General features: G+C 41.0%; 2 protein-coding genes across 4 annotated transcripts; one reads left to right on the top strand and one right to left on the bottom strand.

Annotated features, from left to right (window-relative positions):
* The first annotated feature begins 37427 nt into the window (after positions 1-37427).
* Positions 37428-49829, top strand: creg1 (cellular repressor of E1A-stimulated genes 1). Of its 2 annotated transcripts, none has more exons than XM_072585339.1 (4): positions 37428-37801; positions 46002-46121; positions 47124-47328; positions 49283-49829. In XM_072585339.1, the coding sequence occupies exons 1-3, from the start codon at positions 37526-37528 to the stop codon at positions 47307-47309; spliced, it is 582 nt and encodes a 193-aa protein (XP_072441440.1). In that variant the 5' UTR covers positions 37428-37525; the 3' UTR covers positions 47310-47328; positions 49283-49829. The 2 variants fall into 2 exon arrangements, with proteins under 2 accessions (XP_072441440.1, XP_072441439.1); XM_072585338.1 differs by having other exon boundaries at positions 37430-37801; positions 49234-49829.
* Positions 49830-60084: 10255 nt separating this feature from the next.
* Positions 60085-108503, bottom strand: LOC140486339 (immunoglobulin-like domain-containing receptor 1). Of its 2 annotated transcripts, XM_072585337.1 has the most exons (9): positions 108267-108503; positions 83604-83737; positions 80688-80858; positions 72043-72192; positions 69252-69371; positions 67250-67396; positions 66182-66316; positions 62244-63118; positions 60085-61691 (listed from the first exon to the last, which is right to left on the bottom strand). In XM_072585337.1, the coding sequence occupies exons 3-9, from the start codon at positions 80809-80811 to the stop codon at positions 61650-61652; spliced, it is 1593 nt and encodes a 530-aa protein (XP_072441438.1). In that variant the 5' UTR covers positions 80812-80858; positions 83604-83737; positions 108267-108503; the 3' UTR covers positions 60085-61649. The 2 variants fall into 2 exon arrangements, with proteins under 2 accessions (XP_072441438.1, XP_072441436.1); XM_072585335.1 differs by lacking the exon at positions 83604-83737.
* Positions 108504-112251: the final 3748 nt, after the last annotated feature.

Below are 112251 nucleotides of genomic sequence, written 5' to 3'. Positions count from 1 at the left end.
AGAAGGTCGGTTGTGTTTTTTTCTGCTGGCAGGAAGCCATTGAACGGAAACCAGCCAGCTTTCAGGCAAGTGAAGGAAATGCGCTGCAATGAAGATAACAATCAGCAAATTGAAATGACCCATACGCAGGGCTGTCAGACTATAGCCACTATTAAAAGGGGACAGCCTACCACAGGATATCACGGACAGGATTACAGAGATTCATAAGAAAAGGTCGTTGGAAAATGAGGCGGGAATATATTAATGCAAACTCAGGAAAGATGGGGCCAATCCGACGAAAACATAAATCTTGGGTCCGTAGACTTTTTGCCCAGTGTTGCTCTGGGTGGAATTTGGGCTGAATCTTGATTCTTGAAAGATTGCGTTGATGCGGGACTAAAGGAAGGTATCCTCACATAGTGATAGGTTAGTTTTTTTTCCACAATTATATTGGCCTCAGCTCATTGCATACTCTGTGCACGTGAAATGCCAAATTTAGCTCACCAAGTTTAGTTCCTCCTCCAAGGACCTTCTGGGTACCAACAACTGGGTTTAAAAGGCCCTCGAACAGCACCTCATTATCTATAACCCAGGAGCATCACTCAATCTCCAGACATCATTCCCAGCTGGATATGTCTGAGGCCCAGCAAAAAGTGACGCTACATGCCTAAAGGTTCTCCTGTAGGCTATCCAGGAGAAAAGGGTGGCACGGTAGCTCAGTGGTTAGCACTGCTGCCTCACAGCACCAAGGTCCTAGGTTCAATTCCAGCCTTGGGTGACTGTCTGTGTGGAGTTTGCACATTCTCCCCGTGTCTGCGTGGGTTTTGTCCGGATGCTCTGGTTTCCCCCCACAGTCCAAAGATGTGCAGATTAGGTGAATTGGCCATGTGTTAGGTACATTAGTCAGAGGGAAATGGGTCTAGGTGGGTTACTCTTCGGACAACTGGTTGGGCCGAAGGGCCTGTTTCCACACTGTAAGTAATCTAATCTAAGCAGGCCATTCCAACTGATGATGACAGCCTGGACAGAGATGGCTGTGGAATTCTGTGCCCATGTGTGGCTCCAGACAAACATCATTCCAGTGACACAAGCTGACGAATGCTATGCTGCATTAGCAGGTATCCCACCACTGTCTGCTCAATGCTTCATGCTCCTATGGGTGTAAATAAGCATTGTGAGCTTCCTACTGCAGGGGGGTACTGTCTTTTGTAAGACTGAGCACCGGGCATCTTCATCAATTGCACCATGTGCGATCACTGTATATCACTTAATTACAGTCACCAGTGTAGCAATATTGTACCACACTGGTGCTGCCTCTTGTGTATCTACAGGCACCCAAATTTATAACATAAAAGGAGCTGCTACATTTAACAACTCACACACTACTATCTCATTGGCCTTTCATCACAACTAGATACATCTGATTGCTTTTCATGGGAGAAGAATACCCCCCCCCCCCCCCCTTCAAAAGGCATGGCTTCAGGATAAACATCCCACAGGTATCTCAGGCACATGTATCTGATAATATTTTATTGATTTGCATCAAGTCTAGTTGTTTGACAACATCAAATAACCTTTCAATCAGAACACCTTAGCTCCATACAACATTCTTCTTACTAGTAACACATGTACAATCACAGCTCTGGACATATCTGTCTATATCAATACAGGCAGAGTTCTCATGTACCAATGCAATTGTTGTTTTTGGTTCTTTTTTCTGCAAGGAATATGAACCAATGTGACAGTGCACAGACAGGGCGAGGGTGGCTGACCATAAGACACCAAGCTGACAGGAGAGCCTGGAGAACATGCCTTTGCTGAAGGGGAAATGGAATATCTATTGCCATCTAGTGAAAGATAATACATTATCATAATACTTGTTCCCACATACTACCAACATAGAAACATTCACCTTGGTGGGTAATCAATCTAGGGTGGGCTTGTGAACACAACATTGACACAGACCTGCAGCTAGAGAAGAAAGAAACAGCTGACGTCTCTGACACTCAGGGGTCTGCTAGAGAACTGGCTGCTGCTGAGTCTAGTACAGATGTTGAACTGATGGACTCATCCATTAATGAGATGATGAAGAAACAAAGATGAGCAGAGGAATGTCTGGCAGAGGTGCTAGAGATCATGCTCAAATTGGAGTGAAGGGCAGAGGAGTCTGCTCCAGTTCTCTGATGTTGTGGCTGTGGCTCTGATGTTGTGGATGCTGTGGCTGCGGCTGTGAGCACTTCTTTGTTATTCACAGGATGAGGGAATCTCTGGCTAGGCTAGCATTTGTCGCCCATCCATAGTTGCCCACATAGCAGGTAAGAGTCAACCACATTGCTATGGATCTAGAGTCACATGTCGACAAGACCAGGTAAGGATGGTGGTTTCTTTCCCTAAAGGACATTAGTGAACCAGATGGGTTTTTCCTGACAATCAGCAATGGTTTCACGGTCATCATCAAACTCTGAATTATTGAAATGAAAACGAAAATTGCAGGAAAAGCTCAGCAAGTCTGCAGCATCTGTGGACAGACATCAGAGTTAACGTTTCAAGTCTGGTGACCCTTGCTCAGAATTCAAATTTAGCCATCTACCATGGTGGGATTCAAACCTGGGTCCCCATTATCTGGGTCTATGGCCAGCAATAATACCACTAGGCCATCACCTCTCCGGTGCATCAATGTTCTTGATGCAGGCAGCCATGCAGAACCAGGTTCAGTAGAACAACCAGTATCAACCAAACATGCATGGGTATCTTCAGTCTATCACTTTAACCATGGATACATTCATTCACTGGCAAGACAAAAGAGGGCTGAGAGGCATGGCCCATCCCCTCAAGGGGTGATTTAGGAGCTATTGCGCGTAAACTGGGGGAATGAGCAATAGCCAAGCACCTAGGATCTGTCATGCCAGGACATTCCAGAAATTCCCTGCTGCACCACTACCCCTCTGCTAGGAACTCAAACATCTCTATTATGTCAGGCCAAGGAGGTTTCATCTGCACAGCCCCCAGCAAACCAGAGCCCTTTAGACCCCTTACAATCAGAGGATACCCAGTAAAGTCACTAAAGTGGTAATTTAACAAGGCAGAGAGCAAGTTTGTTCACATTTAGCTGTACTGGCATGAAGACTCAAGTGTAAGAAAAGAAAGAATAAACAAATTAAAGTATTTTCTGTGCCTGAGTATCAACTTTCTGTTCCACTGTTACACTTGACACAAATAAGGCACTTTGTACAACAGTGCGAGCATCTTTCTCAATCAAGCTTTTGATTATTTATTCTTTGTTTGTGGATGATCTTGAGAAGTGATGGTCTCTATTGATCTTCACATGCTGATGAGGTGCAGTAGTACAAGGAGTGCTGAGGCTCTTATACAATGGTCTTCTCTTGGAGGAACCTAATCTCTAGAAAGCAGGAACTGAATATACATGGTTGGGTTTAGGGAGTCAATTACAATAGTTGACCCTGTCTACATCTAAGTGATAGATGAATGTCCTTTGTAAACAAATGTTTGAGTCAACTGATGCTCTAACCACAAAACAGAGGTTATTAATGAAATGAAACAAATAACAATTTGTGACAAACAAACTAACTTAAAGTAAGCATTCCATGGAGTGCAGGAAACCTCTGCCATAACTGGCTAATAGTTCTGAGTGTCCACATATGTTAATATAAAGTAATCTTCCCTCAAAGCCTGCTGAAAACAGGTTCTCCAGGCCAGTCTTCACTACTTCCCTGGTGTCCTCAGTCCTCACCATCAGTGTTGGCTTCTTTCAGCATCTCCATCACGCTCTCCTTCCTTGCCTGCATGGACAAATGGGTGGTCCATCTCCCCTCTTTTAAGTTCTCTGTGTAAGGTTGTGCAGAGTGCAGCAAAAAATCATTATTGTGGAGACTCTGTCTTAAGTGTACTGGAGTAGTCCTCCGAGTGGTTCAGGCAACATAAGCACATCTTCACGAGTTCAACTGTCTGCTCAATGATGGATGCAAGGGCAGCATTGTGACCCTGTTCCACATCAGTTTAAAGGTTTCACACTTGAGTCATTAGCCATGCCTTCTGGGCATACCCCTTGTCACTCATGAGCTGACTTTGAAGATAGTGGGGAGCAACCATTTGAGGAACCTGAGAGTTGTGTAGAATGAAAGCACTGTGACAACTCCATGGATAGCAAGCACATATCTCCAAAATACCTGCCTGTGGACACAAACAAACTGGACATTGAGAGAGTGATTTTCCTCCCTGTTAAGGAAAACGGTTGGATATTGCCATGGAGCTCTGAGGGCCACACGTTCAGTCAAAGGTCCATTATACTTCGGGAAGCTCTGTGATGTTACAAAACTGTCAGGCACCTTCGCTATCTGGGTCATTGTTTTCCTGTTAAAACCATCTCACAAGTACACTTGGGAGATGCACCATTTCCGCCCCCACCAGCGCCACTCACCTGCATTCTGCTGACTTGCCCCCCACAGACCCCACTGTCACTATCCCCACCCACCAGAACCCCGAGGGGAACACTACCCATGCTCATGACTCCACCCCCATTCCCCCCACCATCACACCCACTCCAGTTACAGGTTCCGCCCCCACTCCCAGCTCTACACCCACACCAGATCCCAGCTCCCAGCCCTGCCGAGTTTTCACCATCCCCCCAGACCTCCCCCTCACTGAGGATGAACGATCAGTCCTCAGCAAAGGACTTACCTTCATCCCCCTCCGTCCATGCATCAATTAATTTAATACATGACGTGATGTCGAACAATTCTTCCATCGCCTCCGCCTCCAAGCTTACTTTCACAATTAGGACTCCCGTCCACCTTCCGAGGACCCCTTCGCCCACCTCCAACACACTGCATCCACCTGGACACCCCGCACTAGCCTATTACCTGCCCTCAACCTCTTCATTTCCAACTGCCACCGGGACATTAACCGCCTCAACCTGTCTACCGCCCTCCCCCACTCCAACCTCTCACCCTCACAACGCGCAGCCCTCCAATCCCTCTGCTCCAATCCCAACCTCACCATCAAGCCAGCGGATAAAGGGGGCGCAGTGGTAGTCTGGCGCACTGACCTCTACACCGCTGAAGCCAAACGTCAACTCGAGGACACCTCTTCCTATTGCCCCCTCGACCATGACCCCACCCCCCCATCACCAAACCATCATCTCCCAGACCACACAGAACCTCATCACCTCAGGAGATCTGCCACCCACAGCTTCCAACCTCATAGTCCAGGAACCCCGCACTGCCCGGTTTTACCTCCTTCCCAAGATCCACAACCCTGACCACCCTGGCTGACCCATTGTCTCAGCATGCTCCTGCCCCACTGAACTCATCTCTACCTACCTTGACACTGTCCTATTCCCCCCTAGTCCAGGAACTCCCCATATACGTTCGAGACACCACTCACGCCCTCCACTTCCTCCAAGACTTCCGTTTCCCTGGCCCCCAACACCTCACCTTCACCATGGATATCCAATCCCTATACACCTCCATTTGCCATGACCAGGGACTCCAAGCCCTCCGTTTTTTCCTCTCCAGACGTCCTCAAAAGTCTCATTCGTTTGGCCGAACTGGTCCTCACCCTTAACAATTTCATCTTTGAATCCTCCCACTTCCTCCAGACCAAAGGCGTAGCCATGGGCACAAGTAGGGGCCCCAGCTATGCCTGTCTCTTTGTTGGCTACGTAGAGCAGTTGATCTTCCGTAATTACACCAGCACCACTCCCCACCTCTTCCTCCGCTACATTGATGACTGCATTGGCACCATCTCGTGCTCCCGCGAGGAGGTTGAGCAATTCATCAACTTCACCAACACATTCCACCCTGACCTTAAATTTACCTGGACCATCTCTGACACCTCCCTCCCCTTCCTGGACCTCTCCATCTCCATTAATGACAACCGACTTGACACTGACATTTTTTACAAACCCACTGACTCCCACAGCTACCTGGATTACACCTCTTCCCACCCTACCTCTTGCAAAAATGCCATCCCGTATTCCCAATTCCTCCGCCTCCGCCGGATCTGCTCCCAGGAGGACCAGTTCCACCACAGAACACACCAGATGGCCTCCTTCTTTAGAGACCGCAATTTCCCTTCCCACTTGGTTAAAGATGCCCTCCAACGCATCTCGTCTATATCCCGCACCTCCGCCCTCAGACCCCACCCCTCCAACCATAACAAGGACAGAACGCCCCTGGTGCTCACCTCCCACCCTACCAACCTTCGCATAAACCAAATCATCCACCGACATTTTCGCCACCTCCAAACAGACCCCACCACCAGGGATATATTTCCCTCCCCACCCCTTTCCACCTTCCGCAAAGACCGTTCCCTCTGTGACTACCTGGTCAGGTCCACGCCCCCCTACAACCCACCATCCAATCCTGGCACTTTCCCCTGCCACCGCAGGAACTGTAAAACCTGCGCCCACACCTCCTCCCTCACCTCTATTCAAGGCCCTAAAGAAGCCTTCCACATCCATCAAAGTTTTACTTGCACATCCACTAATATCAGTTATTGTATCCGTTGCTCCCGATGCGGTCTCCTCTACATTGGGGAGACTGGGCGCTTCCTAGCAGAGTGCTTTAGGGAACATCTCCGGGACACCCGCACCAATCAACCACACTGCCCCGTGGCCCAACATTTCAACTCCTGCTCCCACTCTGCTGAGGACATGGAGGTCCTGGGCTTCCTTCACCACCGCTCCCTCACCACCAGACGCCTGGAGGAAGAACGCCTCATCTTCCGCCTCGGAACACTTCAACCCCAGGGCATCAATGTGGACTTCAACAGTTTCCTCATTTCCCCTTCCTCCACCTCACCCTTGTTCCAAACTTCCAGCTCAGCACTGTCCCCATGACTTGTCCAGACTTGTCCTACCTGCCTATCTCCTTTTCCACCTATCCACTCCACCCTCTCCTCCCTGACCTATCACCTTCATCCCCTCCCCCACTCACCCATTGTACTCTATGCTACTTTCTCCCCACCTCCACCCTCCTCTAGCTTATCTCTCCACGCTTCAGGCTCACTGCCTTTATTCCTGATGAAGGGCTTTTGCCCGAAATGTCGATTTCGAAGCTCCTTGGATGCTGCCTGAGCTGCTATGCTCTTCCAGCACCACTAATCCAGAGTGTGTTTGTTGCCTGAACTGCTGTGCTCTTCCAGCACCACTAATCCAGAAGATGTCACACATGTCTCCAGTTGAAGTTTGAAAGGAGCTGGTGGTGAGGAATTTCAATATCGCTGTGAGCTTCGGTTCCACAGGCATCGTGTTTCCTTCCAAGCCAACCGGCTGCAGACCTGACTGTAGGAGGTCACAGATGTAGATGACAATCTCCCGAGCCATTCAGTGACATCTCTGGTACTGCCTTTCATTCATCTGCAGGTAACTGTAATACCTTGACTAAACCTTCTCTCGGGGCACTGCACAACAGCAGTGAAAGCCCAGTTCCCCTTTTCAGGCACTGCTTGTTCACTGCAGCTCCAGCTCTCTGAGCCTTGTGTCTCTGGTTCTGGTGGGACTGGCATTCCTTCTTCTCCTCCATCTTCTTCTAAACCTTAGTAAGATTAATACAGCTGCTGCTCAGTTCAGTTAGTCAAACATCTGGAATGGAAGTGCTGATTTATGAAGAAATATCAAAAATGAGATATATGTTTTCCATTTAAAACATTGACATGATCATATTTACCCAATGCACTCATAACAGGTTGCTCATGTCTTGGTGAAAGCCTGTCCTCCAGCCACCTCTACATGGTGACATTCATCCTTCTTGACCAATGACTGATATCTCCCTTCCTGACACTTTTGCAAGATATTTTTAGCCTTGTTCTTTACTGCAGAGGGATATAGGCAGCTTATGCAAGTGGCAAAAACATTTGCAGATGGGGAAATATGGGGAAATGTGACATTGTGCAGCTTGGCAGGCAGAATAGAGGAACCAAATGTTAGTTGAATGGAGAAACACTGCAGAAAGCCACAAAACAGAGCGATTTGGTAGTCCTTGTCCATGAATGACAAAAAAAAATAGGATCCAGGTTCAATGGCTAATAGGGAAGGAAAATGGTTTGTTGGCCTTTATTTTAAAGAAAATGGAGTGTAAAAGTAGGGAGGTTTTGCTAAAATGATACCGGATGTGGAGGGATTGTCTAATGAAGAGAGGTTGACTACATTGAACCTGTATTCATTGGAGTACAGAAAAATGAGAGGCAACCTTACTGAAACATTCAAGATTCTTAGAGGACTTTACAGAATATATGTGGAAAGGTCTTTTGTCTTGAGGACAGTGACCATAATCTGAGAATACAGGGTTGCACAGTTGAGACTAAGATGAGGAAGAATTTCTTCTCACAAAGGATTGTGAATCTGTGGAATTCCCCTTACGAGGGAAACCTAATCGATACATCCCTGAACACTGCAGACAATTTAGCATGGCCAATTCACCTAACTTGCATATTTTTTCAACCATGGGAAGAAATCCATGTAGACACAGGGAGAATGTGCAAACTCCATACAGACAGTCACCTGAGGCTGGAATCGAACCCAGGCTGTAAGGCAGCAGTGCTAACCACTGAGCCACCATGTTATCCCTAGGTACATTATAGCAAAGGTAAAAGGTAAAGGAAGCAAGGCCAAGTATCCTTGGATGGTGAAGTTGTTAGAGAATATGATGAAGTAGAAAAAAATGTATGATGCGTGTCAAGTGGGCGGCACGGTGGTTAGCACTGCTGCCTCACAGTACCAGAGACCCGGGTTCAATTCCCGCCTCAGGCGACTGACTGTGTGGAGTTTGCATGTTCTCCCCGTGTCTGCGTGGGTTTCCTCTGGGTGCTCCGGTTTCCTCCCACAGTCCAAAGATGTGCAGGTCAGGTGAATTGGCCGTGCTAAATTGCCCGTAGTATTAGGTAAGAGGTAAATGTAGGGGTATGGGTGGGTTGCGCTTCGGCAGGTCGGTGTGGACTTGTTGGGCCGAAGGGCCTGTTTCCACACTGTAATGTAATCTAATCTAAAAAATGAGTATTTAAAGTTAGAAACAGCCCAAACATGATAAGTTTAGAGGGTAAAGGAGAGAACAGAATTTCAGTTAACAGCAAAGGGAAATGAAAAATCATGGCATATAAATAGTCAGCATCTAGAAAGAGGTGCTTTAACTCCTATTAAGGACAAAGAGGGTAATATATGCTCAGAGATGCAGCCAAGGCTGGAATGCTGAATGAGTCTTTTATTTGTATTTTCTAAGGAAGAGGATGTTGATAAAATATAAGTGGAAGTCGAGACAGAAGACGTAATGGATGAGGTGAAAATTGATGGGCAGGATATATTGGAAAGGTTGGCTTGTACAGATGTCTTGCAAAACAGACTTCCAGAGGAAGTGGGGATGGGTACAGCAGAAGAGCTTGCCTTAGACTTCCATGGATGTGGGGGAGTTGCCAGAGGTTTGGAGAATGGTAAATGTGACACCCCTATCCAAGAAAGAATGTAGAGATGTAGGAACTACGGACTGCTCAGTTTAACATTAACAGTGGGCAAGAATTTCAAAAGAATAATTAAGAAAAAAGAATCAACAGGTGCTTGTATCATGACCACGAATCATAACCTTGGATAAACTACAGACGTGGAGAACTTATAATTCCAACATGTGTTTTTCAAAAGAGAACTAATATAGTCAAATATATTGTGGATATAAATTCAATGGAGAAAGAGATCCTGGCTTTTCACATTTCAAAGAATCCCTACAGTGTAAAAGCAGGCCATTCAGTCCTTACCAACCCTCCAAAGGACAGCCCACCCATACCCACCCCATCCCTGAAACCCTACATTGCTTCTGGCTAATCCACTAAAACTGCACATCTTCGGACCATGGTCAGAAGCTCAAACACCTGGAGGAAGCCCACACAGACACAGAGAAAATGTGCAAGCTCCACTCAGACCATCACCTGAGGGAGGAATTGAACCTGTGTCCCTGGTGCTGTGAGGCAGCAGTGCTAATTACTTAGCCCATGATGATTTGACAGGAATTAAGGAACTTTCAGAGGGTTGAACTTAAAAGTGGAGAAATGCATTACAGACTAAACTGTAATGAGCAAGGGATTTTCTCAGTCTCTGAACAAGTACACAGAAGAGACACCAGACTGGGTGAGGTAATGTTTTGTATCTTCCCCTTTCAAAAATACATAAGAACAGGAATAAAAAGCCAGTTCAATATGTTTGTGTTTGCTAGTGGAAGAAGATGTGCTACTGAGCTAAGGTGCATATCTGTACTAAATAAAATAAAATAACACGTATGTTTCAGGAAGGGTCACCAGACTTGAAACATTAACTCTGATTTCTCTTCACAGACGCCACCAGACCTGCTGAGCTTTATCTGCAATTTATGTTTTTAGTACATATCTATACTAGCCTGGGTTTAGGTCCTGTCAAGGTCATTGTCAAGGAACCACCTACTAGTCACCCATGCCTTGCAAGTAAAGTTCTCTCTTGCTCTAAGTGCTGGAAGCCAGAAGGACCATTGAAAAGGACAAAATAATTTTAGTTAACTTGCAAAACCAAGAATCTCAAAATCAACTAACCATGTTCCGGTATCTGCTCTTCACAAACAACCCAGAAAAGCAACCAAACATCTTTTAACTTTTATCTTTTTTTGGACTTACTTCTCATTTTCAATCTCATATATGTTGTGTTATTACTTCTTCTTACATTTAGTCACTAAAGGTGGAATCTTATAGGGTCTGAGGGACATGGGCTTTGTGGGATTTGTGGCAGAATTGGACAGGAAGTCTGGTGAGGTCCAGCTCTCACTCCAGCTTTTCTGTTTTACACAAGCAGTATGGTGAGTTTCTCACAAAATAGCACAAATTGCCAATTAAGGGTGGTTATTTCTTGTTAAATATCTCATTGATGGTCCTAATTGCTACATTAATATTCAGCTTTCTGACTTACCAAATTCACCATATAAGCTGAGAAAGGTGGAAGGTGGAACTGGTAACTGGTGCATTCAGCTCACCACTTGCTCCAAATAAATTCCACATTGCGTTCAATCAAATTCCACTACCAACCTGCACCATAGTGTTATGGTCAATTTGCTCATCCTCCCTACACGCGCACCCCCCCACCCCCCCCCCCCCAACTTTCATCCACACAGACAGCATGAATCTTAAACCTATTAGACACTACCTTCTGGATCCCTTTACTTGCCTTGTTGGCAATACTCCATCCTGTTAAATTTGAAGTAGGTAATCTAAGGGGTGTGATTGCCTCCTGTAACAGAAGTGTGTCCAGATAACTCTCCCCTTCTCTGGTGTGTTGCAGTGTTCAAAGCTCAGACTCCAACTCAACAACTCTGAGCCAGAGTTCCTCAATCAAACAACACTTGCTACACCATGAACCACAATGGAGTCCATCAGCTCCCACAGCATGCAGCCACGACACATTTCTTGACCTGACAGCTCTATTTTACTTACTTAGTTGGTAATTCAACTTTTTAAATATAAAATCATACTGGTCCCTGAATATTTCCTCTAAATACCTTTAATCTTAAAGTACTCTATAATAGATAGTCAAATTGGTAACTATCACCAATCAATGAACTTATGATTTATTTGTGATGTCACTCTTTTGATCCTTATCCCTGGTTAAAAAGATTAAATCTTTACCGTCTTTATCTCTATGCATGCAGTATTTGTAGCAAGATTGATGAGTAGCACAAATATAAATGTATTTTATTTGACACCTATTACAGAGGTAGTGTCACAGGGTGACCAGAACTGGGAACTAAATATTCAAGTTTATTCAGATTTCCAGAAAAACAAACAGAATGAGAAAGGTGGTCCATAACGTTGTTCATAAATGAAGGCTTCAGTGCAGTGGTGAGGAGTTACATCGGTGCATTAGATCATGAAGTAGAATCAGTTTGGTTGGAAGTAAGGAACAAGGAAAAAATGTCAGGGGTGGAAGCCATCTATAGGCCTCTGCAGAATTGTCTCACTGTAGGGCAAAGTATAAACTGAGAAATAATGGAATTTTTTTTGCAAATCATTATCTTTAACAATACTGAAATGCTGAAGCTTTTATTTTCAATGGTAGTATAATAGTGTTTAGCCAAGAAAGGCCAGCTTCCTTTAGGCTTAAAACAAATTTATCGTACACGGTTTGAATTCCAATCGCAAAGTCAAATTAAATCAATAATTCTTGAATATGTGGTCTCCTATTTCCCTCTTAATCTTTATATGTTGTGATAGTAAAGCTTAAACATGCCTACATCAATGAAAGTATTGTTTTCAGGAATATTAAACAGTTCATATTAATTGCCATTATTTTCTTTGGAATGTTCAACCTAACATTTCCTGTAAAATTTATTGGTGATATTTCTTTCCTTTTATAAATACGTTGTACTCATTTTTGTTTCACAGGACCAAATTTAATAGCTATACTAGTGCTATTTTGATTTTAACCTCTAGCCACTTGGATCTCTGAATATCCTGTTGAAATCAATAGGGAACAGGCCATTGTAAGTTGTAATTAATTAATAAGATGATGAAATCACCATGTAAGCTGATACTTGAGCAGCAAAAATATAACTCCAAATATTGCTGGATGTTGTGCCATTTTTTTACACATGCCCAAAGCATACATGGATGGCAGTGAACCAGACCCTGAGATTTCTTTGGCTTAGAGTGAGTGTTTGTGTTGAGTTTGTTTTGGAAGGATTCTTGTCATAACTTACCAAACGTGCCTTATTAGCTACTTACCCTAACTCTGTGGCATTCCTTACATCTGGTTTTAGTCCCACCTACCATTTGCCATTCTCGGAACATTCTAGGAACAGCTCATCACTCACTGAGTATCCTCCATGCTTGCCCCATCTTAAAAAGGCTGCTCTGTACCCAGACAAGCACTGTCACTGGAGTTAAGCTGCACAGTTCATGAAATTTGCCTCAGATACAGCAGAAAGGGGGAAATTGGCACCCTGCTTTGCAGGCAGGGACCCAGAAGTCCTGGTGGACGAGTTAGTGCAGATGCAATACATCCTCTTCCCCCAGGACTGGCAGTAGAAGCCACAACACAAACCTGGTCTGAGGTTGCCACCCGAGTTAAAGCTGTCTTGACCATCTGGAGGAATGCTCAGCACTCTAGGAAGAAAGCCATTGATCTCCTCCACTCTGCCGGAGTAAGTGCCAGCATCTTCTCTCTGATTCTTAACACTTGTTTTATACCTGTTATCGCACCCGCCCTCAAAGGCTCATCCCTCACTTGCTGTGACCCACCCAACTCCAAGAACCACTAACCCTACAGGGCCTCCTGTGCTTTCTATTCAGGACATCTCCCCACCTACACCAAACATAACAACTGTGCCACCCAATTTCATCTCCACTGCTACCTGCCTCTCTCTCCTTCTGGTAGAAAAACAGCTTTGAGTTGGGCAGAAAGTCTCAAAACAGGTGATGAACTGCCTGATATTTGGCTCTCTACCCCTTATGAGGAGAAGACCCCGATTCTGACTGCCTTGGGTGGCTGACTGACTGTACCCAAGCTCTAGGCGGGCACTGAAGGCTGGCCTTAATTTACTGAATCAGAACCCCCTGAGCATATGCTATCTCCCTTAACTTGACTGAGGACTGCTGACAAACATGATAAGTTTCCTGGTGTGGTGTTTGTGGTAAGCGGTAAAGCAGTGCAATCTATTCTGTGAGCAATCAGATAGGCTCAGAGCAGCATGACAGCAAACAAAGAGGCTGTAGATGCACCTTGGTCCATTCCATGAGTTGAGTGCACATCCCTGAGTGTACAGTTCCTTGATGCAGTAATATAATGATAGAAGCCAATATAGCGTAAGTTACAGTATTTTAGTACTGGATTGGAGACAGGGTCACACAACATAGAAACAGGCCCTTCAGCCTGCCATGTCAATGCTGACCAACAAAGACCAAACTACACTAATCCCATTTTCCTGTACTTGTCCATAGCGTACTATGCCATGGTGTTTTAAGTGCTCATCCAGATATTTCTTAAATGTTGCAAATGTACCTGCCTCCACAAGCCCAGTCAATCCAATCTCTCCTCATAACAGAGACTTTCCATCCCAGTCAACATCCTGGTGAATCTCTTCTGCACCCCCTCCAGTGCAATCAAATCCTTCCCATAGTGTGTGCACACAGTATTCCAGCTGTGGCTTAACCAATGCTCAATGAAGTTGCAACAAGATTTCCTCGCTCCTGTATAATACACCCTGTCTAATGAAGACAAGCATCCTGTATACCTTCTTCACCAACTTATCTACCTTTGCTGATACCTTCAGGGATCTATGGACTTGAACACAGAGGACCCTTTGTTCTCCAGTACTCCTTTAGGACCTATCAATTATTGTGTAAATCCTTCCATTATTAGACCTCCCAAAATCCATTACTTCACACTTAGCACATTAATCACAATTCATCAGTCAATCAATACCAGACTGCAACCTGACACCATCAATTTTCTTGTCATCTGCAAACTTACCTTATACTATCATATTTAAGTCAATAATGTACAAAACAAGTAGCAAGGACTCCAGCACGATTCTCCCTGTGGTACACTGCTGGTCACATGTTTCCAGTGACAAAAACAACTGTCCACCATCACCTTTTGTCTCCTGGTTGTAAGCCAATTTTGGATCCAAACTGCCCACTTGCCTTGGATGCCATGGGCTCTCACGTTTTGGCCAAACCTTCTATGTGGGACCTTGTCAAAGGTCTTACTGAAGTCCTGGGTTAGAGTGGTGCTGGAAAAGCACAGCAGATCAGGCAACATCCGAGAAGCAGGAAAATCGACTTTTCGGGCAAAAGCCCTTCATCAGGATTTCCAGCATCTGCAGTCCTCACTTTTGCCTTACTGAAGTCCTGGTTGACTACACCAACTGCACTACCCTCATCAATATATTTGTCACCTTTTCATAAAACTGAATTAAATTAGTCAGACAGGATCTCCCTCCAACAAATTGTGCTAACTAACTCCACCTTTCCAAGTGTTAATTAATCCCGTCCTTCAGAATTTTTCCAGTAATTTCCCTACCACTGTCATCAAACTAATTGATCTGTAATTACCTGGCCTATTCCTGCTGTCCTTCTTGAATAAAGGAACCACATTAGCTATCCTTCAGGCATCTGGACTTTACCTGTGGCCAACAAAGTATTAAATATCTCAATACTTAGCTCATTTGGCGCAATCTGTAGTAAGTTGGGAAGCTGAATATTAATGAGGCAAATTGCAGTGTTAATGAGGTGTTTAACAAGATAAAATTCCCTTAATTCACTACTGCCTACTGAGAAACTTGCCATTCTACTCAGAAAAAGCACAGAAGATGCAGTGAAATGTAGTGTATCAAGAGACCTCAACAGCTTCTCATCTGATTCTGCCTCATTCTTCACTCATTTTAGATTTTCTACTATTACTCAAAGCATTGGGTACAGGAGTTGGGATATCATGTTACAGCTGTACAAGACATTGGTTAGGTCACATTTGGAATACTGTGCACAATTCTGGCCTGCTATAGGAAGGATGCTATTAAACTAGAAAGGGTACAAAAATGATTTACAAGGATGTTACTGAAACTGAAAGGTTTGAGTTATAACAAGAGGCTGCATAGCCTGGGACTTTTTTCACAGGAGTATAGGAAGCTGAGGGGTGACCGTATAGAGGTTTATAAAATCACAAGGAGCATAGATAAGGTGAATAACCAAGATCTTTTCCCCAGAGTAGGGGAGTCCAAAACTAGAGAGCATAGGTTTAAACTGAAAGGGGAAAGATTTAAAAGAGACCTGGGGGGGACAACTTTTCACACAGAGAGTGGTGCATATATGGAACAACTTGTCAGAGGAAATGGTGGAGACAGGTTCAATTACAGCATTTAAAAGACATTTGGACAGGTACATGGATAGGAAAGGTTTGGAGGATATGGGCCAAAAACAGGCAAATGAGACTAGTTCAGTTTAACAAACCTAGTTGGCATGGACAAGTTGGGTCAAAGAACCTGTTTCCATGCTGTATACGTCTATGGCTCTGATATCTTTGTTCACTAATATCCCATGCATTCTAACCTTTCCCTGATCTTATCTTTTGTTCCACTTGCCACTCCTTATTTTTCCACACCTTGGTACTCTGTTCTCACTGAGAATCCTGGGATTGCTCTGATGCTGACCCATGTGAGTGGAATTCAAACCATGAACAAGGCAAATGCTACTGTCACTCAAGGTGACAACACATCCTTTGCCATAATACTCTCAACCTTTGAATATGTTATATATCCAACTGGATCTGGTGTTTGCAAACTCCAGCAAGATTTTGATATCTTTACTTGTGTCTTCTATAGCAAGAGCTACTTGGGTAGCTAACACAAACATCTCAAGTATCCTCATTTACTGTAGCACTGGGAACGCATCTCATATGGACAGTCAAATCAGAAAGTGAGTATACAAGATAGACACTAGGAATTTGCACAATGGTGATTTCATTTTAGTTCGCAATTTTCAGTACAATCACTGTCAAAATGAAGATTGGTGAACTATGTTGCTATAACTATTTAGACAATAGACAATAGACAATAGGTGCAGGAGTAGGCCATTTTGCCCTTCGAGCCAGCACCACCATTCATTATGATCATAGCTGATCATCCTCAATCAGTATCCTGTTCCTGTCTTATCCCCATAACCCTTAATTCCACTATCCTTAAGAGCTCTATCCAACTCTTTCTTGAAAGTATCCAGAGAATTGGCCTCCACAGCCTTCTGGAGCAGAGCATTCCATACACCCACCACTCTCTGGGTGAAGAAGTTTCTCCTCAACTCTGTTCTAAGTGGCCTAGCCCTTAATTTTCAACTGTGTCCTCTGGTTCGGGACTTACCCATCAGCGGAAACATGCTTCCTGCCTCCAGAGTGTCCAATCCTTTAATAATGTTATACGTCTCAATCAGATCCCCTGTCAGCTTTCTAAACTCAAGCATATACATTCCTGAAGAAGGGCTTATGCCCAAAACGTCGGATTCTCCTGCTCCTCGGATGCTGCCTGGCCTGCTGTGTTTTTCTAGCCCCACATTTTTCAACTCTGGTACTCCAGCATCTGCAGTCCTCACTTTCTTCAAGCATATACAACCCCAATCACTCCAATCTTTCAGTGTAAGATAGTCCCGCCATTCTGGGAATTGACCTCGTGAACCTACGCTGCACTCCCTCAATAGCCAGAATGTCTTTCCTCAAATTTGGACACCAAAACTGCACACAATATTCCAAGTGCGGTCTCACCAGGGCCCTGCACAGCTGCAGAAGGACCTCTTTGCTTCTATACTCAATTCTTCTCATTATGAAGGCCAGAATGCTATTAGCTTTCTTCACTGCCTGCTGTATTTGTTTGTCTTGAATTGCTGTTGATCTAATGTTCTTAGTTACAGAAAAGCAATAACCATGGAGTTAAGACATTTTGAGTGCATTCAGGTTCTGGTTATGATGACTGGATTAGGCAGATGTTGGGGCATTGGGGAGGAAAGGAAAATGTCATGAGAAGACTTCATCAGTGAGTTGCTGCCTGGAAGTTGGTATAGGACACAATGACAAATTTTGATACTGGCTATATTCATGCTTCAAAATCTGCTGAGTCTTTGAAATTTTGACCTGAGAAGCCCAATCGCCAATTCCATGAAAGTTCTCCTGACTTGTTTCTCAATGTTTGCATGACCTGATGCTTCGGGAATAGTCCTTATCCCAAGCTGCTATGCACTAATCCAGTGGTCTTACTGCAAAATGTCCTCTGAAATACAGGCCATCACCACCAATAACTATCAAGTTGAAACAGAACCTCATCTTAATGGGAGTAAGTATCCTTTTAAAGTACCACTTCTGGAGAATGCTTTCTAAGGCAATGTTAAGACAATGACTTCCTGCTTCAACAACTAAATTTAGGCAGTGGGCCTTAGCTCAGGCATGTGGCACTCATTCAAACAAATCCTGTGCTTCTTAGTGGTTGCAGGAGGTCTGCATACCAAACTATCTCAGGAAGAATTTCACTGTGGCAAAATGGGACATGTGCCAGTGCACTGATAAATTCGACAATGTTGTGCCTGCTCCACATCAGAAAAACAAGTACAATGATGTTGACTTTCAACCTAACTGTTATATTAGATAAACATAAGTGCTGATTACTTGACAGAAGGAAATGATGGATGCATACTGATCCAATTCATATCCCTCAAAATGGAGCTCCTGTACAATAGGTACATTTATTTCCAAGTTTTACTAGTTTTTCCGGGGTTGGTGCAAAAGATATAGTGAAGGTATAATTTCCAAACACTTAAGTTCTTTAGAGTGCCAGAAATTTAAATTATTAAATAAAATAAAATTAATCCTGCCAAACTGTTCACTGAGACAATGGATTTGAATACCAAAATACAAAATTGTTGGAGTAAAGTTTGATATAACCCTTTTACACAGAGTGTCCCAGATTTGTCGAATGGGAAAAACAAATGAAACTGGCTTAATGCTGACAAAGCAAAGCAGTGAGAATAACTTGCTGAAAAGTAATGGGCTGGCTTTTCCCTGTCCCAAATAATTCCTCTGCTCATGCTGATTTATTTTAAAGACAATTTCTCTGTGAAATGACATTGTTGCAAAATAAATAAAGCCATTTCAACCACTACATGTTTTCTTGAAAGTACAACAAAATAAATTTTGTTTTTCTATTGTACTAATTTTAATATTTTATCAAACATTGTACAAAGTAAAAGCTTGTACGTAGATAAAGTCACTGGCTTAATTTGTATAATTTTCTTCCTTGTTATTTTCAAGGGGAGAAATTAGAAGTCACATGCAATTCAATTATTGTGAAAGACAAACTAACTGTGAAAGACAAGCTAACTGTAAAATGCTGTAAGTGCGCACATCCTGTTGGTTTGGGAGGGTGGTACTATCAGAAAGTTATATCAAAACAGGATATAAATTAGGAACAGAGATGTCATCTTAGGCAAATTTACAAAAAAATTAAGAACTTACAGGAAGCTACTACACTACATATATACATGTCAAAACACTCCAGAAATAAAGCCATTTATCCAACCAGCCCTTGCATCATGGTTTATGGCTTAACTTAGGCCTTCTCAAATCTTTCCTCACCTAAAAGTATCATTCAACCATTTATTTGCTTCTCGCCATATGCTTTTTTAGGTCCCCCTTGAATGGTTCTTTCATATGCACTTCAACCACTCCCTGTGATGACAAGTTCCTCATATAAGCTCTTTGAGTAAAGATTTTCTTAAAAGTTCCCATTAGGTATCTTAGTGATCATCTTAAATTGATGGCCTCTGATATTTCTCTTCCCCATATGAGAGTACACTCTGGCCTAGATTTTTACTGTCACAGAGACTGTGGTAAGAAAGCCTGAATTCTGAGTATTGCCCTCAAACCCAGTATTTCTCATTTTCATAGGAGCGGGATTGATGTTTGTATACAACAGTTTCTGGAGGCAGCTGGCCATTTAAATGACCAAGAACCTCTACTGCCATCAGATTTTGGAGTCTTTGATGTCTGAAACCTGGAGTCTGGAGATTAGATCAAGTGAAAGCAAGTCCATTCTCAATGCATTCCTTTAGGAGAGGCAGGGCATGCCCTTTGGAGAATTGAGGTATCCCGCTGCAGGTATGGTCCCAGGATATCTTGGCATGGGATGGAGGTCAGGGATCGTTTTGAGAAGGGAAACCTCATGTATTATTTGGGACTGGGTCAGCAATCCTTTGGAGAGAGGGTCAGGTATCTTTTGGAACTGTTAACAGTAGAGAAGATTGCACGTAAAATGGGCATAAACACTTGGAACTGTTCAACATGTCAAGACCTCTCAACAAGTGTCACCCTGTCAAGAAGTATGTCAAAATATGTTTATATGCATGAATGAGCTTGTCTTGGTAGTGTACCAAAAACATAGACTTTAAATAATAAAAATATACTCTCTTGTGTGCATTGGCTACTTGTGGATAATCAATGAGTTGGCTTGGTCAGTGAGTAGCAAAAGAGTGATGGGTAGGAGTTGCCACTAAATTGGCATAAGAGTATGTGGGGCCATGAGGATGGCTAAAGGACCATTGGGGGACATGAGGGATGAGTTAAGTACGTGAGAGTTATACAGGTCGCTTGAGGAAAGTGAGCATGAGGGGTGTTAAGTGTGAGGGCTGGAAGAATGTTTTATGTTCCTTTACTTTGGATCTGGTCCCATGCCTCCTTTGGTGGAGGTAAGGCACCCTTTGGGAGAGTAAAGCTTCCTTTGGGATTGTGAAAAGGCAAGCTTGGGTATACAAATACGTAACATCATTGTGACTGTGCATATGTCAACAAATTGTACAAAAGAAGTGTAGAATTAAATAAAAACAGTACTAAGTATTCCTGACAGCCTGTTCACAACTGATTTCCCAAACTATCATTTTCACAACAGAGTTCCTACCAATTGAGTATTTTGATGGAGAACTCCGACTGCTTATTGAGTTTATTTATATAAGGGATTAAGCATTCAAGGATTAAACACTGAATTGGTAGCCAATCTATGAACAGACTATAGCATATTCTGAGATTCAAGTATATGACATAATGATTTTCTTGACAGTGAAAAGTAAACTTCATTCTCCCATACTTTGTAAACAACACGGTTGTGTTATTTCTTAAATAAAACTCACCAATGCAGTTTTTTTTAAGAACTTGCTATATTATTCACCAATAATATCTTGATGTATTGTGATTATTATAAACACTATTCCTTTTATTGCATTCTCCACATCAACTTAATCCCTTGCAGTGGTTTCCTATCTTCATTTATATATCATTGGGTTACCTTTTAGCATCTATCCTATCACCATGAATTTAGAAAAATGTCCTGAACTGAGGGTGTATCCAATAATATATTACTCTGGAACTGAAATGGGAAACATGGGAATAATAATCCACAGGTTACTTTATTAAACAATGTTTTAAGTTATTTCCTTTCTAAATCTTAAGTCAAATTCTTTTAAGTATTCTAGTACACAGAGGAATTTCTACCACCTCTTGGTAGGATACCCCTCTAATAGAATCATAGAGTCCTACAGCACAAAGACAGGCCTTTCGACCCAAACTAGTCCATGCCGAACAAAATGTCCATCCACGCTAACCTCATTTCCCTGCACTTGGCCCATATACTTTTAAACCTTATTATCCATGAAATTGTCCAATGCCTTTTAAATGTTATTAATGTACCCTTTTCAACCACTTCCGCTGGTAGCTCATTACATATTCATACCACCCTCTGTGCAAAAATGTTGCCCCTCAGGTTCCCTTTTATTCTTTCCATTCTAACCTTCAACTGATGCCTTCTAGTCCTCGATTCCCTAACCCCGGGAAAAGGACTGAGTCCATTCACCCTATCCATGCCTCTCATGATCATATACACTTCTATAAGGTTCCCCTCAGTCTCCTGCACTCTAAATAAAAGAGTTGTAACTTGTCCAACCTTTTCCTATAACTCAGACCCTTGAGTCCTGGCAAGATTCTTGTAAATTTCTTCTGCACTCTTTTCAATTTAATAACATGCTTCCTATAGCAGTGTGTCCAAAATACATAATACTCCAAGTACAGCCTTACCGAGATCCTGTGCAATTGCAACATAACTTCCCAACATTTATACTCAATGTCTTGAATGATGAAGGCCAGTGTGTCAAAAGCCTTCTTCACTACCTGTGACTCCACTTTCAGAAAACTGTGCACCTGGATTCCCTCTGTTCCACTGCACTCATTAAGGCCCTACCATTCACCATGAAACTCCTTCCTTGATTTGACTTTCCAAAATGCATCACCTCACACTTGTCTATATTACACTCCATTTGCCATTTCCCAGCCAATCAACATTCTGCTGCAATTTCTGATAACTTCCTCACTGTCCACAATACCGCCTATTTTAGTGTCATCTGGGAACTTACTAATCATGCCTTGTACATTCTCATCTAAATCATTGATACAGATAATAAATAGCAATGGGCATAGCACCAATCCCTGAGGCACACCACTAGTCACAGGCCTCCAGTCCAACAAGCATCCTTCCACTATTGTGGTAAAAACAATGACTGCAGATGCTGGAAACCAGTTTCTGGATTAGTGGTGCTGGAAGAGCACAGCAGTTCAGGCAGCATCCAAGTAGCTTCGAAGCTCCTTGGATGCTGCCTGAACTGCTGTGCTCTTCCAGCACCACTAATCCAGAATCCTTCCACTATTACCCTCTGCTTCCTACTGTCAAGCCAACTGTGTATGTAATTTGCCAATTTCCCCTGGATTCCTTGGAATCTAACCTTCCAAAGCAACCATACCATGTGGAACCTTATCAAAGAACATTCTGAAAACCATATATACTACTTCTTACGCCCTGCTATCATCAACCTTCCTGGTCCCTTCATCAAAGAACTCTAACAAATTTATGAGCCATCATCTCCCATGTACAAAGTAAATAATCATTCTTGTTTCTTGTAAATTGATCACTTGCCAGTTGTTTGACAGAGGTCAGCACTTAAGTTAGTGAAACAAAATCTTTCTATATTCCTATGGAGGTGGGGGTGAATTCCAGGATGATAAGTTGCCTTCCAAAGATGCTATAGAACAGCTGAAGGTCATTTTTCTGTGGAATGGTGAACATCCAGAAGTCATGGACCACATTGGTACCATCGGCTTTTGGTAGAAAGGGAAGTGTGGTTCTACAGTCAAAATTTAAGAAGCTAACTAGAACGTTAGCAAGCAGGAGCTCAAACGTATTCATCCCTGGTTTACCTCCAATGGCATGTGCAATTGCATAGAATAGAAGGATAATGCAGATGACTGTGTGGCTTGAAAGATGATCCAGGAGGGAAGACTTTAGATGTCTCAGACTCTGTGACTGGTTCTGGGGAAGATGGCACCTGTTCAAATTGGACACATAGGACCTGAGCAGAGCAAGAGTGAATGGGATGTTTTAATAGTGCTATTGTGAGGGCTTTAAACTAACACATCAGGACTATGAGAACAAAGAAAGAATATTAAAGAGGATTACTGAGGTGCACAAAATACTTGGAGAAATGGATAGCACTTGCAGAGACAATGAAAAGTCATTGAGTCATAGAGTCAGAGATGTACAGCACAGAAATAGGCCCTTCTGTCCAACTCGTCCATGCCGACCAGATATCCCAACCCAATCTAGTCCCACTTGTCAGCACCTGACCATATCCCTCCAAACCCTTCCTATTCATATACCTATCCAGATGCCTTTTAAATGTTATATTTGTACCAGCCTCCACCACTTCTTCTGGCAGTTCATTCCATACACTCACCATCCTCTGCATGAAAAGGTTGCCCCTTAGGTCTCTTTTATATTTTTCCACCTCACCCTAAACCTACGCCCTCTAGTTCTAGTGAAGTTAGGGTATCATTGCTCTAGAATCATAGAGTCATAGAGCTGTACAACACAGAAATAGACCCTTTGGTCCAACTCATCCATGCCAACCAGATATCCTAAATTAATCTAGTCCCATTTGCCAGCATTTGTTGCATATCCCTCCACACCCTTCCTATTCATATACCCATCCAGATGACTTTTGAATGTTATATTTGTACCAGCCTCCATCACTTCTTCTGGCAGTTCATTCCATACACTCACCACCCTCCACATGAAAAACGTGCTCCTTAGGTCCCTTTTAAACCTTTCCCCTCTCACAGTAAACCTTTGCCCTCTAGTTTTGAACTCCCCTACCCTGGGAAAAAGACCTTACTATTCAGTCTATCCATGCCCATCATGATTTTATAAACCTCCATAAGGTCACCCCTCAGCCTCTGTTGCTCCAGAGGATATACCCCCAGCCTATTCAACCTCTCTCTATATCTCAAATCTTCAACCCTGGCAACATCCTTGTAAACCATTTCTGAACCCTTTCATGTTTCACGACATCCATCTAAAAGCAAGGAGATCAGAATTGAACTTAGTATTCAAAGGTGGTCTGACCAATGTCCTGTACTGCTCCAACATGACCTCCCAACTCCCATGCTTAATGCACTGATTAATAAAGACAAGCGTACCAAATGCCTTTTTCATTACCCTATCTACCTGCAGTTCCACTTTCAAGGAACTGTGAACCTGCACTGCAAGGTCTCTTTGTTGGGCAACACTCCCCAGAACTTTACCATTAAGTGTATAAGTCCTACCTGATTTGCCTTTCCAAAATGTAGCACCTCACATTTACCTAGATTAAAGTCCATCTGCCACTCCGCAGACTATCAGCCCATCTGACCAAGGTCCCGTTGTACTCTGAAGTAACCTTCTTTGCTGTCCACTACACCACCAATTTTGATGTTATCTGTAAATTTACTAACCATACCTCCTATATTCACATCCAAACTATTTAGATGACAAAAAGCAGTGGACTAGCACCGATCCCTGTGGCACACCGTAAGTCATAGGCGTCCAGTCTGAAAAGCATCCCTCCACTATCACTCTCTGTCTCTTACTTCTCGCCAATTTTGTATCCAAGTGGCTAGTTATCCCTGTATTCCATGGGAATCCATCCTTGCTAATCAGTCTGAGGTGTGGAACCTTGTTAATGCCTTACTGAAGTTCATGTAGACAATGACCACTGTTCTGCCCTCATCAATCTTCTTCATTATTTCTTCAAAAAACTCAATCAAGTTAGTGAGACACAATTTCCGACGCACAAAGCCATAACATTAAAACTAATTAAAAACACCACTCCCGCACCTCGCTTGCCCCCCTTTCTATCCTTCCTATAGCATCTATACCCTGGAACAGTCTTATCCATCCCTGAGTCTGTAACAGCTATGATATCCCACTCCCCTTTTCCCAAATATGCCCTGAGTTCATCTACCTTACTTGTCAGCCTTTTTGCATTGAAATAACCGCAGTTTAATTTATCAGTCCTACCTCGTTCTCTGCCTTGCTCCTGCCTGTTTTCCCAACAGCACCAGCATCAGACTGATCCCTTTTCTCACTATTTCTCTGGACTCCCCCCGCCCCCAAACCCAGACAAAGACAAAAACTATGTGTTTTATTTTTTGAGCAAATAAAACATCTACATCTTTTGTTGGATTTTACTTATTTTTATTTCAAACTCTTTAAAATCAGCATTTTCAGATTTCAGGTAGCTTTTGTTCAAAGAAAATCACTCTTCCAATACTTTAAAATTCCAATGTTTTCTTATTTCCTCTAAAATACTAATTCATGCAAATAAATATTTAGCATGAGCAAATCTTATTATCTGGAATTAAAGATGCACTGGAAAAGCTCAAATAGCATCAGGAAAACTTGGGACACATGCATATGTAGTGTGTTTAAATTCAGGGATTTGTTTTAAATAAGCACTAGAGCAAAGACATTCTTAGTTACAATGTGGTGCAGAACAAGTAAATGCAGTTTTTAAAAATAAAAGTGATACTACAAATAAAAATAATACTTGGCAATTATTAATCTGGAGACCAGGACCCAGGCTCAAATCCTGCTGTGACAGATGGTCGAATTTGAATTCAGTAAAAATTTGCAGTTAACAATCTATGATGACCATGAAATGATTGTTCACTAATATCCTTTAGGGAAGGAAACTGCCATCCTCGCCTTGTCTGCCAACTTATGATTCCAGACCCACAGCAATGTGGTTGACTCTCAACTGCCCTCTTGGTAAATAGGGATGGGAAATGTGTGCAATACTAGCCAGTGACCCTTAAATCCTGTGAATGAATGATAATAATAATAAAAAAACTTTTTAACATATATTTGACTAACTTGCTGGAGTTTTTTGAAGAGTACCGGAAAGGGCTGAGACTTCCTTAGAACCAATCAAAGATGGTGCACAATTCAAATTTTCCAACAATAAAAATGGTTTTATACTACTTTTATAGATAACAAGTTTTCAATCAAAAGATTACACAGTTTTTCAAACATATCTTTATATAGCAGTGTTCACATAATTTACATTCCAGATCCATGGCAATGACTATATTATCCAATTATAATTGAACTAGCACACAGGATTGTTATCCAATCATGTCATAACACGTTCACAACTTCTAATTGTAAATACGTACTTGTGATTATCAAAAAAAATGTCCTTTATCTACCCAATTCAAGAGAAAGCAACAAAGTCTAAATTGGGATTACTGGGTATCCTGTGAATGCACTGGATGTAGTAAATAATATAAGGGAGTTACAGGCACAGATTGTCATGTAGAAATATGATGTTGTAACAATAACAAAGACTATGCTTAAGGAAGGGCAGAACTGGGCATATTCCTATATGCAAGGTGTTCAGAAAAGTTAGGGAAGGAAGTGGGTGGGGTTGAGGTATTGATTAAGAAAAACATTGAAGTGCTTGATCTCCTAAATGACTCAAGGATAGAATCCTTGGTTACAGCTAAGGAATGAAAATGGTGAAATTATATTGGTCAGTGTAGACTATAGGCCATCAACTAGTGGGAAAGATTTATAGGAACAAATCTATAGGGAAAATACAGGGGATGTCAATATAATAGAGAGTTGAAATTAACTACCTGAATGTCGACTGGGCCTGTGGTAACGTTAAGAAGTGAAAGAAGCAGGTATGGCCAGCAATACATCGGTGCTGTGGGAGACTGCCAAGGCCTATGCATTGGGTTTGATTATTTCTTACTCTGCGACCTGGAAGCAACAGAGGGGAGAACAGCAACGTTTGCTCAAGGCTTGCCTGAAGGCAGTTGGGACAGCACACTTTGATAAGCCATCTGTAACTAAATTACAGCAGACTACAGCCCTTAGGGCTACTTTGAATGCTGCACTTACCCAAACAGCAAAGAGCGAAATCTCTTTTGTGAAACAGAGATTATTTCAGTATGGTGACAAAACGGGTAGATATCTAGCTTACTTGGCCAGAAAGACGACTGCCCCCTAATATATTACGCCCATCAGAGAGAGTAGTGGTACTCTTACTTGCAATGCCAAAAAGATTAATGCAGCATTTAAGAAGTTTTATTTTGAACTGTATCAGTCAGAGGACTGTGAAGATAGAATGATGAAAATATAGTCTTTTTTTAAGACCTTGGACCGTTCAGGTGTAACCTTAGAGCAGACATCCTTTTTGAGTGCCCCCCCTGACAATTCAGGAAGTACAGGAGGCGGTGAGGCTGTTCCAGAGTGGTAAAGCGCCCGGACCGAATGGATTTCAAAGTGAGATTCACAAAGAGTTTATAGACAAACTGGCCGGACCACTCTTGGATACGTACAATTACTCATTCAGTCAGGGTTGCCTCCCATCTTCTTTGAGAGAAGCAAATATTTCTCTTATCCTTAAGAAAGGAAAAGCCCCAGAAGATCGCACTTCGTACAGGCCCATATCATTACTGAACGTGGATTTTAAAACCCTGTCGAAAATGCTAGCATTAAGGCTGGAGAGGGCCTGTTTGTAAAGGTGAACTAGACAGGTTTGATTAAGGGTCATACGCCTACCAATAACATTAGAAGAGTATTAAATATGGTCCAAATTTGCCAGCAAAGAATGATCCCGGGTTTGGTAGTCTCCCTGGATGCAGAGAAAGCATTTGATCAGGAGGAGTGGCCTTTTATGTCATGGAATGGTTTGGTCTTGGAAGGGATTTTGCCAAATGGGTGGCAACATTGCATAGCGATCCTAAAGCAGCAGTTCTCACTAATGGTATAAGCTTTAGTGTTGGCAGAGGCTGCTGACAAGGGTGCCCTCTCTTGCCACTATTATTTACATTGTTAATCAAGCCGCTGGTGGAGGCCATCCAGATGGATCCCAATGTAACTGTCCCGGAGGTAGAGTCAGGCAGGTATAAAATCACCCCCTATTCAGATGATATCCTTCGCTTTTTAACTGATCCAATGACATCTGTGCCCCACTTAATACAAGTGATTAATCTAATTGGTTTGTTTCAGGGTATAAAATTAATTTTATGAAATCAGAGGCCATGCCTGTTGGGGGAGGGGAAGTCTTAGTAGTATATCCAACTTTGGGGATGGAACCCGTTTCCCTTTGCGGTGGTCACAGGGAGGTTTTCTGTATTTAGGTTTTTTTATCACCCCTGTTTTCGATCAACTATATAAAGCCAACTATGTTCAGTTGTTAGAGAAGATAAGGCAGGACCTTCGGCACTGGGAAGAACTTCTGATATCTTGGTTGGGTAGAATAGCTCTGGTTAAAATGAATGTTCTTCCTTGCTTATTATATCCCATGAAAATGCTCATTTTGATGCTGCCAAGGCAAACACTGTGCAGGCTTTACAGCTGGCTTGGATCTTTTATTTGGCATCATAGGCGGCCTCTTATTAAGCTGGATAAATTGCAGCTTGTGCAAGGGAGGGGGGTCAAGATTTTCCAGACTTTAGGAAGTACCAATTGAGTTCCTTGTTATTCTATGTGGCTGAATGGCCTGTCAGGACCCGCGATCAATTTGACCAGATATTGAGGCCTCCCAGACAAAATGCCCCATCATTAATTTGTTGTTTATGGACAAGATGAGAACAGTTATGGATCACTGTAAAAACCTGATTGTCCTAAACACAGTTAAAGCATGGAGAATGATGCGTCAGAGCGAGGGAAATTTACAAAAAACTTCCCCTTTCACTCCCATAGTGGGAATGTTGGGATTCCAGGTGGGGTCAATGGACTCTGGCTTTAAGCTCGAGGAGTCCAGAGGAATCTCCTGTTTGGGAGATCTATTTGACCAGGAGGTCATGAAGTCCTTCAAACAACTGAGTCAGAAGTTTGAGTTACCTAAAAAGGATCTCTTTCATTACTTCCAGGTTAGAGACTGCAGACAAAAAAAGACTACATTGATGGTTAATCCCTACAAATCAGACATGGAGAGGAGAGTGCTCTGGTCTATGGGTGTCCTCTCGGTTAGCACTCTTTATCACTTGTTAGGTAGTAATGTTTCGAAGGACGTTGAACAACTATAAAAACCCTGGACTCAAGAATTAGGAGTGGAAATCTCCTCAGAGATGTGGGAGGATATCTGGGAAAATGTTAAGAAGATCTTGATTTGTAATAGGACCCAGGCCACTCACCTGACACCAGAACGGCTTGCAAAATTCAAGACAGGAATGTCCCCAGTGTGCCCCAAGTGCAAAATGGAGATTGGGACTCTTACTCACTGTTTGTGGTCATGCCACAAATCCGCAGGTATTGGGTTGACATAGCGACTGCTTTGGTAAAGGTTTTGGGAACTGAGGTTAGATTGGATCTGGTGTCCCTCCTATTGGGTCTCCCAAATCTTCCCTGCCTGGATGCGTATGGGAAGAAATTGTTTAATGTTCTTTCTTTTTGCGCAAGGAAGAATATCCCGATGAGCTGGGTGTCGGAGAATCCCCCAGGACTATCGAGTTGGTGTAGGATAGTTATGGAATACATTCCCCTGCACTTCCTTATGAGTATGGTGCACCAGAAAACGAAATTGTTTTACAGAACATGGCGGCCTTTTTGAATTATGTTGATGTAGATATATTGGCTATTTTATTCAGAGCCTTTGTTTAGCCGTGAGGACTGTGTTTGTCGGTTTGGAGGCCCCTGGGAGGAAGGATCCCCAACAAATGCGGGTCTACTTACTATTGTTCCCAGTGGTTGGGAGCTGTGATGAGATTGTGCTGAGTGCAGTAATTTAATTGAATGTCATTTAAGTTACCTTGTTACAACTTGGTTTAATTTTATTCATCTGTTTATTTATTTTTCTTCTTTCCCCTTGATTATTTATTGAAGTGTAGACTTTATAGGGTTTTTTTTTTGTTTTTTTTACGTTTCTGCCATCTGTGGAGTAGATTAGTAGGTTGTTTGTGAAACTTGAAAGGATTCAGAAAAGATTTACAAGGATGCTGCCAGGGCTGGAGGATCTGAGCTACAGGGAGAGGCTGAAAAGGCTGGGGCTGTTTTCCCTGGAGCGTCGGAGGCTGAGGGGTGACCTTATAGAGGTTTACAAAATTATGAGGGGCATGGATAGGATAAATAGACAAAGTCTTTTCCCTAGGGTCGGGGAGTCCAGAACTAAAGGGCATAGGTTTAGGGTGAGAGGGGAAAGATATAAAAAAGACCTAAGGGGCAACTTTTTCACGCAGAGGGTGGTACATGTATGGAATGAGCTGCCAGAGGATGTGGTAGAGGCTGGTACAATTGCAACATTTAAGAGGCATTTGGATGGGTATATGAATAGGAAGGGTTTGGAGGGATATGGGACAGGTGCTGGCAGGTGGGACTAGATTGCGTTGGGATATCTGCTCGGCATGGACGGGTTGGACCGAAGGGCCTGTTTCCATGCTGTACATCTCTGACTCTATGACTATGACTCTACTATAAATTGTCATATTATTTTGTACTGGTTTTGTAATTTTGTAAAAAACCTAAAATCTTTTCAACAAGAATATTTATTAAAAAAAAGAGTTGTAAGAAGCAAACATTCCTAGACTGTGTTCAGCAAAATGTCCTGCAGACTGCGTCTGGTCACAATCGAAGGGATCCCCTTTTAGACCTGGTTCCTGTAAATGAGATGGGCCAAGTACATCTAGTGTCAGTGGGGGACCATTGAGGACCATTGTAACATAAAGAATGATGATAGAAAAAGACAATGAGCAATCCAGAGTAAAAATGATTAAATGGGGGAGAACCTACTTCAAGGAGGAAAGAACAGAGCTCAGCCTGACAGACCAGAACAAAAAGTTGATTTGGAAATCTGTAACTGAACAATAGGCTACTTTGAAAGAGGAAGTAGTTCAGGCACAGTCAAGGTATATCCCCTCAAAATGAAAAGGGAGGATAAACAAATCCAGAAGTCCCCAGATGAAAAAGGATATAGAAATTAAAATGAAGAAGTAGAAGTGTGCTAATGACAGGTGTCAGTTAGAAAATACAATTGAGAAACCAGAGGATTACAGAAGTTTAGAAAGGAGGTGAAAAGGCAAAATTGGGAAGTAAAGAGGGATTATGAGAAAAGACCGGTGACCAACATAAAGGGGAATCCTAACGGATTCTATAGACACATCAAAAAGGTGGTAAGGGGAGAAGAGCAAAGCTGGTTATGGATCACATGGAAGAAAGAGCTATAGCTGTGGAGTTAAATTTGCATCAGTCTTTACCAAAGTGGTAGATACTACCATGGCTACAGTGACAAAGAAGAAAGTACTTTCACTGAATTGATAAATTGACAGGGAAGATGCTTGTGTAAATTATTAATACTTGAAGTTGATATGGAACTGAGACCAAATGCGAAACATCCAAGCATGTGAAAGGAAACAAGACTGGAAACAAGAGGGGCAATGTCCAGAGTCATCAAAGCTTTCCTAGACTCAGGAGAGATTCCAGAAAATTGGAGAATTGCTGACATTATTCCCTTGTTCAAAAAATGCTAGAAGGCCCGACCCAACAACTACAGACCAGTCATTTTGACTTCAGTGATGGGGAAACTTCTACAAACAATTAGTTGGAATACCCATCAGTAGTCACATGGAAAAGATGGATTGTTTTGGAATTCCAGCATGGATTTCTAATGTTTAACTAATTTGCTGAATTTTTTAAAGAGGTAACAGAAAGGGTCGATGAGGGTAATACTGTAGATATGGTTCACGCAGATTTGCAAAAGACATTCAATATAATGCCACATAATACTAAACACAAAGTTAAGGCAACAGGTGAAAAGGCTTCCTTACACAATTTAACATTAAAATATCACGTTGGGAGCACAGTGTGTATTAATACTTGCTATGTTTGATCCTGCTTATTAACAAGGGTAGGACTCTGGACAGGGCACTCAGATTAGTTCATGGGTCATTGACTAATAGTGGTCTCTTGCTGAAAAAGCAGAAAGGCAGGCAGAAGTGAGAATGGTAAAGGCTGTACCAACAATATATAATTTAAAATTCATTCATGGGACAAGGGCATTACTATTAGGAAGAGAGTTCCAGGATTGTGACCCAGTGACATGGAAGGCATGGTGAATGGACTGATGTAAGGGGAAATTCACCATGGACAGTAGAGAGGGAAGGTTGTTAGCAAAAACTGAGAGGCACAGATGAAGAAAGTTGCACAGATAGGATAGATAGTGGTTGGAGCTCAGCAGGAAATCAAGGTTACACACTGGTATGTAGGTAAACAGCTTGGAAAGGAGATGGAATTGAGGCTGAAATGAAATGGGTTCAATAGAATGACCTTATACACAGAAATTATATCAGAGATACATGCCATTCAATGCAAGAGGACTATGTCAGCATTTAATCTTCCAGATGATCATGGGCTAGTAACACTTGCCTACAAGGGTGAGGAAACTGTAAAAATAGGTTTAAGTAAAACCTATCAAAAGCATGATAAGAAATTGAAATTTCCAGTGAAATTGAATGTTCTGGGAAAAGAAGCAAAATTACAGTTCAGCAAGTGACTTCAAAGTTTGCACAAGTACTTATATACCATAAATATTTTTATTAATTAAAGAAAAGAAGTATGGAGTAACCTCAACTTCTATTTTGAGTGACACTACAGAGCAACAGCTGGAACACAGAACAAATTGTTTTCCTATAGTGACATCTTGTGGCTGGAACATGATCTTCTTCGAAATTTATATGAACAGGAGATACAGATTTCAATAGAAAAGAATAAAAGTAATTTATTACATTACAAAAGTTTGTTTCCCTTTGAGTTCTAGTTTGGATTTAGAATTTTTAAATAGAACATAGAACATAGAACATAGAACAATACAGCACAGAACAGGCCCTTCGGCCCACGATGTTGTGCCGAACTTCTATCCTAGATTAAGCACCCATCCATGTACCTATCCAAATGCCGCTTAAAGGTCGCCAATGAAACTGACTCTACCACTCCCTCGGGCAGCGCATTCCATGCCCCCACCACTCTCTGGGTAAAGAACCCACCCCTGACATCTACCCTATACCTTCCACCCTTCACCTTAAATTTATGTCCCCTTGTAACACTCTGTTGTACCCGGGGAAAAAGTTTCTGACTGTCTACTCTATCTATTCCTCTGATCATCTTATAAACCTCGATCAAGTCACCCCTCATCCTTCGCCGTTCCAACGAGAAAAGGCCGAGAACTCTCAACCTATCCTCGTACGACGTACTCTCCATTCCAGGCAACATCCTGGTAAATCTTCTCTGCACCCTCTCCAAAGCTTCCACATCTTTCCTAAAGTGAGGCGACCAGAACTGCACACAGTACTCCAAATGTGGCCTAACCAAAGTCCTGTACAGCTGCAACATCACCTCACGACTCTTGAATTCAATCCCTCTGCTAATGAACGATAATACTCCATAGGCCTTCTTACAAACTCTATCCACCTGAGTGGCAACCTTCAAAGATCTATGTACATAGACCCCAAGATCCCTCTGTTCCTCCACCTGACCAAGAACCCTACCATTAACCCTGTATTCCGCATTCTTATTTGTTCTTCCAAAATGGACAACCTCACACTTGGCAGGGTTGAACTCCATCTGCCACTCCTCAGCCCAGCTCTGCATCATATCTAAGTCCCTCTGCAGCCGACAACAGCCCTCCTCACTGTCCACAACTCCACCTATCTTTGTATCATCTGCAAATTTACTGACCCACCCTTCGACTCCCTCCTCTAAGTCATTAATAAAAATAAAAATTTTTCAAACAGCAGAGGACCCAGAACTGATCCCTGCGGAACTCCACTTGTAACTGGACTCCATGCTGAATATTTACCATCTACCACCACTCTCTGACTTCGACCAGTTAGCCAGTTTTCTATCCAATTGGCCAAATTTCCCTCTATCCCATGCCTCCTGACTTTCCGCATAAGCCTACCATGGGGAACCTTATCAAATGCCTTACTAAAATCCATGTACACTACATCCACTGCTCTACCCTCATCCACATGCTTGGTCACCTCCTCGAAGAATTCAATAAGACTTGTAAGGCAAGACCTACCCTTCACAAATCCGTGCTGGCTGTCCCTAATCAAGCAGTGTCTTTCCAGATACTCGTAAATCCTATCCCTCAGTACCCTTTCCATTACTTTGCCTACCACAGAAGTAAGACTAACTGGCCTGCAATTCCCGGGGTTATCCCTATTCCCTTTTTTGAACAGGGGCACAACATTCGCTACTCTCCAGTCCCCTGGTACCACCCCAGTTGCCAGTGAAGACGAGAAGATCATTGCCAACGGTACTGCAATTTCCTCTCTAGTTTTTTTTAAAGAAAACTCAGAAAGAAGGAAGAAAGATTTTAATTTCTATAGCACTTTTCAAAACCGATAGAATGTCTCAAATGCTTTACAGGCAATTAAGTACTTTTGTGAAGTGTGATCACTGTTTCAATTTTGTGGCAAGCAACTTGTCCACAGCAAGCTTCCCACAATTAGGAATGTGTTAATCACTAGAAAATCTAAAATAACTTTTGTGATGTTGACCTAGGGATATATTTCCAGGAGACCAAGAATAAATACCTTTTGTGTCTTTGTAGGATCTTTCACATCCACCTTAAAGGGCTGATGGTACTTTCTGTTTAAAGAATAATTGATCAAACTAAGGGGATCTGCATGATAAAAAAAAGTATCAAATTAAAAGCAGTTCATGTTTCCTCATACCTTTGCAACCTTGAGTTAATAAACCACCACAACGAAAACTGTGGGTTTTTTTGCCCCAAAAATATGACATTTAATATAGTGGGAATTTTGACATGAGTTTCTGCCAAAACAAAAGTTATGTGATTCTATTGTCACTTTGTAAGACTCTTTGGGCTGAATTTTACCAGAAATTGGGTAAGTGTCAATTTCTGGGAGTTTCACGAAAGGTCTCTTTCCATAAGTACTAGGAAGTTTTTGCATCTGCAGCTTGACCCTTAGCTGTGCACCACAACCCTGTGGAGCCCCTCTCGCATTATTGTGTGCTCAACAGTACTCATTACAGCTGGTACTTCCCAGGATTCCCAGTGCTGGTGCCATTTTTAGGCCAAGTTACTCCATAGGCCACACACTAGCAGCCAGAAGCTACTTTATTGTGCATTTAGTGAGAGCAAAACCAAACTGAAGGAATTCTGAGTATATTTAGGTTGCACAGCTAACATCTCATTGCAAACTCAAGCTCACATTTGTACAATCTTTCTGTCATCACCTATATGATTGAGAGTAATTGTAACTGAAGTTATAAGAACCAAGCAACACAGGTTACCAATCCTTAATATCATCCCATCTTAGAAACCTATTTAAGGGAGTGTTACTCTTCCTCTGATGTCCAACATAGTGTAACATGTTTTCATTGTAGGGGTATCTCATACAGGAAAGCCTTCAAATGTTTAAAAAAATTCATGTTTATTCAGTGAAAGCATAGCAAAGTAAAAACCAAGAAATACCGTACTTGCTTCTGGGAATCACAGTGTTTCTTGCCACACAATAAACAACAAATTTACAATCGATGAATGATCACTGCATCTAGATCATGTCAAATGGAACTGGGTATTAATTAAGTCCTGTGTGACTTGTTGCACCTGATGCTGCACTGCTGCATCATACAAAAAGTGATATTCCTGTCCCTCAGTATATTCCTCAGGAGACTGGTAACTCCCACCTCAGCATGTATCCCGTCTTATCTTTGCTTGCTCCAAATATGATTATGCTAGGATTATGCAGCACACTCTGCCTGGACCAATCCCCAGACTGAACCAAACGTCAGAATGTTAATTTCTGCAGGCCTAGCATCTGGTCAGTGATCAACCTAGTTGGAAAATAATCTATATTTTATTTACTTTTGCCCTCACTTAGGCAATACCTAAATTGAGCCATTGGTCATGATCAAATAACCACTGCTGCACCTTGCAAATGGAATTAGCCAGCTTTTGGGAACACCTACTGCCCAAGCTGTGGCACTAACCTTATGACAAGAAAATGAGATCAAGTATGTAATCCGGCACAAATTGCACCAGATACAGCCTTGATACATTTATGGATTGAGGATTGTGAGATCCTACCCAGATCCCCAGTGGATCCTTGGAATCAGACAGTTGCATTAAAGTTTAGTGCAACTGTCACGTTGGCGGCAACTTGAATAGGATTGCCAAACACCTGTTCAGGGTGCAGATCCTGCCCCAGAAGATCTGTGATGGTGTTTCAGGACATCCTCAGCCTGTGGTGGCATTGTACCTCATTCATCTGGAGAAAATCGAGGATGATATATCCTGTACATCCAGCAGGATGTTCCTCAGAGTACTGTCAACTGTGACTTCTGCATGGTGAAGCAGTATGGTGGCTGCTGGAGATTAGTTCTGGGCTGGCTGGCGAATCTGTTCCCCCTCAATTCCTCAGTGTCATTGTGGCACCAGAGCCACCGTGACAATGTGGCTGGATCCATGGGTCACAGTTCTAAAGTGCTCAGTATCAGAAACAAAACAGGTCCTTAGTAAAGTGAGCAGTCAGCACTAGTGAGCACTAGTTACCTGACGAAGGGGCAGCGCTCCGAAAGCTTGAACTTCCAAATAAATCTGTTGGAGTATATCCCAGTGTTGTGTGATTTTGTCCGCCCCAGTCCAACACTGGCACCTCCACATCACAAATATTCACATCATACACAAAGGGCAGGATAGTATTAGACTTCCAAACATTGTGACGGGTGGATCATGGAATGACTCTAAATGAGCCTTTGACATAGAGAACATTATTCTAGATAAGGCAGCACAAGCCACTTTGTGGAAGATCGTAATTATTGAAAACACCTTTCTTCAGCCTGGGGGCGGGGTTTTCCATCTATGGGCGGGGTTATCAGTCTATGGGCGATGCTGTCAGTCGGTGGGCGGGGCTGTCAGTCGATGGGCGGTGTTGTCAGTCGGTGGGCGGTGCTGTCAGTCGGTGGGCGGGGCTGTCAGTCGGTGGGCGGTGTTGTCAGTCGATGGGCGGTGCTGTCAGTCTGTGGGCGGGGCTGTCAGTCGGTGGGCGGTGCAGTCTGTCGGTGGACGGGGCTGTGAGTCGGTGGGCGGGGCTGTCAGTCGATGGGAGGTGTTGTCAGTCGGTGGGCGGTGCTGTCAGTCGGTGGGTGGGGCTGTCAGTCGGTGGGTGGGGCTGTCAGTCGGTGGGCGGTGCTGTCAGTTGATGGGCGATACTGTCAGTCGATGGGCGGTGCAGTCTGTCGGTGGGCGGGGCTGTGAGTCGGTGGGCGGGGCTGTGAGTCGGTGGGCGGGGCTGTCAGTCGATGGGCGGTGATGTCAGTCGGTGGGCGGTGCTGTCAGTTGATGGGCGATGCTGTCAGTCTGTGGGCGGGGCTGTCAGTCGGTGGGCGGTGCAGTCTGTCGGTGGGAGGGGCTGTGAGTCTGTGGGCGGGGCTGTCAGTCGGTGGGCGGTGCTGTCAGTCTGTGGGCGGTGCTGTCAGTCGGTGGGCGGGGCTGTCAGTCTGTGGGCGGTGCTGTCAGTCTGTGGGCGGTGCTGTCAGACGATGGGCGGTGCTGTCAGTCGGTGGGCGGTGCTGTCAGTCGGTGGGCGGTGCTGTCAGTTGATCAGTCAGTTTGTGGGTAGTGTTTATAAGTTGATCGGTCAGAGTCGGGTGTTGACTGATAGATGATGGCGGTGGGGATGTTTGTTTTGCTGTTGTTTGTGTTGACGGCCTTTCGGGGCTCAATCTCGATTCCCCCTCACGATGAGGTGGCCCAAATGGCCCGGTATGTCGTCCATGCATCTGACTGGTGCTCGATGGCCACCATCTCCACCCAGGCCGTGGTCCGGGGGCTGCCTTTCTCCAATGTTTTCTCGGTGAGCGATGGGCCCTTGGGGAAGGGCACAGGGGAACCTTACCTGTACCTGACCCCGTTGGAAATCTCGGTGCATGACATCCAGGTGAGAGGCTGCTGTAGCATAAACAAAATATTGAAAATGTCACAGTGGCGAGGAAATAACTCGATTTGGTCACACAGTCAATGCAAAATAAAACTTGCATTTATATTATGCTTTATTCACAAATACCAGATATCTCAAAATCCTTTATAGTCAATGAATTTACTAAAGTTTTTTTGAAAAAGTAACAAAGAGGATTGATGAGGGCAGAGCAATAGACATGATGACTTTTGGATTTCAGGAAGGCATTTGACAAGATTTCCCCATGGCAGACTGGTTAGCAAGGTTAGATCACATGGAATACAGGGAGAGCTAGCCATTTGGATATGGAACTGGCTGAAGGTAGAAGACAGAGGGTGGTGGTGGAGGGCTGTTTTTCAGACTGGAGGCCTGTGACCAGTGGGGTGCCACAAGGACTGGTGCTGGGTCCTCTACTTTTTATCATTTGCATAAATTATTTGGATGTGAGCATAAGAGGTACAGTTAGTAAGTTTGCAAATGACACCAAAATTGGAAGTGTAGTGGACAGTGAAGAGGGTTACCTCCGATTATAACAGGATCTTGACCAAATGGGCCAATGGGCTGAGATATGGCAATTATGTAAATGACTTGGATGTGAACATAGGAAGTATAGTCAGTAAAATCCACCAAAATTGGAGGTGTATTGGACAGCTGAGAAGGTTACCTTGGAGTACAATGGGATCTTAATCACATGAGCCAATGAACTGAGGAGTAGCAGGTGGAGTTTAATTTAGATAAATGTGAGGTGTCAAATTTTGCAATGTCAAGTCAGGGCAGGACTTAATGGTAAGGTCCTGGGGAGTGGTGCTGAACAAACAGACCTTTGAATGCAGGTTCACAGTTCTTTGAAAGTGGGGTCACAGGTAAATAGGATAGTGAAGAAGGTGTTAAGTATGCTTGCCTTCAGTGGACATTGCATTGAGTATAGGAGTTGGGAGGTCCTGTTGCAGCTGTACAGGACATTGGTTAAGACACGTTTGGAATACTGGGTTCAATTCTGGTCTCCTTGCTATAGGAAAGATGTTGTTCAACTTGAAAGGGTGTAGAAAAGATTTAGAGGATATTGAAGGGTATGAGCTATAGGGAAAAGCTAAATAGGCTTGGGCTATTCTCCCTGGAGCATTGGAGGTTGAATGATAACCTTATAGAGGTCTGTAAAATCGTGAGGGGCATGAATAGGATGAATTGCCAAAGTCTTCTCTCTAACTAAAACAGCCTCCAGTCTCTCAGCCTTTCTTCATAAGACCTTCCTACCATACCAGGCAACATCCTAGTAAATCTCTTCTGAACCCTTTCCAAAGCTTCCACGACCTCCCTTTTAATGAGGTGACCAGAAGTGTGTGGAATGCTCAAAGGGTGGCTGCACCAGAATTTTGTACAGCTGCAACATGACCTCATGGCTCCAAAACACAATCACTACCAATAAAAGCTAACACACTGCATGCCTTCTGAACAACCCTGAAGGGCTCATGCCCGAAACGTCAATTCTCCTGCTCCTTGGATGCTGCCTGACCTGCACTTTTCCAGCAACACATTTTCAGTTCTGAACAACCCTATCAACCTAGGTGGCAACTTACAGGGATCTATGTACATCGACACCGAGATCTCTGCTCATTTCCACTACTGAGAATCTTACCATTCTGTATTCCTGTCGCTCCTTCCAAAGTGAATCACTTCACACGTTTCTGCAGTAAACTCCATTTGCCACCTTTCATCCCAGCTCTGCAGCTATGTCCCTCTGTAACCTGCAACATCCTTCAACACTATCCACAACTCCACTGACCTTTGTCATCTGCAAATTTACTAACCCAACCTTCTATGCCCTCATCCAGTCAGTCATAAAAATGACAAACAGCAGTGGCCCCAAAACAGCCCAGGGGACTAACCTATTTTTAAACTTTCCAGAATTGCTAAGACCTACTTGTGAACCTCAATCCAGTCCAGTCTCGTAGCCTGTATCTCAGTATTCTTCTCAACAACATTTTCCTGTGAACACTGATGGAAAAACTCACTTAGCGCTTCTATCTACTCACACTCCACACACAACTTCCCACTACTGTCCTTGACTGGCCCTAATCTTACTCTAGACATACTTTTATTCCTGATAGAAAGCCTTTTCTAAGAGTTTTCCTTGATCCTCCCTACCAACGATGTCTCATGTCCCCTCCTGGTTCTTCTTAGTCTTTCCTAATTAACTTGTAACTCTCAAGCGCCCTAACTGAGCCTTCACGTCTCATCCTTACATAAGCCTTCTTCCTCTTGACAAGAGATTCAACTTTCGTAAACCATGGCTCCCTCACTCTACCACTTCCTGCCTTCCTGACAGGTACATACTTACCAAGGATACGCAGTAACTGTTAATTGAATAAGCTCCACATTTCAATTGTTCCCATTGCCTGCAGTTTCCTTCCCCATCCTATGCATCCTAACTCTTGTCTAATTGCATCATAATTGCCTTTCCGCCAGCTATAACTCTTGCCCTGCATAAAGTGGACATAACCAAACTGTGGTCACTATCACCAAAATGCTCACCTACCTCCACATCTAACACCTGGCCTAGTCCACTATCCAGTATGGCGTCTCCCTTGTTGGCCTGTCTTCATAATGTGATGGGAAACCCTCCTCCACACACTGGACAAAAACTGACTCCTCTAAAGTACTCAAACTATAGTATTGCTAGTCAATATTTGGAAAGTTAAAGACCCCATAACAACTACCCAGTTACCCTCGCTCCTATCTAGAATCATCTTTGCTATCATTTCCTCTACATCTCTGGATCTATTTGGAGGCCTGCAGAAAACTCCCAACAGGGTGACCTCTCCTTTCCTGTTTCTAATCTCAGCCCATATTATCTCAGTAGATGAGTTCTCAAACGTCCTTTCTGCCACCATAATACTGTCCTTGACTAACAATGCCACACACCTCCCCCTCTTTTACCACCATCCCTGTTCTTACTGAAACATCTGAACCCCGGAACCTGCAACAACCATTCCTGTCCCTGCTTTAGCCATATCTCTGAAATGTCCACAACATTGGAGTCCCAGTTACCAACCCATGCTGCAAGTTCATCCATCTTATTCCATGAACAGTAGGGTTTAGATGGATATGGCCAAATACTGGCAAATGGGACTATATTAATTTAGATTATCTGGTTGCCCTCAACGAGTTGGACGAAAGGGTCTGTTTCCATGCTGTACGGCTCTGACTTGATATAAAAGTGAGTAGAAAACTTAAAGTTGAGAAATAAACTGGAGACTCCATGTTTGGAAAAAAGCTAAAAAAATTTGAGTAGACAGCTGAAGGATTCAAAGTCCAAGGGAAAATCCCAGTGGGAGGTCGCACAATGATGCAAAGTAAAATTTTATCTTTGAAAATATAGTCAATTTTAAAAATGAATTTCAAAAACAGCTCATATTATCATTACTTTAAAACATTGCACCATCTTGATAAAAGCATTGATGCAAGTTTAAAGATTAACAGAAATTCTGTAAGTTTGCTGAGTCAGTGTGAGTCATCTTCTGACTGTAGCTTCTTTCTGGTAACTGACCAGTCTTAAATAACCAAAACATTAGTAATTCATTAGTACACAATTTGTAAATATACATTTATGTTTTAATTTGATTATTTGTTTGATATTATCTTAAACCTTGTTTTAAAGTGATTAATATTTGCTATTCCTTCAAGAACATTTCTGGAAAGGTGGCAAAGTAAAATTGATTGCTATTTGTGAACTGTTACTAACTTTTTCAGTTCCACTTCAAATACCCCTCTAATAAAGCTCTGATGTTGCTTTAGGTTACATGTGATGGTCTGATATGTAACCCTGAACAAGTTTGGCCTTTCCATAACTTGACAAATGTTCCCCATTCTACATTAGTCTCAAAAAGTACAATCAGTTAATAACACAGTATGTTCAATAACTTTCATGCCATCTAACTTGGTGTCTTGCTAGATCTAGTGTGAGGGATGGAAGTGAATGATAGCTTTGATATATTGCTCAAAGTGGAAGACAAGAAGCAACAGCACAGGTGCAGGGCAACTTTCCACCAACTAAGGAAGGGGCTGAAAGGATTGATTGTGAGACTAACATCAAGGCTGCAGCCAAATGAGTATGGCACCAAGGAGCCCAAACAAAACAAGTATCCAATGAAGTAAAGGGAAGATCTCTAGAACAGAGGAAAAAAAGAAACTTCTTCAGCCAGAGAGTGGTGAATCGATGGAATTCATTGCCACAGAAGGCTCTGCAGGCCAGGTCACTGAGTATATTGATGACTGAGATAGATAGGTTCTTGATTGTCAGGGGGATTATGGGGAGAAAACGGGAGAATGGGATTGAGAAACTTATCAGCCATGGTTGAATGGCGGAGCAAATTAGGCTGAATGGCCTAATTTCTGCTCCTATGTCTTATGGTTTTATGGTCACAATGGGAATCATTGGGAAACTCTCTGCTGTTTGGAGTATTACGTAACACAAAGCAAGATGGTTCTGTTCATTGGAGGTCAATCATGACATCACTACAGTAGTTTCTTGGTGTGGTGACCTAGGCCCAACCATTTTCAGCTACTTAGTCAATAATTTTCTTTTCATTTGGGAGGTCAGAAGTGGGGATGTTTGCTATTGGTTTTTTAATATTCATTCACTGGATGAGGGTGTTACTGTCTGAGTCAGCATTTATTGCCCATCTCTAATTGCCTAGAGGGCAGTTAAGAGTCAATCACATTGCTGTGGGTCTGGAGTCGCATGTAGGCCAGACATGGGCCTTCCCTAAAGAATAATTTGGAGATGCTGGTGTTGGACTGGGGTGTACAAAGTTTTAAAAATCACAACACCAGGTTATATTGGAAGTACACTAGCATTTGGGGCGCTCCGAAAGCTAGTGTGCTTCCAATTAAAGCTATTGAACCATAACCTAGTATTGTGATTTTTAACTTTGAACTCCCTAAAGGATGTTAGTGAACCAAGTCAGTTTTTCCATCAATCAGCAACGGATTCATATCATCCAGTTATTAATTCCAGATTTTTTATTGAATTCAAATTCCACCATCTGCCATGGTGAGATTTGAATCCAGGTCCCAGAACATTACCTGGGTCACTGGTTTAACAGTCCAGTGCTAATACCACAAGGCCATTGCCTCCCTCTCTATACTTTTATAAAAGTATTGATTGCGCAATTCATGATTGCTCAGATACTGAAGCAGTTGAAACGCTGTAAGACTTGGATAGTATCCAGGCTTGAGCTGACAAGTGGCAAGTAACAGTTGCACCACAAGTGCCAGGTAATGATTGTCTCACCAAGAGTAAATCTAACCACTGTCGCTTGACATTCAATGGCATTGCTGTTGTTGTTAATATCCTGGGCATTACCACTGAACAGATTCTGAACTGGCTAGAAGAGCAGTTCAGAGGCTAGGAATCCTACAGTGTATAAGTCACCTCCTGGCTCTGTAAAGCCTGTCCACCCTCTACAAGGCATTAATCAGGAACTTGATAGAATAGTCCTTACTTGCCTGCAGCCCCAACAATGGTCATGAAATTTGACACTATCCAAGACAAAGCAGCCCACTTGATTGACATCACATCCACCTTCACCTCCCAATGCACAGTAGTGACAGTTTGCACCACCTATAGAAGCACTGCAGAAATTGACCAAGGTTCCTTAGACCCTCCAGAAAGCAGAAGTGCAGCAGATACATGGGAACACCACCTGCAAGTTTCTCTCCAAGACACTGTTCCCTCTAAGCTGCATGTGTCCAGTCAGTCCAAGGGTCCAAACACTCCGATCAACGTGCCTATGCTGTTTCTAGCATTGACGTCTAGTTCTGGAAGTTTTTGCTGAGCACAGGTCTTACAGGTCCATGCAGAAGATGCAAAAATTAGCAGGAATGTTAATCCTGACTGGGAAATGTTTCACTGTTCTTTAATGTTGCTGGGTCAACGTCCTGGAGCAATCTCCCAACAGCATTGTAGTGGTACTACATCCTATGGTCTACAGCGGTGCAAGAAGATGGCTCACCACCATCTCCTGCAGGGCAACTAGGGACAGACAATAAATGATGGCTCAGCCAGTGACACTCACATTCCCTGAATGAATTCAAAATAGTGATTGTGAAAAAGAGGGATCAGAGAATCCAAAAAAGGAAAGTATTTAACTTTAACTAACTTGGAAGGAGTTATGACATTTTTAAATGTAAACATTTGGTGCATTGGTGAATGTGAAAGCCACATCATATTTTGACTGATTCTAAATGACAGGTTCCAATCTACATAAATGAAAACAACAGACAGATGAATCTGCCATTAATATCTAAAATTTAATAAGCACTTAGTGATTTTGAATTGATTCTGAAAACAAGTTCCTGAACTAAGCCTATCAGTCTAAACCAGTCATAGTAGGAATGCAGTAAAACACAATTAAATATAGCTTATCTCCCTCTTGCCAAAGGTAACAAAATAAGAGTCTGAGGTACATTATATAGCATCTGATTTAGTACTACCATAATTGGTAAGTGCTACCATAATTGTTGTATATTTCTTTAATTTTCTGTCTTTGTTATACCTTATTTAATTACGTTTTTGAAATTGTCACTTGATTATATATCGAAGATTCCAGTTAAGGAATTGGACACTTTCATAACAGCAAAATGTGAATCCTCAGAGGCACAACACTGCAAAATCTTCAATGCTAAAATCCATTAGTAAACTCAGTTGTCAGCAAATTGATCAATGGACTAAATTATGATTTATATTAGCAGGAGGAAAATGTTTAGATTCACCTTTTTTTTGGGAAGTGTATTGAAATTATAATCCAAATACTTAAGTAGCATTTTCATCAAAATCCAGAGCAATGTTTTCAACTTGGAAGAAGATGGGTGACTAAATGATAGGCAAATACGTCTAACAAATCTGATAAAATTCATTGATTGTAAAGTGGGATGCTTGCTGAAATTAGTGCAATTAATATAGTGTAAGTGGGTTTTCAAAAACCTTTTGGGTTAAAAGGACAAATAATAGACATCTTAACAAACTTAAAGCCAATTGGACTGAAGGGACAATGGCAGCAAGCATCCAAATTTATCTGAAGAGACAAAGCAAAGATTAGTGGTGAACAGTTGTGTTCCACTCATGAGGGAAATAATTAATCTCCTGGAGGGGTTGTATTAAGACCTTATCATTGTATTATTGATTTGGACATTGGCTAGACAGCTTATTTTCAAACTTTGAAGAAGACACAACTTGGGAAACAATGAAGGTGCTATTAGAATAATATGGGCAGGCGCTTGACAGATAAAATTTGAGAACTGAAGAGATGCATTTTTGGAGCAAGAATGAGGTGGGCCAATATATGCTAATTGCCATGATGCCAGACATCATAGAAACCACAAATAAGAGTTCCCAGAATTATACCAATGGTGATTTTAGTTAAGTGAACTCATAGAAATGTTGAGATTATTTGCCTAGAGCAGAGAAAGTTAATGGGAGAAAGTTTTTAAAAAATGGAGTGAATTGTGACAGTGAAGAAGAAACTGTTTCTACTAACATGATTGTTAGTAACTAGCGGATATAGATTTAAAATAATTGTCATAAGATGTGAGGAATGTTTTTAGCAGAGTTATGATTTGAAATGCACTGCCCAATAGGGTTAGGTTAAATTTCTTAGCAGGCCCTTCAGCCCAACAAGTCCACACTGACCCACCGAAGCACAACCCAGCCAGACCCATTCCCCTACATTTACCCCTTCATGTAACACTACGGGCAATTTTAGCATGGTCAATTCACCTAACCTGCACGTTTTTGGACTGTGGGAGGAAACCGGAGCAAACCCACGCAGACTCTGGGAGAATGTGCAAACTCCACACAGTCAGTCACCTGAGGTGGGAATGGAACCTGGGTCTCTGGCACTGAGGCAGCATTGCTAACCACTGTGCCACCATACACCATGCATCTGTGTTTTTGGAACAGATTTTAGTAGTTATTTTCAAAAGGGAACATGAAATCTACCTGAAAAGCAAAATTTTGCAAGAATATGGAGCACAAGTAGAAGACTAGAACTAATTATTAACTCTTCCAAAGATTCAGACCAGATGGGCTGTAAGATTCTATGATCCTATAATTCTATATTACTGTAAATAATTTTACATTTATTTTTTGAATATCACTGCCTCACCTTTAATTTCATTGTAGGCTAATCCAGAAGTATCCCTGGCTATGTCACTGGCAACAACGGACTACTGTAGGAAACAAAAGTTTGATCCCCAAAGCCCACTTTGTTGTCGTGTGATCCTCTCTGGAAGAATTTTGGAGGTATGCTGCAATTCACTGCAAGAAGTTCTGTTCCTTCTCCTTTCTCCCATTGTTTAGAAAAATCTCTTCAGTTGGCGGAACACTTTCTGCTCTAAGTTCTCTGTATTCTCATTGAATATTTGGAGGCATGCAACATTTGGGTGGCACAATGGCAGTGGTTAGCACTGCTGCCTCATAGCGCCAGAGACCGGGGTTCAATTCCTGCCTCGGGCGACTGACTGTGTGGAGTTTGCATTCTCCCAGTGTCTGCGTGGGTTTCCTCCGGGTGTTCCAGTTTTCTCCCACAAACTCCACACAGTCAGTCGCCTGAGGCTGGAAATGAACCGGGTCTCTGGTGCTGTGAGGCAGCAGTGCTAACCACTGTGCCGCCCCCTTGAAGATGATGATTCCTGCAGGACGTAACACACTCCAACTGCCTTGGAGCCTTACCTACCCTAAATACTCTATCACTTACATGGCACCCAAACTACCTGATGCTATAACCCCTTATCCAACTGACACCCTTAACCCCACACTGATCTTTTCACAGTAGCTGCCAAAGTGGCTGACTGTGCCATTAGATATTATTTCTTAGAACATGGCACATTGACTGCTGCAAATGGGGCCATGGTTTGACTTCTCCATTTATCTTGCACTATGAAGAAATTGTTTTCAAGTGCTTTCTTCATTTCTGAAGAAATTGAGATTGGAATTCCCAGTTAGAAATGCAGAGCTCATTGCTGATAGAAGTAAAATAGGAGTACGTGGCAATCTGACAGATTTCCACTCCTTGGAATATCCAAGTAATTATTTTCTCTCTCAGTAGTGTGATTGAGAGGGAATTCCATTAATTGCCAGTAAATTACCCCGAATTGCACAAAGGTGCAAATGTTGGTGCATTGTTCACTTTTTTTATTACAGACTTTAATCAGCATGATGAATGGAAAATTCTTCTATGAAAAACTATTTCCAGTTTCCTTCAGATTGTGGAGAGAATGAATTTTCTATACATTAATCTCTTAGGTGAACAGCACAGAAATTGATTTTGCAAAGAAAGCTCTCTTCAGCCGTCATCCAGCAATGCCTGACTGGCCACATGATCATGGATGGTATTTTGCCAAGCTCAACATTACCAACATTTGGGTCCTGGATTACTTTGGTGGAATCAAAACAGTAACACCAGAGGAGTACTACAGAGTTAAAGCCTGAATGTGAAAGAATTTGACTGGTAAAAGCTTCCTATCTTCTAATAGTTTGTAATGATTAGTTAGATCCTGCTTTAGAGCATATTCCTTGTCTTTCTGCAGAAATACCCAAACAGAGAAGCAAAGCCAGTAGTTATTTATTTTGCACATAAGAAAACAGCTCTGCTCAGGGCAGCAGATATATGCAAATGTCAGCACCTGTAAGTTCCCCTGAAAGCCACTCACCATCCTGACTCTGAAGTATTGTCACTGTTCCTTCAGTGTCGTTGGGTCAAAATCCTTTAATTCCCTTCCCAGTGGCATTGTTGGTCTACCTGCAGCACACAGACTGCACCAGTTCAAGAAAGTAGCTCACCACCACCTTGTCAAGGGCAACTAGGGTTGGGCACTGTATGCTGGCCAGCCAGTGACACCCACATCCCATGAGTGGAAAACAAATCTGTTTCATTACCCTCACCAACCCTCTTGCTTCATCGATGATCTCCATCAAGTTAGCTGACAGCCATATTATGCACTGTAAGGGAGTGTATTTAGACTGGCAGACTTTGCATTATAATCTCAGACAACACTGCTGCAATTTGTAAGCTTTAAGGTTTGAGAGTCACAGTTTATGCAAAATAGGCAGTTGAGAACAATGCCTTTTGGTAATTTTTTAAGAAACGATTATTTTTATCACACATAGGCTAAATAGATAGGAAAAGCATATGATCTGTGAAAATGGAGAGCGGATTACTTATCTCAAGGGAGTGTGAACAGATGGTCTCTGTAGCTTGTGCCAGCAGTATTCTGATTTGTAGCAAAAGTATTAACAAAACCTTTTTCCAGTTTTCCCTCATACTCCCTAATCCATTTTCCAAGTGAAGAAGGTGAGTGAAGAGAACTATCCCTGTTTATTAGAATCCCTTAATATTCCTAGGGGCTAGTTGTTTATCCTACATGAATCAGTTGCACAAATTCTTCTAACAATAAATACAGGATAGGTACACAAACTGTTAAGAATGGGTCACCTCCTCCTTGTTCATTAATTTAGCTCTAGGTCCCATTTTAGATTACCATATCATGTGGCCATTTGTTTTCCCTTATTGAACACTTGTAAAAATAAGACAGTACATAATGGACCAATGTCTGGAGAGTAGTAGCTTCTACACAGCTGTTCATGAAGCAGTGTTTGCAATCTTTGTTTTGCATTGGTTCCTGATTACTTGGATTTCTGTTTTAACAGCACAGAATTCTGTTTTAACAACACAAGCCAGTATAAATGTAACTAATTGTATAAGAATTCTATATGATTCTGACAAGCACAACTTATACAAGTCCTTATTTCTTACAGATGCAAACAGTGCTTGAGGAGCAGTGTTTGAACTGATTCAAAATTAGAATTTCAGTGGTTTTAATATATTTTGATTGCCCACATATCATCCACTTTGCATATTTCTTTTATTCTTTATCCTAATAGGTGAGGTAAATTGTCATACTAAATTGCCCATAGTGTTCAGGGATGTGTAGTTAGGTGCATTTGTCAGAGATAAATGTAGATAATAGGGTAGGGGAGTGGTCTGGGTGGGTTGCTCTTCAGAGTCAGTGTAGACCTGTTGGGCCGAATGGCCTGTTTTTGCACTTCAGGGGTTCTATAAAAAATCAATAATAATTTGACTAAGTAGAAGTTCCTTATGATGCAAATATTAAAATGTCCAGTAACTGGCATTAGTTCTGACAAATCTAAGTCATCCAAGCACAGCACAAAATACTTTTGATTCAATTCACATATATTGAAGCTGGAGTTCCAAATTATTATGAAAGACTAATAAGAATTATACCTAATTTGTATTCTCCTTCATCTCATTAATATGTTTCTCCCACTTGTATGAAGGCAATGTAAATGTATTCATCCTTTAAACATCACTGTAACATCTGGTTGTTTATTCTAGGTGAACAAAGGCCATGAATGTTGTTGATCAGAATATTGAATTTTTCCAGATTTCCCTCCACTGAGAACTGCTGCACGAGAAAGGGAGCTTCTCTGAGCCAACTAATGAAATAGAGTCCGAGTTGAATGATTATATTTTCTAGGAAAGTACTGTTTACATTTATCTTGCAGTTTTGAGGATATGATACTTTTGCAGTATATTCTGTAGTTCTTCTAAACTGGGAACTGAAGTAAGGAATGTTCAGATTGTCATAATTAACTAAATACTTTTTATATGTCATAGAACTGTATTAAGATTCTATAATATGTAATGGGCTGAAATAAAATTACTAACAATTAAATTTTTCTATAAACAGCAATGTATAAAGTTGAGAACAAATTACAATTTACAATGTTTTAAGTATATCTTTTCAAAGGATTAATCTTTAAACCAAAAAAATTCTTAACACAAATCAGGGAGAGGTATATTGATTCAAAAATATTGACTACAGTAACATGGTATTGCTTGTGTTCATTTTAATATTGCATGAGAAAATGTAATTGAAACAGTTCCTGAAAATGATTATTTTTGATTAAAAATTGAAATCTACAGAAAAATATTTTTATTATATCCTTTTTTTAAGTATGAAAGAGAATTGATGAGGGCAGTGCAGTGGATCTTTATGGACTTCAGGAAGGTGTTCAACAAGGTTCCTCACGCGAGGCTGGTTAGCAAGGTTAGATCACATTGAATATAGGGAGAACTAGCCATTTGGATACAGAACTGGCTCAAAGATAGAAAACAAAGGGTGGTGGTAGAGGGTTGCTTTTCAGACTAGAGGTCTGTGACCACAAGGACTGGTGTTGGGACCATTGCTTTTAGTCATTTATATAAATAATTTGCATGTAAATGTAGGAGGTATGGTTAGTAGGTTTGTAGATGACACCAAAATGGGAGAGGTAGTGGACAGCGAAGAAGGTTACCTCTGAGTACAATGGGAGTTTGATCAAATGGGTTGAATATAGATAAATGAGGTGCTGTATTTTGGGAAAGTAAATCATGATAGGACTTTTTCCCCAGGGTAGCACAGTCAAAAACTAGAGGCCCTAGGTTTAAGGTGAGAGAGGAAATATTATTTAAAAGGGACCTGAAGGATAACTTTTTTTCACCCAGAGGGTGGTGCAACTGTGCAATGAGCTGCCGGAGGAAGTCGTGGAGGCTGATACAACTACAACGTTTAAAAGGCATCTGGATGGACATATAAATACAAAGGATTTAGAGGGTTATGGGCCAAATGCTGTCAAATGGGACTACATTTATCTAGTATAAACATTTGGTATGGATGAGTTTCTGTGTTTTGTCTCTGACTTTTAAATATTAAGCATGTAATTTGGGTTCCCATTTCATATTTGGGTCTTTCTCTGGCAGTATGTTTTAATAATATGGATAATGAAGTTTTCTTCTAATATGGTAAGATCATATTAGCCATCAGGATTTCACATGAAACTGCATTAGGTCATGGTTGATCTAATTATGGTCATCACTCCACTTTTTACTCTTCCCAAAATAGCAAGCACTTTTTCTTCAGTGTTTTCATGAAGCATGTGACTGATTAATGCAATCTGTGACTGGAAGACTTGTAGCACTAGGAACAGATTTTTTACATTTTATGCCAATTTGTCATGTAACAATTATTCAAATGACACACCAAGGATTTGAAAATATAGATTGCTCCTTTTTTACAAAAAAAATTCTTAAATAATTTTGTTCTTTAAAGTTTGGGAGAAGATTTGTAGCTCGGGTGCTCGTTGTTGTGGTTCTGTTCGCTGAGCTGGCAATTTGTCTTGCAAACGTCTCGTCCCTTGTCTAGCTGACATCCTCAGTGCTTGGGAGCCTCCTGTGAAGCGCTTCTGTGCTGTTTCCTCCGGCATTTATAGTGGCCTGTCTCTGCTGCTTCCGGTTGTCAGTTCCAGCTGTCCGCTGCAGTGGCCGGTATATTGGGTCCAGGTCGATGTGTTTGTTGATAGACTGTGGATGAGTGCCATGCCTCTAGGAATTCCCTGGCTGTTCTCTGTTTGGCTTGTCCTGTAATGGTAGTGTTGTCCCAGTCAAATTCATGTTGCTTGTCATCTGTGTGTGTGGCTACTAAGGATAACTGGTCGTGTCGTTTTGTGGCTAGTTAGTGTTCATGGATACGGATCATTAGCTGTCTTCCTGTTTTGTCCTATTAAGTGTTCTGTGCAGTCCTTGCATGGGATTTTGTACACTACATTGGTTTTGCTCATGTTGGGTATCTGGTCCTTCGTTCTGGTGAGTTGTTGTCGGAGTGACTGTTGGTTTGTGTGCTGTTATGAGCCCTAGTGGTCGCCGTAGTCTGGCTGTCAGTTCGGAAATGCTCCTGATGTATGGTAGCTATGACCACTGCAACCACTAGGACTCATAACAGCACACAAACCAACAGCCACTCTGACAACTCACCAGAATGAAGGACCAATGTAGTGTACAAAATCCCATGCAAGGACTGCACAAAACACTACATAGGACAAACAGGAAGACAGCTAACGATACGTATCCATGAACACCAACTAGCCACGAAACGACACGACCAGCTATCCTTAGTAGCCACACACAGATGACCAGCAACATGAATTCGACTGGGACAACACTACTATTATAGGACAAGCCAAACAGAACAGCCAGGGAATTCCTAGAGGCATGGCACTCATCCACAGTCTATCAACAAACACATCGACCTGGACCCAATATACCAGCCACTACAGCAGACAGCTGGAACTGACAACCGGAAGCGGCAGAGACAGGCCACTGTAAATGCCGGAGGAAACAGCACAGAAGCGCTTCACAGGAGGCTCCCAAGCACTGAGGATGTCACCTAGACAGGGGACGAAACGTTTGCAAGACAAATTCCCAGCTCGGCGAACAGAACCACAACAATTTTGTTCTTTGGTTGTGACTCATGTAGTAAAAGAAATATCACCCAGTTATAATTGAAATTGTCGAAACAAGTGTTCTGTATTACATTGCAACGTTTCTGTAATAGCTTGTGGCTCAATACAGTTAAACACAAATTCCCTTGTCTGAAGAGTCTAGAATTTGGGTCTCAGAATAATGGCTTGACTTTTATATTAAGAGGAAAAATCTTTCCATTGAGCAGGTTATATGTTATTGAGTATTATTTGAAAGAGATCAGTTGATGTCTTGACCGAGTTATTAGGTTGGGCAATAAGGTGAATTGACATTATGATCAATCCAGAGTGTGGCACTAGAAAAGCACAGCAGGTCAGGCAGCGTCTGAAGAGCAGGAGAGTCGACATTTCAGACATAAACCCTTCATTGGGAATCATTAAAGGCTTATGCCCAAAACATCGATTCTCCTGCTCCTGTGATGTTGCCTGACCTGTTGTGCTTTTCCAGCACCACACTCTCGACTCTGATCTCCAACATCTGCAGTCCTCACTTTTTCTCTATGATCAACTCCAACTCCATTGTTAAATGACTGACAGGCTTGAGGGGTCATATGATCCTCCACCCCTACTATATTTTTATGTAACTAGATAGAGAGATCATGATCCTTGCATTACATCTAATAACAAGTGGTTAGTTTCCCAAAGGGAGGATGGAGGGGTATAGAGTAATCCTTGTGCTTCATCACAGAATTCTATGCCTCTATTTATTTAGCTCTAAGTTTGCTCTTCTTGAATGGCATTCAGAGGATTTTGTTTCCTGTTGCCTACATTTAAAACAGATCTATTTGGGGATACTGGTAACTTGTATAACATTGATTAGGAATGATGATTTTTTTTTATGACTGCAAGACCGACCTTTGCATCCCCATTCTATTCATTTGTTTTTGTGATGTTAATGGGGACTGATCTGTGGTTGTATGCATGTACCCATTGTTGAGTTTTGTTTTATTATGGCTAATGTTGAGTCTGATATTCAATGCAAACAGGTTAATTTAAAAGGAGGTAAAGTTGAAATTTTGAGGTAGTAGCCAGACACAACATACATACGGTGTATAAAGAAATATGGGAGCAGGTGTAAGCCATTCAGCCCATTAGGTTGCTCTGTCATTCATTTTGAGTCATGGCTGATCATTCAATTCACTGGCTTGATCCTGCTTTTTTCCCCCATAACCTTTGATATCTTTAGCCCCCAAGAGCTATATCTAACTCCTTGAAATCATGCAATGCTTTGACCTCAATAACATTCTGTCGTAACAAATTCCACAGACTCTTTCTTTCCCCCCGGTGAAGACACTTATCCTTACCTCACTCCTAAAAAATAGTTTGTTCCATCAACTTTGACTGTAACCCCTGATCCTGGGCTCCTCTGTCATCTGGAACATCCTTCCCTCACCTGCCCTGTCAATTCCTGTTTGACTTTTACAAGTTTCTAGGAGATCCCTCTTTCTTTTTCCAGTGAACAGATCCCAACCAGTTCAATGGTCAGTCCCTGCCATCTCAGGAATGAGTCTGGTAAACCTTCGCTGCATTCCCTGCATAGAAGAAACATCCTTTCTCAGGTAAAACTCACCAAAGCCCCATATGTTTGCAGCAATACTGCCCTGTTCCTGTATTCCAATTCCCTTGCTATAAGGCCAATATATCACTTGCCTCCCATACTGCCTGCTGCACTTGCATGTTTAACTTCAGTAACTGGTTGATATTGATATCAGGGTCTTGTTGCAAATTGGCAACACAGGAACAGGAGCAGCTTATTCAGCCCCTTGAGGCTGTTCAAACATTCAGATTGTGGCTGCTCTGCGGCCCAACTCCAAATGCCTGCCTTTGGCCTACATCTCTTAATACCTTTGCTTAACAACAATTTATCAATCTCAGATTTTAAATCTAACAACTGATCCAGCATGTACTATTGTTTTGTGGAGGAGGGTTCTAAACATCTGCCACTCTTGGGTGTACAGATATGCTTCTCTTCATCTCTCCTGAATGATTGATTATTCATCCTTTTTGCTTCCTGTCTACCAACCATTTTTCTATCCACATCAATGCACTACTCCCAAGTCCATGCACTTTAATTTTACACACACATCTTTTATGTGGGACTTCAGAAGGGTTTTGATAAAGTTGCAAGTAGATCATCTCCACTGGCTCTCCTTCAAGGATGTAACAAGTGGAGTTAATGAATACTTTCAGTAGATTTGTCAACCATCAATTTCCCTTTCGTTAATCCATGCTGACTGTCCAATGCTGTCACTGTTTTCCAAATGCTCAGCTAGCACTCTCTAACATTTTCCCCATTACCACTGTCAGGCTGACTGGACTATAATGCCCAGTTTTATCTCTATCTCCTTTTTTAAGTAGCGTGGTTACATTATCTACCCTCCAATTTGTAGGAACTTTTCCAGAGTCTACAGAATCTTGGAAGCTGACCACCCACCCATTCACTATTCCTAGGGCCACTTCCTTAAGTACTGTGGCATATAGATTAGCAGGGGCTGGGAACTCACTGCCAGTGTTACCGAGCTCTTTTGCAAGAAGCAACACAAAAAAGAAACAAAACAAAAAGACAAGTGGATGAAGTGGACAAGCCCCGGGTTCAGATGTCCTACTCCACTCCCATCTTACTGGAAGTGATCTTGTCTTATCAGATCTTCCAAGCTACCACACCCCTCTGTACCGGATTCCAAAAGATCGCGTGTGGTGGGCTGAAGTGCAACCAACCACAACAAAAGATTTTCCAAATAACTGAAAAGGAGTGCCATTGGTCCTAACCAATATATACATGAGCCATGGACTCCAGTGTTGCAAAATAAACTGGAGTCTGGAGTTGATGGGACTGTTTTTTTTGTTTCTTCTACCCAGAAGTGTTATTATACACAACTGAGTTTTTAAAAAAAAAATAACCTATTTTTCCAATTCACCTGTTCAGAGATGTTATTACACAACCCTGGAGTAGATGGAATGACAAGACACAGCTGGTCCCCTATGTGCTGGGGAGAGAGGGATGTGACAACCTCTACAATTCTTACAGGGAGTCACTAATTTATCTGCCCATGGAAATGGTTGGGAACGAGTTTCCTTGGTAACTGGAAATGGCCTGCCCAGCTGCAACTTATCACCTGAGCTTGATGTGTGGTGCCGCGGTACTGTCCCTGCTTCAGTACGATGGTGCCTGGGTTCAAATTCTACTTGCTCCAGAGTTACATAGTAAAATCTCTGAGTGAGCTAACTAGAGAGTATCTCAATCTTATGGTGCAGTGGTAGTATCCCTAACCTGGACTGGGAGTCACAGGTTCGAGTCACCAGCTCCAGAGGGGTGTAATAACATCTGGGTTTACAGAGATCTTGGCCATGGTGTCTTTTATCTCCCTGAGGCACTCTTGGAGCCAAAGGTTTTCTCAATGACCTCATATAGATCATCAGTACCAATACTAAAGATCTGCCAATCCAGGCAGAATTTCTGTAACTAGTCCCTTCCCAACACTATTGGGACTTGGCTCTTGCACCATCTGTAAGGAGAGTCAAAAACAAAACTGTAGATGCTGGAATCTAAAGTAGACAAGCAGGAGGCTGGGAGAACACAGCAAGCCAGGCAGCATCCAACGAGCAGCGAAATCAACGTTTCGGGCAAAAGCCCTTCATCAGGAATAAAGGCAGTGAGTCTGAAGCGTGGAGAGATAAGCTAGAGGAGGGTGGGGTGGGGAGAGAGTAGCATAGAGTACAATGGGTGAGTGGGGGAGGAGATGAAGGTGATAGGTCAAGGAGGAGAGGGTGGAGTGGATAGGTGGAAAAGAAGATAGGCAGGTCGGACAAGTCAAGGAGACAGTAACTGAGCTGGAAGTTTGAAACGAGGATGAGGTGGGGGAAGGGGAAATGAGGAAGCTGTTGAAGTCCACATTGATGCCCTGGGGTTGAAGTGTTCCGAGGCGGAAGATGAGGCGTTCTTCCTCCAGGCGTCCGGTGGTGAGGGAGCGGCGGTGAAGGAGGCCCAGGACCTCCATGTCCTCGGCAGAGTGGGAGGGGGAGTTGAAATGTTGGGCCACGGGGCAGTTTGGTTGATTGGTGCGGGTGTCTCGGAGATGTTCCCTAAAGCACTCTGCTAGGAGGCGCCCAGTCTCCCCAATGTAGAGGAGACCGCATCGGGAGCAACGGATACAATAAATGATATTGGTGGATGTGCAGGTGAAACTTTGATGGATGTGGAAGGCTCCTTTAGGGCCTTGGATAGAGGTGAGGGAGGAGGTGTGGGCGCAGGTTTTACAGTTCCTGCGGTGGCAGGGGAAAGTGCCAGAATGGGAGGGTGGGTCGTAGGGGGGTGTGGACCTGACCAGGTAGTCACGGAGGGAACGGTGTTTGTGGAAGGTGGAAAGGGGTGGGGAGGGAAATATATCCCTGGTAGTGGGGTCTTTTTGGAGGTGGTGGAAATGTCGGTGGATGATTTGGTTGATGCGAAGGTTTGTAGGGTGGAAGGTGAGCACCAGGGGCGTTCTGTCCTTGTTACAGTTGGAGGGGTGGGGTCTGAGGGCGGAGGTGCGGGATGTGGACGAGATGCGTTGGAGGGCATCTTTAACCACGTGGGAAGGGAAATTGCGGTCTCTAAAGAAGGAGTCCATCTGGTGTGTCCTATGGTGGAACTGGTCCTCCTGGGAGCAGATACGGCGGAGGCGGAGAAATTGGGAATACGGGATGGCATTTTTGCAAGAGATAGGGTGGGAAGAGGTGTAATCCAGGTAGCTATGGGAGTCGGTGGGTTTGTAAAAAATGTCAGTGTCAAGTCGGTCGTCACTAATGGAGATGGAGAGGTCCAGGAAGGGGAGTGAGGTGTCAGAGATAGTCCAGGTAAATTTAAGGTCAGGGTGGAATGTGTTGGTGAAGTTGATGAATTGCTCAACCTCCTCGTGGGAGCTTGTTAAGTCCTCCAGGCTGTCGGCTGCCTGAGGTGTTCCCCCACTTTGTGATCTAATTCACTGCGGCAACAGAGGAGGCTGAGGATGGTCCTGTCGGAGAGTGAATGGGAAGGAGAATTGAAATGGGCAGTGACTGGGAGGTCAGGCTGGTCCCTGCAGGCCTGGTTGAGATGCTCGACAAAACATGCCCTTAGTTTACATTTGAACAAAGAAAATTTGCAGCCCAGGAACAGGCCCTTTGGCCCACCAAGCCTGAGCCGATCCAAATGTACTGTCTAAACCTGTTGGTCAATTCCTAAGCATCTGTATTCCTCTACTCCCCACCTACTCATGCATTTATCCAGACGCATCTTAAATGAATCTACCATGCCTGTCTCAACCACCTCTGCTGGCAATGCGATCCAAATGCCCACCACCCACTTTCTGAAGTACTTGCTGTGTGTATCCCCCTTAAACTTTCCACGTCTCACCTTGAAAGCGTGACCTCTTGTTATTGATTCCTTCACCCTGGGAAAACGCTTGTCTCTATCCACCCTGTCTATACCTTTCATGATTTTATAAACCTCAATTAGGTCCCCCCTCAATCTCCTTTTTTCTAATGAAAATAAACCTAACTTACTCAACCTTTCTTCATAGCTAGCACCTTCCATACCAGGTAACATCCTCATAAACCTTCTCTGTACCTCTCCAAAGCATCCACATCCTTTTGGTAATGTGGCGACCAGAACTGTATACAGTATTCTAAATGCGGCCGAACCAATGTCTTGTACAATGTTAACATGACTTGCCAGCTCTTATAATCAATACCCCGTCCAATGAAGGCAAGCATACTATATGCCTTCTTGACCACTCTATCCACCTATGCAGCAACCTTCAGGGTACAATGGACCTGCACTCCCAGATCTCTCTGCCCATCAACTTTTCTCAAGGCTCTTCCGTTCATTGTATAATCCAGTCTAGAATTAGTCTTGCCTAAATGCATCACCTCACATTTGTCTGGATTGAAATCCATCAGCCACTTTTCCGCCCAACTCTCCAGTCTATCTGTATCCTTCTGTATTCTCCGACAGTCCCTTATGCTTTCTGCTGCTCCACCAATCTTCATGTCATCTGTGAACTTGCTGATCATACCAACAGTGGCCCCAACACTGTGGATCACCACTGGTCACCTTTCTCCATTTCGAGAAACTCCCTTCAACTACTACTCTCTGTCTCCTGTTGCTCAACCAGTTCTTTATCCACCTAGCTAGAACACCCTGCACACCATATGACTTCACTTTCTCCATTAGTCTACCATGGGGAAGCTTATCAAATTCCTTAGTAACGTCCATTTGGTCTCATCGATGTAGAGAAGACCATATCGAGAGCACCAGATCTAGTAAACTGTCTCACCTGGAAGAACTGTTGGAGTTGGCAGAAATGTTTAAGGATGGTTCATTGGATACGGAGACTGGTGGGGTGGAAAGTGAAGACAAGGGGGAGCCCTATCTTTATAACGTTTTGGGAGAGGTGGGGATTTTGGAGAAGGGAATGGAGGAGGTGCATTAGAGGGCTGTCTGGATGAAAGAGGGGAAAGCACGTTGTTCAAAATAGATGGACATCTGGGATGCTTGGGAGTCAAATATCTCCTCATTCGAGCAGATGCGACGGAGATGGAGGAATTAACAAAATGGTATGGCGTTCTTAGGATAGTGGGTGGGAGCAGGTATAGTCCAAGTAGTTATGGGACTCTGTGGGTTTGTAGAGTCAGACTATGTTGCCCATGGTGTCTTGCAAACTTAAAGGTTGTTAAGTGATAGTCAGGTCCCCATTAACACAAATTTTGGAATTTTTCATTCACTTTACTATACCTTAACTACAACCAGCTTTTTTTTAGCATGTAAAAAGATTGCAACAAAAAGAAAAGTATTTATTCCAATATACAATTCAATTGTATTAAAATAAAACAAAATAATATACAAAAGGTGAGACTTTTTAAAAAACTCTTCCATATATACTCAAAATTAGGAAACAATGCATCAAGATACAGTGATACTGTGTCTATTCCAAGTCTAGGTCATCCAGTTAGACATTTATATTAACTGGGGCCAATTTAGGGGCAGTGATGCAAATTTGCAGTATCAATTTCTCATCCTCAGACTGATTTATTTGCAAAGATCTGTCTTTGGCTTTGTTTTTTTTGACCTGGGTGGTATATTTTTGGCCTATTTCAGTAGTCGTGTCTAGGGTGAACTCTGTGACCACAAAGTGCAGTATAGATGCTCTTGCTCCTCAGAATATTATGGAGAAACTTGCCATTTACTTACAGAGCCCCTCAGCCTTCGATAGTACATGCTGCCACTATTGAGCATTGATGGTAGAGGTAGTAGATGCTTGTGGGTGTAATGCCTTTGTAGTGTTTCCCTGCATGCTCTCTGTGCTGCCTACTCGCCTCCCCACCAGCACCAAAATCTGTGTAATATCTGTGCCACTCATGTAATACCTGCCTCTTCCATTCCAAGAAGAAAACAGCCCATAGTAGGGCAGAAGGACTTCAGCAGGCATTCAGCTCCTCACCTCTATATGTAGAGGTTTTACTAGTATAGTTATGTAGCAGCAGTTCATCATTACTTATGTAGCTAGAATCTATTTATTTGTAATAAATAACAAATTTTGTTAAGTACAGAAACCTGGCCCATGCTGTATTAACCAGGGTCATTAAGAGACAGCTAAATTGGGGATTCTGCATGCTTGGATAACATTAACTTTTGTGAGGACTCCAGAAATAATTTGATTTCCAGCACATAATTCCAGTGAGGTGGGACACATCGATTTCAGAGGCATTCTTTGGCATATCTTCCAGGATTCACCCAGTCTTTGATGATGCAGAGCCCAGAATATCTGGGCTGTTAAGTGATAGTCAGGTCCCCCATTAACACAAATTTTGGAATTTTTCATTCACTTTACTATACCTTAACTACAACCAACTATTTTTCAGCACGTAAAAAGATTGCAACAAAAAGTATTTATTCCAATATACAATTCAATTGTATTAAAATAAAACAAAGTAATATACAGAAAGTGAGACTTTTAAAAAATTCTTCCATATATACTCAAAATTAGGAAACAATTCCAACTTATTCGCCCTCCAAATCTCAAACTTCAAAATTTTTTAGGAGCACAAACACTTGTAATTCTTTTGACAAGTTTTCTTTTTGCTGCTTTCTAAAATAACACACCTTTGTAAAACAGACAAGTTTTTTTTGTTAGCTTTACATTCTAAAATACAGGGTCACTGAAATGTCCACAGATAGCCTCAGTTAGTATAATACACTGGGGCCTTTTACAACAGTCTGTTTTAGGCAGAATATTATTACAGTGGCTTCTTGTATCCCAAAGTTTTCATGTAAATTTATCTGTACCAACAAGCAATTGAATAGAATAAAACGGTGCCAAACTTTTTCATTTCCAGTCACATTGAGAATCAACCATTACAATGGCAGCCCAGTGACAAATTTAATAGTTCAGCCAGGGAAGTGTTACCATTGTAATTGTAAGAGGTTTTTGTCTGTATAAATAAGTATTGGTCATATTTAGGATACAGCCATGTGTACTTGTACTGTCACTCAGACGATTGGCCAGTATAACAGATCCAAATGTTCAAGACATTGAGTAAGCTGAAGCTGATTGTGATGATACCAAGACCAAACCTCTGGCCCCATCACATACAGTAATCCATGACATTGAGGAATCACAGAGCTGGTTGGAAACAAACCAGAAATCAATTGCTGCAACTTCAAAATATCCTACATTAGCAAAGGAAGAGGCAAGGAATAAATGTACACAGTTGAAAATGATGGATGTTTTTAATAAATGGCCATGTAGTGTAAAAATGTATTGATTTTGTTACTGTACACACTAAACGCAATTTTGTGTTAGCTGTAAAAGTTAGAACTCACCATCTGTGAATTTGAATTGCCTGATCATACATGTATATTCACATTTTGACACCAGAGAAAATATTGGTAATTGAATAGGATTTCATTGACAATCAGATCTAATTGGTTTAAGGAGCTATTTTGTTCAACTTATCTGCAAATCTTCATCATTCTTTCTACCACTTTTGTGCTTTTAATGGCATTACCTGGTCTCATGATAGGTCTTTATGGATCACAACGTAGTGGTGCGCCAGTATATTTCCTCAAAAATAGAGAGCATTTATTCTTCATGTTTACAAACATCTAAAGATATAGTTGGAGGTAAGCTGGAATTTCACATGAAGTGCTTTTTTAAAAACATTGAGACAATTTTAAACTAGCACTTGACCATGAATCTTTACCACCATTATTTGCCCATTCTAAAAATCAGCAAAGATGACAAGTTTTGTTCATCCCATGTAATTAGCTTCTGTTGCAAAATCACATCTCAAACATGTTCTAAAACCATATATAAATTGGCCTTCGGTTCCATCCTCAAATGTACATGATGAAAAGTTCTGCTTAAAAAGGAATGTCACCATCTATGTTACAACCCACCCTGCAGGTATGGAATACAATGAGTGGAGATTTCTTCAGATCACTACACTTCTGCCGCTACGAGAACTGCCCCGATCCTGTTAATAAAAGAACATTAGACTTCAGTTTCATCTTTTTTGTGAGCAATACTAATGCTTATAGCTACCATTTCATGCAACCTCATTTTCACAAAATTAATAGTCATAATATAGAACAAAACTTCAAATTGCAATACTGACAATAAGGAAATCATCTTACATCTCCAAACAATAACATAACAACTCTCAGGTGTATATTTGTCATTGTTTTGTGTAGCAAGATTTCTACTACTGCCTGGCTGGAATTTGATGCTGCTGATATTTTTGTTTAACTGATTTCATTATTTAAATGATATATTAAAAAGAACCTCAACACAAGTGCAAAATAATTTTACTGTAGGGGGTGATTCTATACATAGCCCAGTCAAGATCAAGAACATTTTAAGTAAGATTCAGAAGTGTTAACTTCTGTTCTCCAGACTGTACCCAAGAAACATAATATCAATTTCAAACGTACAATACACTAGAACATGAATCTGGTTTTCATTTTAAGAAAAAGCATCGAAGTAGAAATTACAATATTGCAACACCAAAATAATAAAAAAAACTTACCGATTGTCGTCCATGATTGGATCTTCTTGCACTGCTTTCCTCTGAACCACCATCTACAGAATGGTAGCTTGGGGGTTTCTCATGATACTTAAATGGCTTCTTCAAGGTATCCAACCAGTCTGCCATTCGATCATCCGATCGCACCCTGTTATATCGAGAGCGATTATCATAATCATCCAGGGAGCTCCATGATCCTTGTCGTCTTCCACGAGTTGGAGGAGAATAGCTTCGGTCTCTGCGCCTATTTCTTTTTTCAGGTGAATAATCTTGATTGCTTCGGTGATGTGGTCGTCTGTTCTCCTCGTAACCTCTTCTGCCATGCCTCTGGTTTGAGCTGCTGTGTCTTGACCTGTCCTCATAATCAGAATTATCACTATAATCTTCAAAATACTGTCTTCTTGGGAGCAACTGACCTCTCTGCCGGCCATCTTCAAAGTCATCTCTGCTATTCCCTCGAGATCGATTAGTTCTTCGGTCTTGAGAGCTCCTACTGGACCTCGATCCTTCCTGAGACCTTTGACTTCTGGGAAGCCCCATATCCAAAATATCCTCATGACTTCTAGCCCTTCGTTGATTATTCCTCCGCGATGAGTTGCTAGTTCGTTGTGATGACGGAAGACTAGAGTCATGGATTGCCTCCATTATTGGAGGTAGGTGGATGATACGACGATCTATTTCTCGAACTCCAATTTCATTTAGTGATGAAAGCACACTGGGAGGTGCACTACCACTTGTACGGATTCCATTTTGGAGAGGCTGTACAGTGTTCAAGTTTTTCACCTCATTCTCTATATAGTCCAGCATCTTCACAGAAGAATTTGGGTGACCACTGTAAGGGACCACAGACAATGGTATACTGTTCTTAGTGGAAAAATCTACACAATGGAAACAAAAGAGAAAGATTAAACTTCATATACAAGCTTCTGAACTACCTTCAATGTGTGAGAATAAAGTAAAAGAAGATATTAACAGAGGTGTACTTAGTAGAGTTACAAAATAAATGTAAATCTAAAAAGGTGGCTGAACATTAAGTGAGAAAAAAATCCCATTAAAAATAACAAAATGCAGTGTAGCAACATACAAAGAATCCATGGGAGCTAGAGGCTAATCATGCTTTTAGAGTATTCAGATATGATACCAAGAAAACTGGAAATTAAACACTGTAGAATGCAACATGTTTAGCAAACAAAGGAAGGGAAGAGAGGGTGGTGGAGAAACCTTCACCATAACAGAATTGTTGTAGATAAAGGGTTACAGTTATCAATGTGAAAACTAGAATCATATGTAGATAGAGATCATTTTTTAAGAAAGTATTTAGTATACTAAGTGTAATCTACAGACCATGTAATAGTTGAAAAGAGGTGGGGTAAGAAATATGCAAACAAATTTGGGAATTGAGAAAATTAAATAATATTATGGAGATTTTGACAACCCTGAAATTATTTGGATTGAAGAGCTAGGTGCAGGGGATAAGGAAAGAGTTCCTACAACCTGCACAGATTCCTTTCTAATCCAATATGTAAAAAGCCCAAGAAGGATATTTTACTGTTGGATCTAGAATTGGATTTCCCACTGTCAATGTCCAGCAAGTTACCATTGATCAGAAACTGAACTGGACTAGCCAAATAAATACTGTGGGTATAGGAACAGATCGGGGGTTTGGATTTTTTTTTAAAGTTCATTTACTGGAAGACAGCATCACTGGCTGGGCCAGCATTTATTGCCCATCCCTAACTGCGCAGAGGACAAGTAAGAGTCAACTACATTGCAGTGGTCTGGAGTCACATGTATGTCAGACCAGGCAAAGATGCTAGTTTCCTTCCTTAAAGGGCATTACTGAACCAGATGGGTTTTTCTGACAATGGATTCACGGTCACCATTAGACTCTTGATTCCACATATATTGATTCCTCTCAGCCCCAGAATATTACCTGGGTCTCTGGATTATCAGTCTAGCAGCAATACCACAAGGCCATTGCCTCCCTTTGTCAACTATAACTCACCTTCTGACATTCCAAAGCCTTTCCACTATCTACAATACATAGTCAGTGGTGTAAAAGAATACATTTCACTTTCTTGAATGAGCATAGCTCCAACAATATTCAAGAAGCTTGACACCATCCAGAACGAAATAGTCTCCTTGTTTGGCACCTCATCCACAAAAATTCATTCTTTCCACCACAGACGCACGGTTGTAACAGTATGGATCATCCAAAGATGCATCATAACAATGCACCAAGATTCCTTCAATAGCATCTTCCAAACTGGTGACAGCATAAGGAATGGGAAGGGCAGTAGACCCATAGCGAGCTCAATGAGAACAGCAACTAAACCTCAATTGGAACCCTGTCGGAATTCGAAAAGGCTGGCAAAAGTGAAGGCAAGAATTCTCATTTCTTTTAAGAAACTTAATAAATTCTCTACTTGGCTCAAATGTCTTTTTTTAAAAAAACTTGCCCTAAAGGATACAGCAGCCAAGCTCAGACCCATGTGATGCACAGCCTGGAGTACATGAGAAATACTAGAGGCTCCAGTAGCCTGGACCAATTCTTCAGGAAGTGCAGCCTGTTTGATCAGCCTGACTGCCAGGCTTTGGAGATGAGCATCAGATGGAGGCACTGCAATGAATTCATGAGGCTGAAAATTATAAGGATAGGATGTTTTTCAGATATCATCCTCCTGCAGCCGAAAGCAAAAGGGATCAGGGAAGGAATGGATGACCATCTGTAAGGAAGGAAGCAGGCAGGCCCCAGAGTGCATGTCACTCAGGAGTAGTTTATTTTATGGATGGATTTAACATCCTCTCTGCATCTACCCTGTTAACAGAGAACTCAGGACATATTAAGACAAGAGATTTCCCACTTAAGGTGATGAGGAATTTCTTCTCTAGATGATTTACTGGCCTTTGAAATTCTTTTCCACAGATAACAATGGATGCTGGATACTGAATATATTTGAGGCCGAGTTAAAACAAAATATTGATTGACAAAGGAGTCAAGGATTCAGGGGGGTGGAGGCAGTAAAGTGAAGTTAAGGCCACAATCAGATCAGTCATGATTGTATTGAATGGAAGATCAGACTTGATGGACCAAATGGCCTAGTCCTGCTCCTACTTCTATGGTCTGAATTGAGTAGTTTATATGCATTTAAAGGGAAACCAGGCAAAAATATGGTGAAGGGAATAGATAATTCCAATGACATATTTAAATAAGAATAAAAATGGGAAGAGGTTCAAGTGGAGCATAAATACAGGTTTGGTCTGATTTCTGTAAATAGCCTGTTTCTGGATGAGTGGTGCTGGAAGAGCACAGCAGTTCAGGCAGCATCCAAGGAGCTTCTTGGATGCTGCCTGAACTGCTGTGCTCTTCCAGCACCACTAATCCAGAGCCTGTTTCTGTGCTATATAGTCCTATGTATATCTGTTAAATAGACCTCTAATTGTCCCAGTTAAAGAGAGTTTGAATTTGTTCGGAGACGTTGCATGTTTTGGATGAAGTTTTACAGTGGGATGGTTAACAATGTTCAATTATCCAGTTGGCTGCACGAACAGGCAAGTTTTAGAAATAGCAATTATATTTTATTTTAAAAACCGATGGTTTGAAGTAGAAATGGAGCCCATATGTGAATGAGTAAACATGAATACAGCTTTGTTTTTCTTTAAGTACAGCTTTTCCATAAAGCTGCGTCTAGTTCTTGCAAAATTGAAATGAACTTGAAGATTCTACATGACTAGTACTTGGTGTAGGACAACAAAACACAATCAAAACGTAATATCATCATAAAGTTTTCTTCAGTGCTTCATCAGCTTTAGATTACTGATGCATAGTGGTGAAAAGAAAATACTAGCATAGAATCCCAACTCAGTTTTGTTGCCTTCTCAGTTATCATGGATTTTCAGTTCAAGTATACATTAGCACATGAATACTAGAGACTACATACCTCTTTGTGTCAGTCCATTCATGTAGGTTGAGTTTAGCTGAGAATTCATTCCATCCTCTCCATACATGGGCCTGTTAAACATCCATGGTAACATACCCTGCTTTGCCTGTTTAACAAGTTCATGTCTTAGAAGAGCTAAATTTGAAACAAAAATGTGTCCTAGGTAAGTATTTTATGCAAAAACATTCATTGGCAAAACTTCCGGAAATATAGTTACTAATAAATATATTAATATTAAACAGTTGCTGGTATTTCATTTAGAAGCGAAAGATTATGCTAAACTGTAAAAGCAAAGCATGAAGATGCTGGATATTTGGAAAACAGAAAACGCCGCAGCATTCGGCAAATCCGGTAGCATCTGTGGGGTAGAAGCTGAGTTAATCAGCTGAATCTTTCAAGGAGTAGCTATCATAGTCAATTGCAAGCCACAGAGTTGTGTAAAAGCATGGAGAAATGAGAAATAACTACCAGCCTTCTCAAAGATAACTGTGTCTAATGGACAAAGAAACTAAACTCAAACTCTCCATTTTTAGAAATGTACCACTACTGACTATTGCATGACATGAGCCAATTATTTATTGGACTGATCACAGCTTTGTTGGGTAAAAAGAAGCATTTTGGCAAAGCTTTCCATCTTATATGCAGCAGTAAAATTCACAAGGAAACCAATTCGACATAAACACCAGTTCAAGGGCAAAACTAACATTTATACAGAGAGAGGAAAATCCTGATTGAGTAGCAAGTCACTCTGATTGGTAGAGGTATTGCCATGGAAAATGCTTAAGTTAATGGTAATTGACAGTAAACTGTCTGGCCTTGTAAGCAGGTTGACTGACTGAACCAGTGAATGGCATTTACGTGTTTGGCTGAGTTAAAACAGGCGCAGTACATGTACATGTTCTTTTTACCTGCAAAGAACAGTGCCCTGTGTATGTTCTTCAGCAATACTTGAGTTTGGTACTAGCATTGTTTCGATGGATTGATGTTGCAAATTCTTCGACATAGTTAGCTACTTATTTAGGGAAGGCCTGGAAAGAAAGGTAATTAATTTTTAAAAAAAGGCTTTACCTTCCTCTGGGCAACAACAACGTTTTGGGCAGCAGACACATCGGAGATAACAGCAGCACCTTTGTGGGCAACACTGGCACCAACAGATACTAATCAGTATGAACAACAGCAAAATGCCCATGATAATCAATATCACTGTGAGCCAATCTGCAACAAAAAGGAAAAGCAACAGGAATTAATAGCGCTGTCGGAGAATCTGTTGAAAAGGAGGACTCTCAGTGTTAGGCTTAATGCATTAACAAGTGCTCGTGTTACGTTAAGTGAGGTGTTGTATTTTCAACACACAGCTATCCCTTCATTTTATACATGCACTTTATCAAAACAGTCTTATTGAGTTTGTATGCAGTGTATGTACATTCACAAGCACATGTTTGGAAAATCGTCAACTTAGGCACCCACATTTATACACATTGATATGCAGTCAGTATGATCAATATCCTCTGCACTGCTGCATTGTGTTAGAGAGAAATTCAGAATATTAAAAATAAAATGTGTCACTGTGCCTGAATGCTTCATTGATATTTTCACAAATTACAGCGTTCTAAACATATGCATGTTTCGGAAGCTAACAGATGGTTATAAGAATGCTCCAAAAGATATTCCACTGAAGATGTTCTCATTACAGAAACAGAAAAATTCCTCTCAGATCTGCTGACAGCTGCAAGGTAGGCAGAAGAGAAGGGAAGTGAAACTCAAGGGAATTAAGGAGTGTGGTGTGGGGATCCTGATGGAGACTCAGAGTGTAGGAGAGTGTGTTCATGGGAGACAGACCTTGGGTAAGTTAGGGTTACCCAGTTAGGAAGAGATTCTTGAGGGAAGCGTCTGTTGTATTTACCTTTGAGGGGAGAGTAGGGTGCCCTGTTAGACTTCTCCTCCACCCCAAACTTGTTCTGCAAGCCTCAAAAACTGAAGTCAAGTAGGAAAGAGCCCTTGAAGTTCAGACCAGCTGCCTGTAAGCTGACCAGCAGTGCACATAAAACCCTGCCCAAAGTCATGTTTCCCAAAATTGTGATATTCATCTGTATTGATGTTATTTAAAATGTTGCCCTAGATTTTTCTATTGCATGGAATTGAAGGATGGTTGTTATTTCAACTTGCCCATCATCTTTCAACTCTAATTAATTCCTCCCACCAAGTTGTTGAAACTGCAAACAGTTGACAAAGTAGGCAGAGAAACACATCATCTCCTGAACCAAGAAGATTTAAGAATTAAATAAACAGCAGAAGGAGATGGAAGGAGTGTGAGTTGAGAGAGATAAATTTGATGTCAAATCAGCTGCAGATAACTATATAAACATCAGAAAGACTGTCTAGAGAGAAATAAAAAAAAGAAAGGAAAAGCAAAATTCTTTAAAGTTGACATTTTAAAAATCTCCTACATCAATTCACAATACAAAAAGATGGAGGGTCTACTCTTAAATTTAAATTTCCATGCCATAGCTTTTGACTGGCAGTTGTGAACAGCTATTATATAATCTTAAAAGGGGACTCACACTTGTTAGTTCTAAATATCTCCTGCAGTTTTAGTTCATTTCTACCATAGAAATGCAGTAAGAGTAACTTCAAGATGAGGCAAATAAAGTTATGAAAATCACTTTTAATTAACAATTTGGATATTCATATTTCTTCACTGGCCTCTTACTGAGGTTACTATACCATTTACACCAATAAAAAGGCAATACCATTATTCTTACAGAAAAATAAACCAGGGTCCATTGTTTTATCAGCTGAAGAGTTAGTTTTGAAAGGAAGGCAGAAAGTTGTGGTTTGAGAGAAATATTAGAAATTTGACTGCCTGCATTGATGTAAGTTACTGATTATAGATTGATAATGGTGTCATTTCATACCCATAATTGCAACTATCAAGAAAAGATGAGCAAACCAGTAATTAAAAATGACTAAGTCATTATGTTGCAGATATACTTCAGTGAAATGATTTAGTTCTAGAAAAGGGTAATTTAGAAAAAGCTTAACATGCAAACGAGTTTTAAAAAAAACTTACGTAAAACAATAAGGCGAACTTCTTTGTCTGAATCTCCTGTTGTATCTCCTGGTGCCTCAACTGTACAGAAGTAAACACCATGGTCCCACCACATCACTTCACTAATCCACAGGTCAGCCCCTACAAAATAAATACACGTAGGGTGCATTTCACAAAATTGATCTAGATTGACTGACTGTGTGGAGTTTGCACGTTCTCACCGTGTCTGCGTGGGTTTCCTCCGGGTGCTCCGGTTTCCTCCCACAGTCCAAAGATGTGCAGGTCAGGTGGATTGGCCATGCTAAATTGCCCGTAGTGTTAGGTAAGGGGTAGATGTAGGGGTATGGGTGGGTTGCGCTTTGGCGGGGCGGTGTGGACTTGTTGGGCCGAAGGGCCTGTTTCCACACTGTAAGTAATCTAATCTAATCTAATGGCTGATTCAAAGCAATTTTCAGGAAATGAAATGATACAAAAAAAAAGCAGTTAATTTCATTCTGGATCTGTAATGATGCTGCAGTAATTTTGCATTGCTGCCAATGTAGTGTTTGAACTTGGTTTGTTCACAAAGTTCCACTCAGCATCCTAAAGCAGATGGATATTGATGTTTCATCCACATTTGAGTAAAATGGACAATGGTTATCACTTTTCTCCAGATCACAGACTGGCAAATCTGCTAAGTTTGTTATGAAACTCTCAATGGCTACACAGGTGGTAAAAAAAATCCAGAGCTCAACCTTTTCTGGTGCAGCCTATTATGATCATCACATCAGAATGGCATCAAACATTGATGGGAATACCAAGGGGTGGATGACATAGAAAGAAGATGACAGTGGGAATGCAATGCAAGAGTCATGACATTTTATAAAACAGCTTTAGGTAATTTTGGGACACAAGTTAAACACCATTCACAACTCAGCTATGGAAGCAGTCCATGTCCAAATGAAGCAAGACCTGGACAACGTCTAGGCTTGGGCTGACAAGTGACAAATAACATTCATGCCACAAGTGTCAGGCAATGACCATCTTCAACAAAAGAAAATCCATGATTCCATGATATTTAGTAGCATTACGATTACTGAATCCCCATTAACATCATCCTGGGGTTAACACTGACCAGCAACTGGCCTGGGCTGGCCATACAAACACAGTGGCTACAAGAGCAAGTCAAAGGCTAGGAGTGTTGCAGGGAGTAACTCACCTCCTGACTTCCCAAAGCCTGTTCATCATCCACAAGGCACAAATCAAGAGTGTGATGGAATATTCCCCACTTGTCTAGACAGGTGCAGCTACAACAACTATCAAGAAGCTTGATACCATCCAGGACAAAGCAGCCCACTTAATTAGCACCACATTCACAAACAAACATTCACTCTGTCTCCAATGTGCAGTAGCAGCAGGGTATGCCATCTATAAGACACACTGCAGAAATTCACCAAAGATCTTTAGACAGCACCTTCAAAACCCACCACCAATTCTATAATCGAAGGCCAAGGGTAACATATACATGGAAACACCACTTCCCAAAATTTCCCTCCAAGCTACTTACCATCCTGACTTGAATGTATATCACCACTGCCTCACTTTTGTAGGATCAACTTCCAGAACTATCTTCCTAACAACATTAATTATACCTATATCCTAGGACTGCAGCAGTCCAAGGTGGTCACTTTGTCAAGGGAAATTAGGGATGGGCAACCATGCTGATCCAGACAGCAAAGCCCACATTCTATGAATGAATAACAACAAAATAAAGTTCAGCAAAGAATAGAATAGGATGGACAAAACATGAAAGGTATATTATATTTAAGTTTATTTCCATGGGTATTTTTTAATAAAGGTTGAGTCCTTCACAGCCCGACTCCGGACAGTCAGGATTTAAAATTCTTGAAACCCTTTCCCCAAACCTCTGCTGATTTTCCAAAACAAATTCTGAAAGTATTGTCATGTAAACATTTTCCATAATTTTCATTTGTTAGTTTGTATTAAAACAACTGGTGGGCTTCCATCGGTATTGCTCACAGTCTTGTGCCTACAATGCTGTTTTAATGCTTAGATCGTGCTTTTATCAATAAAATTTAAAGGAATTTTAAAGGATTGTTTGCTACTGAGATTGAAGACTTCAGGCAATGACAGATTTTCTTTTTAAAAAGAATTATAGGTTTCTGCAACAGTGAGAGGTTTTGAATTATAGTAGATCCAAGATTTAAATCTAGTACAGGTCATTCTGCTATAACATGCATTTCATTAATGTAAATTCACTACAACACAATTGACAAATTGGGGACACTGTTTCTACTGTGTGAACTTTTAAAGTGTGCATTGGTTATAATGCGATTTGGCCCCATTAGTTTAAATGGTGTTGCTAATACACGATTTTCTTGTAACACAAGGGTTGCACGAGAACACAACTACCGCGTTATTGCGGAATCAATTGTCTCGTCTTATGGCATCAGTTAGGCAGTAACTTTCAGTAAAGTGGGACTACATTGAATATCTTTCTCTTATTAATAGATGATACACTTCCACACACCAAGGAACTTTTTCTTTAATAAGGACTCCCTGATTGCTATAAATATAAACATGCATCAGAATATCCCAAAGAGGCCAAGAATTTAATAACTGTTCAAACTGGCAAGGTCTTAGCTATGCTCAGTAAATCAGTCTCTCATGAGAGTACAACATAGGTGAAACTTTAGCCAGTTAAGAAAGTCATGAAAATGTTACGTGAAAATGTAAACAAATACATTATAATGATTGGTATAGCTTGCCCTCCCACTGATTGAAGTACAGTTATTCTCAAAGTGTGGCTTACTGTTCTGAATAGTAATCTTCCGTTGTCTATATTCATGCCCCAGAATTGGCTCATTCTGTCCCCGTTTCTGAATAACAATTCGCACAGTGCGTTGGTCGTCATGGCAATCGTTGGTAGGATCTTGGCCCATACTCAGCATAGCAATGTATGCTGGAAGAGAAAAATAACATTTATAAAGATAATCATCTATTTCTTTTTTTCACCTCACCTAAAGTTAATGGTTAAATGGTTGCACAAGCCTCAGCAAACACTGGACTATGTAAATTCATTTAAGGCATATTTCAACTGTTTTACAGACCAAAGAACTACAGCAATTGGAGGAGCAGCCATTTAGTATATCACATGTCTATGCCAACTTGCTTGACATCCAAAACGAAATCAAAATATCCTCCATGCTCCCCACCACTTTCAAATAATTTTCTAATTCCTCTCAAATGATTCACTGATCACTGTCCCAGCCCCATATATCTTTAAATTTCTTCATAGGTTTTGCTTCACTGACTTTGTGTACATAAACATATTTCTAAACTAGCTTGACAAATTCTGTAACTTACCTAGTAAATGTAATTAAAATACAATTACAATTTCTTTTTTACATCTGCTAATTTTTAATCCCTGAAATATTTCTAACATCCTATTAAAAAGAATCAATTAACCTTATTCCTTAGATAGTTCGCACCAATTTCATGCACAACTAAATATTGCTTTGATCTCATCAACAACCTGCCTTTTAATTTCTAACTTTATTACTCTCACGGCAGATTCTTTTATGACTTGCAGTCTGCACAAATTAAATCATTTAGAGCTCTTCTCATCATGTGATAATTTCTGGTTTCTTTGTATGGTGAGTATTATCTATACAGTGATAAGATTGAGAAATGTTGATGTAGAATGAGACCTGGGTGCTATACACTAGGTCACGGATAGCAAGCATGAAGGTGCAGCAAGTACTGAGGAAAGAAAATGATATATTGGCCTTTATAACAAGAGGCTTTGAGTACAGGAGCAAGAAATTCTTATTGCAGTTGTGCCAGGTCCTGATGAGACTACATCTGAAATAGTGCATATAGTTTTGAGCCCTTTACCCAAGAAAGGATATAATTGCAATTAAAAAAAAGAATGCAGGGAAGGTTTTCTAAATGGACACCTGGATGGCAGGTTAGACTTACGGGAAAGGGAAGATATGGAGTAGATTGGGCCAAAATTGCTGATGTTTAGAATCAGGGTGGAACTCATTGAAACATCTAAAACTCTAATAGGGCTGAACACACTGAATGCAGGGATGATATTTTCCCTGGCTGGGGGGGTCAGAGCAAAGGGTCACAGTCTCAGGATGTACAGTAAACCATTTTAGACTGAGATGAGGAGAAATATCTTAACTCAGAACTTGTAGAATTAAATGACCACATGAGGCTGTGGATGTCAAGTTATTAAATACATTCAAGAAAAGAACAGATTTCTAGAGACAAATATGTCATGGAGTACGGCAGAGTTAGGAATATTGCATAGAGACAAGGGGATCACAAGGGTAAAGCAATGAACAAACAAGCGAGAACTGAAAGTGCAAGGCTTTCCCTTACAGTGCTGTTTTACTTTGTGAATCAATGTGTTAAGCAAGCATATTTAGCAGATCCTGAAACGTGATCAAAAGCCAGTTCTAGTAATTATACTGGTGACCCTTACACTCGATCAGCACATGAGCAATACACATGATCATGCTGAATGGCCTTATTCCTGCTCATATTTTCTACATTTCAATGTTTTCAAATATAGTTTAATTTTGCTATTCCTCAGGATCCAATTATCCACAGTATATTTTTAAACACCATTAAAATTTTGTTTTTGAAAGGATACTGCCACATATCATAAAGGAGGATCAGACGGGGTTTATTAAGGGCCGTAGATCATCCAATAATATTAGAAGGGTTTTGAATATGACTCAAGCCTGCCATCAGGGAAAGATACCAGGAGTAGTAGTCTCATTAGACGGGGAAAAGGCATTCGATGGGTTGAATGGTCATATTTGTTTTACACATTGGAAAGGTGTTTACCAAATGGGTCTCAACATTGTATAGTGATCCCAAAGCAGTTGTGGTTACCAATGGATTAGGTTCGGATAGCTTTAGTGTGGGTAGGGGCTGCCATCAGGGATGTCCCCTCTCGCCATTGTTATTTACGCTAATAATTGAACCACTAGCAGAAGCTATACGGGCTGATCCTAATATAACTGCCCCGAGGGTTGGTACAGGTAAACGTAAAGGGTAATTTTATGCAGATGATGTTCTCCTATTCCTCAGTAATCCTCTGATGTCCGTACCTCGCTTAATCCAAGTTATTAATACACTTAGCGCATTCTCAGGCTATAAAATTAATTTCTCAAAATCGGAGGCTATGCCAATGGGTGGGCTTGCTATGATACCCCACTTAGTGGACGGATCCCATTTTCCCTTTCCGTGGTCCCTGGAGGGTTTCTTATATTTAGGCATTTTTATTGCCCCAGTATTTGGTCAGTTATACAAGGCTAACTTTGTGCATTTACTGGAGAGGATGAGGCAGGACCTCGAGCGATGGGGGTATCCTCCATCAGTACTATTTATCATTTACTACATGATGAAGTATCAGGAGATATGGACAATCTGCTTAAAACATGGGATCAGGATTTGGGACTAGAAATCTCTATAGAAACGTGGAATGACATTTGGGAAAACACCAGAAGAATCACCATCTGTAACAGAACTCAGGCTATCCAGCTGAAGATACTTCATAGGGCCCATATAGCACCGATTCGATTGGCAAAATTTAAGGCAGGAGCATCTCCAATGTGTCCCAAATGTAAAATAGAAGTGGGCGCTCTTGTACATTGTTTATGGACCTGTCATAAGATCCGTAGATACTGGACTAAAGTAGCAAGTACCCTGACAGAAATTAAAGTGGACCCTGTATCTCTGCTTTTGGGCTTTTCGAACTTTCCCTCCCTGGACATGTACGGGAAGAGACTATTTTCTATTCTCTCTTTCTGTGCAAGGAAAAATATTTTGGTAAACTGAGTGGCTGAGGGCCCCCCTGGACTTTCAAATTGGCACAGATTAATGGAATGTATTCCCCTTGAATTCCTTACAAATATGGTGCACCGAAAGACCGAATTATTTTATAAAATATGGCAGCCCTTCTTGAATTATATGAATACAGATATTTTGGCTATCCTAACAAGGGCTTTTATTTAATTGAGATTACGAACCTGGCTGGTCCGGGGCCCCTTGGGAGAGGAATCCCGCACGAATACGGGTTTTGTTACATTTGATGTTAACACATTCCGAGTATGTATCTCACTATCCAATTTCTGTGTTGTCTGCTGTTTTTTTTCCTCTTTCTCTTATTTGAATAATGTAAGAGACTTAAATATACACTCTGGTTAGTTGTAGGTTAGATTAGTAGTTAGTTGAGTTCTGTTTATTTTTCTTGGTAGTTTTCTTTTGTTAAATTTTGGTTATTATATATTTAAGATTTAATTGTATATCAATGTTTGTACTTGAGAGTTTTGTTTATTTTTGTAAACTTGTAAAAATGTTAAATTTCCAATAAAAATATCTATTAAAAAAAAAAATTTTGTTTTTATAATTCGCCCTTTTGGTCCCACTTAAATCTTCCTGCTTCGCTGGAAAATTTCTTGTTTTTTTAGATTAGATTACTTACAGTGTGGAAACAGGCCCTTCGGCCCAACAAGTCCACACCGACCCGCCGAAGCGCAACCCACCCATACCCCTACATTTACCCCTTACCTAACACTACGGGCAATTTTGCATGGCCAATTCACCTGACCTGCACATCTTTGGACTGTGGGAGGAAACCGGAGCACCCGGAGGAAACCCACGCAGACACGGGGAGGACGTGCAAACTCCACACAGTTAGTCGCCTGAGGCGGGAATTGAACCCGGGTCTCTGGCGCTGTGAGGCAGCAGTGCTAACCACTGTGCCACCATGCCGCCCATTGTTGAGTACTGCACATCGAAAATACTGCTGACCTTTGTGCAGATAGAGCAAAGGTCATCAATATAATTACTAGGTCTAGTTTTTTGATCACGTTTGAGGAACTGCTAAATATACTTACTTAACACACTGATTCACATGTTAAGATGGCACCTTTAGGAAAAGACTTGCACTTTCAGTTCTTTACACTCTCCTTGCAATTCCATGTGACTATCACATTTACTTCAGCTTTGAATGCATGCCCAACCAACAACTATTTAGTTACCCACTTGTCTTGAACTGACTGAAATAAGCAATATCTCAAATACAGTTGTTAAAAACAAGTTTATCAAGCTGCAGTTTCTTTAGGTTCCTGTTTTTTTTAGAAAAAGCTGTTGTTGCATCATTGCATATCATAAATCCCCTTCGCAAGCCTTTCACATTTATCTTACTCCACTTGGTGTTTATATTTTACATCAGCAAATGTAAAACAAAATGTCTGTACCTCAAATGACGGCAAGTTATAATGGAAGACAGGTTTGCCAACTCTCATCCTAAAGTTTCCAGGAATTAAAGACCTATTTTCAGTACATGGCTGAGAACAACCCGTGAGAGAAAATAACAAGAACAATAACTAATTGTCCTTAAAAACAAAAAGCTGTTGAACAGTTTTGTTCACTGGTTACAAAAACAAATCATCTAAATCATGTAGTGACATCAAAGTCACTTTCTAATTTTCAAAGAAAGTTATTGCACCATGGGGTTAGACATGGGCCAAGAGTAGAGATGAGATGGTTGGCAGTGGGAGATTGCGTGACAAAATCTGTGGGAATATGCCCATCAGGAATTGGAAACTTGAATCACGAATCATCAAGGCTCTCAGACATATTTCTACTTTGAGAGCAGATAATTAATAAAAAAAAAGGCCCGCTTGACATTTATTTCAAAATCCAGTCCAAGGTTGCTGAGCAGTGCTTTTACGAATACCAGAAATCTCCTGTTCTTGTATTTTTCTATGATCGTGCTAAGAATAAAAATGGGCACAGATTAGATCAGTGCACCCACATCCAGTTATCCCCCAGCCCTCTAATCCCAAATTGTATCAAGTGCAACAGCTTGAATTGATATAGTGCCTTTATGGAATGAAACATCCCGAGGTGCCTTTCCCCTGAAGACTACACTTAGTCTACACTCCCTCTGTGCAAATCCATTGGAAATGGTTCCGTGTTTTTATTTTGTCCACATATCGTCACAAAAGTTCACACACTGTTGTTTCTCCTGTTTGAGTTATGTAAACTGTTGAGTTTCAGGGTCTACCAGCTCGCATAATATTTTGCTCCAGTGAATTTAAATATAAAATTTCCAAAAATCTATTTCATTGCAATGCACATGTTCATGACTCTTTTCAGTTTAATTATATTTCTATATATCTCTCCAAGCCTGATTTTGCAACATAATCATCCCACCTGGCCATCCTTTTAAAGTAAATATGATTTCCAAAATGAAAAAGTGGAAAAGGAAAATATATAACTTTAAAAATTTTGAACTGACAACAGACTGTAGGTCATATCAGGAACCTGCAGTGGAGCTCTTAAAACTCTCAAGTGAGCGCAAGACTTCACTAATTTATTCTTCTTTGATAAAAATGGACAAACAGAACAGCTTGCCTTTATATAGCATCCCGTTAATATACAAATGTCCCTAAATGTATTTGTTATATAGTCTCCCATAGCAATTGTTTTACACAAACCAAATCATAAGATTAGTAACACCACAAAATAGCATTTGTTATGTTTAATGAGAAATGTTGATGAGAATCCTCCACCTATCCTCAGATAATATCACCCAACTTTAAACATCGATCTAAATGACTGGAACAAGCTGCGTTTCATTGAGGTATGGCATCTCAACATTGAAGAACTCCTTTAATTTTTGTAACAGAATGGGAGCCTGAACCACATGTCAAAATCCCAGAGTGAAATCTGAACTTTCTGATTCAGCTAGGAATGTTGTCAATTATGTCAAATTGTTAATACAGTCTATTAAGTTTTAGAATTGTTGTAGATCAGAGATACGTAGGATCGTGTTCAAAGTGACTGAGATTGCTGAGTGGTGAAAATATCCTCTTTATGTGGCATCTGCAGTGGTGCATTTCAAGACAGCGATGGAATCCAAAGTACAGTTTTACAGTAGCCTCTTTTATGCAGTTTTTACGTACATTAAAATTTTAGCACTATGTTGTTACATAGTTGCATCTATTGTACACAAGTGTATGTGACATCTGTCCTGGTGAAGCAGAAGGTAGGTTAAGTTCTTGCTAAATGCTGGCTGTTACTCCTGATGGGATTAGAATGTCTGTCCAGTCTAACTTGCATAATTAAGAGGTGTTAGCCCCTTTGTCTTTAAAGTTAGCAATGGTAGTAAAAAATATTAGACCTATATGATCTAAATAAGTGAGAAATTATACGTGTACTTAATTAAAGTACAGAAGGTATTAAACTGATCTCTTGCAAGTGGGTCATAAGATTTCATTTACTATTGCCAATTCCTACATGTTCATTCATGCTGTTTTGATAGCAAGTTTTTTTAAAGGGGGTTGCGCACCTATCTAATATGTATTTAAAATGTATAAATCCATACGTTAGTACAAGATGGTAATCCTCAGTAAAAGTTAGAAATTGGTACTACGGTGTTATAGAAATAGGTAGCATATAAGGAAATGTCAAAGTGATAAAAAGCAGCACACTGTAGGGACTTGCTGGTGGAGGAAACTGTTTGATTTCCTGAAGCCTATTCAGATCCTGGGAGATGGTTACCAAGGGCTAGTTAGTTTATAATCTTTCCATAATTTCGAGTGAGTTATGGAGCCAAATTGGCATTATTTGAAGTAGGTTACAATATTAACACTTATTTGGGGTAGCCTTTCATACAGAAACAGGTCTAAACACTGCTTGCAGCATGGAGCAGATAAGAATTTAAAGATATAAAGAAACAATAATGGGTTGGCAGCATAGGAAGGGATGTTTAGTTTAGTTTATCTTGTAAAAGTAAAATGTACAACAAAATACGGTCTTATGAATGAATGAATGGAAAAGTGGTAGAGCACTTGCAAGTGAGTTAGTAAAGAGAATCTTAATCCAAATGTCTCTCAGATAATTACTTATATTCAATGTTCAGAGCAAAATATTACATTTCCATTTTCAATATCTCCTTTTGTTAAAACACAACATTTATGAAATAATACCTGCAGCTTAAATGTCTTATATGTAAACACATAGAAAAGCAAGCTGCAGGACAAACTGAATTGCTGTATATTCAATCTTATTCTTATTACTAACCAGTGAAATTTAAAATTTCAAGAAAGATGCAAACCTTTGAAATTTATGTCTACTTGCAGTGATAAGTAGAAGCACTATTTCAGCATGAAGTACTGAAATAACAGAAGACAGGACATGCTTCTAATTAAGGAGTACTGTTTGTACATGTTTGTGGTGTAATTCCACTTTCTCACATTAGATGGTACTATTGGTCAGTTGACCATATATTACAGCAGACAGCTTTTATTGTTACCAAGTGGCCCACTTATTCAAGCAGGAGCAGGTTTCTTCAATAGTCATTTTGCAAGAATACGGTGGCGGCACGGTGGCACAATGGTTAGCACTGCTGCCTCACAGCGCCAGAGACCTGGGTTCAATTCCTGCCTCAGGCGACTGACTGTGTGGAGTTTGCACGTTCTCCCCGTGTCTGCGTGGGTTTCCTCCGGGTGCTCCGGTTTCCTCCCACAGTCCAAAGATGTGCAGGTCAGGTGAATTGGCCATGCTAAATTGTCCGTAGTGTTAGGTGAGGGGTATGGGTGAGTGGCGGGTCAGTGTGGACTTGTTGGGCCGAAGGGCCTGAATCCACACTGTAAGTAATCTAATAGTGAGGTCTGCAAATGCTGGAAAGTTAGTTTCGATAAACTGTGGAGCTAGAAAAAAGAAATGGTACTTGACCTGAATAAAATAGATTGTAAACACAAAAACTATATAATAATGAGGATGATAATGCTCTCATATCACAAGACTGTCAATAGGCCATTTATGTTTTAGAGCTTGTGCCACCTCTTCCCGGTCTTAAACTGGACAGTTACAATATCTTAGAATTCAAGAATGAGTGTTCTGATGGAAAGCATCAACTTGTTAAACGCCAGCCTTGTTTTTAGTCCACAGATACAGCATGACTTGCTGACCTGCAGCATTTCCAATTTTTATTTCTGATTTCCAATATCCACAGTGCTTTGTATTTATTAATGAAATTTACTGCCTGGGCTCAAAAAGAATTGTCATTTAAAAGGTATCAGAGGTCACTGGTACCATGCAAAGCAAACAGTGCCAACATGAGAGAGGGGGAATAAGGTCTTAAATCTATTTTCCTGACGTGGGGTCTTTAGTATGCTTTATTAGTTAGTATATGATACAGCAATAGGACTTTGTTTCAATACCTGTCACAAAATGAATTATAAAATGTGACATACCGAGTTTTGACAACTTATTCAATGCTTTAAAAAATCACTATAGAATTATATTAAATTGACAAAATAAAGTATTACATATAAGGGTCACTGAACAATTCTTTCACAAAGTCCAGAGGCAGTAGAAATGCAAAAGAACAAGTGGGAAATGTTGAATAGTAACACTTACATGACGAATAGTACTCCATAATGGGGTCTTTGCAAAATGACTTGAAACGCCAGGTGACAACAACATCCTGGGACTGAGAAGACGTTGAATAATCACACCTTAGAGCAATGGATGAGAAAAGCATTGTGACACGTTGGGTTTCCTGCACCGTCACCAACAATGCAAGGCATGCTGAAAGAAAGGGTTACAGATAGTCAACAGAATAGCTCGATGAAGATTAAAACATTAAATTGGTAACTACTTTGGTTGAAAGGGAAGTACATTAAAATCATGCAAATGGTACAGAAATAGGATATTAACAATACACCCACTGGTTAATAACTCCCTAAGTGATGCTCCCATTAGTGTGCCTCAAAAACAACACTATCTTATAACTGGGTAATGGAGTTTTGTTCCCTGACTGGATACAGAGTCTGCCAAGTCTTCAATCGATCACTAGCAGCAGATCAGAGATGCTATAGAGAGTGGATGCACAGGAACCCAGTCAGATGTAAGAGGTCAGAACTGTTTCATTAAGTGACTGGGCAGATATTTCAGAAATGCCTATTACAGGGATAATTCAGGGAATATCGTGTCATTGATTTTCAAATTGTATGGATTCCACTTTGAATGAATAATGGTTGGATGATCTCAGAAGCTGAGTGTTTGCAACCTCTACAGAGGCAAAACATACTTAATATTTTTAAAACATATTTTGAGCGGTTACTTTTGAATTGTGCAAGAAATGTTACAATGCTGGATTGAAAACTAGAGACTGCTATATCACAAAGATATAGGGAGGGTAAGGGAGTAAATATGCCCGGTCCAACTTTGTGGTCATATTTCATAATCACTTTTGGTAAAAGAATAGTAATGTTAAACTTAAACTAAATGGAGATAACAGTATATAGATATATCTCTAACTCATCCTAGTTTAAGGGTACCCTTTATTGGTAAAATATTTGGGTAGGAGTGTAATTGTAAACAGCTTTTTGGTTAGAAAACCATATATAAAAATGTACAAATCCATTCATTTGCTTACATATGAAAAGAAACATTAGGCAGGTCAGCCTTTGCTGTCCAGTTTTGAATTGTCAGGATTACTTGACAACCATCCACAAGCTAGATGTGCTGTTACTCTGGTATAGAGAGGATATGGTCCTCCTTTAGAAACCCAACAGATCAGAGACAAGAAAGTAACTACATGCAGTGTAGTGCAGCAGATGTTACAGATGATATAAAACATGTACTATTGGTTTTCAAATTACATCATCTAATTTAATATCTAAAATTTCATGGACTTGAAATTGTTTAATCAAAAACTAAAAACACTGACTTAAAACAGCCAGAGCATCATCTGCTGTTTTTTTTTAAAACCTATACTCAGAATGTTTGGTTGTTGACAAAACTGCAATAACTAAACTTGGGCTTATGCTCAAAACATCGATTCTCCTGCCCCTCGGATGCTGCCTGACCGGCTGTGCTTTTCCAGACTCTGATTTCCAGCATCTGCAGCGCTCACCTTTTCCTTGGAGACAATTAACTCAGGAATGGAAATTCAGCTGCATGTGGCAGAAGAGAGAAAGTAGAGCTTTGATTGCAGAACTGAAACCAGCTGAGAAAAGAAAACGGTCTCTCAAGAAAATATGTTCGGCAACAATATGGATTTTTAAAAATCTGTTTGTGCTTCGGCTAAGGTGCATACGTAAAAGCAGTAACATTTCTGAAATAAATTGATTGAAAAAAACTTAAAATGGGAGTATATAGCTGGAGAAACTGACTTCAAAACTACTTTTTAATTTTTAAAGATCTTTAAGCAATGCATGCATCCATGCATTTCCAAAATTAGAGGTCAGCACTAGAGTTGGATTTTAAAAGATGTTTGAGCGCATGGGGAGTGTACAAGTTGGGGATGTGTCTACACGTGTGTATGTGGGCATGCGGGATGTATTGTGACATCACATCCTTATTATTTTCATCGGGGTTAGGTTATAACATTGGTCTCTGTCCCAAGAAAACCTCGAGTGGGTCCTTACTGCGGTAGAAATTAGATACAGCAGGTCTTCAATTAAAGTTGTAGTTGCATTCCTAAAAAGCATGATTAAACAAAATGACTTGTGTGAATGATGGCTTCCCACAGAAATCAAATGTTAAAGGCAGAGTGAAGTTCGCTTGGACATTGCGCACCCAAACAAAAATTCCATCTAATGGTTGAAATACGTGTGCAATATTGCATTCCTTGCTGAAATAATTGATGCAGAACTAAATACAGAAAAAACATATTACAATGCTTAAAACTGCATACAAATTTAAATTGACCAGGTCCCATCCCAGAAACTACTTGTATGACTGACACCTGCTACGAGATGAATGCCAAGGAATCGGTGTAAATTCTGGAATGAAATGAAGTTGTCTTTGTTATATGGTATTGGGAGCTGGGTTGTATTGGAGAACAGAGGTGTGCCTTTTAACCAGCCCTGTGCCACGTCATACTCTATCAAAGTCTCAAAATACATTGTGAACCTGACCTCTACATAAAAAGGACAGTAGTAGTCCTTGGCAATAATACACTTGGGTCAGGTGTACATTTTGAAAGACAAAAATGGGTGATGGTTGGGTTTTACAAGGTCTGCATGAAAATCCAGGCCATGCACTTACAAGGCAGTTTAATTAATCACTTATAAATTGCCCTTTGACTTCCATTCCAGATGCTACACTTGCAACACACTATAATCACTCAATAAACAGTCAACTAGAGTCAGACCCAGAGTCAAGGGTTGAATACTGTAATTCTACAAAAGAAATGTGCCTGATTTTGCTGCAGAATGCATTCTATGTGAAAGTTGTTTTCACTTTAAAGCTTAACTTATTGAATGCAAAATTGCAAGTTTTGAAACAAAGGACAAATTCACGGATGCATACAAAATCAAATCGAACCTTGTGTATTTTAAAAAGTATTACTCAATGTGGCTGGTGAAAGGTACTTCAAGTTCCACTTCCGCACGAACAGAAATTTCAGCACAAATACAGTTCTTGGTCAGGTGATATTCGCCCCAGATTTCATTAGGGTTCTATCCACATAAAACATATAAATAAAGGACAAAAGTAGAAAATCAACTACTGTCTACTCCTGGATATTTGCTGAGCGCCTTTCCCCCAAAGTAAAAATGCTACTTGGTAAAGGTAAAAAAAAGTCCTTTACAGAAGGAGACTGCCATCCTTACCAGGTCTGGCCGACATGGGACTCCAGGCCCATGGCAATGTGGTTGACTCTTAACTGCCCTCTGAACAATTAGAAATGGACAATGAATGCTGGCCTAGTCATCCCATGAATGATTTTTTTAAAATTAAGAAGACCATAAGACATAGGAGCAGAAATAAGGCCATTTGGCCCATCGAGTCCACTCCGCCATTCAATCATGGCTGATGGGCATTTCAACTCCACTTACCCGCATTCTCCCCGTAGCCCTTAATTCCTTGTGACATCAAGAATTTATCAATCTCTGCCTTGAAGACATTTAGCGTCCCGGCCTCCACTGCACTCTGCGGCAATGAATTCCACAGGCCCACCACTCTCTGGCTGAAGAAATGTCTCCGCATTTCTGTTCTGAATTTACCCCCTCTAATTCTAAGGCTGTGTCCACGGGTCCTAGTCTCCTCGCCTAACGGAAACAATTTCCTAGCGTCCACCCTTTCCAAGACATTCAATTAAAGAGGAACAAAACTTCACCACTAGAACAGTCAAGTTTAACTGTTGAAGCCTGTTTACCTGGTCTGGTCTACATGACTTCAGACCCACAGTAACAGGTTAGATACTTAAATGCTCTCTGAAATGGCCTAGCAAGCCAGTCAATTGTAACAAACCACTCAATATTGACCTAGGCACTGGGAAATGACAATGGCTGCAAAGTATTTCTTACTACCATCTTGAGACTTTTACCAAAACAGAGAACTGCAGCATAGACTAGTAAAGCAACAACCCATCAGCTACACTCACAAAGTCATACCTTACAGATAAATATCCCAGACACCACCATCATAGTTTCTAGGTGCAATCTGTCCTACCAACAAGACTAATCGACCAGGACTGGCAGCATGATTGCATACAGTCAGGAGGAAGTTGCCTACGGAAACATTGACTCTGGACCCCATGAAGTCTCATGGCATCAGGAGAAGACTGGACAAGGAAGCTTGCTGCTGACTATCACCTCCACTTGCCTCTTCCACCTCAGCTGGCAAATCAGTACACCATCATATGTAACTCCAATTGGAAGCAGCACAGAGGATGACAAAGGCCCATAATGTATTCTGGATGGCCACGTTCACCACCAAGTGTTGCTCGATAGCATCAATACTAATGGAGTCCAACTGCTTGACTGGCTCTGCAGGGAAGTGGGAAATGGTGTGAATCAAAAAGAGAAAAACCTATTTCACCTTATCCTCACTAAACTACTCGTTGCAAATGTACACAAAGTCTTTGTAAAGATCAAGTTCAAGCCTTGTCTTCACACTGAGGATGCCTACCATCCTGTCGTGTGACACAATTCTGCTAAGTGGGATATACTTTGAACAGATCTAGTAGACCAAAACCAGGCATCCATAAAGGCACTGCAGCTCATCCACAGCAACTGACTCGTACTCAAGCACAATCTGAATCCTCATGGCATGGCACTTACCCTACTCTACCATCACCATTGACCCTGATACAATGAGGAGTGCAGGGTGCTTGTTGGAGGTTCACAAAGCATACCTAAAAAAGGTGAGGGGTCAACCTGGTAAAGCTGCCACATAGACCATTCGCATATTTACATTGGACGTATCAGACAACAGGTGGAGCTAAGTGATTCCACAATCAACAGATAATTTCAAAGCTCTGTAGGCCTGCTACCTTCATTCTTAAATAATGGTGGATAAATTACAAGAAAAGACAGTTCCATAAATATCTCCAACTCAACAATGGGAGTGGCAAGCATAATCGGTGCAACAAGACAAGTTGAAGTATTTACATCCATCTTCAGCCAGAAGTGCGAAGTGGGTGCTTCATTTCAGTCTCTCAGATCCACAGTGACAGACACCAGTGTCCAGCCAATTTTTTTTCACTCCACATAATATCATGAAATGGCTAAAGACACTGAATACTGCAAAGGCCACGGGCCCTGACAACATCCCAACAGTAGTAAAGAAAACTTATACTCTTTTCAAAGATAGTGCATATCCACAAAACATAAGTCAGGATGTGAAGAGTACAACACCAATAACTCCCGAGCGGCATGACATCATCCATTTGATTGCCATTCTATCCATTATCTTCAACATTCACTCTGTGCACCATAATGCATTATAACAGCAGTAATGTATTATTTACAATCACTATGTCAAATCACCTAGGCTCCTTCAACAACACTTTACAAACCCATGAGCTTTATCACCTAGAGCAACAAGGGCATGGAAGTACTCCTGTATTCCAGATACCGTTGCTGTAATTTGGTCAAAATCCTGGAACTTTTTTCCTAATAGCATTGTGGGTTTTAGCTATAGTACAGGTAGCACTGCTGGCTCACAGCACCAGGAATCTGGGTTCGATTTCAGCCTTGGGTGACTGTGTGGTGTTCTACCCTATGTGGGTTTCCACCTGGTGCACTGGTTTCCTCCCACAGTTCAAAGGTATGCAGAATAGGTGAATTGGCCATGGTAAACACCAAGTTATGGGGGTAGGGTGGGATGCTTGTCAGAGGGTCGGTGCAGACTTGATGGGCTAAATGGCCTCTATCTGCACTGCATGGATTCTATGATTCTCTAACGCCCGAAACTTCAGCACTTCAAGAAAGCAATTCATCACCATCTACGTAAGGGCAATTAGTGATGCACAATAAATGCTGGCCCAGCATGGGATGTTCACATCCCATAAATAAAAAGCAACCCAGTGAGGCAAAATATTTCAGTAAAGACCCAAAGATAAGGGCGAGCTTCAGGCAAGCACAGATTTTGAGGGCAAGGAACATCAATTCAGAACTAGATTCAGCACTGAATCAGTATGTCCTGAAGAAGGGTCACTGGACCCGAAAGGTAACTGTTTTCTCTCCACAGATGCTGCTAGACTTGCAGAGATTTTCCTGCAATTTTTGTTTTTGTTTCATTACTGAAGTCAAAGTTCCATTGAGTTCAAGAGTAAGGATTGCCATGGGTGATCATTCACCTTGCGTTTAAATAATAGAGGCTGCATGCTATCTACTCACTTCCATGATTATGGTATTCAGCCTAATGTTGAATATGCTGCTGAGTGACTGTATAGGTGCTTAAGGTCCTAAGTTTCCACAAGGCTACCGTCAGTCAAAGCTAAATGCACTTTTTACTGTCAGACTGTACCACTTATGCAAAGTTGTGCTTTGGAAAGAGCATGGAATGAAATTGTTTGAGCAACTTTGGAAGAGTACCTGAAAGGAACTAAAATGACACAATAGATCAAAAAAGAATAAGACTCCAGGTTGTTGGTTGACACGTTGAAGTCTCAGGGCAAGGAGGTGGACAAAAGGAGAGAGGGTTCTTTTCCCTCAGGGAGCCAGGAGATCCTCTGCAATTGTAATCAAAAATGGAGTGGGAGTAGGTGGCCATGGAGATCCTCTGGGATAAACACCTAGTGTTGAAAGAGTTAAGGTCAGTTTCCTTAGATGCCAAATCCTACTGACTGCACCACCAGCATAGCTCTGGCTACAAGAACATCTTCATTTGCCTACTATCAAACATGACATCAATTTCACATTCAAATGCATTACCTCACTTTCACACATTTTATATAACCTGCACACCCTCATCTCTGTGTACACATTGCAATTCAATTGTGGCATGCATGCCCATCACTCAAACACATCGTGCCATACTTACTCACAAACATCTTTCTCATTTGCTGTTCAAAGTGGCAGCTTATAGATATTCCCAGCAGCAGTCAGTCAATGGGATAGTGGTGGTGGTAGAGACCACATTGGAAGAGTGGATTGTGTCGTGAATTTCAAAAAAAAAGACCATCAGTGATGTCTTCTATGGCTCGCAGTATCACTGAAGCCATTCAGGATGACGACATTTTAACTACTGCATCTTATCAAATCTCATTTCATTCTTAGTTTTGTTTTACTAAAGGCAATAAATTGTGGGTTATTAATAGCCCACAAAAAAGATGATGCAATCAAAATTTGCAAAATACAATATGCAGTTGAATTCTGAATTTTCATATTTCAGAAATTAACAAAATATGGTGCAGAAGTAGTAAATGGTGTATCGTATTACAAGACAAACAAATTTCAAAGCTCAGAAAGCATTTGATCAATGCTAACGCTTTGACTTCTTGTGGTGACAGTGTTATCTGAACCTTGATTTATTTGTAGCCTTAAATCAGGCACTCCTAGACACCAACTCTTCTAGATTATTTATTCTGTTTCAGTAGTATCAAGTGTAAACAAATAAACCTTCCATTCATTGCTGGGAAATCAGCATATAAATGTATGAAAGAAAGCCAAGGACCTTCTGTGTACCAATGAGTATGGAGGTTAATCACAACACCACTGCTTAGTTACTACTGTTCTTTCATCAGTGAGCTAAAAAAAATTACAGTTCAAGAGCTTTAGTACAAATTAGCATATTCAATGTGCTAAGCGCATTCAAATTAGATTTTTCAAAATATTCAAAACTGAACTTGTAACGGTTGAGCTTTAGCAAGTCATTTCAGGACTATTCCTGTGTCAGTCAGTAATTACACAAGCATGGCAAAGATTATATGTTGCAATAATGAGAAAAATGATTGTATTAAAAAAGGTCATTGGTGAGGAAGAAGACCTTTTTAAATTGGAGGTAGTGATTTTTAGAAAAAAAAGAGTTGGGAATATCCGAAACAAACCATCGTTGAAACTGAGTCCATGATTGTTTTTCCTCTTTATAAGAAATTAAGTTTGTTTTTCAAATTGCATAAGAACCAATCCAAACAGGCAGTCTACCCTTAAGAAGTTTAACATCTGGCATTCTGGTGTAAACTGCTCAGTACAATGGAGTCAGCATGTGTTTTCAGTAATATTACTAAGCACAGGATCCAACAGTGAGCAGGTCTATGATATTACAGCAACGTAAATTACTAATATTATTATCAAACTTCAACATCTCCAGAGGTGGTGAGAGTGAGTGCCTTTGGCAGCAGTGTGTATGGCATCAAGAAACTCTTAACAAAACTGGAATGGAACTGGTGGGGTTGTGGGGATGAGGAGAGACTTTCTACTAGATGGAGTTGTGCCTAGCATGAAGAAAGATGATTTGCGGTTGCTGAAGGACAATGATCTCAGCTTCAGAATATCTCTGTAGGAGTTCCTCAGGATAGTGTTTTAGACCCAACCATCTTCAGCTTCTTCATCAGTAACCTCCCCTCCATCATAAGGTCAGTGGTGGGGATGATTGCGAAATGTTCAGCACCATGCCCATCTACATCAAGCTACAGGGCATCCTGGTTTGTGGCGACTGATGTTTGTGTCACACAAGTCCAAAGGTGTGCAGGGCAGGTGAACTAGCCATGCTATATTGCCCATTGTGTTAGGTGCATTAGTCAGAGGGAAATGGGTCTGGGTGGGTTACTCTTTGGAGGGTCAGTGTGGACTTGTTGAGCCGAAGGGCCTGTTTTCACACTGTAGGGAATCTAATCTAATCTAATCTGTCTCATCAGAACAGTCTTTGTGATATATGACACAAGTTAACATATAAAGTAGCACTCATAGTACAATGGCTGTGGTGTATGACCCAAGAAGTCATATCACAAGATAACAGATGCTTTATAAACTAATATTACAAGCCAAAACAAGAATGGTGAAGCAGAATGGAGCAATTAGTTTAGAACCCCAATATTAATTCAAGGTACGCATTCAGTACCGGAGCAGTGATGTAGTGTGCTCTGGATCATTTTAATCCCTTGGCCCCACTTGCAGTTGCAAGGATAATCCCCTGCTTAACCAACGCAGAAAGAAGAATCCTGAATCCTGGGTTATGAAGAAGGTCAGTGGACTTGAATTGTTAACTCTGTTCCACAGATCGTGCCAGACCTGCTGATTTTGTGTGTAATAAGACTCCTACCACTATTTTGAATACTCAACACCCAATTCTAGTTGGACAGGGTTGGTGGGGGCAAGTAAGAATCAAAGTAATAAAACCTGAATTGATGAGTTTGGTTGCATCGTTCCTTGAATTAGATTAGATTAGATTAGATTAGATTACTTACAGTGTGGAAACAGGCCCTTCGGCCCAACAAGTCCACACCGCCCCGCCGAAGCGTAACCCACCCATACCCCTACATGTACATCTACATCTACCCCTTACCCAACACTACGGGCAATTTAGCCTGGCCATTTCACCTAACCTGCACATCTTTGGAGTGTGGGAGGAAACCGGAGCACCCGGAGGAAACCCACGCAGACACGGGGAGAATGTGCAAACTCCACACAGTCAGTTCCCGCCTCAGGCGACTGACTGTGTGGAGTTTGCACATTCTCCCCGTGTCTGCGTGGGTTTCCTCCGGGTGCTCCGGTTTCCTCCCACACTCCAAAGATGTGCAGGTTAGGTGAAATGGCCAGGCTAAATTGCCCGTAGTGTTGGGTAAGGGGTAGATGTAGATGTACATGTAGGGGTATGGGTGGGTTACGCTTCGGCGGGGCGGTGTGGACTTGTTGGGCCGAAGGGCCTGTTTCCACACTGTAAGTAATCTAATCTAATCTAATCTAATCTAATTCAAGGAACGATGCAACCAAACTCATCAATTCAGGTTTTATTGGTATAAAGCATTTAAGTGCAACACGCACCATGCCTTAAGCCACTGCTGTCAAGATTAGGGAACAGCAAAATGTTTGTAAGATAATTATGATACATTGGGTAAACAGTATAGATGGGTTTTAAAAAAGAGAACACAACAGTTTCATAAAACCAAGAGGTATTATTAGTTCATTGCCCTTAAAGGGTTAACAAAAACTATTGAGTTTCACATGAAACTCAAGTGTGATCGGAATGCAACAATTTGTTTTTGCACAACCAACATAGTTTGGCTTCAGGCCACCCTTGCTGTAATACAGTTTTACTCCATCTCGAGCTAGTTAACAATTATCCACAATAAATGCTTGGTGCAGTTTTATATTTCAGGATTGCTGCTAAGAGACAGCACACAGTGTGACAACCTTTGACAGTTTCAAACGACTTTACAGACCAATAAATTGCTCACAAACTTACCAACAATTGGCAAGCTAACTGTAATGTAACCAGTGGATTAATTAGAAAACCACAGAAATACTCTGATCTACATTTAAAAATCTGCAGAGTTAAGAGCTATATACAGGACAAAATGCAAATTGAGTACAGATCATGAAGGTCATGACAGACTTTGTTCTAGAGGTCCTATTAAATCAAGTTTTAACTCATTGATTCCAATAGAATTAGACCAGTAGACCACATGATAAGACCAGAATTAGGTCATTTGGTCCATCAAGTCTGCTCAACCATTTAATCATGGTTGACATGTTTCTTAACTGCTTTCACCCCATAATCCTAGATCTCCTCCCTCATGAAGAACCTTTAATTTAAATACACTCAATGACTTTAAAACTTAGTTTTAAAGAGTCACCCCTTCAGTCTGAAGATGTGCCCTCAGATCAAAATCCCTTCTACTAGTGGAAACATTTTCACCATGTCCAATCGACACAGGCCTCTCAGTATTCTAAGTTTCAATTAAATTCCCCTTCCACCTTTCTAAACTCCATTGAATACAAACCCAGAATCCTCAATTGCTTCTTGTACGACAAACTCTTCATCCTGGGACCATTCTTGTAAACCTCTTTTGGACATCTTCCGATGCCAACACATCCTTCTTTGGATGCAGGATACAAAATGGCTCACAATATTCCAAATGCAATCGGATTAGAGCCTTATACAGCCTTGGCAGTACATTTCTGCTCTTGTATTCTAGTCCTCTTGAAATGAATGCTAACATTACACTTACCTTCCTAACTGCTAAATGAATTTGCATGTTAACCTTAAGAGAATCCTGAAGTGGAACTCCTAAGTCCCTCTGTGCTTCAGATTTCATAAACCTTACCCAGTTTAGAAAATAATCCATGCCTCTATTCTTCCCACCAGAAGGTGCATCACTTCTTGCTTAACCACACTGCATTCCATCTGCTACTTCTTTGCCGACTCTCCTAGCCAGTCCAAGTCTCTCTGCAACCTCCACACTTCTTCAACACTAGCTGCCCCTCCACCTAGTTGGATAGGCTCACACACCCAGATCTCAGAATCAAATCTGGGTGACAGTAGTGCCTTTACAATTTGTTACAACACCCTGAAATGGGAAGACAGGACAAAACTGAAGGTACTTCAATACTTGCAGTTCTAGGTTTTATTAACCACATCGAAAAGTATTTGTGGACTGACTGCGGATGAGCAGAATCAGACTAACATTTATTTTGTCACTTACTAGTAGGCATCTGAAAGCAGGAACCACACTCAAGTGTTAAATAAAGAGAATGCCATAAAAATGAAAACTTTGGAGCAGAATGATTTGTTACAGCAAGGCCAGAAGAGAACAGAATTTTGATTTGGAGACAGGTACCACACCTTTAATATTGCAACATTGTGGATTCATGTAGCTGCAAGTTCGCTCTTCCTAGGTAACCTCATGTGCAAATGTCAGCTCTAAATTTAATGTCAGCTCCAAATTTACACTGTAAGCTTAATTTTCTGAAGTTTTTTGTTTAGAAAGGCAGCAAAATGTTTCATTTTTATTCTTTACCTGAGTAGCTTGATAAACTTCAAAATGCATGACTCATTCATACATCAGTAAGCTCAGAATATTTCTATCCATCACATACTCAAAAGAAATTGAGAGAGGTGTGAAGGAAGTTAAAGTCCATGAAGAGAACATGAATTTGTGTGGTTGTCATGTACATTCTGCATTAAAATGGCAGTTTGGAGAGTGGACTTTACATAAAAATATTGCCCATTATGTAAAATGCCTGGAGAACATTTTATTAATCTACTAATGAAACCCTCAGCCAGGCATTCACTACCTCCACATAACTATTCAAATACTTTTCTGGCTGGCTTCCTGTTCTCCATTTTATGTAAACTTGTACATCGAAACTCTGATGGCCTAAACCACTCCTCCCATTCACCTTGCACCATTGTGTTCAACTCAGAATCATAGAATCTCTACAGTGTGGAAGCAGGCCATTCAGACCATCAATTTTACATTGACCCTCCGAACAGCATCCCACCCAGACCTCCCCCTAAGCCCTATCTGTGTAACCTGTATTTCCTCCTAACCTACACATCTTTTGGGCTGTGGGAGCATCCAGAGGAAATCCACACAGACACAGGGAGAATGTGCAAACTCCACACACAGCTGCCAGAGGGTAGAAATGAAGCCGGATCCCTGGCACTGTGAGATAGCCGTGCTAACCACTGAACCACTGTGCCCCCAATTTGGATTGCCTCCTGGTCCATCTTCTTTCTTTTTTTAAGAACTTCTCAGCCTCATGGTTAAATTCCTTCAGGGGCAACCTCTAGAACCTAGTCCAGCCACACAACTATCCAGTAATTCTTCAACCCTCCAAATCTAGATTCATATCACCCCACTCCCATTCTTCTGCATCAGTGGCCATGCCATCAGCCAAAGTCTTGTGTTATGAAAATCACCCCAAGAAGTCTCTTACCCACTCTCTTTCTTTACTGAAATCTCTACCCATTTAAAACATCTCACTTTGAGCAAGCCTTTAGTTATCAGCAATATTATTTTGTTTTTCTTATAGTCAATGCTTGCTGGGACATTTTGGGGCTGTTCTCCTGTATTTAAAAAACGTGCTTCATATACACCAGATAAAAATAGCAATTGAATAGTACAATTCCTTTAGCACCATCTAAAACTTGAAAAGTTTTCAGATAGTTTTTTAAAATTTAACCAATTTTTCTAATCAACTTGTTCAGAGATGTTGTTGTTACACACATCTGGAGCAGATGGGACTTTAACCTGGGCCTCCTGGTCCCAGGAAATGGGACACTACCTCTGTGCCACACAAGGGGCCCTAAATATTAGGCTGATCATTTACTAGAGCCATAGGCATGATTGCGATTTGAACCCAAGAACAACATGTTTACAAAGGCAAGTACTTAAACTAAGCCACTGCATCACTTTCAAATAATTATAATAAATATTTAACTCAAGTTTGTTTCAACAATTTGTACACAACAGGAATACATTTATAAAGTGTTCTTAGGGTATGGGTTATGCTGCTAAATCTGCAATTTTATTTCCCATCTCTAGATGTTTTGCAGGCATTACCAGTGGGTAGAACTGCTGTGGTCCTTGTACTGATGTTCGCCATGATGCTGAAATGCGAAGAATTCCAGGATTTTGACCGATGAATAGTAAGGTTACAGTAATGTGTGTCAAATCCAAGATGGTGTGATTGGAATTGACAGTGTCCACATGAAGTCCCTACTTTTATACTTGTGCTGCAAGTTTGGTGAGTGAGTTACTGCAGTACATCTAGTAGATTGGACATATTGCAGCCATGGCGATAGATTGGGTAAATGTGGATCATCTTGCCTGCAAAATTCAGGATTAAATGACAGCTTTTCAACTGAAGTCTAATCCAGAAATATAAAGCTTTTTGTAGCCTGCATCCCCAACTCTCATTTGTGAGTTGACAGAGAAGAAAAACAGCTTGGAAATCCAGACTTCCTTCCAAAAGGATCAATTTATCAGAATTCTGGTCACCATATTAAAAAGAAATTGATTTGAAAATCCAGAATCAGAAAGTAAAATGATGCTTGATAAAAATGATTACCTATGAGACAATCACTGCAATTTGTAGCAATCCATCTGTTTGAGGAACTTTTTGGGATATGATGGATGTACAATAACAATGCAGCTTGGCTCAACAACTAGCAATTTTACATCTGGAGTCAAAGTTGTACATTCAATAACCCAACCTAACATGTAAACCATTGCAATATAGAAACAACAGCTTAATGCAAAAGTCCCTTGTTGTTCAGATGGGCATAAAATATCCAATTAAAATTCGATTTGATTAAACAATCGTAATTTATTCCATTGTGTGTTATTGTTTTCTTCTGACAACACTATCTGACATATTTTACTAAATAAAAACAAGATTAACTTTGAAGTTAGTTGAAAGTTAGTTACAGTGGCTCAGTGGTTAGCACTGCTGCCTCACAGCACCAGGGTCCCCAGTTCGATCCCAACTTCAGGCAACTGTGTGGAGTTTGCACATTCTTCCTGTGTCTGTGGGTTTCCTCCTGCAAGCCAGGTGAATTGGCCATGCTAAATTGTCCATATTGTTAGGTACATTAGTAAGAGGGTTACTCTTTGGAGGGTTGGTGTGGACTTATTGGGCTGAAGAGCCTGTTTCCACACTATGGGAATCTAATCTAATCAATACATAAACCAAATGAGAAATTATACTGGAATTGCCCTTCTCCACAAATCCTTCTCTTTTCTAAAGAAGTGATCAATTATTTTGGGATCTTGGACTAAAGGCACAATCAGTATTCTAACAGTGTCCCTTGACTATTCATTTTACTGGAGCCTAGACACTGAATTCTAATTATGCAATTTAATTATGAAAGGTGGAAATCATAGACTAGACAAAAAACATGCACAAATTCATTTTCAAATGTGTGTAACCAAACAGTCTTCAAAATTAGACTTACAGATAACATTTTCACCCAGCCAATCTTAATGATTCTTGTATTTAATACTTAAAGTCAGATACCACAACATCCTTGAAACGTTTCCTGGGAGTTTCATGGTTTCTGTGGCACAACGCATAACACAATACCTCTCAAAGACATCAACTGTTTTGCTAGAACTGATGGCAGCTGTAACAGATTGTGTGATTTTAGATTACTTCCTTTCCCTCAAGATGTTTATGAATACCTCCAATGCATACTAAATATGCAACTTGCGCCCGATCACAGAACCCCAACAGTATGGGAGCAGGCCGATGAAGTCCACACCAATCCTCTGAAGAGCATCCCACCCACACCCAGCCCCAAACCTATCCCTGTAATCCTGCATTTCCCCGTGGCTAATCCACCTAACCTACAATATGGGCAATTTAGCCTGGCTAATCCACATAATGTATACATCTTTGGAATTATCCTTAAAGTGAAACCAATCATATTAATTATAAATTCTAGTTAAATTTGCAATTTTCAATATAATTCATGAAATAAAAAGGGAAAGCAATAACATTGATATGAAATTGGGTGACAGGAACCAAAAGCACTGGAAACATTGGATGTTTCTGGATTTAAGGTTTGTAGCAGTTCCTCAGGGGACAGTACTGTGATCATTGCTCTTCCTGATATATATTGATGATATAGATGGATCTGTCTCAATGACTCTGACTCTAACTCTAACGAATCCATGCCAACCATGTTCCTAAATTAAACTAGTCCCATTTGCCTGTGTTTGACCTATATCCCTTCAAATGTTTCCTATCTATGAACATATTGAAATATCTTTTAAACATTGTAACTGTACTTGCATCCACCACTTCCTCTGGCAGCTCATTCCACACATGAATCAGAGAGAGGGTATGTTGCCTCTCTGGTCCCTTTTACATCTTTCTCCCCTCAGTTTAAAAATATACTCCCTCGTTTTGACCACCTGAACCTAAGGAAAAGACTCTTGCTCATCATCTTCCCTTTGCCCCTCATGACTTTATAAAAAGGCCACCCCTCAACCTCCTCTGCTCAATTAAAACAATTAACCCAATCATCTGATTAACTAATTGCTACATTAATATCCTCTCTTCAGTAAACTTTAGTTAAAGATACACAAACAATCCTTCAACATTCTATATCTCACTTTATAATACACCAATAACACTGACTTTCATATTACATCTGAATAAAGGGTGGCATTTCCAATTCTTTCGAGATTCCCAGCGCTTTCTGAATGGCATCCTCAATCAACTTGCCTTCCAGTTTGTTTACAGCCGCTGCAACTTCTCAATAACATCACTGCTTCTAGTTGTATTTTCAGCCTGTTCTGAAGTCCATATTATCATCAAACCATGATTTATACTCACCCTCCCATCCTAGCCCATTCTGGATGGCTGCAACATACCCCACTTCTGTGATCAGAATTCCTTTTACAAGTTTGTGATCGACAAACTTGGGCCACATTCACTTTCGGATTCATTTTCAGAATTTCAATGGCATTTCTGAGCATCCAAATCTTTACTTCAGTTTACAAACCCATGGAATTTACCTTCTGTCCCTTTCCTTTCATATTTAGCCAATGTTAGTATTTGGTATTCGTTTTCTCTGCTCTCTCTATATTAGTGGAAGTCCTCCATTCACTGGCATGTATGTTACGTTGGTGCCTACTTTCAGTTGTTGTCCTCTGTAACAATTGTCCATGTTCAGTCAGCCCTCTATCTGCCATATTCTGATCCCCAAATTGTCCAACATGAACATGTGAAGATTATGGTGCCTCATCACTTTCTATGACTTGTTCATATTCTGCAAGTGTGTAATTAATGTCAATTAACCTAGAGGAATACAGTTTGGTTGCCACGCTGTAAAATTGTTTTTCACCACTATCATACCTAGACATTCTGCACTACTCTTTTGAAATACATCATGTTTCACAGATTGAAATTTATTTCTGTTAACCTTGCACATTTTCTAAACCTTGATCTCAGTGGTGTCCTTTTATCCATACACAGGTGATTGAAGTGCTCAGTAAAAAAGTGGAGCTAAATTGTGGTCACTTTCCAGGCCAGGGGATGATCACTCATTACCAAAGGAAGTTTTGGATTTCTCCCAAAAACCAATCGATATGGACTGCAGCCTACAATAATTTGCACAGAGCTCTTCACATTGCCAGTGCCAAAGCAGATGTCAATTTACATCATGGTCATTGTTCATCAGGATTTTAGGAAACATCTCATCTGTTTTCATGGTTCTTTCATTTGCTTTATAATGAAAGCTTTTCAACTGTTTTTTGCATTACCACAATGTTCATATTTTCACACATCTTCCTAAGTTCATGAGTAGTAAAACTTCTTCTATAGCCAGTTAGAGATTTAGCTGGTGTTCATTGTCCAGTTCGTAACCACTCCTCCATTATCCTGTTTGCTATATTCTCTGTACTATACATTGTTGCTGACAGGCTAAATCTAGTTGTTGTGTCTAAGTGCAAGATGGGTTTCTTTCTCCACTTATGCAATAAAATCCATTGCTACAATGTAAAGTCTCTTGTCAATGGGCTGTTGTCTTTTTTATATAGCATATGTTATTTTATTGTTGATTTGTTCCGTAAAGTATCATGTACTCATCACCTCTTATTGCTGCACCCTAAGATTTTTATCCTAGGAGAAAAGGAATGGGTAAACTCTTTTTCCCTCAAAATTTCTTTCCCCTATACCAACAATACCTGCTCCACCACAAGAAATCATGTCTTTTTTTTCCCAAAGTTATTTCAGTATGTCATCCTGAAACAGGTAGAACTCTAAAATTCAATAGCCTTACTTTACTCATTATTTAAAGAATATAGGTAACATTTTAACCAATCCACTCCACATACTTTGATGTGCATCCACTATCCAATGACACAATTGCATAAATTGGTAACCAAAGCATTCATTACTGGGCTTCTTGTAATTCCTACTATTTCTGCTGCCTAACCAGTACCACCAGCTTCTCCTTCTGTGTCACACATAACTTTGAAAACCCGATTGTGAATTGGTTTAAGTTGAACATGTTATTGAGTCAAATCTAAAACAGCTGTTGTCTATAGCCTAATCTTTGGGGCAGCATGGCGGCTCAGTGGTTAGCACTGCTGCATCAGGGTTCCAGGTTCGATTCTCCCAGTGTCTGCATGGGTTTCCTCCGGGTGCTCTGGTTTCCCTCCACCGTCCAAAGATGTGCAGGTCAGGTGAATTGGCCATGCTAAATTGCCCATAGTGTTAGGTGCATTAGTTAGAGGGAAATGGGTCTGGGAGGGTCGGTGTGGACTTGTTGAGCCGAAGAGGCTGTTTCCACACTGTAAGGAATCTAATCTAATCCTTGTCTGTTATAACTGCCAAAAGTATCTCCCTCCTCATCGTTTCAACAAGTTTTATTTTCCTTTCATATTGAGGCTTTTGGCCTATACCGGTACTGCATTGCCATTACCACTGAATCTTCCAGTGCATTACTGCTAAGTGTCCCATTTGAGCCATTGAGTCTGCAGAGGTTTAATGCTTTCCTGAACACAACAGATAAGAAAAAATAAATTCCCATTGCTGCAAGAATTGAGAACATGAGATACAGATTTAAGCTAATTGCCAGAAATATCCAACCAGATACAAAAGGAAAATTTTCATGCAATTGGTGGTTAGAATCTGGAAAGCACTGCATGAAAACAAGTGCAGGCAAATTTGACCAAGGCATTTGGAAAAGGAATTGGGCAAGGCCTTCTTCTGACAGTAATAGTGCCCCTACTCCTTCACCAAGAGGCCTGAGTTCAAGTTCCACCTGCTCTAGAGGTGTGTAGTAGTATCCCTGAACAGGCCGATTAGAAAAATAGGTTAAACAAAAAAAATTCAAATTTCAAAAGAGAATTGGCTTGTTATCAGAAGAACGAACGAACATGCAGGTTTATAGGGAGAAGGCAGAGGAGTGGTAGTCAGTATCCATTCAGAAATCCATGTAGAGAAAATGAGTCAAGTGACCTTCTTCTGTGTGCAATAACTCTACGATACTGTGAAGTAAATGTAAAATAATTAGTTTGAATTTACTATTATTAATTCTTGTTATATGGGAACTAGTACATTTTATTTGCTGAATATAGAAGACAGCTTAGACCCTCTACTTTCCCCCTGAAATAAGAAAGAAACTGCTTTCCAGCTTTTTAAACAGAATGTGTGCTATACGAAGGGTAGTAACATCCACTGCAATAAATTAGGCTTTCATTCTAAAACTCTCTGTCCTCTTAAAAAGAACTTGCAGCCTTTTTCAAAAAGTCTGTTGCCACAGCTGTCAGTTTATTGTTTGTAACACTGCCATTTATTTCCTCTCGAGGGTTTCAAAGTTCCTATTCCAGAAATTCTCAATTCCTCAAAATGAGAGTTCTTCTATTGTTATCATAGGAAAACCTGCCACTGAAAGATTTGGCTTGTAACAGCTTAGAAAAACACCACCAAGCAAGAAAGTGTCAAAAAAATTGATACAATGTTGAAGCCATAATTGAATCTGTTTCATACTTAAAACAAATGGCAATTTCTAAAGCATAAAAGGAAATCATAATCTAATGAAAAGCATCTGCAAAACTAAATACAAAATACTAACTCCAACAACTCTGCCATTTAAAAATAAAAGATGTATGGAAGGTGTTTTTTTTTTAAATTCTAATTAGGCGTTAGTTAAGTCCCAACCCAGACTATCTAAAATTGCATATATCATGGTTTTATCCATAGAGTATGTGTAATTTCTGGTTGTTTAATTTCTAGTAGAATGACACAAAACAACACAATGTGAACGGAAGATTACAATTAAAATGTTTCCCCAAAAAAGGACGTTAAAAATGCCTTCAAACCAAAATCAGTTCTTGACTTCTATTGCCAAGATTTTAAAAGATCCATTTTATGATACTCCCAATCAGGAAGCAGCCTGAATTGTTTAGTTGCCTGACTAAACAAAAGCAGCAGTGTGTGAGAGGGCATTGCAATAGTTATCCCACAGTATGGTGAAACAACAGAAATGAGGTCAGACACAAATCTAACTCCAAACGTTTCTCTCTTTGTTTGTTAGTTCAACTTATCTTTTCATCTACAGAACAGACAACTTGCACTGATTTAGCCCCCTTAACATTGTAAAACTTCAAGGTACTTCTCAGAAGTATCGAGCAAACAAAATATGACACCAAGCCATGCACTTTGGGGAATGACCAGAAGCTTGACAAAGAGATAGGTTTTAAGGAATATCTTTTATTATATTTCCACTGAATGTGAGAAAGACAGGGCAGGCCAAAGGTGATGTAAATAAAAATTTTGAGACGCATAGAGGTCTTGGCAAACCTGGAGGGGGCTGAAGCCACAAAGGGGTTTAAAAATCAAGGGTAACTGTTTCAAAAGAGGTATTTCTTAGCTGCTGCTTTAAATAAAAAGGAGGAATAAATAATTTATTTAACAAAGTAATCTGAAATTTTGATAAGAGTTTGGAGAATTATCAGTGTCTTAAGCTGATATTTAGTATTAACAACTTTGGAGAAGGTTTGTATCACAGGTTGAGGTTCTGGATGTAAGCTTGCTTGCTGATGTTTGGTGTGCATATATTTTAAAACAGCAGAGATCTTATCATCTGCAGCAAGCCCCATGTTGACTTTAGAATGAACAATAGCATTCTACCAACCTGATACACCACAATTTTATAAGTGGGCCTCATCACACAACAAATGAACATGATGATACATTGTCCAAATCACGAATTGTTTAAGATAGGAAGATAAGAATATTAATATGATAGGAAAAAAAATAAACTGGTCCACTAAAATAACCCATACTATCAGGTGTCAATTGTACTATAATCCAAAATCTCCCATTCACCACAGCCAAGTACAATATTTAGATATGATATCAAAGTAAAACTGTGTGACACTTGCATAGGAATGTGCAATGTTACTGTGAAAGAATAATGTTTAAATGGAACACAAAGTAAGAACTAACTCCATACTCACTTGCAAAATCACTGAAATGATCAAAAATACAGAAAAAAAGAGAATTATAGACACCATACTTGAATAGGTCTCATGAAAGAATATTATATTTTGCTGATTTTTGTAAATTTCAGCACTTCATTGTCCTTTTATGCTGCCATTTTAAACATTTTGAATGGTGGAGAATGGCAATAGTATACTATCCACCAGTATGTTAACACTTGATATTTCCTAGGATATATAATGTAGCAGATTGCTTGCAATGCTGTCATGCCATATGTACATTCCACAGTTTTTTTTATCAGGATCAGAGACAGAAGAAAGAGGAATCCATCTGACATCACAACATCTTAAATATAGTACATTGAACAAAATATTTTTTGGAAGTGTAGTCACTGTTGGAATGCAAGTAATAACAAGAGCCAATTGATGCATAGCTAGATTGCACAATGAATCAGTAATAAGCTAATTACCAGATAGTTAGTTGGCATCAGTTGTGGGATAAATATTAGCTAGAACACCCAAGGAACTCCTCAGCACTGCTTTAAATAGCATGTCACTCAGTCAAGTTAATTCAAGACGTGGGTTTATAAGGCAGCTGTTAAAAAGGAAGAGATAGATGCATAATAGTTTTGAGAGCAAAACACTATGGTTAGGTCCTGGGCTCTTGTGACAGGGATGGGGGAAGCTCACCACCTATGGATAGAGAAATATCACATTTCAGTGCTAAATGGTCTATCCTGTATTCTTAAACTGAGTTGAAAAATGTGGTGCTGGAAAAACACAGCAGGCTAAGATAATGACCTGGGGGGTGCAGTGAGAGAGGGACTCACTGAGATCCTTGTAGAGGGAGGAGGAACACAGTTGGATCTATGGATCACAGTTTTTTCTTAAACTGTGATCCATAGTCATTGCAACATTCTTCCTGAGTTTACCCTGTTAGTCCTATTAGAATGTCATACATTTCTATGCTGTCCCCACCTGCTCTTCTAAACTTCAGTGAATATAGAGCCTTAATTGATTTAGTCTCTTTATATGTCAGTCCTGCCATTCATCTGGTAAACCGTTATTGTATTTCCTCCATAATCAGAACATCCCTCCTCAGATAAATGGGACTAAAACTACACACGATATTGCAGGTATGATCTCATCAAGGTCATTGCGACAAGATATTCCTGCTCCTTTACTCAAACATCATTTCATTGATTGTAAAGGGAAGAGTCTAGATTAGAGTGGTGCTTGAAAAGCACAGCAGTTCAGGTCGCATCCGAGGAGCAGGAAAATCAGGAAAATGTAAAGGGAAGAGGGAATGGCAAATGCACTTGAGTGGATGGTGACAATCAAAGTTATAGAAAATCCTTGAGCAATGTGCGCTACACATATTCAAAACCAAAAGGCCAAGCACTGTGGCTCAATGGTTAGCACTGCTGCCTCACAGCACCAGGGTCCCAGGTTTGATTCCAGCCTCAGGCCACTGTCTGCGTGGAGTTTGCACATTCTCCCAGTGTCTGTGTGGGTTTCCTCCCACAGTCCAAAGATATGCAGGTCAGGTGAAATGCTCATAGTGCTAGGTGCATTAGTCAGAGGGAAACAGGTCTGAGTGGGTTTCTCTTCGGAGGTCGGTGTGGACTGGTTGGGCCGAAGGGCTTGTTTCCACACTGTAGACAATCTAATCTTTGCTTATTGGAGGAAATGATGACTGGTTTATGGCTGCTAAAAGGTGGAATTATTTTTATTCTTCAGCATGATCCTAAACTGGTAAATAGTTTTGCTGGAGGAAAGAATGCCTTATTGTCTTATTATTCAGGTCTGGCGAGAGCGTATTCATCTGGTAAACAGTTATTGTACATTCACATACCTTCAGTTTACACTGTTTAGACACGAGCCGAGTGAAAATGGAGGAACCGCCAGAATGGAACAAGCAAGGATTATAATCTCAGACAACATCAGATGAGCAGGTGAGAGATTACTTGCACAGTTTAGTAAAAACAATAATATCATGATTAAACTAGAAACAAAGACTAGACATCTGGGAGTTTGAAAAAGTCATTGTCAGTGCCTCAAGAGAGCAGTTTGTCCTCAGAGTGGACAAAGAAGAAAGCAGAATTAGAAAGTGGTCAGGCAATGAAGAAACACAGCAATAATTAGTGGTTGTAAATATCCAGAATTTCAAGTGAAAAACAATCAATCGATCATGTGAAAGGCAAAGTCAAAGGATCATCTATAAATTTGGGTAGAACTGTTTACATGGACAGAGAAGATCAGGGTGGACTGGAAGGCATGAAATTAAGGCAAAATGAGTTCATCAAAAGAGTTGCCCAGTTCAGTGGTTGAGGAAGAAAGTGGGGAGAAATATGAAGTGGAACTTGAAAGGCAGGGGAGAAAAGTGATTTTAAAGATGAAGTATAAAGGATTAGGGGGAAAAAAAGTGAGGTGCCTGAAGGAAAAGATGCCAGAAGAGGAAGGGGTTTGGGCATGGTGGCTCAGTCGTCAGCACTGCTGTCTCACAGCACCAGGGTCCCAGGGTCGATTCCAGCCTCGGGCGACTGTCTGTGTGGTGTTTGCACATTCTCCCCGTGTCTGTGTGGGTTTCCTCCAGTTGCTCAGGTTTCCTCCCATTGTCCAAAGATGTGCCGGTTAGGTGAATTGGCCAAGCAAAATTGCCCATAGTGTTAGGTGCATTAGTCAGGGGTAAATGTAGGGGAATGGGTCTGGGTGGGTTGCTCTTCGAGGGTCAGTGTGGACTGGTTGGGCCGAAGGGCCTGTTTCCATTCCGTAGGGAATCTAGTCTTAGGGAATCTAATCTAAAAAAAGACTAAGTGATTTGGTCATTTTGCTACTATGGTAGTTTGGGTGGGGCAGATAGAATCAGGAAGGAATAGCAAGGCAAAAAAAAAGCATTCGTGAGCCAGGTTTCACTTAGAACCATGACATCAATAATTGAAACTCTTAATATGGCCCTTTACTGCTAAAGCACAATGCATATCAACAGGTGAAATAATTTAAATTCATCATTTCCATAGATGCTGCCTTAACCACTTCCAATATTATTTGGAGCAAAAGTGCATATATACTTTTACCTCAATAGGTTATCAACACTTACACTACAATGCTGGAGCACTGTAACACAATTGTACAGGTAGGAAGATAGAAAAGCACCAAATTCAAAATGAACTGACAGCCTTGATCAGCAGGCACAATGCAAAGCAAGGAACTGCTGTGGATATCAGACAATGCTTTGTGTTTCCAGGACTATACTGAAATGTAATTGCAATGTGTTGTCTATTGCTTTTCAATACAATCGTGATCACGAGAGAGTTGTCCCTTTGAAACCAGGCAATGATAGGTTACAGACCCAATAGAAAATTTAGGGGAATATCATCATTGCTATTTATTTAGGGTGAGATTAATAAAATGGCAGACGAAAGAGAGAGGAAAGTCAATTTACCCTATAAAAGCATTTCATTTGGGAATGGTTTGTTCACTAAATAATTTGTTCACTTGTAGGTCAATATGTAACATATAATATTTGATAAGAAAAGGTAGAAGGCCAAATCCAATAATTCACATTGGAGAAAATCCCTTCAGAAGGCAGCAATACTAAACAAGAACACTGCATCTACCCAAAAAGCAGGGGAAAATCTGATCCTAGTTTTACTAAACTTACATTTGCTTATCAAAGCAGGTAACAAAATCCAGAAAAACTTCTCAAACTAGTTTTATGGTCTTCACTAAAAGATTCTTTTAAAAATTAGAAGAGCTTGCAGTTAATAGATGGAAAGGATGATGAGATTTCAATTTTATTGTATAGTGACTGAACTCTATTGGCTAAACACTTTTTGCAGGCAACTTAGATTTTTAATTATACAAAAGTAGAGTTTGATATTAACCAATGGTACCTCTTGTAGCAACCAATCCTGGCTCCCAATGAGTTTGCAATACATTGGACTGAACAGTAACTTTGAAGGACCACATTCAGGTGCTTGGTTTTGTTTCTGGTGTTTGCTATCCAACACAAGCCATACAATCCATCCCACAAGGCTGAATCTCTCATAATCCATAATACAGAATGCATCTCTTCCACTAGCTGGTGTCCCTCTGACACCACCTGTGGTAGACTGTGAAGCCTAGTGGTCTGTAGTTCTGTTGGCTATGTAAAGCTGCTGTCTGTTATGCAGTGATATTTCCGAAAAGCCTGTGACCTGATCTTCAGAGTGGCTGCAGAGTCATAGAGATGTACAGCACAGAAACAGACCTTTCAGCCCAACTTGTTCAGATAGCCTAAATTAATCAAGTCCCATTTGCCATCACTTGGCCCATATCCCTCTAAATTGGTCTTATTCAGGTACCCATCCAGATGCCTTTGAAATGCTGTAAATGTACCAGTCTCCACCACTTCCTCTGGCAGCTCATTCCATACACGCACCACCCCCTGCATGAAAATGTTGCCCCTTTAGGTCCCTTTTATATCTTTCCCCTCTCACCTTAAACCTATACCCTCTAGTTCTGGGCTCCCCACCCCAGGGAAAAGACCTTGTGTATTTATCCTATCCATGACCCTCATGATTTTATAAACCTCTACAAGATCATCCCTCAGTCTCTGATGCTCCAGGGAAAATAGCCCCATTCTATTCAGCCTCTCCCTATAGCTCAAATCCTCCAACCCTGGCAATATCCTTGTAAATCTTTTCTGAACCCTTTCAAGTTTCACAACATCCTTCCAAAGCAGGGAGACCAAAACTGGCTGAACCAACATCTTGTACAGCCACAACATGACCTCCCAACTCCTATATTCAATATTCTGATCAATGAAGGAAAGCATACCAAACACCTTCTCCACTATCTTGTCTACTTGAGACTTCAGTTTCAAAGAACTATGAACCTGCACTCCAACATCTCTTTGTTCAGCAACTATCCCCAGGACCTTACTTTTAAGTGTACAAGTCCTACCTGGATTTGCCCTTCCAAATGCAGCACCTCATGTTTATCTAAATTAAACTCCATCTGCCACTCCTAAGCCTACCTGGTCAAATCCTGCTATACTCTGAGGTAACCTTCTTTGCTGTCCACTACTCCTTCAATTTTGGTGTCCAATTTTAGGAAGCTAAGGAATTGATTGCTGGGCCCCTTGCTGAGATGTTTGGATCATCAAAAGTCACAGGTGATGTACCAGGAGTCTGGAGGTTGGCTAAAGTGGTGCCACTGTTTAAGAAAGGTGGTAAGGAAAAGCCAAGGAACTATTGACCAGTGAGCCTGACATCGGTGGTGTTCAAGTTGATGGAGGGAGTCCTGAGGGACAGGATTTACATTTATTTGGAAAGGCAAGAACTGATTAGGGATAGTCAACATAGCTTTGCGTGTGGGAAATCAGTTCTCACTAACTTGACTGAGTTTTTGAAGAAGTAACAAACAGGATTAATGATGGTAGAGCAATGATCGACATGGACTTCAGTAAAGCATTCGACAAGGTTTCTCATGGTAGACTGGTTAGATCACGTGCAATACAGGGACTGCTAGCCATTTGGATACAGAACTGGCTCAAAGGTGGTGGTAGAGGTTTGCTTTTCACACTGGAGGCCTGTGGCCAGCAGTGTGCCACAAAGATCGGTGCTGGGTCCACTACTTTTTGTCATTTATATAAATGATTTGGATGTGAGCATTGGAGGTATTGTTGCTAGGGAACAAATGTAAATCACACTGGCTTTGTATTGAGGTAGAAATGCTGAATTAGCTATCTTTTATAGGCCAGCTATTTCATCTTGGAACTGAATGGATAGTGAAGCTATAACGTTTTACAACCCAACATCCTCAACACTTTCCTAGGCCTTGAGATTTTCACGTTCCACTGCCAACACACAAGCACAAATAACTTGTTCTTTCTTTCCAGTAAAACAATCAAGCCTATTATCCTCAGGCAGACTTCAGAATAGGCACACAATTGTCTTCAGTTTTAGCCTAAATGTAAAAATGCAGTCCCAAAACATTAAACCTCATAATTGTAAGTGTTCAGTGTAAAACAGTGGGGCAGGGGAGGGAGAGAAGACCCGGGAGCGTATAATTAAAAGTGGCCACGTTTACCTGCAAAAAGGGCATGAAATTAAAGCTTTGGGGCATGCGATTAAGTATTGGAAACTGTTTTAGGAGGAATTGCATTCGAACTTCTCCTGCATAAGGAATTGCTTAAATGGATAAACAAGCCAACACGACAGTGCACCTAGGGTGGTAACCGCCTCTGTAATACGTACTAAGTATAGGAGGAGCAATGAAGAAGACGAGTCCACTCTGCTCCAACAACACCTGCCATATTGGACCAGTTCAAGAGATTCCCAGAACCAACAAAAGGAAATTATTTTGTGAAACTTTGCTCGCATTTAATTTTTTTTTTAAAAGGCAAGAAATTCATTAATTACTCTTTAAACAGAGTGTTTGAGATTTATAACATCCTTTAGATTTTGGCTCCAGATTGTAGCATGTCCAGTAAACCCCCTACAAACAAATAAATTCTCGGAAGACATCTAATGAATACAATCAGGGTCAACTTTATCCTCCACTCACACGATGTTAGAATCCTCCTGGGTGCATTTAAAACAGGGACAGTCTCGCTCACTGAGGGCCGATGGTAACCTTTGACAAGCCTCGAGATTTAACATTGGATCAATCCCCACTCACCTGTTGTCCGTCCCCAGCAGGCAAAGATTATTTCTGAGCTTTGACACACTGAAGTTACGAGGTTTGCACAACATATTCGTTGGCAGAGAGAACACAATCATCCAACGTATTTATTGACAAAGGATGTGAATCTTTTCCTCACCATCCAGGGAGGCTCATTCCCAGGTAGCCTCCCCCATCGCTGTTCCTACCTGTTTGAGTGAGGGAGAAAACGACATAGGCGCCGAGTTTCTTCATTGTTGTTTTCAGTCCCTTCTTTAATTCGTTGCCGATTGCTTCACTTTTCCAAAGTCATCACAGGTACAAGGCCTGGCGATTTTAGGGTAGAGTTCCGGTAATAAACTTGGCTGGCAGTTTCTCTGCCCTCCTATTGTGTTTCCTTCATCCCGGTGGAACCGGTTAGTTGTGTTCCGGGACAAGGCTGACTGCTTGCTTGTTTTCACAATAAAAGTCCTCACCCTCCCCACTCACCAAACAGGTAAGGCACATGACCTCACGGGCACTCCGCTTCAAAACATGTGGCCAAACCAGATATCTTAATAAAAATACACCCGTTGTAACGTAATTAGTGGTTGTTATTATAAAACTTATTGGAGGTGAATGTTGCTGGTTTAAAAAGTGAGGACTGCAGACTCTGAAGATCAGAGTTTAAAAAGTGTGGTGCTGGAAAAGCACAGCATCCTGACAAAGAGCTTATGCTCCAAATGTCGACTCTCCTGCTCCTCGGATGCTGCCTGACCCCCTGTGCTTTTCTAGCACCACACTTTTTGACAACGGTGCTGGTAAGACAAGCATGTATTACACATGCTAAATGGTCAGAGGATGAAGTTTGTTTTCTTAACTGACTCTACTGCTTCTGATCTAAGTAAGCTGCCCGTTAGGGTATTTCAGAGGCAGTTGTGTCAAGCCACATGTACACGCCTTTTCATGGGGCTGGAGTTACATATAAACCCAAATGGGCAAGGGCAACAGGTTTCCTTCCCTAAAAGGCATGAGTGAACTATAATTAGTTTGAAAAACACAAGTCAAACTTGAAAATGATGGTTTTAGTCCAAACTAGTGTTTCACTTTCAGGTGTGCAAGTTTCATTCAGTGTGGTCTCAGCAGCTATGTTGGATTTTGTACTAATCCAGAAATGTTATGGTTACTGTTACTGAAATGGCAACAACTTGTATCACATCTTTTAAACATAATAAAATATCTCAATGTGCTTTGTATAACAAAGTGCAACACCAAGCCACATAAGGAGATACAATGTATTAGGACAAATGACCAAAAGCTTAGACAAAAGGTTAACTTTTAAGAGATGTTTTAAAGGAGGAAAGTGAGGTAGGGAGGCAGAGAGGTGTTAGGGAAGTTATCCCAGAGTTTACAGCCTAAGGCCATCAAACGTGGAGCAATTAAAACCAACTATACACTAGAGATTGGAATGCAAATATAGATAACTTGAAGGGTAGTAGAGATGGAAAATGGATGGTGCTATGAATGGATTTGAAAACAAAGATGAGAATTTTAAAATTTGAATTTGCTTGATTGGGAACAAATGCAGATCAAAGAGCACAGGAAAGATTACTTGTTGCAAGTTTATGCACAAGTATCAAAATTTTGGGTGGCCTCCAAGACCAACCAGAAGTGCATTGGAATGGTTGAATTTTAAAGGTATGAATCAGAGTTTCTGCAGCAGATGAGGAAATACAGGTGGAGTTTAGCAATGTGATGCAGGTGGAAATAGACAGTTGAAGTACTTCCCCCAAGCTCCACCCCCCACCCCCAATTATCTCTCAACCCCTTGGCCCACAAGCCTCATTCCTGATGACAGGCTTATGTTTGATACATACATTTTCCTGCTGCTCAGATGCTGCCTGACCAGCTATACTTTTCCAACCACTCTCGATAGTTGAAGTTAAAGCCCATTTCAGGATCATGTATGTGACCAAGGTTGCAAAGAGATAAATGTAATTGCAGACTATTACCAAAAACACAAAATTGGTATAGATTGGAGTTTAGAGCAGGCATGAATATGTTCAGTCTTGCAAATATTAGAGAAAATGTTTGGTCATCTACTGGATGTTGGATAATCAGTCTGATAACTTAGAAGAAGAGTTGAAAATGGGAGGTAGAGTCAGGTGGTCAAGGTGCACAGACGCACCAACGCCATGTTTGGATGATGCTGGCTGGGGGCATAATGTTTGTGAGAAGCAGAAAGCACCCATAGATGGATCCTTGGAAGAGGAGGGTGAGGTCAAACTTGTTAAAGGCTGCTGACAGGTTGAGATTGAGAAGGAAAAGTTTATCTTCATCTCCATCACATAGGATTAAATTTGTGATTTTTCATGAGAGCTGTTTTGGTACTGTGGTAGGGGTTGAAACCTGACTGGGACAGATATAATCATGGAATTTAGAACATATTACATAGAACAGTACAGCTCAGAACAGGTCCTTACACCCTTGAGGTTGCACCGACCTGTGAACTGTGACCTGTGAACCTGGAAGCTCATCACCCTACACTATCCCATCATCCATGTGCTTATCCAAGGATTGTTTAAATCTCCCTAATGTGGCTGAGTTAACTACATTGGCAGGCAAGGCATTCCACGCCATTACCACTCTCTGAGTAAAGAACCTGCATCTGACATCTGTCTTAAATCTATCACCCCTCAATTTGTACTTATGTCCCCTCATACAAGCTGACGTCATCATCCTAGGAAAAAGACTTTCACTGTCTACCCTATCTAATCCTCTGATCATCTTGTATGTGTCTATCAAATGCCCACTTAGCCTTCTTCTTTCCAATGAGAACAGACCCAAGTCTCTCAGCCTTTCCTCATAAGACCTTCCTTCCAGACCAGGCAACATCCTGGTAAATCTCCTCTGCGCCTTTTCCAATGCTTCCACGTCCTTCCTGTAATGTGGCAACCAGAACTGTACACAATATTCCAAGTGCGGCCACACTAGCATTTTGTATAGTTGTAGCATCACATTGCGGCTCCGGAACTCAATCCCTCTACCAATGAAACCTAACACACCGTATGCCTTCTTCACAGCACTATCAACCTGGCAGGCAACTTTCAGGGATCTATGTACATGGACTCCACGATCTTCTGCACATCCACATTACCAAGAATCTTTCCATTGACCCAGTACTCTGCCTTCCTGCTATTCGTCCCAAAGTGAATCACCTCACATTTAGCTGCATTGAATTCCATTTGCCACCTCTCAACCCAATATTGCAGTTTATCCAAGTCCCCCTGCAACCTGCAATATTCTTCCGCACTGTCCACCATTCCACCGACTTTAGTGTCATCGGCAAACTTACTAACCCATCCACCTATGCCTGAGTCTAAGTCATTTATAAAAATGACAAACAGCAGTGGTCCCAAAACAGATCCTTGTGGCACACCACTACTAACCAGACTCCAGGCTGAATATTTTCCATCAACCACCACTCGCTGCCTTCTTTTGGAAAGCCAATTTCTAATCCAAAATGCTAAATCACCCTCAATCCCATGCCTCTGCATTTTCTCCAATAGCCTACCATATGGAACCTTAACAAAGACTTTACTGAAATCCATGTATATGTCAACTGCTCTACCTTCATCAACGTGCTTGGTCACCTTCTCAAAAAAAACTCATTGAGGTTTGTGATGCATGACCTGCCCTTGACGAAACCATGTTGATTATCTGAAATCAAATTTTTGCTTGCTAGACGATTATAAATCCTATCTCTTATAATCCTTTCCAAAACCTTTCCTACAACAGAAATAAGGCTCATCGGTCTATAATCACCTGGGCCATCTCTACTGCCCTTTTTGAATAAGAGCACAACATTTGCAATCCTCCAGTCCTCTAGTGCTAAACCTGTAGACAATGACGACTCAAATATCAAAGCCAAAGGCTCCGCTATTTCCTCCCTAGCTTCCCAGAGAATCCTCGGATAAATCCCATCTGGCCCAGGGGACTTGTCTATTTTCACTCCTTCTAGAATTGATAACACCTCTTCATAACTAACCTCGATCCTTTCTAGTCTAATATCTCATATCTCATTCTTCTCCTCTACAATATTCTCCTTTTGCTGAGTGAAAACCGATGAGAAGTGTTTGTTTAGCACCTCTCTGATCTCCACAGGGTCCACACTCAACTTTCCACTTCTGTCTTTGACTGGCCCTATTCCTACCC

This window comes from Chiloscyllium punctatum, chromosome 15, assembly GCF_047496795.1.
Source record: "Chiloscyllium punctatum isolate Juve2018m chromosome 15, sChiPun1.3, whole genome shotgun sequence".
In the NCBI taxonomy this organism is placed as follows: domain Eukaryota; kingdom Metazoa; phylum Chordata; class Chondrichthyes; order Orectolobiformes; family Hemiscylliidae; genus Chiloscyllium; species Chiloscyllium punctatum.
Note: the sequence above shows the minus strand (reverse complement) of the source record. Positions and strands in the feature narration are given on the sequence as shown.

What these genes read in the sequence shown, in the direction of transcription:
- creg1 (XM_072585339.1), top strand. Translation starts at nt 37,526, where the DNA reads ATGATGGCGGTGGGGATGTTTGTTTTGCTGTTGTTTGTGTTGACGGCC. An exon ending in TCTCGGTGCATGACATCCAG is followed by an intron (nt 37,802 to 46,001) that starts GTGAGAGGCTGC and finishes ATTTCATTGTAG; the next exon opens with GCTAATCCAGAAGTATCCCT. An exon ending in TCTCTGGAAGAATTTTGGAG is followed by an intron (nt 46,122 to 47,123) that starts GTATGCTGCAAT and finishes TTAATCTCTTAG; the next exon opens with GTGAACAGCACAGAAATTGA.
- LOC140486339 (XM_072585335.1), bottom strand. Translation starts at nt 108,312, where the DNA reads ATGAAGAAACTCGGCGCCTATGTCGTTTTCTCCCTCACTCAAACAG. An exon ending in AGTTCGCCTTATTGTTTTAC is followed by an intron (nt 67,397 to 69,251) that starts GTAAGTTTTTTT and finishes TTTTTGTTGCAG; the next exon opens with ATTGGCTCACAGTGATATTG. An exon ending in CCAATCATGGACGACAATCG is followed by an intron (nt 61,692 to 62,243) that starts GTAAGTTTTTTT and finishes TTTTATTAACAG; the next exon opens with GATCGGGGCAGTTCTCGTAG.